We start from the raw sequence: 144,179 nt of genomic DNA, 5'->3' as shown, positions 1-144,179 counted from the left end.
CCAGATGTAGGTCTTGCTGGCCTACTATTATGATTATGCAGTGGGGTAGCAATAGGGGACGCACCACGGCCCCTGCTTTATTAGTTCCCTAATTGGTGCTAGGCTGGTAATGATCACCTCTATAAGGGCTTTGATTAGTTGTAATCATTAACAGACAGTTCATCTCCCGCCTCTTACACCTCTATGACACTGCAGCTATCCTATATCCTTGGCAGGTTTTGATGCTCCACATTAATTGTCATGCCACTGTGATTATGGCCACCTTAATCCTTAAAGGGACTCAGAGCTTAATAATTAAAGAGATTTAATACACACCTGGGGCTTCCTTCAACCTACACACCTGGATCACTCCCACGCCGCTGTCCTCCGCTGCCCGCAGCTTCGGGAAATGGGTCCCGCCACTGACGTCAGTCGCGGCCAGCTACACAGGAGAAGAGCGCTCTTTGTGTATCTCTCCAGCAGCTGCTGGAGAGATACGTAGAGGGCACACTTCTCTCATGCCAGACTGGTTTCGACTGATGGATGTGTGGGGACCCGGTTCCCCAAGCTACATACAGCAGAGGACGGTGGCGTGGGAGCGATCGGAGCGGATCAGGTATGTATAAAATCTCTTTAAACATTAAGCTCTGGTACACTTTAATGCAAAACACAAGAGAAGCAATTGCTCACTGACAGCCAGCAATCTGCCATTTTGTATTGGTCCACAGACAGCCTGTCTGCCAAACAAGTGTAATGGTATACACCATGTCTGCAGTACCAAATCCAGCAGAAGCTGTAAAGGTTCACCAAAAAAACAGGTGAGAGGGTTTGGTTGCACAGAATCGTAGACTACATGACCAGCAGAGGGCACGACGTGCAGGTAAACCTCTCAATACCCCCCTCCCTACACTAACCTGCATCTGCATACTGACAGCTTCAAAAAAGAAAATTAAAAACACAAATACTGGTGCACATGACAGAAGGGGGCTCCGGGCTCCAAACTCACATGCGACACCAAGAGTGGGAGCAGGTGAGCCCTGGTGCTCCCACCATGAGACGATTCACCCACACTGCCTCTAAATGCTTAATGCAAAGCACAAGAGAAACAATTGCTCACTCCTAGCCAGCAATCTGCCATTTCATATTGGTCCACAGACAGCTTGTCAGTGTAATGGAATATACCCGTGTCTGTAGTACCAAATCTAGTAGAAGCTGTATAGGTTCAGCAAAAAAACAGGTGAGAGGTCCAGTCGCACATAATCATAGACTATGTGACCAGCAAGGGGTGCCACATGCAGATAAACCCCTCCACCTTAATTCTTTCCATCTCTAGTTTTCCATTTCTGTCAACAAAATCTATGTCTGCATTTGGAAATGCAATCTTGTACCAGCCCCCTGTGAACTACAAAATCTAAGCTCCTCATTTAGATGTGGTTTCTACTGCAATGCTGGAAATCTAGGACATGTAGTTTGGCTATTGTTTTTGCTACTATGGCCTCAATTCATAAAGCATTATCACATGTGGTAATACTGAAAACAGCAGACTTTCCTGAGCACTTGGCAAAGTGTCAATTCATAAAGGCTGTTGCCACATAAAAAACTGAAATTACAGAGCAGTGAGGAAAATTACAGACTTGGCTGTAGTTACCTCCAACACATGTCAGTAAATTGTCAGCAAATGTCAATTCATAAAGCCTTCAACAAGCGGTATGCCTGACAATAATTACCAACACCTCTGGTGAGGTCTTAGCAATACAAAGTGCAGGGAGCCGAAAGTCTGTGCAGGGAGCTGAAGTCTCTGTGAGTCATCTATGCAGGGAGCCAAAGTCTGTGTGAGTCATCTATGCAGGGAGCCAAAGTCTGTGTGAGTCATCTGTGCAGGGAGCCGAAGTCTTTGTGAGTCATCTGTGCAGGGAGCCAAAGTCTGTGTGAGTCATCTGTGCAGGGAGACGAAGTCTGTGTGAGTCATCTGTGCAGGGAGTAGAAGTCTGTGTGAGTCACCTGTGCAGGGATCCAAAGTCTCTGTAAGGGAACCGTAATTACAGCTTTTAACAAAAGAGAGATATCACCACACTTCTGCTGTACCGCTCAATGGGCTGCAGTAATTTACCGAACTTTAAAGAGACTGTAACCTCAAAAACATCCCCTGGGGGGTACTCACCTCGGGTGGGGGAAGCCTCCGGATCCTAATGAGGCTTCCCACGCCGTCCTCTGTCCCACGGGGGTCTCGCTGCAGCCCTCCGAACAGCCGGCGACAGACCTGACCGTAAAATCAATATTTACCTTTGCTGGCTCCAGCGGGGGCGCTGTGGCTGCTTTCCGCTCCGAACTACACGGAAATACCTGATCTCAGTCGGGTCCGCTCTACTGCGCAGGCGCCGGAAACTTGCGCCTGCGCAGTAGAGCAGACCCGACGGCGATCGGGTATTTCCGTGTAGTTCGGAACCGACAGCCGTCAGAGTGCCTGCGCAGGAGCCGGGAAGGTAAATAATGACGTCATCTTGTACGGAGGGCTGCAGCGAGACCCCCGTGGGACAGAGGACGGCGTGGGAAGCCTCATTAGGATCCGGAGGCTTCCCCCACCCGAGGTGAGTACCCCCCTCTTTTGATGTTACAGATCCTCTTTAAAGGCAGCTGTGAAAATTTTTATGAATCAGCACACAAAGGTCTAAAATACCGAATGCGGTATTTTCCCTCCCAGATTTTTTTTATGGCAAAGCCTTTTATGAATTGAGGCCAATGTGTGTCATACCATCACACCTGATTGACAAACACAGTACCTGCAGCTAGAGGGGAGAGAAAGCAGGTGGCAACGCAGTCTCAAGCAAATTTAGCCTATGAAACAGATATTCTTTCCAGTACCTTACTTTTTTTTCTAAATAATTTTAATAAAGTTTTCAAAGAAGTAAGCAAGAACAAACAAGGTAGTTCATTACTTTCATTTGTCACAAATAAACTTAGAAATCATAAAGTATTCAACTGAAATTGAAATGAGTAATATTTGTGACAGTAAAATTACAAATGAAACAATCAATAACCATACAACTATCTCATTGCAAAGTAATCAGTTTTCACTTGCGGTACTTCAGGAACCTGAGTAAGCCTTGAAATAAATGGCGATTAAAGAAAGAACTATAATTTTAGCAATTAGACTCAATAAACATAGAAAACTTTGCTATTCCCCAATCTCTTACACAGTAGGGCAGTGTGGTATATAAAAGAAAGAGTCAGGCAACCAGCATGGGCTAAAAGTATAAGCCCAATTAATCTCTCTCCTCCTCACACAGAGCCAAAAAGGTATACCCATCCAATTACAGGCTAGGGTAAAATCATACTAGTGCTCATACAGTATGTCCAGTGCAACCCACATAAAACTCAACATGTTTCAACCTGAAGGGCTTCATCAGGAGTGCAAAACATAAAGTGCGGTGCAAATACAACACATATATCCCACAACAGTCAGAACATAATTTCCCCTAGCATAATAGCCCAATTTAGAGCTGACAAATACTGTGGCATACTGAGCTAAAGAATTTCAATTGCAATCCTGCAATCCATTTTAAATTAAGATCACAGGGTAGCTGCCATGCATATGTGCACTAAATATAGTGCTGCTTTTGGGAACTTTTACATTTATAATCCCTTGTGTTATTAGCAGCTCTGTTATTCAAGAAAGCTTACTGCTTACTAGCCTGTATTTAGCCTGTTTGCATGAGATAATTAAAAAATATGGCTACTGAAGTCATTCGGTTAAGTAACTAGAAGTCTACACAGAGCACTGAAGTTGTAAGGAGGTTTTGCTGTTTGGAAAATCAATGCTGATCCTTATTTGCTGGTGGATTTATTTACAATATTAATACCTTCTTGTAGAAACTAATTCTTTTATTCTAATGGCTAACAGAGGACTTTTGCAATTCATTGAAATCCTGGACAACATGAATGCCCTACATATGTTGGAATAAGTTTCATTCTGAGCAACATTCAGTGTCAAGTATTTTTTTAAATATTATCTTTATATAGTTGCTATTTTGTGAAGGCATTTTTCTGGAAGAAGTAAGTAAGCGGTTACTTATGATATTACCATTATTGGTTCATTAATAAATCTTGTTTAATAAATTGGTTGCCATCTGCCCATAGGTGAGTTTGACTTGCTGTCATTATTAATAATTTGATTTTTTTAAAAATTAATATTCAGCACCTATTCTACCTCCTATTATCCTTAAAAGAGTACTGTAGGGGGAAATAGAGTTGAACTTACCCGGGGCTTCTAATGGTCCCCTGCAGACATCCTGTGCCAATGCAGCCACTCACCGGTGCTCCGTTCCCCACATCCGGTTCACTTCCGGAATTTTCTACTTTAAAGTCGGAAAACCACTGCACATGTGCGGCCGCCTCCTTGCTCCCGCTGATGTCACTGCGAGTGTACGGCGTAGACCCAGTAAGCAGTACGCTCCCAGTGACGTCAGTGGGAGCTGTGGTTTTCTGACTTTAAAGTCAAGCAAATTCAGGAAGTGAACCGGTGTCGGGGACTAAAGCATCAGTGAGTGGCTGTGCCGGCACAGGTCTGTGGGGGACCGTTAGAAGCCCCAGGTTCCTCCTACCCCCACACAGTAGTCCTTTAATTTCAACACAAATGTACTCCAAGTGCTGTGTAAGCAGTGATAATAAATCACTTTTTAAATAATGACCCAGTAACAGGAGCATAACTGCAAATCATTGGACCCTGCAGAAAAAGTGTCATGGGGCCTCTTTACCTAAGTTCCACCCCCTCCCCATGGTAGCCAGTAGAGATGGGCCGAACGGTTCGCCGGCGAACGGTTCCCGGAGAACTTCGGTGGTTCGCGTTCGCCTCCCGCAGGCGAACGTTTCCTGGAAGTTCGGTTCGCCCCACAATGCACTATGAGGGTCAACTTTGACCCTCTACATCACAGTCAGCAGGCCCAGTGTAGCCAATTAGGCTACACTAGCCCCTGGAGCCCCACCCCCCTTATATAAGGCAGGCAGCGGCGGCCATTACGGCCGCTCGTGTGCCTGCATTAGAGAGAGTAGGGCAAGCTGCTGTCTGTCTCTCATAGGGAAAGATTAGTTAGGCTTAGCTTTTCCTGGCTGCATACCTGTTCAGTGATCCTGCCACTGCATACCTGTTCTGTGAACCCACCCACCACTGCATACCTGTTCAGTGATCCTGCCACTGCATACCTGTTCTGTGAACCCACCACTGCATACCTGTTCTGTGAACCCACCACTGCATACCTGTTCTGTTCAGTGGACCCGCCACTGCATACCTGTTCTGTTCAGTGGACCCGCCACTGTATACCTGTTTAGTGAACCCGCCACTGCATACCTGTTCTGTTCAGTGAACAGTTTGGTGTGTCAGTGTGAAGCAGTACCTTAATTACACTACCTGATTGATGTATACACATGCAAGATGTTTTAAAGCACTTTAGGCCTGTCATTTAGCATTCAATATGATTTCTGCCCTTAAAACGCTGCTTTGCGTCAAATCCAGATTTTTCCTGGGGACTTTTGGCGTGTATCCCACTCCGCCATGCCCCCCTCCAGGTGTTAGACCCCTTGAAACATCTTTTCCATCACTTTTGTGGCCAGCATAATTATTTTTTTTTTTTCAAAGTTCGCATCCCCATTGAAGTCTATTGCGGTTCGCGAACTTTAACGCGAACCGAACCTTCCGCGGAAGTTCGCGAACCCGGTTCGCGAACCTATAATTGGAGGTTCGGCCCATCTCTAGTAGCCACCTTACACCCCTCCTCCCACCCCCAGCTAGTGTGGCTATCACAACCTCCTCTTCCCCCAACAAGCTATGGTAACCATTCCTCTACCCCATTATAATTGCTGCCATCATTTTCTACTCCTCAGAAATTAGTAATGGGACAAAACCCACTCCCCCCTACACAGCAATGGTGACTGCAGAAGTACCTCTCCCTTGCCCCCCCCCCCCCCCTCATAAAAATTGTAGGTAGTGTAATACCCCACCCCTCCATTGCAAGTGTACAATCTAACATGCCCCCCCCCCCCCTATTACAAAATGTGGCCAGTATAAAAACTCCTCTCCAACTCCCCAGCCCTCTTAGTAAAGGTGGCTAGTACAACAGTCTCTTCTTGACTACACTTCCCCTTTAGTAAATTTGACCAGTATAGAAAACTTCCCCCTCCCCAACGCACCTCTCTTAGTAAATGTGGCCAGCATAAAATGTTACATCCCCTTAGTGAGTGTGGCCAGTATGAAGATAAATCCGCTCCCCAGACACCCACATTGCTTCATAATAAGGTTATTTGAGCCCAAGACAGCCCCTCTTGGACATGTAGAGTAGCGCAGCCGAGCATGCATACCTGCTCCAGTGCCGGGTCCTTTCATCTCTAGTACGGGCCTTATGCATGCAGCTTCCTTCCTTTGCAAGGCAAGTTATGTGACATGCATGCAGGAGCCTTATGGAAAACTTCTGCAACATGCTGTAGTCCATGTTTCACTTCTCAGGACTCGGTCACTACCATACGACAGTAGTGACTGAGCCCTGAGAAATGCAACATGGATAGATGCAAGCCAAGAGGTGGTGAGACCCCCGGTGGGGCATCTTAGAGTGTGCAAAGCATACCAGTTGGAGACGCAGCTGCGCAGCGGGGCTCAGCAGATAGACTGTATTGACACTATCATTAGGGCTGAAAAGCATCTGGGTCACTTGCCTTTTAAACTGGCTTATTGAACTGGCACAAGTTTTTTGAAGTGCAGCATGGTTCGCAGAGTTAACATCCGAGGCAGTCAACCTCCACAACTCTTGATGGACTTGGAGAATTGGTTCTATCAGAAGGGACTGCGATGTCCAGAAGATAAACCACAATTGTCCATCTTAGAAGTTTAGTGTGGTGGCCACCTGATTGCATGTGGAAGCGCTTGTATGTGTGAGTGCATCATCAGCTGATGTATCTAACGGCTGACACTTGTCACTTTTTCAAGGGGGGATAGGAGGGGTTTTTCAGGGCTGTATTTATTGGATAACTTAATAAAAGTATATATGTGAGATAAGTATATATGTGAGATTGCAGACACCTGGTGATTTTTTGCTTTGAAGGAAGTGCACCGTGTTATGTCATTAGAAGGAGGGGGAACTAAAGGGAAGAGGTATTATAGATAAAAAGACACCCAGCATGCAACTGTTTGGCAATGGCACTTAAAGGGCCAGTGCTCCTAAGGTATGTGACAACTTCAAACAGTAACAGCGGAAAAAGTTTTGAAAGTTTTGAATGCAGAATTAGCATCTTTATCACTTAATTCACTCAGAACAGTTGCTATTGAAATTTGATTTTTATGGTGACAATGCCGCTTTAATAAGGCAAGATCGATGTGTGACGGTAAGTTTCCTCTTGCCTTATTATCACCGGCATAATATTAGTGAATTGAGGCCAATGTGCCTTATCCTACAATCCAGGCTAATAACAGACAAGTCACTAATGTCTGGGGATAATAGTACTTTGCAGAAAGAGTTATTTATTTTTCTTGTTCTCTGTTTAGCAGTCTCGGAAGTGATGGAGGCAGTGGGTGACTGTGTAAATGCCAAGTGACTGTGTGTTAGTGAGATTTATGTATGAGAGATAATCAATGCAAGATGAATGCCAATCTGGCTTGTTTAATGAGGATGTGTAATGTGGATGAATGCTGAGCTTTCATCTATGCATGTGCAAACTTTAAGATGCAAATTTCCTATCTCAAGCTCTAAGCGTATCCAGAGATGTATCTTCTAAATATAAGTATGCCGCTTAGATGACAGTCAGAGGCACGGAGCACCAACTGACTGATGAATGAACTTCTGCCTCCCCTCCCCCTCCTCCCTCCATAGAAATGTATGTCTGTGTAGGAGGAGAAGGTAGATAGGGGTACACACTTCACACAACTGGCCTAGGACAGAACAGTAGTGATTAGCCAGGAACATCCAACCTCCTGGAGTGGAGAAGTAGATACCTTAAAGTAGAACCCCAGAAGGTGTTTAGTACAAGTGTCCCCTTGCCTAAGGGCAGGTTCTAAACTTTTTGCTGCCAGAAGAAAACTTGTGAGGATGCCTCTCTTACCCCAGGAAAACACTGTGTGGATGGGTGGCTGGATACCGACAGCTAAAGGTGGCTGGCTGGCGCAGCATGAACACACACACACACACACACACACACACAGACACACCATACTTTCCGCAGTCATACATGCACAGCAATAAACTGCAGGAAATCAGAGGGTGGACTGGCACATCTAGAAGAGGCAGGTCTAGCATACAGCAGTCCATATTTAAGCAAGGGACGTGCCAGCACACACAGACACAGCAGGCAAGCTCTGTGCTAGTGAATCAGGCACAAGCAGCAGAGCAGAGGGAGAAACTGAAAAGGATAAGCTGAGTGTAGAGCTGATACTGCCCCCTACAGCCTGTTGCCTTGAATCACTTGATTGAGTATGCTTCATGGTAGGGCTGCCCTTGCCTTGCCTTAAGGGATACTTAAAGGGAACCTGAGGTGGATCTTCGGGGGGCGGATGGGACACAGAGGCATGTTCTCTGCCTCCTGACATGCCTCTGTGTCCCCACAATGCTGCTCTATGTCCCCCCCCCCACTGCCTCGCTATAGCCCCCCGAGATTAGCGACAATATTTGTTGCTATCTCGGAGGTAGACATTGAGAGGAATTCCAATTTTAAAACGCCCATCAAGGGTGTTCCTACAGGGTTTACAGAGCTGCCATTGGACAGCGCTCTCTTCTTGGCCACACCCCCTGCTGCTCCCCCGCCTCCCTGCACGCTATGAGAGACACACTGTCTCTCTATAGGCCACGCAAGGAAAAGTGAGCCATTGCGGCCCACAGGAGTGGCGAGGTTTTTGTGGTTACCTGATCTGCTCAGCCATGCGGATCAGGTAGCCTACTTTTTTTTTTAAGCCCACCTCAGGCTCTCTTTAAAGAGGAACTCCAGTGAAAATAATGTAATAAAAAAGTGCTTAATTTTTACAATAATTATGTACAAATTATTTAGTCAGTGTTTGCTCATCATTGTAAAAACTTTCCTCTCCCTGACATTATGACATTTATCACATGGTGACATATTTACTGCTGGCAAGTGATGTCACTGGAAGGAGATGCTGCTTGCTTTTTTGTTGCAGTTGTAAACAGCTGTTATTTCCCACAATGCACCAAGGCTCCCACAGTGTGATGTCAGTACCTCAGTGCTGTGAGGCGCTGACATCACACTGTGGGAGGGGTTTCACCAAAAAATCATCCATATCGAGCCCCTGATGATCTGTTAGAGAAAAGGAAAAGATTTATCATGGGAAAGGGGGTATCAGTTACTGATTGGGATGAAGTACAATTCTTGGTTACGGTTTCTCTTTAAGTCAATATGCAAAATGCTGTTTTACTTACCTTGGGCTTCTACCGGCCCCCTGAAGTCAGCCTGTGCTTCTGTACTCTAGGATGTTCTGGTCCTGCAGCTCAGTTTTGATTTCAGCAACTGAGCCTGTCGCTAGCCACTGTGCCTGCATGGCCCAGGCCGCGCGTCCTCGTTCGTGCTCCCGTGGCCAGGAGCAATATGAGAAAATCTCTACTGTAGCTGCGCAGGATGCTCCAGCCACCGGGTGCGTGAACGAGGACGCGCACAGGCTGGGCCGCACAGGAGCAGTGGTCTGTCGTCGCCAAAAGTAAAACTAATCCGTGGTGGGGGATCAGAGCAGCCTAAAGTACCGGTGCGGGCCCAGGCTGACTGCAGGGGGCATGTAGAAGCCCCAGGTAAGTAAAATTGCATTTTGTAGACTGACTTTAGTTTCCCTTTAGTTATTTCAGTTATTGCTAAAAAATTGCTGATCCATACTGCTGAACACTTTCACATCGGCCCATGCTGCATTCGCCTTCCTCTTGTTGACTTGCATTAGAATCATGGCAAAATTGCCAACATTTTGAGAAACATTTTGCTGTGATCTTGACACATTTTTAATGTAAGTCAATAGGAGGGCATTTTTCATAACTCAACCGCAGCGCGGAGGGCTCGCAAAGTGCTTAGCAGTGTGGCTCAGCCCTAAAAAGCTATTCTACTAATGAAAACACTAGAGCATGCAGTGAATTGGTTGTAATGGACTTTTTGAAGGCTTTGTGAAATACTCTGCCATGTTCACAGTGATCATTAGCTTCTCCTGAACAAGGTGCTTACAATCATTACCTCTGAAGCTGTTAAACAAATAATCTGTACCTCTGGTTATCTAGAGAGGGGAAAGAGAGTGGGTCAGCCTACTGGCTGGAGAGAATCTTTAAAACTTTTGCTGCTGATAAATGGACAAATATAATTTCTCCCTTGGAAGGTATGAATTACAAATCTCACTTCTATGCAGTGAACACTCCAATTACATTCCCATGAGGACTACTGTAAATGCTTAATTGCAGGTACCATTAAGTGTTCACAGCAGTGGCATAACCACTGGGAGATAACCCAACAGTTACTGGGGGGCCTGAGACTGAGGAAGCTTACTTCTCCCCCTCTACACATTGAAACGATTCTAGTGCTCTCCTGGTAATAACCACCCCCTCCACCCATATGCAGAGTAATGCAATAGAGCAGAGTATACTACTTGTGCCAATGCCAGATCAATTCCTATTAACTGCAGTCTGTAGTCACCCACTGTCACCCACCTCTGTATGGCTTCCAAAAGTTCTTGTGCATCACAGAAGGCTGTAGACAAAAGTGAAGAGGAATGGATCCATCACTGGAGAAGGTTATATACTCTACTTTATTGCATTACTATTTGTGTTGATGCTCTGATTATGGAAGCACTACCTTTTTTTTTTCTCCTGGGCAGGGCTTTTGATATCTGCACTTGCTATAAGGGGAAGTGAGAAGGTGTTACACTGACCCGCACAACAGTGGGCTCTTCAGTGCAGCATCTCCTCTTCTGCGCTTGGTGGGTGGTAGCGCTAAAGCAATTGCTTAATGGCTAGGGTTATTTAACCTCCTTGGCGGTCTGATTCTTTCCAGATTTTAGGGTCTAAGTGGTTTTTTCCACTCTTTCAGACCCTAAAACCTGAAAAAAATCATTCTGGCAGGGAGATCTGCAGCAAAATAAAAAAAAAAATGTACCTTCCTGGCTCCTGTGCTGCAGTTTTCTCTTTGCCCACAAGATGGCGCTAATATACATATAAACGAACTTCTCTATATTTCTCTAACATAGAGAAGTTCGTTTTCAATATTAGCCCCGCCCCCGATGACGTCACGCTGCCACCACCACTCTGCTGCCACCACCACGACTGCGCTGCTCCAACTGGCTGCCGGGTCCCCGGAAGAATAGCGGGGACATGGGGGATCCCGGCGGCCAGGGAAAGACCCCACACTGCCGGAAAGAGAGGCTGGAGTCCCGCTGCGCAGCGAGATCACGCGCGGGACTCCACAACTGCAAGTAAAGCTCTGCAATGCCTACCCTGAGCTCGGGATCACCGCTAATAGCTTGTTTTTTCTACCCCGAGCTCAGGTCGGGAAAACCGGCAAGGAGGTTAAACCCTGACAAACAGCACTCGTTGTTTGATCATTGCAGCTGCAGAGTGATGCTATGCTGGCATACGTGTTATGACGCCACCGGTGAGCTAGGCTCCGAGTGAGCCAAATGACTGCTCACCCTGCTGCGCTCATATCCCCAATAGCGTTAAATTCTATTCCCCCTCTGAATCATAGCAACTTGGAAGGAGAAGTCATTAGATTGCTGGAACCCTGAAAAAAACTCTTGCATGGGGTACACACTTTAGCATTACTGCTATAGCAGTTACTGGCCGAATGCTGAAACCACCTGCTTCACTATCCTGTTCTGTCCATCTCTTAGGCAATTGTATTGACTCGACGGTTATTCTGTCCTTTTCGCCTGTCCTATCGGTCGGTCAGTAAGTCCTGTCCACCATTCTCATTAGTCCTTTCTGGCCATCAGTCCCGTCACTCAGTCCTGTATGCTAGTCCTATCAGTCAGTTCTGTCCACCAATCTTGTCCATCAGTCCCATCTGCTAGTCCAGTCAGTGAGATATACCTATCCTGCCCTCCTCACACTGCAGAGTTTGCCCTCCTGTTCTTTCCCTCATTGGTGGGTCAATCCCAGGGGTTGTGACCTGGTGGATACCAGGCAGCAGTTGTCTGACTCCCACTAAGGGTGATGGCCCACCATCTCTTGCCGGGTTCTCTGGTGAAGACCCATAGTCACTTAGGCTAGGTTTCCATTTGTGCGAAAATGGGCTGATTCCTTGGCCATGATTTCGGATGGAATTTGGCAGGCTATAGAACTGAATTCATGGCTGGGGAAAAATCTGAGGCCCTGCAGCATAAATGCTCGCATCACCATCCGAATCCTGAGCGCGGCTAGAGGGATTCAGCTGCGAGACACGTCACAGCTGTGCTGACATCGCGTCTCGCAAGACGCATGCCGCACAACACACATACCACACACAAGTGGAAACGAGGCCTTAAGACTCCACCCCCTGGGAGAGCCGCCTACTTCTAACATCACTTGTACTGTCTACAGACCAATGAGGCATCATCTAACAATAACAGCACTCTTATTGGTCAATGTACAGTAAAAAGGGCCAAGAAAGAGTTTCACATCAAGTTAGGAACTCTATTCAGTATAGGCCTGAGCCTTGCAGGCTGCGGAGCAGTGCAAGATCATTCACCAGGCAAACTAGGCAGATGCTTGGGGCCTAGTAGATGTCAAGGGGCTCACCTGCCACCTTCTTTGACCTCTCTCCACTTCTTTTTACCAAAAGGACCACAAGGGGGCTCCAGATCTACTGCCTTGCCTAGGGCCCCATTACATCATAATCCATCACTGCTGCGGAGGCGCACAGAAGGAGATCTGGATAATAATGAAGGTAGCTGTGAACACTGCAGAATTCACTTTGTACTCTTGTATGAATTAACTGCTCCCCTGTGAGGCTTTTTGTGTGTGTAATTTCCCCCTACAGCTAAGCATTAGCCACTTCATAACATGAGCCTCTAATGAATGCATTTCCTGAAACACTGAAAGCTTTTTTTCCCCTAAAAATAAACAGGTTCAATAACACTTCTCAATGACTCCCACATCCCCACAACACGCGCTGCTTCTAATCACACCTGCTGCCAGGCAATCTCCATTTTTATCTCTGGATCTATATTTTCCTGCCAGCAGTGTTACACCTGCTCTGACACTCTCCCCTCACTTAAAGCTGTAACTTCATTATAGAAATACTACGACAACAGAACGCATCAGCGCAAACACCCCCTGCTAGGCATAATATCCGGTACACTGCATGCCTTGTCTGCCAACCTCTGCCACTTGTCACTTGTCTGCTTACTGTAAAGGCTTTGCCAGCAGTCGTTCTATTACCTCTGTCATTTTTTCTCAAGCTACTGACTACCTTGTGGCTTTGGCAATATCCTCTTGCCACAGCTGTTTATCACCAAGCACAGCCTGATAAAAGATGCATAATGGAGCATTTGATCTATTTACATTTATAAATGTCACTGCCTTATTTGCATAGTTATTCTTTCTGAGTTACAGTACACGCTAGATAAGATGTTTGAAGCTCATCAAATTAAACCTTTCTTACTTCCTCTCCCCCGCTCTTTCCCTTCTGCTTTCTGCATCTTTGTTGTTTTCCTTTTTTTCTTTAGGCATCGCTTCACTTCTTCCTACACCATAAAAGAAAAGAGAGGCTATGCCCATTCTGTTAAGGGACCATGATTTTAAATGGAATAGCAGGTGCTGTGGGGAGTGGTCAAATTTCCATATAAACAATCATTAATCCTTTACACTCATGATGCTCACATCAAGCTGGAACACTAACAGCATTAAAGGACCACGATCGCAAAAAGTCAGAACATTTTAAATACGTGTAAAAAACAGACAAATAAGAATTATATTTCTTCCGGAGTAAAATGACCCATAAATTACTTTTCTCCCATGTTGCTGTCACTTGCAGTAGGTAGTAAAAGTCTGACAGAACTGACAGGTTTTGGACTAGCCCATCTTCTCATGAGTAGAGATGGCCCAAATCTCCGATTTTCAGGTTTGCGAACCGGGTTCGCAAACTTCCGCAAAAGTTAGGTTCGCGCGAACTTTCGCGAACCGCAATAGACTTCAATGGGGAGGCAAACTTTGAAAACTAGAAAAATGTATGCTGGCTACAAAAGTGATGCAAAAGATGTTTCAAGGGGTCTAACACCTGGAGGGGGGCATGGCGGAGTGGGATACACGCCAAAAGTCGCAGGGAAAAATCTGGATTTGACGCAAAACAGCGTTTTAGGGGCCGAAATCACATTGAATGCTAAATTGCAGGCCTAAAGTGCTTTAAAACATCTTGCATTTGTATACATAAATCAGAGAGTGTAATTAGAGTACTGCTTCACACTGACACACCAAGCTCACTGTGCAACGCACCGCAAACAGCTGTTTGTTTTGTGATGGCCGTGCTGGACTGGTGTACACCATGGCGAGAGTGCAGGCCGTGGCGGTTTTCAAGCCCATATGGTCGCCAGGCTGAGGTAGCTGAATGACAGAACAGTGACATTCCAGCTAATCAAATTTGGTCTGTCCACAATGAAGCAAAGACCTTATTATCTTGGGTGTGCCCCCCCCCCCCGAGACACTCATGCAGCCAGCGGTCAATCATTGCTTCATTGTGATACGCAAGCCCCTTCACCGCGGCAAGGTAATGATCACAAAGGGGAAATGGCACATGTACATGCCTTTTGTATTGTTGCAGCCAGAAAAATTAGGCAGGCATGTGCACGCACCTGAAAAATTAGTATAGCGGCCGCTGCTAGCAGCGGCCTTAAAAATTCAGGAATCCACCTGGAGTCCTGGACCCTGTTGGTGGTGGCAGAGAAGGCAGTCAAGCGGCCTGTGGGCAGAGGTGCTGTGTGGAGAGCGACTTAGTTTGTTGACAGAGGCGCTTATCGTGACCTTGAGACTGTACTGCGTGTACTCCTATTTGTTATTGCCTGAGGAAGCAGGAATATACCTGCAAAACATGTTGCATGGTTGTCTGGAGTATATAAATAAACCTGTTGTTGTTAAAAAGCTGACAGTATCTTGTCTACTTCAAGGAGGCAAGTCCACCACCACCTCCTGAGGAATTGTAAACTTTTTAGTACCTTTTATCCTGCTGGTGCCTCTGTTCACTCTTATATTAGTCGCTGAATGCGCTGGGCCTGGCAGTGGCACACACAGTAGGAATTAGCAAGGCTGTCTATGTAACACAAGTGTCAGTGGGACAAACAGAAAAAAAAATAGATCACAAGAACAAGATTAGCTCTCAAAAGAGCTGTTGTGGGGTGCTTTTTTAGCAATAAGAATCAGCAAGGAGCAAGCTAACAAGCCTACAAGAGCCTAACTAAACTTTCCCTATGTGAGTCTGCAGCAGCTTTCCCTTCACTAATTACTGCAGGCACACGAGTGAGTGAAATACGAGTGAGTGAAAAGCCTGACGCTGCGTGCCTTTTATAAGGGGGGTGGGTAGGACTCCAGGAGGGATTGTAGCCTAATTGGCTACAATGTGCCTGCTGACTGTGATGTAGATGATCAAAGTTGATCCTCTTGATGCACTATGGGGGCGAACCGAACTTACGTAAAAGTTTGCGGTTCTCTGCGATCGCAAACCCCGGAAGTTCGCCGGGAACCGTTCGCCGGCGAGCCGTTCGGGTCATCTCTACTCATGATTGATTCTGAGGGTTTATTTATTGTCAAAAGCACTTAGTGAATGGCAGTTGCACCATCCAATACTGCCAAAATAGTGTGCAGTGGGCAGGGAGGGTGGCTGGCACTTTGTATAAATGCTTTTCAGGGAATGTCTTTATAAAGAGTAAGGTCATTCTGAGAATCCCCCATGAAGAGATAGACTAGGCAAAACCTTTCGGTTCTGTCAGATTTCTACTACCTACTGTAAGCAACAGGAACATAGGAAAAAAGTAATTTAAGCCTTATTTTACTCTGGAAGAAATCTACTTCCTATTTGTAAGTATTTATATGTATTTTAAATTTTACATTTTTTTGCGATAGTGGACCTTTAAAACAACTAGGTTGCAATATTATGCGATTGAAGAATGGGGACATTAGCTTCCAAAATGGATTGTGTGCAATAGTATTGTGTTCTAGACCCTTACAGTTGTAGGTTAGTTGCTACCGGGCAATCTTACCCTATGTTATTTCCTGTGTTCCCTAGAATGGTTGACCCTGACAGGCCTCAGCAGGAATCCCAAACAAATGCATCCTCCATCACCTTCCTCCTATAATAAGTGCTGTCATTATTCCCTCACCCCCATAGCAAGTGTTGCCCTCATAGCAAATGTAGCCAGCATAGCACAACACCCCACATACCAAGTGTGGCCAGTATTATACCCTCCATACTAAGTGCAGCCAGCATTGGCAAGTATAATACCCATTTTTCAGAATAGTGCAAAGTGCAGTGTATTTTACTTGCACCTGCATCAGACCATGTATGCTCTTCTTTCCTCTTCACTGCAGCCATACACTGTGCTGCATGCCTCTGTACAGCTTTCACTGCATGTCATGTGACATGCAGACATGCAGGAACACTCAGAAATTTCACAGAGGTATGAAGCACAGAGCACAGCTGCTGTGAACAGGAGAGGATAGTGGACCTGACCTGACCTGGCATTGGAGCAGGTAATATATCTAATTTCACTGTGCTACTATGCAAATTGAGGGTGTCCAACAGTGGCTAGTAGGCTACTGTGGGATGGGAAGATGAGCAGGCTACCTGTAGTTGTTGGGGTCCTGGGTGCTGGTGTAACTCCCCACGTTCAATGTTCCAAACGTTGTAATCTATCTGGGTCTTTGTAAAGTTTTTATTTCCAACCTTGTCCCTTCAAGCAAGGAGGTAAACTAATCCTCTTCAATCCTTACCAATTAAGCGTTTGCTCATTTAAAAGGCCAAACAGGAACCCTCAAGTGATTTTGTTAATTACCATAAATTAACCATTCATTATTAATTATGTCAACCAGGGATTCCCTGAGAATATGAGAGTATGTTAATGTCTAAAATTAAAGACATAGTACAGAATGATTAAAAAGGAGAGTACTTTGCAAGCCTAATATTAAAAGGGGCTTCCAGTTACTACCAAATGCTATTATTACCACCTTCTTTTTGGGGGACACAAGTGAGGAGAGAAGGCCTTCTCCCTCAAGATACATGAATAGCTTGTGTTAGGTTTCTAGCATTATGGCTTCTAGCATTGCAAGGGTAACCACAAAATTAAAACTTAGTACTGTTATCTATGCAAATGAGGCAGTTGAACATAGTCACATTTGATCTGAAAAGTAAACAGAAGCCAAAGCACTTCTGTCTGGCTGAGGAAATAATAAGACAGGGCTGAAAAGTTCAACCAGCTGCTATTTTTTTTTCTTTTGCAACTGAATGAAGCAGATTTTAAGCTCAGTCTACACTATCACTGATTGGTGCCATGCACAGTGACAATAAATGTGCTGTCACCGTCCAGAGCACAAACCCTTTTTTTCATCAGGCATTTCATACATAGTTTTGCTATTACTTTAATGCAGTGCCCAAACAAATCATGCTGGTCTGGACTTTATCACTGCAACAGACACACCATACACTGAACACAATGGACATATCAGCACAGGTCTAAATAGACCCAATGTTTAATGTTTTCTGGATGCCATGGTTCAGGCCCAGGGGTGCCGCCAGCATACAGGCGAGCCACACCCCCGCTTGGGGCCTCACACAAAGGGGGGCCTCGCTCTGCTGCTAGCGGTGGAGCAGCAGGAGGGTGTGCACAGCGGTGAGGGGAGCGGGCAGAGCAAAGTTTCAACTCACCTGCCTCGTCGTGTGGTGCTTATCGCTATGGTAACAGTGGCCCCTGTGATGACATGTGAGAGCTCTTACCGATACGACAGATGGGACAGGATGAAGATAGAGGCTGTGCGTAGGATCGAGGCAGGTGAGTTGAAACTTTGCTCTGCCCGCTCTCTCAGCCCCTATTGCTGGAGACACCTACCTATCTAACCTATACTGTGGACATCTACCAATTTAACCTATACTGAGGGGTACCTACCTATCAGACCTATACTGGGGACATCTATCTATCTAACCTATACTGAGGGGTACCTTTCTATCTAACCTATAATGCGTACACCTACCTATTTAACCTTTACTGAGGGGTACCTACCTGTTTAACCTTAACTGTGTGTACCTACCTATCTACCCTATACTGCGTGCACCTACCTATCTAACCTATACTTAGGAGTACCTATTATTTAACCTTAACTGTGTGCACCTACCTATCTAACCTATACTGGGGGCATCTACCTATCTAACCTATACTGTGGGCACATACCTATTTAGCATATACTGCGGGGCACCTACCTATCTATCCTATAGTGTGGGCACTTTCCTATCTAGCCTATACTGCGGGCACCTACCTATCTAACCTATACTTCCGGCACCTACCTATCTAACCTATACTGCGGACACCTACCTATCTAACCTATACGGGTGGCAACTATACGGGCTACCTATACTGGGGGCACCTATACCTGTCTCCACTTGGGGGGCGCATTTTATTTAATTGCCCTGGGTGCAATTTAGCCTAGAAACTGCTAGTATTCGGCTCCTCCCACATCATGTTTTGGCCACACCCATTTTCTCCGCTGCGTGCTTCACGTGCCACTTCTTTCATGGATGGGGGACTCAAGATATGGACTGCTTGGGGCCACCAAAACCTTACCTGCACCCCTGTTACGGCCCTTAAGGACCAGAGCCTTTATTTCACCTTTCAAGCTGTGATCACTGTGATTGGCTCACAGTGACCACAGGGTCCTCAGCCAATGACCGGCATAGGGAGCCCAACTGTCATTAGACAGCTGAGTGCAGTGACCGCCAGCATGAGGGAGCATGCCTGGCAGGGCATAGATTTCAATTGCCTGTGTCTGGAAGGGGAGCATATCAAGAGCAAAGGAGTGTCCGCAACACTACACTATAATAATGATGATAAGAGTGTGCAAGGGCTAAAAAAACATGTAGAAATTTGCAAGAACAGAAAGCCCATAAACACAGCACCACTCTAATGAAATGATAGCATTTATTCAAAAAATATAATATTGATACAAAATGACATCTTATAGTTCCAAACAAATTGAAGATAAAAACAATTAAAACCGACCAATTGGTCCAAAATGGTTACAGCTGCCTACAATCATGTCTAATGAATATAAAGAGGTACAATCCACCACATGAATAAATGTGGCACAGAATAATATCTGTATTATAAACGCCTCAGTGTGCATCTAAACAGAGCACACTCAAGGTTGAACCCGGGTTCAGTAAAACACACAATAAATATACATATCCACATACAAGTGCAAGGAGAAAAATATAACAGTTAATCCCTGTTAGGAAATAAATATAAACCAGTGCAGACTGCTATATATATACACTCTAGGAGCAGCCTATAGAAAAGTGCATAGTGAAAATGATGAAAAAGAAAGAGGAAGATACTTAGCCCGGGCAGACCAAGAGGGGCGAAGACAGCGCAGCTGAAATGAATAAGGTCCCTTCAGAACAGTCCTAGATGCACACTGAGGCGTTTATAATACAGATATTATTCTGTGCCACATTTATTCATGTGGTGGATTGTACCTCTTTATATTCATTAGACATGATTGTAGGCAGCTGTAACCATTTTGGACCAATTGGTCGGTTTTAATTGTTTTTATCTTCAATTTGTTTGGAACTATAAGATGTCATTTTGTATCAATATTATATTTTTTGAATAAATGCTATCATTTCATTAGAGTGGTGCTGTGTTTATGGGCTTTCTGTTCTTGCAAATTTCTGGAAGGGGAGCATAGCAATCCATCAACATGTCCATTTGTCTGTTGTGCTCTGTTTTGTTAATTGGACTGAAGTGTGAACCAAGCATTACATCAGTCATGGCTACTGTGCTGTTTAGAATGCAGTCTTACAAATGTGGTCCTTACACTGAAAATAAAAATATGAGACTCTTCTGTGTTACCAATGTTCTGTTTACCATTAGCATTACGCATACAATTATATTATATAATCTCATACTTTTATTTTAAGTTTGGGTTTGATTTAAGCTTCCAGTGGGTCTTTCACACACACTCACTCACTCACAAAAAAAAAAAAAAAAAAAAAAGTTAGCTGAAAAAGCCAGCAAATAATAGAGGTAATTAGAAGAATCAAGATCACTGAGGCACAATAAGATTCTCCCAGAGAGAAGATTTGCTGGGCTCTGCTCCTATAAAAGGGATTTCAGTCCATAATACCAATTGGAATTCTCATTCCCCCATATCCAGAATTGGAGAGGAATATGGATGAAAAAATGCTGGCAAACTAGTAGCAATACACTATATCCCAAGACTGTTGCTCTCCCCACGTTTTGTCTTTTTCCAATTCACTCTTACGAGTTAACATAGTCTTAACACGTGGGAGGGGTTTAATGTTTGCACAGGAATTATTCTAACTTACTGCAGTGTCTCGGTGCAGCCTGGACTAGAAGCACTTGTCTGTGTGCTGCTGGCAGCATTTCCACAACAGTAAGGAGGTGAAGCTGTCATTCTGGAGGTGCTTCTTATGGATAGTGTCAAATCTCCCAATGCTGGGACTCTGGGAGGACTGGATTACGTTGACGTAGCAGCCAGCTTCTCCTTTATAAAGCACAGCTTGGCTCACCCATCCCCACACACCGAAGTCTAGTAGTCTGAATGAGAGGAGCGGCAGAACAGGCTGCCTGCTGACGGACTGCTTCATTACAAGTTGCTAACCCTAGCTTTGTATGCGACCTGTGTGCTGCGTCCGTGTAATCAGTGGGGCTCTGCGTTACATGCCTGTGCTGAAGATCAGGGCTGGCCGGTGATTTCAGCACCGCGGACAGCGCTGAGCTGATAGTAATGATTTCAGCACCGCGGACAGCGCTGAGCTAATGATGATTTCAGCACCGCAGACAGCGCTGAGCTAATGATGGTTACAGCACCGCAGACAGCGCTGAGTTGCTACTAACGGGAGCGGATGGACTTCTGTCTGTTTCCACGATGTTCTGCTTTGCATCGTTTTCAAGTCTCGGAAGCTGAGACGATGTCTGTGCAGCAGGGGATGGGCAGAATGGAGCTTTTCCAAACTTTGTGCCAAGCATTGGACTCCACCAGAACCCCCGACTGGCTCACCGGTGAGGACTCATCTGCTGCTTCTTCTAGGTAAGTTCTCATGCTGCCAGAAGTGATGATGGATTGGAACATCACGGTCACAGCTAATGAGAGCTCGGGCTCGGATAACCTGAACAGGTATCGCATATCTGTGTTCAGCGTCCTCATTTTAACTCTGCTGGCTATGCTAGTGGTCGCCACCTTTCTATGGAATGTATTAGTCCTGGTGACCATTCTGAGAGTGAGAACTTTTCATCGTGTCCCTCACAATCTCGTGGCCTCCATGGCAATATCAGATGTGATGGTAGCCGCTTTGGTGATGCCTCTCAGCTTAGTTCATGAGCTGAACAACCGGAGATGGAGGCTGGGACGGGTGCTTTGTCACATTTGGATTTCTTTTGACGTCCTTTGTTGTACAGCCAGCATCTGGAACGTGACAGCGATAGCTCTGGACAGATACTGGTCCATTACTAGACACTTGGAATATACCCTGAAGACCAGGAAAAGGATATCTAACATTATGATCTTGCTGACTTGGCTGCTGTCCGCAGTTATCTCCCTGTCTCCTCTGTTTGGGTGGGGTGAAACATATTCCGAGGTGAATGAAGAGTGTAAAGTTAGCCAGGAGCCCTCTTACACAATCTTCTCCACCTTTGGAGCATTTTACCTTCCACTTTGTGTGGTCCTCTTTGTGTACTGGAAAATCTACAAAGCTGCTAAATTCAGAATTGGGTCAAAGAAAACAAATACAATTACACCAATGCCTGAAGTTATTGAGGTTAGTCAATTCTTTGTTTTGCCAATTCTTCACTTTAATGCTATACTTATCTTGTTATAATCTTATCACTTTACAACTATCATGTTACCATTACCAATGAATGGCTCAATATACATAATAGGTTAAATGGTCAAAGTGGTCGCTACAACGCTGACATTGTTATCTTCAGTGGATAACATCAAGTTAAACCATCCTATCTTATCTCTTTTAATCATTTGATCAGTAAAGTATGGTACTCACCTTCAATTTTAATTGGTCCATGATTGGAGAAATGCACTACTTCAATCTAGTATGAGGGCCAACAGATTTTGAATACTATGAACAGACTGTGTAGGTAAGCTCTCATACTACAATGGAAGTGGTAAGATTGGTTAAACATTGGCCAATCAAAATTGGTTGAGTGTATGCACCTTTCTATCAAAAAGTTGGAAGCTTTATCCACCTTCTTCATCCATTCAAAAAAAGCTTTACCTTTTACCAGTATATTTTATTTATATGATGTAATGAAACATACAGCATACTGAGGTAGACTGTCTTATAGGCAATAGACCTGTCTTCTAGTAAGAGGTTACTACTATGTCCAGAAGATATACAGGAAACTACTATTGCCTTTATTACTACTATTATAATCTCGGAGGACATAAGAAACATAAAAAAATGGATGGCATTCCAAAACATGACTACCATAAAAACATAATTACCTCTAAGGTAGAGCATACTTGCTTTTGCATGTGCATCCCCTAAAATGTATTGTTTTAGGGTTAAACTCCATGGCATAACTGATTAAAAAGACCTGTCTTGATCATCATGTAATATGAGAGAAACTAGAAGCACCTTAAAAAATCCACTATATTGGGAAAAAGATTAAGGGCAGAAAAGGGCAAGGAAGGCAAATAACTAGATGGATCAACACACTCACTAAGAATATAAATGAATTACTGATCAGCCTTTAGACATAGCAAGAGTCAGAGCAAGTTGGAGACAGTCAGTATATGTGGTGGCTGCGAGACAGATCTGATTAGATTCCTGATCATTATATGACAAAGTGTATCTATGGTTCTGTTCTGTAAATGACTTATGCATCTGATACATTTCCACCATCTTAAAGGAGTCATCAGCCAAATATTGCTGCCCCCTTATTTACTTACCCGGGGCTTCCTCCAGCCCCTTACAGCCGAGATGTCCTACGCTGCAGCTCTGCTCGCAGCCCCCGACAGGTCCGCAGTCCCTGCTGGTGCAGAGGCCAACCTCGAGGTAGTCCTTACTGCGCCTGTGCGATTGCCACTTGTCAATCAAGTCCTTGTTGTCCACAGTGTACTGCGCAGATGCAGAACTACTGCGCCTGCGCAGTACACTATGGACAACGTGGACTTGATTGACAGCAGCACTCACGAAGGCGCAGTAGCGGAGGTCAGCCTCTGCACCAGCGGTGATCCAGGGCTGGCGGCTGCGAGTGGAGCTACGGCATGGGACATGTTGGCTGCAAGGGGCTGGAGGAAGCCCCGGGTAAGTATATAAGGGGGCAGCAATATTTGGCTGATGACTCCTTTAAACTCGGGGGTTATAAGTGCATAAGCACACAGGTGTTGATTAACTGTTGGAATTCTTAATTATCCCATATCATTTCATTCAGGGAAACCTAGCCTTGAGTTAGCATTAAGGCCTACTGCAGCTGGAGTTGTACATACTAGTGCTATGGTTGTGACAATTAAATAAGAATACAACCTCATTGACACAGAATTATAAATCATAACCTTATTACCTCATTATAACCTCATTCACATGGTGCAGGTGACTTACGATAGACTACATCATTCTGTAACACCTAAGTGCTGAAATGATTTCTTTATTTAAAGGAACACGGCAAGTAATGAGCACAGTGCTGGAAATCTATAGTGGCAGGCTTGAAGTAGAGATAGGAAACACTAATTAATATGAGTTGTCTGAATGCCAGAAATTATGTTAGGAAATAACATACTACTGCCAGGGATGGTTTTAGGTAAAATGACACCCTGGGCAAAAATAAATGTGGGGCCTCTTACATTTTCGTACTGTACTGATAGTAAACTTGTCACTGACTAGTGAGGCCCCTATGAAATTTTGGACCCTCTACAATTGACCAATTTGACCTTATGGAAGCACCGGCTGATGCTAGTCTGTAAGGTCTGTAAAAAGAGATATTGAATACCTAAAGCATGATAATGTTATGGCCTGGAGAATGCCTGGTGTGTAATGATGATGAAATGTCCTGGACAATGCCTGGTGTGTATAATGTACTCTGTCACCTTCAAACTGTGTGAATATGGAATTTATGGGAATAAAGAACAGAGAGTGATAGAATGGGGGCAGGCAATGAGCATAGCCTGCAGCGCTAGGAATCCAATGTAATAGACTTGAAGTCAAGATAGGGGGATAAATGTTAGTAATGAATGCGGGCCCACACAATCTATTTTATGAAGGAATGGCCCCACTTCAATGAAAATGGTAATGGCAGCTCCTAAAAACATAAGCGGGTGGGTGCGTGAGTGTGGCCTGCAATACTAGACTGCAGCCGCACAGAAACCACAGGTTTATCCCTCCTCCCACCCTCTTCTGTTCTATATAGGGGCTGGACTTAAAGTGCACTTGAAATGGAAACATTAAGATGAGGATGCTACTGTTTAGAGCATGAATGTTTATGCCTCTAGTTTTAAATAATTGTTTGTCTTGTGACTTTATACACTTTCAACCTTCTATTACTACTACATGTAAAGCCACTTACCTGGCGGACGAGGGTTTAAAGATGAGTGAGTTGGAGCAGTCCAGATGGAATGTCAAGTGGGTTTGGATAGGCCAGGATAAAGAGGGACCCAAGATACCCTTATGTATGCCTTGCAAAATGCATAGGAGGAGCTACAGAGGTGATACAGTGACATAGGATGCAGTGGAAGGAGGAGGAGTATTCTAACAAGGAAGGAGAAGCAGGAGATACAGGTAAATAGAGCAGCAGCTGGAGCTAAGCCAACTACCTGGGAGGTGGCTATTCCCCAGACCCTGTTAAAATAATCCTAATTTTAAAAGAATAAAAAGGTATTTTATACCATTTGAATATATCTCAGTTGAGGTTATCTGGAGTCATTCCCTGGAGTGTAGAGGCGGAGCTATATAATTTTGTGATTAATAAAGTTACTTTCCACCCACATAGTCGGGCATGTGTAAGTGCAATATACATTTAAAAAAAAAATAATAAAAAGTATTTCACACTATTTGAGCATATCTCAGTTGAGGTTATCTGGAGTACCGGTAATTCTCTGGATTGTAGAGGCGGAGTTCTATATTTTTGTGACTGATGAAGTCACTTTTGACCCACATACTAGAGGAAATCTGGTTTGCATTATTGAACTGACTTACAGTATTGAATTGAAGGACACCCACTAGTGGTTTTTATCTATGTAGAGACTATTAACCTATGAGTGACTGTGGAGGAATGTTGCTTTATTAAGATCAATTAATAAAGACCCATATGAGTGAGGGGTCCCTCTAAGTGACCATCCAATCATATAAAACATTTTTTATTGCATTGTATGGATTAATTAATAATAATTGTGTGATTTTTTTTTCTCCCATCATTTTATAGCCAGAACTTTTTAGAGGCCGAATGCATATAACAGGTCTTTGCTTTTAAAAACCATTATGGGCTTGATTCATTAAAACAAATAGCATGCCTTATTAAAGTTAGCACGCCTTATCAAAGTTAGCACGCCTTAACAAAGTTAACACGCCTTATCAGAGTAGCATAGTGAGCTCTACGAACCCACAGGGGCTCAGGGCAGGACGAGTGGAGCCTTCGTCATTGCCAATTAGCAGGCATAAGTTTGTAGCACTTGCTATGATACTCTGATAAGGCGTGTTAACTTTGATAAGGCATGATATTTGTCTTAGTGAATCAAGCCCAATATGTTTTTTGTATATTTATATACATATATGTACATGTATATATAAGATATTTTATATTCCAAGGTATCTTGAGCGCAACCCCTAGCAAGTATCTACTAAATACAGTATGATAGCTTCACACGGGGCCAACACCCTGTAGGGGAGTTTGCCCATGAGATTTTTTTGTATAATTGTTTATCCTTTCTATATCTTTATATTTACCATTTTATATTTAGTCTTGACATCTAATTTAGGTCTAGAGCACAGCTATTAATATCAGCTGCTGCTAGACAGTAAAAACACGCAGTACTGTTTGCCTGCAGTGCTGTTGTGTCTGATCATGTGGAAGCTCGAGTTGTTTTGAGTGCAGTGCTTTGCTGACTGATGATCCTAACGGCTACACCACTTGCCTTTAACAGGTCAAAGAAGCATCCAACCAGCCCCAGATGGTGTTCACAGTTCGCCACGCTACCGTCACTTTCCAGACAGATGGAGACACATGGAGGGAGCAGAAGGAGAAGCGAGCGGCCCTCATGGTGGGCATCCTCATCGGGGTGTTTGTTTTGTGCTGGATCCCCTTCTTTATCACGGAGCTAATTAACCCTCTGTGTTCCTGTGACATTCCGCCTATCTGGAAAAGTATCTTCTTATGGCTGGGATACTCCAATTCATTCTTCAATCCGCTGATCTACACCGCCTTTAACAAGAATTACAACAATGCATTCAGAAACTTGTTCTCAAGACAGCGATGATTAACCTTCGCCAAAGGCTATATCAACCAGTGTATATTAAAGTCTGACACATTCCCATCCATCTTACAGCAATGCCTGGTACAGACTGGAATACCTTATGCTGGAATGTAAGAAAAGTCCTGTACAGACTGCTGGAAAGAGAAAAGGATGGTGGGAAAAATGACCAGTTCAATCTGATTGATTATATAAGGGCATACAGTAGGTTGCCACTGTGTATACTGAAAAATCAGTGTACAGGCCACCTGAGCAGAATGATGTTGGAGTTGTGTTTTTCATGCAGAAACTCTTGGGAATCGGTGCTACTAGTGGCAATTTTGGCTTCGCCTTGGTAAACACTAGTTAGATCACTCACGGTTTTTAACAGGTGTAGTTAATCCATCAGAACAGTTCAATAAACAGTTGAAACACAGTATATTTATATGTGTAATGCCTTACTTGTTGAACGATATTTGATGCTATCCAGCCAGTCCTTCACTTCTGACAAACTAGCTCTGTGCATTTTGCAGCTTGACTTCAAAGTATGGTTAAAGCCCTCCCCCAGCTGTCTGATTGGACAGTGCAGGCTAGGGACTCACTGGCAAGCTCCTCATTCTGCCCTCCCTGCTTTCGTAAAGCTTGAAATGCTAGACCGTTCACATTATGCAATCCAACATGAATCTAATTGGCTTACAGTGCCACTTTATCTCTCCCAGTGTGTGTGCAGAGTGTTCAGGGGAATACAGAAATGAGCTAGAGACATAGAATCAGTTACTTTTACTGGATACATTTAAAGGACCTCTATTGCGAAAATCTTAAAATTTGAAATACTGTATATGTGAACATATACAATTAAGAAGTATGTTTCTTCCAGAGTAAAATGAGTCACAAATTACTTTTCTCCTATTTTGCTGTCACTTACAGTAAGTAGTAGAAATCTGACAGAACTGACAGGTTTTGGAATAGCCCATCTCCTCATGAGGGGTTCACAGGGATTTAATTATTTTCAAAATGCAGTTAGTGAATGTCAGTTGCTCTGTCCAACTGCCAAAAAAGTGTAAGGTGATCACGGAGGCTGGCCAGCATCTTTGTATATGTTACGGCCAGAACCCGAAGTTTGGCCACTTCTAGTTCTGGCCAGCCACTTCGGGTTCTGGCCGGCCATTGTGCGAAGTGGCCACTGCGCTGCGGCCAATGTGAGGAATGGAATGAATCCTGTAACATTCATGTATCTTCTGACCGCAGCGCAGCGGCCAAACGTATCGCAACTTAGTTATTTTAATGAAATTAAGCCGGCGGCAATGAAACAGATGAAGCCGCCGGCTTTTTCTCTGCCTCTCTCTCTCTCTCCTCTCCCCGCCTCTCTCTCCTTCTCTTATTATGGGCAGCACTCGTGTCCCCCCTTCAGAGTCGTACGTCGCGCCAGGGAGAGCAGAGCGGGGAGGCTGCAGACATCGCTTCTGCCAGCACCCCGCTCTGCAGGAATGGCAGGCTTCCCTGGTGCGACGAACGACTCTGGAGGGGGACACGTAGTGCTGCCCATAATAAGAGAAGGAGAGAGAGGCGGGGGGAGGAGAGAGAAAGAGGCAGAGAAAAAGCCGCCGGCTTAATTTCATTAAAATAACTAAGTTGCGATAGGTTTGGCCGCTGCGCTGGGGCCAGAATATACATGAATGTTACAGGATTCATTCCATTCCTCACATTGGCCGCAGTGCAGCGGCCACTTCGCACATTGGCCGGCCAGAACCCGAAGTGGCCGGCCAGAACTAGAAGTGGCCAAACTTCGGGTTCTGGCCGTAACATATACATCATTTTCAGGGAGTGTCTTTATAAAGAATAAAGGCCATGCTGAGAATCCCCTATAGAGAGATGGACTAGCCAAAAACCTGTTGGTAATGTCAGATTTCTACAACTTACTGTAAGTGACAGCAGCATGTGAGAGAAGTAATTTATGGCTCATTTTACTCAAGAAGAAACATACTTCTTATTTGTATGCATTTTACATATTAAGATTTTCACCACAATTCCTCTTTAAAGGGGACCCAAGGTGAGAGGGATATAGAGGCTGATATGTTTATTTCCTTTTAAATAATGCACATTGCCTGGCTGTCCTGCTGATCCTCTGCCTTAAATACTTTAAGCCATAGACCCTGAACATGCATGCAGATGAGATGTATATGACAAATCTGACAAGATTAGCTGCATGCTTGTTTCAGGTGTGTGTGATTTAGACCTTTCTGACCAGAAAGATCAGCAGGACTGCCAGGCAACTGGTATTGTTTAAAAGGAAATAAATATGGCAGCTTCCATCGGTCTCACAGTTTGGGTTCCTTTCAAAGGGTACCTGAAGTGGCAAGTGGTATAACGAGATAAACACGAACATATAGTACCAATCCTACTTGCCTGTGTTTATATTTTAATTTTCCATTTAATTGCAAGGGTTAATAAATCAGAGTTTTATCTCTGCAGTCAGCCATCAAACGCTTGTGTGGCTGTTCAAGTATCTATGATAGTAATCTGTCATTGGGCCATATAAGCATTGGTAATCTTACTGTGTACAGGGAGTGTGCAGCAATCAGGTGGCCATACACTCGTCAGATTGGCAGCAGATAGATCATCAGATAGATTTCTGATCTATCTGATCTGTTTAGGAACATTTTTTACTAGGAACAGATTTCCAATAGATTTCAGTATGAAATCTATTGAAAATCGATCTCATGGCTTTTTTTTGCCATCAGATTTCCATTAGGTCAAATGCAAAATGATAAGCAATCTTAACAGATCAACCTAGATTTTCCATTAAGTCAGATCGATTGAAATTGATCGAAATCGATCAAAATCATTTGCAAATCGATCAATTGGTCAATCGATTTGCGATTGATCGATTTTGATCGATCAATTGGCCGCTAATCGGCTCAGTGTATTGGCACCTTTTATACCGTTATTTATGCCAACTACATAGCACGCATTGCGCTATTACTGCGCTAGGGTAATGTGTACTATGCAAGTAGCATAACTTCCTGCGCACGACAACTTCACCGATGTTTACTAAATATGTTCTAAGGGAACGGCAGGAATATAAATGTTATGTTAAACATGGATACAACTTCAAACTGAGATTATCGGGTTTAAACCTAAAAGAAGAATATAAAAGTCCAGGAAAGTTGTATTTAGGATTAGTTCTGCAGCTACAATTACTTATCTGATAAGTTTATTTTCACTTCAGGTTTGCTTTAAAATTGCTTGCAGTGCTGAATTTAAGGTAAATATATATTTTTGCCCGGGGGTCTGCATTAAAGAACTCCTCCCAGCAAAGTCGGGACAAGGTCCCCCAGCACTCAAGGCTGAGACACCCTCCACCTCCCCCAGCACCCAAAGCTGAGACACCCTCCACCTCCCCCAGCACCCAAGGCTAAGACACCCTCCACCTGTCACACATTGCTGTTAGACTAAGAGGTGCCCCAGGGCCCCCAACCCCCACAACACCTTAATCTCTAGTTATCTGGCTTGCAATCACTGCCATGTATCCCCATTTTCTTATTTCTCTCTGCTTCAAACACAATAGGGGAATGCTAGCTGAGTGAGTTGCGTGCCCCTCCTACACTGCGCCCTGAGGCTGGAGCCTCTCTTGCCTCTGCCTCGGCCCGGCCCTGCCTCCCAGAACCTCCACTGAGCTTACATAAGCACATGATTTGTCATGCCAGCTGAAGAGCAGAAATAGATGAAGATGAAATTGGGCTCTAGGCAAGATAGCACTTTTTGCCCACCACTGATGGTCACCTGGCTTTTTTAGTAATATTTGGTGCGGGCTAGCATCCACCAGGCCCCTAGATTCTCTCCAGGCTCTAGGGAGCTGCCTAGGTTTGCCTTGTGGATGATCCGGCTCTGCAGAAGAGAAACAACTGGTATAGAATCATATCAAATATAAACCCTCCTTACATTTGAATTTGTATTATATTTAAAATGTGGATGTATTTATATTTAGGGGGGTTGCTAAAATTCTAGAAGATTTGGGTCATCTCTGGGTACCAATGGAAGGGGAAATGGTGACTGATGACACTCTATAAGAGTGACAAAATAATATAAATAAACCTAGCAGTGGTGTAAGTAGAAATCGATGGCACTCCTCCTGTGCCAGCAGAATTCACCAATCCCTACCTTTTGAAATTAAAAATAGGCCCTAACTACCATATAAACATCCATATATTAACTAATAAAACAGTATATGTACAGTTTGAGTTGAAGCTTTTTCTAAAATCTTAGATCATGATTAGGCAGGCATGTTGGCTAAATGAAACAACAAGCAGGTGGCATGCCCCCCCCCCCCCCCCAATAAATAAAGTAGCCTACAACAACCCCTCCTTTCACAAACAGTCTATTTAATATTTAAAAGGTTTGCCCTTTCAATTAAGTAGTGTGTCCCCAAACTATATAATTAAGCAGCATATTCCTCCAAACAACATAAATAGGTGGTGCATTGCCTTCCTGAACAACATGATTTGGTAGAGTATCCCCCAAACAGCATAATTAGGTAGCATTTCCTTCCCTGAATACAAAAACAAGCAACAAAAAAACAAAAACCTAAAATGGATCTCTAGACCAGTGTTCCCCAACCCTGTCCTCAAGGCCCACCAACAGTGCATGTTTTGTGGAAATCCAGAAGTAGGCAATCCGTTCTGCTGAGACAGTAATTTCCTCACCTGTGCATGTTTGTGGTTTTCTGCAAAACATGTACTGTTGGTGGGCCTTGAGGAAAGGGTTAGGGAACTCTGCTCTAGACAATAATGCAATATGCAGACATTGCTGATTTTACCTCTGTATTAGCATGCTGGGCTTGTGAGATCAATTGCTTAAAAATAAGTAGTCAGAAATCCATATTTCTGTACTCAGTATTTGGAGATGTTTTTTACACTTCGGTAGAGAGATGATAATGACTATACAGAGTCAGTTTCTAACTGTAGAATTAGTGAGAAAAGCTTCAAATAGTAACCAAGGATCAGCGCGCAATATAGCTTGTTAACAAAGAGTATAAGAGTACCCACATATATTTAATATACTGGGGTTGACCTTCATGTAACTTTAAAGTGCATTTAACTGAATGAGGCAAGTATATTGCTTTATTGACCATATTCTATTTTTAAAACACTGTAAGCCCTTTTAGTATAAGCGCACTTACCTTAAGGAAAGAGCTCAAAGTAAAAAAGATCATTTAAACCTTTTCAGGCCTATTTGCAAAATGTCATTTAAATGCCGCTTCAAACATTTGCCCACTTTATTGAGGTTTTTTTTCACCTGTTCATAACAAAACAGAAACAAAATCTTTGCTTGTGAATATTTATCAAAGAGAAAAGTCATTATTAAAGTGAGCCCAAGGTGAGAGTGAAATGTGGGCTGCCATTTTTATTTCCTTTTAAACAATACCAGTTGCATGGCAGCCTTGCTGATCTTTTTGGCTGCAGTAGCGTCTGAATAACACCAGAAACAGGCCTGCAGCTAATCTTCTCAGTTCTGACAATATTGCCAGAAACATCTGATCTGCTGCATGCTTGTTCAGAGTCTATGGCTAAAAGTGTTAGAGGCAGAGGATCAGCAGGATTGGTATTGTGTAAGAGGAAATAAATATGGCAGCCTCCATATTCCACTTGCCTTGAGTTCACTATGTACTATCATGGCTTCTCTTGATTAAAAAGGATGATACATGCAGTATTTGGCAGCAGGAAGTGTCAGGTGATGCTTTCTCTTATTGATTGGCATTGAGTTTGCAGCATTCAGGCTGACAAAGGCACTACATAGTAAAGAAGGCAGTGAGAATACTTTTGATTGCTACATAAGTAGCTGCAGCATTGTGGAAAGTCAACTGCAGTGATAAAGCCTTATTATTGGGTGATAATAATGTTTGAGTTCTTTTATTCTTTTAATAACCAAGAAGAAAACCAATCGATAAAGGATTAAGCATGGTAGGATGGAAAACGTTGTTTTCTTTCATGGTATTATAAATGTATAAATAGGCCTGTCCATGCTGTGAATAAGTATGGGATAATTGGCCACATTGCATCATATCTCTTTACAAGAACAATTTCACCACTTCTCACCATTCAAGTCCTCGGGGTTGTTGAAAAACACAAGGAAAGCCAATTCAGGGGAAGTGACATTTGGTCAACCCTTGGCCACCATTTAGTTCCAAAGAGAGTGAGTATTATTGTCTAATCTTCTCTTTGGTCATATGGTATTCCCAAAACCATGTGACCTTAACCACCAAATCAGGGGCCAGCAGCCAGCAAAGGAAACATTTCTGCACATTCCAATTATTTTTACTATCTCAAAAAGATTTCTGCCTATATTATTATTAGGCTGAGGTTTCTTTTAGTACTTTTTCAACTTTTAAGTACTAAAAAAAATCATTTTTTGCTAAGGCTAAAAATTATCTCTTTGGAGAAAACTCAGGAGAAAAGTGAATAAGATATGGCCCTATGCCTGTTTTCTAGATAGACACCTTGGTCAAGGTTTTCCCCTTCTAGTGAATTACACTGTTGGCACTGGCTACAGATAGTGTCTTCCATTACTATACTAGTCTGTAAAATGCAGCATACAATAACGTTTCTTCAGATGATTAAAGGGTTGTTGGAATGTACCAAAATGGAAGAGGCAAAACATTCCTGTGACATACAGAATCAAAGTGCGGTGGTGGAAACAGCACTCTTAATAAAAAATAGACATATTTGGTTGTGTTGTACAATACGATCGATGGTAGGGCAGATAATGTAATATAAACTCTCCCTTTAACTATATAGGCTGCATATATTTTTTTATGTTAGTAAAGCCCATTTAAAAGTCAAAAAATGAAAAATCTGTGAATTAGTCTATATATACTGCATTGTACAGTACACATTATCTAGCCCTTTAGTTACTTCACTGTGCATTTTACATTTCAACTGATACTTGGGGCCATATGCAATTAACTTTTTCACCTGACTTTTCTACCAGGAGATAATTTTTGATCCTTGATTTCAAATAACTTTTTAGCACTTTTCATCAAAAAAGGTACCAAAAAGTAGGTGAAATAGGACTGTCAAAATTATTTTGAGTATTTTCTTGCTTTCTGGTGGCATAAAGAGCATTATATTGACAATTGTAAAAATATCACCTAGGAGAATACTCAGGTGAAAAAGTGATTTGCATATGGCCCCAAAATGGTTTCCACTTATTTAGACTTTAGAGACCTAGGCCCATATGCAATTCTCTTTTTCACCTGAGTTTTCTCCTAGGAGATAATTTTTCATCTTCAATTTTAAATATCTTTCCAGCACTTTTCAACTAAAACAGTACCATAAAGTAGGCGAATAAGTACTATTAAATTTATTTTGAGTATTTTCTTGCTTTCTGGTGGCTTAAAAGGCATTTTATAGACAAGTTTAAAAATATCACCTGGGAGAAAACTATGGAGAAAAAGTGAATTGCATATGGGCCTCAGGGCCATATGCAATTCACTTTTTCTCATGAGTTTTCTCCTAGGTGATATTTTTAAACTTGTCAATAAAATGCCTTTTAAGCCTCCAGAAGGCAAGAAAATTATTAAAATAATTTTGATAGTACCTTTTCACCAACTTTTTGGTACTTTTTTAATTGAAAAGTACTGAAAAGTTATTTAAAATCAAAGATGAAAAATTATCTCCTAGGAGAAAACTCAGGTGAAAAAGAGAATTGCATATGGCCCCTAGGGCTGTATGCAATTCACTTTTTCTCCCGAGTTTTCTCCTAAGTGATATTTTACCAACTCTTAGGTATTTTTTTCAATTGTAAAATGCTGAAAGGCTATTAAAAAGAAGATGAAAAGTGATCTGCTAGGAGATAACTCAGGAGGAAAAGTTAATTGCAAATGGGCCCTATTCTTGATCCTGTTGAGGTGGTCTTGAGAAACTGCCATAAAGGGCCTGATTCTAGTCACTTTTTCTCCTAAGTTTTCTCCTAGGAGATAAATTTCATCTTCTTTTTAAAATCACCTTTCAGCACTCTGCAATTACAAAAAGTACCAAAAAGTAGGTGAAAAGCACTGTTAAATTATTCTGAGTATTTTCTTGCTTGCTGGGAGCTTAAAATGCATTTTATTGTTAGGATGTGAAATATCACCTAGGGGAAAACATAGGAGAAAAAGTGAATAGAATCAGGCCCAATGACTTGTTTACATTGAGTCAGTTGTGGTCAGTTATAATCCCAGGTGAAGGTAATGTCCATGTTCCCCAATGGGTCAATTTATATCTATGCATTTTAACTGAACTCTTTCTCCCAATGCACTGCTGCAGAACAAATGATCAGTTAAAACTCATTTTTTAAGAATTCAGTGTAAACCAGCTCCTAATAACCTTAACATATATGTTTACTCTTTAGGATGAAGTAGGCTTCATCATCTTTTTTTTTTTTTTATTTTGATAAGAGTTTACTAAAGTTAAGGTTCCGTTTGTAGTACAATCTTACTTGTGAAATCTTACCACTTTTATGTAATATGAGTGACTACCTAACGTATCCAATCAGAGCCGGGACAAGGTCCTCCAGCACCCAAGACTGAGACACCAAAGTGCGCCCTCTCACCCCATCCGTCACACACTGATTGCTATTAGAGTAAAAGGCGCCCCAGGGCCCTCATACCCCTGCAATACCTTAATCTCTAGTTATCTGGCTTGCAGTCACTGCCATGTACTCATTTTCTTATTTTTCTCTGCTTCAAACACAATAGGGGAATGATAGCTGAGTGAGTTGTGCACCCCCTTCTATACTGCACTCTGAGGCTGGAGCCTCTCTCACCTCTGCCTCACCCCGGCCCTGTATCCAATCAAAGGATCTATCTCAGTCCGCTGGTATACTGACTTGATGTTAGCCCAGCCTGATCATTATGAATGATCTAGGTAAAGAAAATCTAGTGTGTGTGTGTGTGTGTGTGTGTGTGTGTGTGTGTGTGTGTGTGTGTGTGTGTGTGTGTGTGTGTGTTCTAAAGCTTACGGCAGGGTTCACATTTCTCAAATTGCACACATTTTAAAGGAATGCTGAAGGGGGCTTGGGGTAAAAAAAAGTTGAAACAGTACACTTTATAGAGAATATATGTGTGCATCAAACCAAGTAACACCTGGCAAATCTGGCTCTGCAAATTTGGCCTAATTGGCTTTTCACGAGATAGCTCATGCAAATATGCATTTGCTTTCGCTTGCCAAAGTTTGCAGGGTTAAAAACAATACCGCAAAGCGGTTGCCCCGCGGGAATTAGTTCATGCTACATTAGCACTATCCAGGAGCGCCACGGGGAGGCTTCCCAATGCCCCCATACAAACCGGGGTGCCGCGGGGCCCCAAGCGCTCTCACTGCCTGGAAACCACAGCGGCAACCCGGAGGGGGAGGCTGGGAGGTGCAGGCGACCCCCCCCCCCCCCAATCGTGGCCAGCACCGGGACGTCCATTGCGTTTTGCTACATGAGCACAACTTGGGAACGAACACATGAGAGTACGCAATGGACGTTAAGGTGAGTGCCTGTTTTTAAATACTTGGTTTGATGCACACATACAAATTCTCTATGAAGTGTAGTAAAAAAAAGTTGAACTTACCTGGGGCTTCTAATGGTCTAATAGTCAGACGTCCTGTGCCCGCACAGCCACTCACCAATGCTCTGGTCCCTGCCGTCGCTTCACTTCCAGAATTTGCGACTCTAAAGTCACAAACCACTGTGCCTGCATGGCCTCGCTCCCGCTTATGTCATTGGGAGTGTACTGTGCAGGTGCAGTATGCTCTGTGTCTGTGCAGTACGCTTCCAGTAACGCCAGCAGGAGCGAGGACTTGGCCACGCAGGCACAGTGGGTTTGTGACCCGCAAATTCCAGAAGTGAACCGGCTGTGGGGACCGGTGCATTGGTGAGTGGTTGCGCAGGCACAGGACATTTGCGGGGGGGGCCAGAAGCCCCAGGTAAGTTCAACTCTTTTTCCTCCTACCCCACTTTAACACAGACAAAGGTAAAAACTGTCCCAAAAGTCTAGTGCGAAAAAACATGCACATTTACCATGTGTACGAGTGTGAACCCTGCCTAAAGAAAATTGTAGCTGCAGAAATTACAATTCCGGCTAAAGAAAGCTTATTGCAAATCCGACCAAGGCCGGATTTATACTTTTTCGAGCGTTTAGGCCAAGTATGTTGTGAATCCCCTTTCATGTACAACAGTGTCCCTCCCATTCCATGCGCAGTCCTCTCTTCCATGTGTATTATCATGTAATATAATGTATTGAAGAAGAGAAAAAAGAAATGCATTCACACAAAATACAAAAAGATACATTAATCGAAAATAGAATACAGTACTCTTTCCTCATTTTCTACCGCATTTTTCTCCAAATTCAAATCAAACAAAAAAACTTCCCCTCCTCTCCTCCCACAATTCTATACATTAAGAATCTCAAATAATAGCAAAAATCCAAAAGAGAAATCATCCCGCCCCCAACTCACACCCTACCTCCTAATTGAAATAATACCATATTTTCCCCACCAAGCGACTACTCCCCTTCATCTTTATCATAATTCCATACTCAGAACAGTTTTGAAACTCAAACCATATATCCCATTTATTGTTGAAACCCCCCCAATTTATCCTGTGGAAGAGCTATCTGATTCTCCGCATCCTTCAGTACATTGACTTTACCAACCCAATCTATTGTTTAGAGGATCCTGACATCTCCACCTAACTGGAATCAAGCTTTTAGCCGCTATCAATAATTGGGAAACCAGCGACGACACTGTAGCTGGATAGGGATGGCTCGAACCTCAGATTTTCTGCTCGCGACCGCGGACGCGATCTTCCGCAAAAGTCCACGAATCGGCGAACTCGGCGAACCGCAATAGACTTTAATGCGCAGACCAAACTTTAAAAACTACAAACACTGTCTCTGGCCACAAAAGTGATGGAAAAGATGTTTCAACTGGTCTAACACCTGGAGGGGGGCATGGCGGAGTAGGATAGACCTGGGAAAATTATGGATTTGACGCAGAGCAGGGTTATGATCCCTAAAAGGCAGAAACATTATATTCCTGAATTGGAGGCATAAAGTGCTTGAAAACATCTTGCGTGTGTATACATGGATCAGGTAGTGTAAGTAGTGTATTGGTTCACACTGACAGACCAAACTCACTGTGTAACGCACCACAAACAGCTGTTTGTGATGACCGTGCTGGTGCGCGCAATGGCGAGAGTGCAGGCAATGGCGGTTTTCCAGTCCATATGGTTGGGTTGAGGTGGTTCAATGACAGAACAACAGTGACTGTCCAGCTGATCGAAATTGTTCTGTCCGCAATGAAGCAACAACCTTATTATCTTGGGTGTGCCCCCCAACTCACTCATATAGCTGATTGCTTCATTGTGATACGCAAGCCCCTTCACCGTGGCAAGGTAACAATCACAAAGGAGAATTGACACATGTACATGCCTTTTGATTTGTTGTAGCAGCCACAGTGCAGCCTGAAAAATTAGACCTGTACACGCACCAGAAAAATTATTATTCTTTTTTGGCAGTGGCCATTGCTGGCAGCAGCCTTAAAAATTCAGGAATCCACCTGGAGTCCTGGACCCTCCTGACCCAGTCACACAGATGCACTGGAAAGATATGCACTGCTCTAATACAGTGTGCTGTCACACAGATGCAGTGGAAAGATATGCACTGCTCTAATACAGTGTGCAGTCACACAGATGCAGTAGAAATATATGAACTGTGCCACTTGTCTAATACAGTGTGCTTTCAGACACTGGGACTACAAATACCAAGCAGGCATCAACAGTCTGTGGGCTGTACCTTTTCAGTGTCACCCACAAAGAGAGCTATGATTTAGTAAGTTAAATCACACAAATAGAGTGGGAGGAAATGCACTGATCTAATACAGTGTGTCAGCAAGCAAGGGCACAGCTGTGACAGGGCTGTATCTATGCAGTGTCAGTGACACACACACACACACACACACACACACACACACACACACACACACACACACACACACTTTAGCCCTCGAAAGAGCTGTTTTGTGGTCTTTCAGGAACAAGTTTCAGTGAGGAGCAAGCTAACAGGAACCTAACTAACGCTTTCCCTATCTCTCCAACAACCTCTCCCTTCCTCTCACTACTGCAGCATCAGCACTCAGCAGAGTGAGAACATGGCCGACGCTGCAGCGTTTTTAGGTGGGGGGGGGGGGCTGGGGTCCGTGGGTGAGTGCAGCCTGATTGGCTGCCATGTGTCTGCTGACTGTGATGTAGAGGGTCAAAGTTTAGCCCAATGACGAGGTATAGGCGGTGGATAGAATGTGCTATGTTTTCGCTACCTGTCACGGGTGCGGTTAGCTGATATTCACGAGAACTACCTGCCGGGTGGACCGTTCAGGCTATCTCTATAGATGGATCCCAATTAACACAAGAATCAGTAATCTTATTAATGTATTCAAAAGCTTTTTCCCAAAAACTTGCAATTATAGGGCATTTCCATACCAAATGCAATAGTGTGTCTTTTGCCCCACAACCTCTCCAACACCTATCACTTACACCAGGATATATAAAAGCCAATCTATCAGGCGTTCTATACCACCTTGTTAACAACTTGAAGTTAACTTCCTTAATCCTAGAACGTATAGAAGTAGCATGAGCTAGAACACAAACTTTTCTTTTTTGAATGTTACTAATTGAGATGTCAAAATCCTCCTTCCCCCTACTTAAATATTCTGGAAAATCCCCAGTTTCATTCAAAATTAACATTTTGTACTATAAAGATATCAGATGCACAGGGGGAGTCACCCCATTTCTTTCATGAACAGCTCCCATGAGCATCGGTTTCCCTTTTTCATGTATTGTTCACCATTTTTAGCCTCCTCTTTCATATGTAGCAACCAGTCTTTCATATTTAGGTGCCCCCTTAGGCTGCAACCACCCAAGGCCAGGGCCTTTGTGGCCTTTTCAGAAATCCGGTCCTGGAACCGACTGAAGATAAATGTTTTCATTAGAGGTACAGGCAAAATTTCATTTATGTCAGTAATTCAACTTAAAGAGGAACTCCAGTGAAAATTATGTAATTAAAAAAAGTGCTTCATTTTTTCAATAATTATGTATAAATGATTTAGTTAGTGTTTGCCCATTGTAAAAGCTTTCCTCTCCCTGAGTTACATTCTGACATTTACCACATGGTGACATACATTTTTACTGAGGTGATGTCACTGGAAGTACCTGCTGCTTGCTTTTTTGGCAGTTGGAAACAGCTGTAAAAAGCTATTTCCCACAATGCAACAAGGTTCACAGACAGGAAAGTGCCAGGAATATGGTCCTCACAGTCTCCTGTGGAAGAGACTTCACCACAATATCAGCCATACAGAGCCCCCTGATGAACATTTTGTGAAAAGGAATAGATTTCTCATGTAAAATGGGGTATCAGCTACCGATTGGGATGAAGTTCAATTCTTGGTTTCTCTTTAAACGGTGAAACTAATAAATGAAATAGACTCACTACATGGAAAGCCAGGTATTTCAAGCCTTTATTTGTTATGATGAAAACCCCAAAATCAAAATCTCAGAAAGTTAGAATATTGTGAAAATGTTCAATATTCTAGGCTCAGAGTGTCAGACTATTTAATTCAAAACACCTGCAGTGTGGCCTGTTACTTGTATAACTAATCTGATTCAGAGCTCTTTTCCACTATGATCGCAATCGCGCTTCAATTTCCACCGCGTGATTGCGATTGAGCTACTATGCTCAGTATAGTAGAGCTCAATCTCATCCAAAACGCGGCAGGACGGCGATTGAGCTTTGACCAAAATTGCATTGCAGTCAGATTGCACTAATGTAAATTGCTGCTGCCGTTTCCATTAGTTTAATGTACCTTGCGTTTTGCGATCACAATCAAATCGCAAATCGTAGGGTAGTGGAAAAAGGTCCTCAGAGAAGTGAAAAGAAAGCCTATCTTCAGTGAATACTCTCCTTCTAGTTTTATTTAAAGCAACATAGGAAAAGGCAAGAGCTGGATAATAATGCAGTAAAGCCCTAGCTAATAGAGCTAACTTTCATCAATTTTAGAAATTTTAGTGGAAAGAAAGGTTTAAATGTAAATGAAATACTGTATGTTTGCACCTTACCATTAACCTTTTACAAATAAATCTGATGTTCATGGATCTGTCATAATCCCATACTAGCTACATAACATCATCCCCATTTCAACTGCAAAAATATGGGATCCCCAAAGACACTTGCACCCGGCAGCTTGGGGGCAGACTATGTGGCCTATTACTAAAGGTGCAGACACAATTACAACTTTGATTTTCAAAACTACTTATTACAAGAATGTTTCGGGTGTCTTTTCCAAGTTTCCATAGGTCTCCCAATTCCGATCAACAAATTGTTAATGGTTCGAAAAGCTATAAAACTACCCCCGATTGTAATTGTTATATAGATAAAAGCTTCTGGATCATTCTGGTGCCCACCATTCAAGAGCTGCCTCCCTCTAAACATAATAAGGGGGGGGGGGCACAGAGAGCCCGATATGGTGTATTATGTACTGGGTTAAGTAAGGTGCGAAAATGGTTGTAAGATATACTCACAAGTCTGGGTTACCATCCAGGTAATCACTATGTAGGCAGGTGGGGAGAATTAGACCTGTCCCCACTCAGGATTAAGAAGTTGCTCTCTGTAGTTTAGAAGAAGAAGGGGCCACATTCCCTACACCAGGGGTGGACTCGAATTGTACGCAGTAGTACAGAGGTGCCAGTAGTGTAAAATATTGCTAAAAAGATTAAAAACAAGGGAGGTTAGTGGTGGACTTACCTCCCCAATGCCAACACAAGATAAAGTAAATGTTTTCCACAACAATAATTTATTCACATACTCCAAATTGGTGCTGCAGAAGTGAGATGCGGAAGTGGCACGGATGGGTGCGGAAGTGATGTGTACTCGCATCTGCTCCCATCCAGAAATGGAAAGGGCCCTTACTCATACATGATAGTCACGGGCAAATAAATAAATCTGCCCCCTTGCATCTCAGGTTTCACATACATAATAAACAAAAAACAGCTTTGTGACACAAGAAATGTTAATTTATGTATGTGATCCCATAACAAGTAATCCAGCTATTGTGCAGACATGGGGATAATCCCCCAGGCACATACTTGTTTGAAGGCAAACTGCTTTTAATTCAACTCTATATACTGCAAGAATTAATCCTGTATGTTGATTCAATTTACCTGCTTAATTTTAGGAGTTAGTAGGTAGGTGTCATTGTTTGTTGCCTGTTACTGGATTAACCCATTATTAGCAGCTTCAAGCAAAAAGCTGCTGGTGCATTGTGAGCCTCTGTCGGCGTATCTAGTTTGGTTGCCTAGTGCAACCAAATGAGCGGGCAGCACTGAGCAGTTATAGTTATCTGTTCTGAGTGGCTTCTTCTCTTCCTCCATCGGAGGCTCTGAACTTCCGGCAGGTCTTCTGGGTCCCGATCACATGATATGACATGTGATCATTCAGGATCCAGGACCGTGTCAGCATTAAAGCGCCACCCGGTGGTGGAAGAGGGGTAGAAGAGATGGAAGAGACTCTTCCATCACACCTCTTCAACCACAGGGTGGCGATGTAATGCTGACATAGTCTCTTGGATCCCGATTACATGGTATATCATGTGATCGGAACTGAGAAGACATGTCGAGAGTACATGGAGGAAGTGGAGGAAGAAGAAGACGATCTTCTCTGCAGTGGAGGAAGAAGAAGACGATCCAGTCATCCAGACAGGTATTATGTATGAGGGCTTCCTGCTGCCACTCTACCCTGCTGCCACGTACCCTGATGTGCTTGCCAGGCTGGGGAAGGCACACTTTCCCAGCAGCCCTGCAGTTTTACTTTATTTGGCTGCTAGATAGTTAAGTGCAGGCATTGAAACATTGAACAATAGCTGCTGCTGTCTGCATTAAGGTGGATGTTTCTGGACGGTCTCCTGGCAACGCATTCCAAACAGAGGTAGAATTGATGTGGGTGGAGGCCTTAAAAAAGATACAATTTTTAAAAACAATTTAAAATGTAAGGCAAAACATTACTTTACGGATGTGTAAACTGATATTAAAGAACAAAATTAACTTTATTTGCAAAAGAAATAATGCGTTTCGTAAGCCACAATGCTTGTTTCTTCAGGTCAATAGAGATGTCGCGAACCTCCGATTTTCGGTTCGCGAACCTTGTTCGCGAACATCCGCGAAAGGTTCGGTTCGCGAAAAAGTTTGCGAACCGCAATAGACTTCAATGGGGAGGCGAACTTTGAAAATTTTAAAAACTTCTACTGGCTAGAAAAATGATAGAAAAGATATTTCAAGAGCTCTAATACCTGGAGGCACACCTGATTGAGTGAAATACACATCACTGCTGGAGGACCCACCCTCCCTCCCTCCTCCAAGCAAGGTCCTTATACCATTTGACTCAGTTGTCTGCCTACACTAATTAGTTATGGGACAGCTGCTACACACTCTGCTAGGGAGATTTTAATTAGCCTCTTGTGGGTCTCCTCCCACCTCCCTCCTCCCCTTCTACCTCCTACCAGAGGGACTCTTCTGCCAGGGAATTATACTATTTTAAAAACCAGTATACATCATACCATGGCTGGGAATTGAACCCAGATCTCACTGTGTGGTGGGCAAGTCACCCTAACCACTGTACCACTACAGTAGTAAGTGAAGCTGGCCTAAAATTTACCATTTATGCTCAATGCAATAGAAACAGGTTGCTTAAAGGGAACCTTAACTGAGAGCGATATGGATGTTTCCTGTAAACAATACCAGTTGCCTGGCAGTCCAGCTGATCTTTGTGACTGCAATAGTGGCCGAATCACACCCTGAAACAAGCATGCAGCTAATCCAGTCTGACTTCAGTCAGAGCACCTGATCTGCATGCTTGTTCAAGGGCTGTGGCTAAAAGTATTAGAGACACAGGATCAGCAGGCGATTCAGGCAACTGGTATTATTTTAAAAGGAAAAATCCATATCCTTCTCCGTTTAGGTTCCCTTTAAGGATTTGTAGCATAAAAACCAACTCACATTGGCTGGGATACTGTTGGAGGGATGAGATCCTTGCTCTCTGTTGTTAGAGAGAGCGACCTTCCTACCTAACCATACACTTTCATTGGTTGCTTTCTGGCAACCCAAGTTTGTGATTACTTCAATTTGTTGCAAACTATTGTCCACATCTCAAAACTTACTCCACTATACTGGGCTCTTGTGTGCACCTTCTTCTTTCAAGGTCCACTTGATCTACTTCTTGCAACTCCAAACAGAGTATCATTACCATAGATACAGAGCTGTGAAAACTGAGCTCACTTTTGGAGCCAGAAGTTTTGATTTAGGATGAGACCATTTATTGACTTAAAAGAATAAGAGTAAGCTTTTGGCTATTTAGCCTTCCTCAGTAGAGATGTCCTGAACATCAAATTTTGAGTTTATGAACAGCAAACGCGAACTTCAGCAAATGTTCGCGAACATGCAAACCCTGCGAACCGCCATGGACTTCAATGGGCAGGCAAATTTTTAAATCTACAAGGACTCTTTCTGGCCATAGAAGTGATGGAAAATGTGTTTCAAGGGGTTTAACACCTGGACTGTGGCATGCTGGAGGGGGAAGATTGCCAAAAGTCCCACCACAAATTACAGAGTTAACGCAGAGTCGGATTTTAACTTTTAATCCCTAAAGGGCAGAAATCACATTGCATTGAAAACACAGCTATGGGTGCGCACAGCTGTGTACAGCTATGGGTGTCAGTGGGCTGTGTGGTGTCACACACAGAGAAATGCAATAGTACTACAGAATACAGTGTCAGCAAATGCACTGGAGTGGTACTGTGCCTGCAACTTACAGTAAGTAGTTGTGGAATGTCGCACACAAAATAAAAACAGGAGACTGATGTACTAGCCCTTAAAAGGGCTATTTGGGGTGTTTTCTGCAAGTAGTCAGTGAAGAACAAGAACACAGACCTAACTAATGCTTTCCCTACCTATCTGCAGCAAGTCTGACCCTGCTCTCACTAAAGCAGCCACCAGAGTATGAATCTAATATGGCCACCGCTACTGCTTTTTAATAGGGGGTGGGAGGTCCAGGAGGGGGTGCTAGCTGTTTGGCTGCCATGTGTCTGCTGACTGTGAGGTAAGGGGTCAAAGTTTAGCTCTATGATGATGTATACGGGGGCGGTCGAACACGCTAAATGTCTGTTGTTTGCCACGGACGTGAACAGTGGAAATTCGTCTGGAACTGTGCGCCGGCAAACCGTTCGGGCCATCTCTATTCCTCAGACACAAATCCTGTACTCTACTACTACTTTCATCACTTTTGGACATTTTTAGCTAGCTGCCTGTAAATTGAAGAGTATATATAATTTTTAACATCAAACAACCCCTCCCCCCAAAAAAAACAAACAAACAAAAAAACACTTTCTTTACAAAGAGGCAGGAAATGGTGTTTGTTCTGCTAGATAGATTTGAACAGTTTTGTCCAGTGTTGTTTCTGCTTTTTAGCATATTCTTGTATCTAGGCAACAACCGAATAGTTTAACAGGGATAGTGCATCTATTCTAAACAAAAATCGTATGCTTTGTAAACCTGGACTTCATTATGTGTGAGAAAGTGGAGGGTGTACTTTAAAAGAGCATTATGAAAGAAAACAAAATATTTTGGGAATGAGGTGTGTAACTAATTTTCATATAAGATAATGTAGTGTCTGAAAGCAAGCAAAATATTTTAACAGCTTTAAAAAGTATTTTACAGTTATCAGAGGCCATGTTGGTCTTAGTTCAATGTCTGACAACATATTTGTTATTTGTTCCTTACTGAAAAGGTGATATACTGTGTGGCTTTTAAAAATGTTTTCTATTCTTTTACTATGTCATTTTTTAATGCCTTTATGTAAATATGAAACATTGCATGTTAGTTTTACTTATATTTAACAGTAGCAACCAGCAGGTGAAGTGCTAAACAGATTCAGAAATCACATTGCACAAATAGAATACTAAGGGCTCGTTTCCACTGTTGCGGTGCGGAATCGCCTGGATTCCACCACGGACGAAATCGCATGCGGATGCGTTTCCGCAGGCTGTTTTCCCCGCGATTTCGCATGCGATTTCGCATGGCTAAGAAGCAGGCGAATTCAACCATGTCACTGCCTGTGTAAATTTCCATAACATTACATGCGAAATCGCATGCGAAATCCCGGGGAAAACCGCATGACAAAGCCGCATGCAATTTCCCTATTAAAAGCATTGCGGGCGATTCGCCCGCATTCCAGCCGCACGCGAAATCTGACGGCTCTGCCGTGCAGATTTCCCCCGCACACCAAAACGTACCTGCACGACGCACAAGTGGAAACAATCCCATCCACTTGTATTGCCTAGGCGAATCCGCATGCGGTGCCCGCATGCGGATTCGCTATAGTGGAAACGAGCCCTAAGTCATAAAGGAAGAATGTACTCTTAGGCCTATTTTTCCAGCCAAGGAAATGATACAAGACCTGATTCAATATACACTATCGATAGGAATAAAAAAAAAAAAAAGAAAGCTAGGAAAATGTTTTATTCATAATTAAAAAAGGAAAATGCAACCAGACAAAGAGTTATTGCATTGCTTGGGCAACAGTGTGGGGCAGAGGCTGTAAGTCACATTGCTAGCCTGGAGCTATGTGTGTGCGTGTGTGTGTGTGGGGGGGGGGGGCAAGGTGAGTTGGGAGAACAGTTGGACAGCACTCGGCCAAGTTGATCTGCCAGGCTGATCTATGGCGGGGGTCACTGTACACATGCTACATTCTCGGCAGAGGCGGCTGTTATTGGCCGCCTTGGCCAAATGTAATCTAGCATGTGTATACGGGTTTTCCAGTCTTCTTAAAGCAGCAGGGTCAGTCATGCCTGGAAAAAAACACATATACAAATACTTAGTCTACTTACATAACAGATGCATTGTGCTGTCCACATTTTGATCTCAGTTAACTTTATATAGTAAATGAAGAGAATTCTGTTCCTGGCAGTCTCTATCTCTTTTTCCCATGGACAGAAGCTGAATCCTGATGTAATTTCCTTCCTTTCTTTTCTCCTCCAATCTGCAGTGTCATCTCTGGCTTGCTTCTAAATACGTGTGAGCACAGGATCAGGTTTCATCTCAGCCTGTCACACTGAACTGCTCTCATCCAATCAATCAGGAGCAAGAATGTGGGAGGGGTGATGACAAGCTTCCCTCTTTCCCTCTGGTCGGGAATCGTGAGAGAACAGAGCCTGGCTGACTGAGATAAGATGATTACAGCAGAGACATTTCTGAATAAATTGGAGTGCTTGAAACACAGAGTGAGATTCCTGGCAGCATTATAAACACAGTGCAGTGTTTAAATGGAATTTCATTTTGTGGCTGACAAGCCCGCTTTAATGGTCAGGCAATCTTTTCTAATGATTGACTTATTGATTAGGGATGATCGGAAGTGCCAATTTCTAACTCCACAGAAATGTCAAATTCCACCAATGCAGATTACCGATTCCGTGGATTTCCAATTTCTGTTTTGTTATTTCTGAGGAGTCTTTTTTGGGGGGGTTATTTTTTGCATTCTCTAATTGGCCAAATACTTCTGAGTTGATTCTGCATTCTCTTGTTGGTCCAATGCTTCCAAGTTCTGTGAGTGGGCTATAATCACTGAGTTACGGTAATGCAGTATGTCCGCAGAAATCTGATTTCCGTTTTCTGAGTTCTGATCAGAAATACAGAAGTTTAATTTCAGAGAAATCCGAATGAGCATCCCTATTATTTATCTTAAATAGGAGATTCATTTTAGTAGCGGAAAATAAGGGATATTTTTTTCTCTGGCGCTACTCATCTGTCTCATCACAGGATGAAGCTTTTGCACCATTATGTGAATATAAGTCGAGAAATGTATGCCTGACTATAAAAGTGTAGGTGTCCCCTTATACGTGAGTCAGACCTAAATTTCTCCTCTTGCAGCTGAGGTGGGGGGAAGCTCCTCCCCCCGTAATACCATGCCTAATGAGCACCACAACGAAAGCAAGCACTTACCAATCGCAGGACCGGATGCCAAGTCCTCTCATATCTCCCTCCTTCGAGCCGGTGTGCATGCATAAGCATACCTCTGACGCCCGATGTCACATGACATTATCACATGATGTTGTTTTGTTACAAAAAAGGCTCAGCAAAAATATGAGAAAATAGCTAGTAATACAGCTACAGTCTAACACATGTTTATCCTATTTGTTATTATCCTAATTATCCTAAAGCACCAGCAATGCAAGCGATGACATTTTGATTGAACAAGTGACAACATCAACATTTTTGTACATGAAGCAGCAATTATTTAACCTCATATTGAATCAGGCCTACATATTCCTGTATTGTTCCGATCGGGGATGCAGGTAGTGCAGGGATTTTTTTTTTCCTATCAGAAAATGCCACAGACACCCTCAGAACCACCATGCAAAGCAAAGGAAACGTTGCAGCCCCCATCCAGGAATCAGGATCTGGTACCAGATAACTTCTTATGGTGGCCATACATGGTACAATAAAAACGTTCGATTATCCCGTTTATTCGATCTAAATGATCGAATCGAAAGAAAGTTAAAAATATTTTTTTTTTTTGATCAAGAAATTCGAACGATTATCCCGTTTTTTTCTGAGAAAAATCAGATCGGACATGCTGGAAAAATCAGATCGGACATGCTGGAAAAATCTTTATATTCGATCTAACGGAATAATCGAACTAAATTATCTAGTCGAAAAAAATGAAAAATTGTACCATGTATGGCCACCTTTATACATCTTGGATGGTGCCCATCAATACAGAGCAGAGCATTAAGATGACCCAAGGAGAATACCTTCAGATGTTTAAAGGCCTGTACAGATTTTATTTTGCTTAAACCACAATAAAAAAAAACAGGATGCCCGAACACCATACAAATGGGCCTCTACCTTGATGAAGATGACTTTTTATTTCGAGGGGAAGAGTCTGACAGGCACCACAGTGATTGGCTGGAAAATCCTACCTTGTGGATGAATAAATGTAAGCTAGATTGGACCCAAAACTTGACAAAACAGAATTGTTACCTATTTATTCTAACTGCATGCAATTGGATTACCCAGCAGAATTCAAGGGCTCTGTACAACTTTACAAATGGCCCAGTTCCCACTGGTCTACCTTAGCAGAAGTGACTCTTTATTCACCCTGCAACTGATGGTGGTTTGCCATTAAGAGAATGTTGTTAGAGTAAATCACTTGTCTGGCATCAACAGAATATACATCTGTAATGTAGCTCTTTAAAGTGGACCTGAACTCTTGCACAGGGCAGAAGGAAAACAGAAAGAAATGCACCCTGTATATATTTAGAGAGCCTGTCTAATTCCCCCTCATCTGTGTCTAGTCACAAGTTGTAATTTGATCTCTCCCCTGTGTCAACTGACTGCCATGGCGGATATGGCAGATAAGCTCATTTGAAAGCACATGATGTTACCAATATGTCTGCTTCCATGAAAGCAGGAAGTAGAAAAACAGTGCAGATTATTTTTTGGGATTTGTATCAGCTGCAGCAAAGACATGTTTTTCCGTTAAAGGTTATCATGCTGTTGTGTATCTTTGAGAGCAGAGAGGAAGTTTTGAGTTCAGGTCTGCTTTAAAGGACAACTGTGGCGAGAGACATATGGAGGCTGCCATATTTATTTCCTTTTAAGCAATACCAGTTACGTGGCAGCCCCATTGATCTGTTTGGCTGCATTAGTGTTTATAGTGAATAACACCAGAAACAAGCAATGCAGTCAATCTTGTCAGTTCTGACGATAATGTCAGAAATACCTGATCTGCTGCATGCTTGTTCAGGGGCTTTGGCTAAAAGTATTAGGGGCAGACGATAAGTAGTATAGCCAGGCAACTGGTATTGCTTAAAAGGAAATAAATAATTACAATTGTCCTTAAAGAAAATCTGTACTGTCCGATTTGTACAATAAAAAAACAGCAATCGAGTCACTGTGATCTTCTGGATCCCTCTTTGCCGTTTCTGCCGCTCCCCGCCAAACTCCTGGCTTTTAACACCAGTTTTTAAGCAGTGTTTACAAACAAAAAACCTGGCCACTAATCAGGAAGTGATGTTTGCATATACAGTGGGTTGCAAAAGTATTCAGCCCCCTTGAAGTTTTCCACATTTTGTCATATTACTGCCACAAACATGAATCAATTTTATTGGAATTCCACATGAAAGACCAACACAAAGTGCTGTACACGTGAGAAGTGGAATGAAAATCCTACATGATTCCAAACATTTTTTACAAATAAATAACTGCAAAGTGGTGTGTGCATAATTATTCGGTCTCCTTTGATCTGAGTGCAGTCAGTTGTCTATAGACATTGCCTGATGAGTGCTAATGACTAAATAGAGTGCAACGGTGTGTAATCTAATGTCAGTACAAATACAGCTGCTCTGTGAGGGCCTCAGAGGTTGTCTAAGAGAATATTGGGAGCAACAACACCGTGAAGTCCAAAGAACACACAAGACAGGTCAGGGATCAAGTTATTGAGAAATTTAAAGCAGGCTTAAAGAAAACCTGAACTGAAAATTAAAAGTCAAAATAGGCATAGACAGTCATACTTACCTCCCATGTAGTCTTCTCCTCAGTGTCTTTCTCCTCTCCCGTGTCCTGTTTTTTCACTGTGATCAAGGGAATTTTCCATCCTCCATTTTGAAAATGGTCATTACCCATAACAGCTTTCTGGTCAGCACACAGTTAAACTGTAACATCGCCCACTTGAGCCATAAGGAAACATGGAAATTACCTGGTACATCAGTTTTCCTCTCAGCTATAACTGACAGCAACTGATATTTTACTGACAGCAACTAACATATTTCAGATCTGACAAAATATTGTCAGAACTGGAAGGGATTATTGTCAGAAGAAAATGGTGAGCTTCTGAGAGGAACTGATGGCAAGGTAACTATGGAATGCTCATTTGAAGTTACCTCATGTGTTTATTTTAAATATTTTTACTCAGTACAGGTTCTCTTTAAGCTACAAAAAGATTTCCAAAGCCTTGAACATCCCATGGAGCACTGTTCAAGCGATCATTCAGAAATGGAAGGAGTATGGCACAACTGTAAACCTACCAAGACAAGGCCATCCACCTAAACTCACAGGCCGAACAAGGAGAGCGCTGATCAGAAATGCAGTCAAGAGGCCCATGGTGACTCTGGACGAGCTGCAGAGATCTACAGCTCAGGTGGGAGACTCTGTCCATAGGACAACTATTAGTCATGCACTGTACAAAGTTGGCCTTTATGGAAGAGTGGCAAGAAGAAAGGCATTGTTAACAGAAAGCATAAGAAGTCCCGTTTTCAGTTTGCCACAAGCCATGTGGGGGACACAGCAACCATGTGGAAGAAGGTGCTCTGGTCAGATGAGACCAAAATTGAACTTTTTGGCCAAAATGCAAAACGTTATGTGTGGCAGAAAACTAACACTGCACATCACTCTGAACACACCATCCCCACTGTCAAATATGGTGGTGGCAGCATTATGCTCGGGGGTGCATCTCTTTAGCAGGGACAGGGAAGCTGGTCAGAGTTAATGGGAAGATGAATTGAGCCAAATACAGGGCAAACTTGTAAGAAAACCTCTTGGAGACTGCAAAAGACTTGAGACTGGGGCGGAGGTTCACCTTCCAGCAGGACAATGACCCTAAACATAAAGCCAAAGCAACAATGGAATGGTTTAAAACAAAACATATCTATGTGTTTGAATGGCCCAGTCAAAGTCCAGATCTAAATCCAATCGAAAATCTGTGGCAAGATCTGAAAACTGCTGTTCACAAACGCTGTCCATCTAATCTGACTGAGTTGGAGCTGTTTTGCAAAGAAGAATGGGAAGGATTTCAGTCTCTAGATGTGCAAAGCTGGTAGAGACATACCCTAAAAGACTGGCAGCTGTAATTGCAGCAAAAGATGGTTCTACAAAGTAATTGACTCAGGGGGCCGAATAATTACGCACACCCCACTTTGCAGTTATTTATTTGTAAAAAAATATTTGGAATGATGTATGATTTTCGATCCACTTCTCACATGTACACCACTTTGTATTGGTCTTTCACGTGGAATTCCAATAAAATTGATGCATGTTTGTGGCAGTAATGTGGCGAATACTTTTGCAACCCACTGTATATACTGTGTATATATATATATATATATATATATATATATATATATATATATATATATATATATATATATATATATATATATATACACACACACACACACACACACATATACACTCACACGCACAAGCTCATACATACACTAATATGTGTGCATGTATATATATATATATATATATATATATATATATATTATATATATATATATATATATATATAATATATATATATATATGTATGTATATCATGTTACCGTTTACTGCAAGTTTTTATTACATAATGAATTATCTGAACTACAGTCTGGGATTCTCACAGTTTCTTAGCATGTGACAGGCTGTGAGTAATAAACAAAGCACACAGAGCCTGCAGGGGGTGTGCATTGCTTGTATTCATTACAACAGAGGCAGCCCATTCCTCCCTGGGTCGACAAAGTTTGACAAAGAAAACAAGATTAGATATATTACAGAGACAGTGCAACTATGTAGGAAAGGCTGCATTAATCCAGACCACATTAGAACAGGTATAGGAATTTATAGGATAGAAGAAATAAGGCTGAACATTTTGTTACAGAGTCTCTTTAAGTTTAAAGGGACTCCGAGCAGTGCAGTAACTATGGAAAGATGCATACCATTTTGAAGCTCTCTTTCTCCTCTTTCCATTTATATATAAACCGCCACCCTGAGCCTTTTAGTTTTCGCTGTTTTCGCGTTGGAAATCGTGGCCACCATCTTGGATTCCTAATTCAGCATTGTATTACACAGGATGACACTTTTCCCAGTGTCGGCAGCTCCATTCAGCGCAATGCAATGAAATACAAGGAACCAAGGGGAATATAATTACAAACATCATGCTAGTAGGTGTGAGGATATAATTAATTAGTTGAGGGTATGCTTAAAGGCATACCCACAGGCACTGCTCGGAGTCCCTTTAAATGGCAAAATTATGTAATATTTCTTTGGAAAAAGCACTTTGTCAAGCAAGCTATTGCTGTATGTTCAGCTGACTGTATGAGTTCATTTCATTGAATTTCCCATTCTGTTAAGTTCTCCTAGGGGACAGATGTAAGGGTCAGCAAGACCAATTAACTTGTAATGGTTTTACTCCAAGGAAAAACGTTGTATTCTATACTAATGCATGATAGCAATCCAGCTGCCAGGTGTTTACTCTTAAAGATCCAGTGCTGCATAATTAATGCTGATTTACTAAACCTAACCTGCTTCAGTAAGCAGTGATGTATGCAAGGCCAGTATGGTATGCACTGCAGACACTCACTATAGGTAGCCAATAAATTACCACTTACTGTCACTAGGAGGAGATTTATATCTGCGATGTTCATTCCAGTCAACCGTATAAATTAAAGAGGTCATTTTAAGAGGCCAATTTATATGCATACCGATAAGACATAGGGAGTGGGGTTGCATTATGTAAATGAAAGCGATCAAACTAAAATAGGAGCAAATTAAAAAATCTGGTAATTGCATTCTGGAAAAAAATGATTTATTTTGTTTGCATTGGAGCTATTTATAGCATTTTTACTCCAGGACTGCTCTTTCATTTTGGTCTGTGGTCGGATGTGTAGCTCATGTTTTTCTAATTAAAGATTGGATTTTTAAGTTGTTTGCTGTTGTAATTATTTACAATGTCCATGTTTGTACCTTCTGGTGATCAAGCTTAGATTTGCATACTGAATTTTTGTAGACTGCTTTTAATGTATGCTTGTAGCAACATACAGTATGCACACACACACACACACACACACACACACGCACGCACGCACGCACGCACGCACGCACGCACGCACGCACGCACGCACACACACACACACACACACACAGTGACGTAACAATAGGGGCTGCAAGCTATGCAGCCGTTTGGAGGGCAGGAGGGGTTGCTGCATGAGAGGAGAGCATTGGCCACCTACATTGGTGGGGAGGGGGTGGGGGCTCTCTCCTCAGCTCTCCCTCTCCAGTATTAATAGGTGGCAGCAGTGGTGGGCAGGAACACAGACATACCTCCATGAGTTCCATGCGTCGGAGGTTCCTCTCTCTAAGCGTCTGATGCTACTTTCTGTTTATCAGGAAGTAGCGTGTGGCACTTAGAGATCGGACCGCTGTGGTGGAACACATGGGGGTATGCCTGTGTTCCTGCCGCTGCTACCACCTATTAATACTGGAGGGGGAGCACTAAGAGGAGAGCCCGAGGTGAGATGGCCAATGCTCTCCCCTCATGCTGCGACCCCTCCTGCCCCTCAAAATGGCCCTGAGTGGGCCCGGGGGGGCATCCACATTTTTGCAGGTGAGCGCAGTGCAGTGGCGTAACAATAGGCCCTGCAGCCCCTGCTCCCGCAGGGGGGGGGGGGGGCACTGGGGCCCGCTCGGGCCCGTTTTGTGGGGGCTGAAGAGGTGGCAGCATGAGGGGAAAGCCTTGGCCACAGTCGGCGGGGAAAGGGGAAGTTCCCCCCCTCTCCCTCACCTTGGGGCTCTCCCCTCTGCGCCGCTCCCCTCCAACTAGTTACAGTGTGTGGGCAGCGGGCAGCGGCGGGCAGATACATACCTTCTTCCGTGCGTTCCATCGCAGACTCCTCATTCTAGCGGCTGACGTCACTTCCGGAAATGACGTCACTTCCGGAAGTGACGTCAGCCGCTAGAGCGAGGAGTGTGCGATGGAACGCACGGAAGAAGGTATGTATCTGCCCGCCGCTGCCCACACACTGTAACTAGCTGGAGGGGAGCGCAGAGGGGAGAGCACCGAGGTGAGGGAGAGGAGGGGAACTTCCCCTCTCCCTGCCGACTGTGGCCAAGGCTTTCCCCTCATGCTGCCACCCCTCCAGCCCCCACAAAACGGCCACGAGCAGGCCCCAGTGGGTGGGGGCGCTCTGAAGTTCTACAGGGGGGCCCGGTGGGGCCTAGTTACGCCCCTGGCGCAGTGATTACTAGTTACGCCCCCCCCCACACACACACACACAACACACACCCCTCTCTTGTGTTGGTTTGCTATACATAGCAGAATCTAACCTTTGCCACAGGATATGGGTGACCGTTTCTGAGTTTCTGACCATCAAATAACAAGTCAGATACAGACCTGTCACTGCTAAATTTGCAGACACGTATTACTATAGATTTATAGTTTTATGTTCACATCCAGGGCTGGTTCTAGACTTTTAGCTGCCTGAGGTAAACTTTTGAGAATGCGCCAACCTACCTCCCCCCTTCCCGTTTTGCAGTGATTGCACAGCACCCGCCAATTTACTCTGCTTTATTTAATGTTCTCAGTCAGCAAGGGAACATATGCAACAACTTGAGTCATGACATGCAACAGCTCAACACAATAACATACTAACTGGCTGTCTGCCTGTCTGTGACAAACAAACTGCTCATTCTCAGCCAGTCAGCCGTCCTCCATTTTTCCTTAGTCAGGACAGCAGTGCCACCTCCTCCCTTCTGCCGTGCAAGTGAAATGAAACTCTGCTGCTCTCCTGCCTCCCCCCATCCTGGGCAGTTGGACAGAGCAACTGCCATTCACTACCGGTAAGTGCTTCTGAAAATAAATAAATCCCAGAGAATCCCCTATAAAGAGATGGAGTAGTCCAAAACCTTGCTTCTGTCAGATTTCTACTACCTACTGTAAGTGACTGCAACATAGGAGAAAAGTAATTTATGCCTCATTTTACTCTGGAAAAAACGTACTTCTTAATTGTATATGTTTGCACATATTTTACATTGTAACATTTTTCGCCATAGTGCCCCTTTCAGCTATTTTCGAAACACGGTGATTTGACCGCCCCAATAGCTGGAAGTGGAATTACATGTTAAGTATGTAATATTAATTTGCAGGTACATCATGTGTTTATTTGAAATACTGTTACTCAGTTCAGGTTCACTTTGAGACTACAGTGTCATGGGATAACTGACTTAGCAGTAGGAATTTCAGCTTTTAGCTTGCAGTGTAAGAAAGAAACTATGGTGGTATTTAAAGTTGAACTGAACAATCCAATATTGCAGTGCTAATGCTGGAGCTGTGCTTCACTGACTCCTCAAATTTAAATTGGTAACATTTCGTACTTTATAAAACTCCCATTTCTTCAGTTCCTTAGTTATCCTCACTTTCTACATTATCGATTTTGTTGACTGAGAGAGGGCTGGTGCACACCAGAGCAGTTCATGAGCGTTTTTAAAACCGCTAGTGGTTTGAAAACCGCTTGGGTAATGTATTTCAATGGGATGGTGCACAGCAGAGCGGTTCGTTTTTTCCACAAACGCAAACTCAGGGGCTGCAGCATTTTTTAAGATTTCTGAGGCGTTTCTGCTTCAATGTTAAAGTTTAGGAAAGTGGAAAACCGCTCTGAAAAACGCTAGATCAGAGCAGTTTTCAAGGCGTTTTTGTTACAGAAGCTGTTCAGTAACAGCTTTACTGTAACAATATATGAAATCTGCTACACAAAAATGCTCCAAAAACACTAGGCATGTTTAGAAAATCTCTCTAAACATGCCTAGAATCGCTCTGAAAATCTGCTTTAAAATCCTCTAGCGTTTTGCGGATCTACTTGAGGTTTTTGGTGTGCACTGGCCCAGAGAAAGAGTAGCTTCTTCCTGCTCTGCCCAAAGTCTGGGCTTCCATCGCCATTCACTTAAAGTGAAACTTAAGTGAAAATAAACTGATGAGATAAACAATTGTATATAACCTCCTACTACTAAAAATGACTTTTACATATTCCACAGCTTTACGTTATGTTTAAAAACGTAATAAAAATTGATTTATTGTTTTGTTGCAGCTGTCCAATTTCTCAGAGTGCTAAAATATATGAACTATTGACCTTTTTTTTATCTATCCTCTACACTCAGAAGCCCAGTTATCTGCCAGGAAAGTATTTTATGGCTGTAATTCCTTATCAGTGAGGGATGCTATAGTCCACAGGTGTCGAACTCCAGGCCTGGAGGGCCAGATCCATGCCAGTGTTTAGGATGGACTGAATAAGAAAGGAATGTGTTCTGCCTGATGGACCGCACCTTTCCTGATTCAGACCCATCAATTAATTTGAGCTGTATCAAAAATGTGTGAGGATCTCGGCCCTCGTAGGACCGGTTTGACATACCTGCTATAGTCCAACTGGGTCCCAACTGGAGTTGCATTGCAGAATATTAACTTTTTCAGGCAAAGAATGAAGAAAAGCAACAAAGCATATTGCAAAGCATCGTTCCTCCAGGGCATGCGCATGCATCCATCGCGACATCCTTCACTCGACGAACATCCGCCTCCCCGAGTCTCCCCGAGTCTCCCCATTAGTCCACTCACTGGACCAATGAGGACTTTAAATGATCCAGATGAGTAGCCCAATGAGGAGCCCCAGTGGGAGCTTCAAATACTTTAGTGGGGCTCAGAGACAATTACACCAACGGCAGTTATGGTGAGGGTCAGCGGATGTTCGCCGGTGCTTTGGGGAGAACAGCTGGGCATGCCTGACTCAGCTTTGGGGGGGTAGGGGATTCGGTGGTTAAAGGAGAGTTCCGGATGCAGCAGTGGAAGATGTGCATTAGCGTGTTTAGACCTGCTTTTTGCAGGTCTAACCTAATGTTCATGTCTGTTTGGAAGCATCGCTTCCCAGCAGCATAAAAAGTGTAATAGGAAAGGGTGTAAAGAACTCGCTGGGCGATAAGGTCACCTAAGAGAGTTTTTTAACATCCTGCCTAGGGTTAAGTGCAATTGATCCTGGTTATTGGACTCATCAGTGTTTAATGCTGGCGAGTAGCGGGTCTGACAATTGCATCAGGCCTAATGTATCACACAGAGAACATACATTTTTCATCGCTATCCTGATGTAATGCAGGAAAACAAAGAATGTGTTAGTCAGAGAGTGCTGGAATGCATTTTTTAAAGAAATCCTCCTTTAAGTGAAATATATAATTTCCTTTTAGATGGATCTTGGGGATCTCTGTGTTGACAGAAGTACTCCAGACTGACAGGTAAATACTAAGCCAAAATGAATTGCATTAAGGTTGTATGTGTACTGTCAGCACAGAAGAGTGACCACAAGCAGCTGCTTGGTCCAGCTCTTCCTCTCCTGCAGCAGTTTGTGTGTAAGCAGTGTAACAGTAATATATATATATATATATATATATATATATATATATATAGTGGGTTGCAAAAGTATTTCCACATTTTGTCATATTACTGCCACAAACATGAATCAATGTTATTGGAATTCCACATGAAAGACCAACACAAAGTGGTGCACACGTGAGAAGAGGAACGAAAATCATACATGATTCCAAACATTTTTTTAGAAATCAATAACTGCAAAGTGGGGTGTGCATAATGATTCGGCCCCCTTTGGTCTGAGTGCAGTCAGTTGCCTATAGACATTGCCTGATGAGTGCTAATGACTAAATAGAGTGCACCTGTGTGTAATATAATGTCAGTACACATACAGCTGCTCTGTGATGGCCTAAGATGTTTTCTAAGAGAATATTGGGAGCAACAACACCGTGAAGTCCAAAGAACACACAAGACAGGTCAGGGATCAAGTTATTGAGAAATTTAAAGCAGGCTTAGGCTACAAAAAGATTTCCAAAGCCTTGAACATCCCACAGAGCACTGTTCAAGCGATCATTCACAAATGGAAGGAGTATGGCACAACTGTAAACCTACCAAGACAAGGCCGTCCACCTAAACTCACAGGCCGAACAAGGAGAGCGCTGATCAGAAATGCAGTCAAGAGGCCCATGGTGACTCTGGACGAGCTGCAGAGATCTACAGCTCAGGTGGGGGAATCTGTCCATAGGACAACTATTAGTCATGCACTGTACAAAGTTGGCCTTTATGGAAGAGTGGCAAGAAGAAAGGCATTGTTAACAGAAAGCATAAGAAGTCCCGTTTGCAGTTTGCCACAAGCCATGTGGGGGACACAGCAACCATGTGGAAGAAGGTGCTCTGGTCAGATGAGGCCAAAATGGAACTTTTTGGCCAAAATGCAAAACGCTATGTGTGGCAGAAAACTAACACTGCACATCACTCTGAACACACCATCCCCACTGTCAAATATGGTGGTGGCAGCATCATGCTCGGGGGGTGCATCTCTTCAGCGGGGACACGGAAGCTGGTCAGAGTTGATGGGAAGATGGATGGAGCCAAATACAGGGCAAACTTGGAAGAAAACCTCTTGGAGACTGCAAAAGCCTTGAGAGTGGGGCGGAGGTTCACCTTCCAGCAGGACAATTACCCTAACCATAAAGCCAGGGCAACAATGGAATGGTTTGAGAACAAAACATATCTATGTGTTAGAATGGCCCAGTCAAAGTCCAGATCTAAATCCAATCGAGAATCTGTGGCAAGATCTGAAAACTGCTGTTCACAAACGCTTTCCATCTAATCTGACTGAGCTGGAGCTGTTTTGAAAAGAAGAATGGGCAAGGATTTCAGTCTCTGGGTGTGCAAAGCTGGTAGAGACATACCCTAAAAGACTGGCAGCTGTAATTGCAGCAAAAGGTGGTTCTACAAAGTATTGACTCAGGGGGCTTAATAATTACGCACACCCCACTTTGCAGTTATTTATTTGTAAAAATGTTTAGAATGATGTATGATTTTCAATCCACTTCTCACATGTACACCACTTTGAATTGGTCTTTCACATGGAATTCCCATAAAATTGATGCATGTTTGTGTCAGTAATGTGACAAAATGTGGAAAACTTCAAGGGGGCCGAATACTTTTTCAACGCACTGTATATACATACATATATATATATATATATATATATATATATATATATACTCACCTAAAGGATTATTAGGAACACCTGTTCAATTTCTCATTAATGCAATTATCTAATCAACCAATCACATGGCAGTTGTTTCAATGCATTTAGGGGTGTAGTCCTGGTCAAGACAATCTCCTGAATGCCAAACTGATTGTCAGAATGGGAAAGAAAGGTGATTTAAGCATTTTTGAGCGTGGCATCATGGTTGTTGGTGCCAGACGGGCCTGTCTGAGTATTTCACAATCTGCTCAGTTACTGGGATTTTCACGCACAACCATTTCTAGGGTTTCCAAAGAATGGTGTGAGAAGGGAAACAAATCCAGCATGCCTTGTTGATGCTAGTGTTCAGAGGAGAATGGGCCGACTGATTCAAGCAGATAGAAGAGCAACATTGACTGAAATAACCACTCATTACAACCGAGGTATGCAGAAAAGCATTTCTGAAGCCACAACACACACAACCTTCAGGCGGATGGGCTACAACAGCAGTAGACCCCACCAGGTACCACTCATCTCCACTGCAAATAGGAAAAAGAGGCTACAATTTGCACAAGCTCACCAAAATTGAACAGTTGAAGAATGGAAAAATGTTACCTGGTCTGATGAGTCTCGATTTCTGTTGAGACATTCAAATGGTTGAGTCAGAATTTGGCGTAAACAGAATGAGAACATGGATCCATCATGCCTTGTTACCTCTGTGCAGGCTGATGGTGGTGGTGCAATGGTGTGGGGGATGTTTTCTTGGCACACTTTAGGCCCCTTAGTGCCAATTGGGCATCGTTTAAATGCCACGGGCTATCTGAGCATTGTTTCTGACCATGTCCATCCCTTCATGACCACCATGTACCCATCATCTGATGGCTACTTCCAGCAGGATAATGCACAAACCTCGATTCATTTCAAATTTGTTTCTTGAACATGGCAATGAGTTCACTGTACTAAAATGGCCCCCACAGTCACCAGATCTCAACCCAATAGAGCATCTTTGGGATGTGATGGAACGGGAGCTTCGTGCCCTGGATGTGCATCCCACTAATCTCAATCAATTGCAAGATGCTATCAAATCAATATGGGCCACAAAAAGAGTTAGACATTAGTGTAACATAAAGAAGTAAAGCTGTAGGCTGTAGTTTGTAGTTTACATCTTAAAATAAGCAATGAAACTATTTATGTCATAATGAACAAAAGGCTAGGGAAGTATTATTCTAGTGTTAATCTATACCCACAACGAGTAGTAACTGTTACAACTATGAACCATCAAAGACAGAATTCCATGAACCGAGAAGCTTTTTTCCTGTCATGTAGCCTTGAGAGAGATCAACTTTTAGCGTAGACATCAGTTTATCTTTAGTTGATTCCTTGGGCTTCCAGACGCAGAGGGTGTCTTTGAACCTAGGGTGTTCTTCATAGTACTCCTCCCTAGTGGCTCTTAGCCATCTGCCTAAAAGGAGGAGCTATGTTTTCCATAGTTAAGAATGAAAGGGAGAACAAAAAGTTTTCCACTTTGGACCTGGAAAGTATCTCCAGATAATGAGATATCTGTCCAGACAGTGGAGCAATGGGTAGCCCCGGCGGGAGCTTCAAAGATGCTTTGCCAGGGCACTGTAAGAACTACAGCATTGGGACTTGTGGTGAGGGGCTGCAGAGTGTGGATGTTCGGCTGTGCTGAAAGGTAAATTAACAGGAGTGCCTGGGTAAGCTGCAGTGGTGATATGCAGTGGCTCGACCGGGAGCTCTGGTGGGGGTGGGGGGATCCTTATTAAAGGAGATCCCAGATGTAGTGGCGCCATGCATTAGCTTGTTTAGACCTACTCTTTACAGGTTAAAGCTAATAATCATGTCTGGTGGAAGCATCAGCGCTTCCCGCCAGCATGCAAAATGTAATTGGATAGAGTGTAAAGAACTTACTGGGCAATAATATCACCCAAGCAAATTCTTTATCGCCCAGGTTGGGGGTGGGGTGTTACATTTAATTGGATTAGGTAATGCTCAAATAGCCTAATTTAAGAACTCGCCAGCACTTATCTATGGATTTTGTAATTGGATATAGCCTATTGTATCAATATGAATAATTTAGAGTGATACATAGAATGGTGAAACAAACAAAAAGCTCAGACATTCGGCGAATATGAAAATGGTGTATGGCTAGGAAGATGCATAAAAGCTAACTCTGAAACAAGGAAGCCTGGGGCCTACAGGGGCTGGAGAAAGCACCCAGTTCTTATCAAAACTCAGAAAATGTGGAAAAGTTGGGGGAGGAGCTCACCATGACGGAGTGAGGGAGGTACGCCCCAGCTCCCGGCTTAGCGTGTGAATGGCCGCCGAATGTAGCGTGGGTTCCACTGCCTGCTGCCCGTTTTGAGAAGCGATGGGCAGGCAGACCACGGCAGTCAGAGCGGAGGAAGTGTTCCCTGTGAGCCGCTAAAGGACAGGGGTAGAGGATTGAGCGGAGGAGCCGTCCCTGAGAGTCGGAGTCGGTGCAGACGTGTGTGAGTCCGGCTCACTGGAAGGGAACTGTGCGCATCCCCTGCATCCAACAGGCGGTGCGCAGAAGCAGCTGCAAATGAGTGGAGAGGGGAGGCTCTGGAGGATAGAGGTGTTGGAGCCTCTAATCCCAGCTCCCCCGGAGGATATACAGACCTGCCGTGGAGAAGTGGATCTGCAGGAGAAAAGCCAGCAGGAACCAGAAGCTGCAGCCCATAGTGAAAGAGGGGGCAACAAAGAAGGACCCTGGTGAGACTCACGGCAGGTAGCGTCCCGGATCGGCATCCCTGGGTTTCCCAGACACATGCAACTGGAGCGGGAGAGATGCAGCTGCTGTGGAGCGGTCCCAGAGAAAGAACTGAAGGTGGCATAAGCGGTGCTTAGTACGGAACCTGAGGCGAACCAGAAGGACAACTAGAGTGGTAAGCTCAAAAAGTATACTGTATATTTGAAGTGCACAGCTTACCTAGAAGAATATATTAAGCTCCCCATATGCATAGATACTTCAAGGGCATTTAATTACGTGATTGTAAAGATGGTTAAAGATAAAGAGAAGGGGAGGGGGAAGAACTCTACATCAAAAGATATAGAAGCACATCAAAGATCAGTTAATAGGCTCTTTGCACCAGCTGAAAAGCCTAATAATAAAAGACAATCCACAGAAGGCAAAAGCCTGGCTGATAATACATTGCCGCTATCTAACGCGAGCTCCCCAGGGTCAGAAGCCAACCAGAGTGAGAGTATGGAGGAGATAGGACTTAGAAATCCAGACCGAGCAGATTGTGGCCTCTGTAAAGAGGGAGCTGGCTGAGATTAGGGATGAAGTGGATGAACTGAAGGGGAAGACCAATGCCATGGGGAAGCTGTAACAAAACTGCAGACGGAAGTGACTATCCTTAACAGGGACAAAGCGAAACAGAGAGAAATTAACATCAAGTTGAAATATGAGTTGAAATATGGGGGGGGAGAACTTGCGGTCCAATGATATGGCGTTTACATGAAGCCCTTCTAAGGAAGGAGGAGGTGGTACAGAGGATACGAGGGGAACTGGAAAACTATTTCCTCTCTAATCAGGGTGGGGGAGACCTCTGACATGATAGTCTGGGAGGCCCAAAAGTGTTATATCAGAGGGATTTTTATCCAGGAAGGAGCCAGGAGAAAGAGAGAAAGGGATAGAGAAATGAAAATGGTGTTGGAGAATATAACTAAACTGGAGCAACAGCATAAACGAGGAGAGGATGAGAACACTTTAGCCGAGTTAATTAGAGAAAGGAAACGGTTGAAAGCTATCCTTTTTTATGAAGTTAAATGTATGGCCCTGAGATGTAGGCGTACATTTTATGAATATGGGAACAGATGTGGCTCAATGTTGGCAAAAGCAATTAAGAGGCAACAAAAAAGCATCATAGATTGGAGGAAATAACAAAAGAATTTAGAACATATTATAAAGGTCTCTACAATTTAAAACTGGGATCCTCTGAAAAAGGAATAGAAAAAGAAGGAAGGAGATAATGCAATATTTGGAGCAAAGTGGCGTGCCCAGGCTGTCAGACGAAGAGGCCTCGGCCCTGGAATCTCCAATTACAATGGAAGAAATAAATGAGGCAATTAAGCAGATGCCGATAAGCACCTCGGCAAGATGGGCTCACAAGTGATTATTATAAAAAATTTGAGGAGCGGGTCGTGAGACATTTAATAAGGGCATTTATGGTATGGGGGATGAGGAATCACTAGGGGATCCCCCCCCCCCCCATGTATGTTGGAGTCCTTTATCTCAGTTTTGCACACGGAGGATAAAGATCCCACACAATGTCAGAGCTATAGACCAATAGCATTATTCAATGTAGATGTCAAAATCTTTGCCAGAGTGTTGGCAAACAGAATAGCCCTGTTATTGAATACATTTCACAATCCATAAAATCATAGGTGCCTTTTACATCCCAAATGACAGCGGATTTATCTGTGTGGTGTACTTCAAAAATGCATAAAGGTGACAGACAGTGTGTAAGGCAGAAGAATGAGACGAAGGTACTTCTTATTTGTTTCCTTGGGGATCTGAAGCTATATTTAGGCTGGCTGGACCATATCCTTGGAAAGATAAAACATTGTGATCTCTAAGATGGTTAATTGTCTTCTTCACTTGTCTGCTGAATTATGTTATACAGCTTTAGACTCTCATTTCTCAAACCAATAACTGGCAAGAACAACACAGGAATTCATGAGGATAACGTGCATATTCTGACTGATTTAATAAGGCAAGGCAAAGGTCAATAAGGCTGCGTATCTCATTCTCAGAACAGCCAATCATTTTTAACCTTCAATCAGTTTAGAACCACTTTATGCTTTTTGTGGGTCACTGCACCCTGCCCACTGCTTGTTATCTGCTTTTAGGTCAAGGCCTTGCCATTCATTTACTTTCAATTATCAAGTAACAGTTAACCTTTTGGACTTTCATTAGGTTTCTGTTTTCCTCACTTTGTTATGCAAAACCAAATACATTTGATCTATGCTCTTAACGCCATAGAACTGATGCTTGATGTGTACATCTCTTTTTTTCTACCAAACTATGTAATTATGTACGTAAACATGCCTAGGCATCAGTAAGAACTATGTTCACTCCAACCTAAATAATTGCAAATATCTTCTGTTTTAAAGAGACTCCGTAACAAAAATTGCATCCTGTTTTTTATCATCCTACAAGTTCCAAAAGCTATTCTAATGTGTTCTGGCTTACTGCAGCACTTTCTGCTATCACTATCTCTGTAATAAATCAATGTATCTTTCTCCTGTCAGACTTGTCGGCCTGTGTCTGGAAGGCTGCCAAGTTCTTCAGTGTTGTGGTTCTGCTATGAACTCCCCCTTTCAGGCCCCTCTCTGCACACTGCCTGTGTGATATTTAGGATTAGAGCAGCTTCTCTCTTCTCTCTTATCTTTTACTAGCTGGATAAATCGTCCTCTGAGCTGGCTGGGCTTTCACATACTGAGGAATTACAAACAAGGGCAAAGCTGTTTGCAGGAAGAAAAGAGCAGCCTGAAACTTCAGTGCATGGGGGAAAGAAACACACAAATGATCTCTTGAGATTCAAAAGGAATGCTGTATACAGCCTGCTTGTGTATGGATGTATGTTCTATGTGTGGACATACTGTACATCAACCTACTTCCTGTTTTGGTGGCCATTTTGTTTGTTTACAAACAAACTTTTTAAAACTGTTTTTAACCACTTTTAATGCGGCGAGGAGCGGCGAAATTGTGACAGAGGGTAATAGGAGATGTCCCCTAACGCACTGGTATGTTTACTTTTGAGCGATTTTAACAATACAGATTCTCTTTAAGAAGGGAAATTTCTGCTTTGCATACTGTTAGGCAGTAGAAAGGGGCACCTAATACCGTGGAAAAAGCCCCACCACAAAGAGGATAACAGAACATCGGTCATTGCACTTCACTGATATTCTAACTATTGGGACCAGTCAACACTAGTGATGGGTGAATACCGCCCTTTTTGTTTTGCCATAATTCTCAAACAAATGAGTATATTCATGATAATATATAGGCACGAGAAAACATGTTTTCACCAAATATATTGAAGTCTATGGGCTTGACAAAACACATTTTCAAAATCTTATTTTTATGAAAACATTTATATTGCAAAATACTGTTATAGTAGCATAGCATAGTTTGGTTGAAAAAAGACATCCGTCCATCAATTTCAACCGAAAAAAAAAATCTACACATATCCCAGTTGATTCCAGGGAAGGTGAAAACCTTACAAGGCTTCGACCAATTAGTCTTAAAAGGGGAAAAAATCCTTTAGACTCCGGATGGTAGTCAGATAAATCCGAGGATCATCTTTGCTGGAAGCCCTGGATGTCCTTCAATGCAAGGAAAGAATCTAAACCATCTTTAAATGCAGTAGCCATAACTACTTCCTGAGGTAAAGTATTCAAGATTTTTTTTTTTTGCTGTGAAGGACCTCTTTCTAAATATTTTTTCCCTCCATCCTGCAGATCATGTCCCATTGTCCATTGTACAACCCTAGGGACAAAAGACTCATCTGCCAAGCTTTTGTACTGCCCTCTGATGTTTTTATACATGTTAACCTCCTTAGCAGTATGCCGGACACTGTGTCAGGCATGCCGATCAAGAGGTTTTACTGGCCTGAGGAGTCTCCCCCTCTAAAACGAATAGGTTATCCGGCTGTATAAGATCATAGCTTGTACTAGGCTAGCTAGTACATCTGGTCGGCACCCCTCGATTGCCTGCGATTCCCCCGATCACTCTGTTTATACTCTACCCAGCCAGGCTCCAGAAATTGCTGCAGCCTCCAGGCACACCTCCGGTCTTCTCAATGGGGAGGATCGGGTCTGCACATGACGTCATGAAGTCATGTACGATCCTCCCCATAGAGAAGACCAAAGCTGTCCGGGGAGGCTACGGCGATCGCTGGTTCCTGGCTGGGTAAAGTATAAGCGGACTGATAAGGGGGTATAGGGCCGACCACATGTACTAGCTAGCCTAGTGCTAGCTATGATATTATACAGCCGGATAACCTATTAGTTTTTGTGGGGCAGACTCAGGCTAGCAAAACCTCCTGAGCGGCGTAAGGCTCAGGAGGTTAATCAGGTCACCTCTCAGTCATCCTTTTTTCCAAGTTAAATAAGCCCAGTTTGGCCAACCTTTTTTACTCTTGCTAAGTGACCATTCATCCCTCTGATTAATTTAGTTGCTTGTCTTTGTATCTATTCTAGAAGATCAATATCTTTTCAATAGTGTTTTGCTCAAAACTGTATCCCATACTCCAGATATGGCCTCACAAGTGATTTTTACAGAGGGAGTAGTATACTAGCATCTCTAGATTTTATTTCCCATTTTATGCATCCCATAATTTTATTTGCTTTAGCTACCACTGCTTGGCATTGTATAGTTACTTAACTAGGTATCAACCAGTATTCCCAAGTCCTACTCCATGTCTGATGTTCCCAGCTGAATGCCATTTATTTTATATAGTGCTTTACCACTGGTATATCCAAGGTGCCTGACTTTACATTTATCAACATTAAATTTCATCTGCCATGTGCCTGCCCATATGTTATCAAGATTCTGTTGTAACATGTCACTATCCATATTAGTATTGATAATTCTGCATAATTTTGTATCATCTACAAGTCTTTAGTATTAGTAAATCCATGGTGTCGAGCTGAAATAAGATTATTCTATGCTGTATAATTTGTATAGCATCCTTTAAGATACTTCCAAACAATTTACACACAGCGTGTAGGTCTATAGTTTCACCATTTTGCTTTTTCCCTTCTGGGGAAAACATAAGCTGTATGCCAGTCACAGGGAAGTGACCCATGAAAATTTTGATGCAAAAAGGACTTTGGCAAAAATTTAAACTCATCCTTAGCCAGCACCTAGGCAAACCCGTGCTACAAATGAAAGCATCCTCTTTTATATTGCTGAACTAGGGCTTTAAACTATTTTTTCAGACTGCAATAAAGTAATGCACAGCTGTATAGTGAAAGCTTGCATGTGAATGTTCTCAGCAGAAATGGAACAATTGATATCTAGCTGATTAGTTCCCCTTCCACCCTAAGATAACTGTTACTTTTTTTATGAGGCCTGGAATTTTAAATTACGTTCCATATGTCTTTCGAAAAATGGAATGCCCATCACCAGAACCAGGTAACAACCATTTGAGGTCTGTGAATCCCTAAAGTACCAACTTTTATTTCCTCTATTACTAAGGATTGATTAATCTGGTTCTGTAAAATGAATAGACTATAGACACAGTGCACACCAGCGCTTCTGGATGTGTTCTTGGATATTCAGGGACATTAAGAAATGATTTGCATATCCATTCACTGAGCAGAAAAGGGGCATTGTTGGAATGTTTTTCCTGCTGATATAAAGATGAAAAATTGCAATTATGCATTTATATTTTATTGGGCGAACAAAGAACCTTCAAAGAATGGAAGAACAACACAAGGTCCTTGAACACTAATTAAAAAGCGCCAGAACAATGGTATAAAAATACTGTGGTGAGTGTGTGTGTGTAGGTGGGGTTATTGGAGGAACATCGGTCTTCCAGAAAAAAAGACGAGACACAAAAAGATCGTTAGCCCCCCTTATGGTGCAGAAAGTTTGGCAAATGGGTAAACAAATCATTTGAATTGTATGCGCACAAACTCGTATTGTGGTGGACGGTGACCATAGTGATGTGTTTTAGTTGTTATAGTGAATCCACACTGGAATGTGGCTATCTTGATGAAGTAATTGGTTGCACTCCAATAGAATTTTCATTTTTAAATATTCAACAAAAGACTCTCTATGGGGGTAGACAACTACTGTACTTGGAGGAGGCACCACAATGGAGAAACAAGCGTAAAAAACAGTTTAAAGGGTAAGTTTAACTAAATGATAGACAAATATCCCATTAGTAGAAACATTTATTAATCACTTAAAGATGCTTTTCACAGGTGTTGCCCTGCTTTTTCAGGTCAATAGAACTTATCCTGAAGTGAATAGAAAATGCTTAGGAGCATCTTTTAAAGTATTTTATCTATATTTGGGATGCCTCCCTCAAGTACATTTGACCATATTAACTACTATAAGACAGCTCCACACCAATGGGCTTGGTCGCAGCGGCAGCCCAGGACCGCCTAATGCCAATTGGCGTCAAGTCCTGGGGCTGCAGTTTGCAGGAGATCGCACGCAGGCTGCGTGTGCATCTCCTGCTCGGGGGGGGGGGGGGGGGGGGGGGCGGAGCCCCGCCTGCAGTCTCTGAGCAGCGATCACTGCTCTGGAGACTCTTAAACGGCGTAACCGCCATCTATTTACATGTACAGTGCTGCGATCTGCAGCAGCGCTGTACTGGGGACAGCCGTGTGACACGGCTGTCCCCTTGGGGCACTTGAGAGCGATCGGCTCTCATAGGCAGAAGCCTATGACAGCCGATCTCCAGGATTGGCCGGCTGTGTGGAGGGAGGGGTTTGAAAAAAAATTTGTAAAAAATATTAAAAAAAAAAAAATAAACAAATAAATATTTATTTAAAAAAAGCAAACAAACATCTGGGGGGCGATCAGACCTCTCTGTTGGTGGGGGAAAAAGGGGGGGAAATCACTAGTGTGCTGTGTTGTGTGGCCCTGCAGCTTGGCCTTAAAGCTGCAGTGGCCAATTGTGAAAAAAATAGCCTGGTCTTTAGGGGGGTTTACCACTGTGGTCCTTAAGTGGTTAAGAGTTCCAGGGTTCTGGAATCAACCCTTTAGCAGCCAATTTATTTAACTATTTAAGGACCAAGCTAATTGAAATCTATGCCCTATTTTGGTGGGCTCCTGGCTGGCAGGGCGTAGATTTCAATTAGCCACCGCTGCGCGCATTCGCCGTTTCCGTCGCTCCCCGCTGATCGCGCTGCTCAAACCTGACGAGTCTTGCCGCATCTCACAGGCTCTGCCTGTCTCTATGACGGCAGAGCCATGTGAGCCGGTCAGGAGCTGATTTTATTGGTTCCTGGCCCTGTCTTTCAATGTAAGCCGCTCCCATTGGCTTACATTGAAAGACAGGGTCAGGAGCCAATGAAAGCGGCTCCTGACCTGCTCACATGACTCTGCCGTCATAGAGACAGCAGAGTCTATGTTCTGGGGGTCCCGGCGAGCGGCGGTGATGGCAGGTATACGCGGCGATTCTTCGGGATTCCGTAGTTCTGGTACCAGCAGTCTCTGGTCCTTAAAGGGGCAGAGACCGCTGGTACTTAAGTGGTTAGAGGCTTGCAAGTGCTCAAGGCCAATTAATTTTTGCTTTTTTTATTCCTTCGTTGTTATATCTCTTAGCTTCTAATTAGTACTGCTGTTATGTGTATTTATGGCTACTTCTTTATGGTCACTAGGGGGCACTGTGAGAAAATAACAGAGGAGGACTTTTGTTTCAGTTTCTATGTTTTCTGCTAGTAGAAAGAGATCAAAGCATTCCAAGAATTTACAGCACAATGAGTTCTCCCGACTGAGGTCAAAAGCAGTACACTTATTTCTACCGAGGTAACTCTATTGAAGCTGCTAATGGGTTAGGAATCTATGGTACTGTGAAAATACTGTTTGATGGAACTAGATAGCACTATAGTGATTACTGTTAATGGCTGTCAGTCTTTAGTTTCTCTTCATGATTCATTTTACTGTTCTGTATGTTTCCTCTTCCTGTTCCTGTGTGTGCTCTTGCTTTTATCTGCTGTATTTAAAGAGGAACTCCAGTGAAATTTATGAAACAACAAAGTGCTTCATTTTTAAAATAATTATGTATAAATGAGTTAGATAGTGTTTTACCTATTGAAAAATCTTCCTCTACCTGATATACATTCTGACATTTATCACATGGTGACATTTTTACTGCTGGCAGATGATGTCAGTGGAAGTAGCTGCTGCTTGCTGTTGGAAACTGCTGTTATTCACCACAATGCAACAAGGCTCTCACAGTGTGATGTCAGGACCAATACTGTGGGAGGAGTTTCACCACAATATCAGCCATAGAGAGCCCCCCTGATGATCTGTTTGAGAAAAGGAATAGATTTCTCATGGGAAAGGGGGTATCAGCTACTGATTGGGATGAAGTTCAATTTTTGGTTACAGTTTCTCTTTAACAGCCATGCTCCACACAGATAAAGCAACCTTTTTTTTTTTTTTTTTTTTTACTAAAGTTAGCTAAGGACATTCAACATGTGGTGATAATTTAGTAGCAAGGTTCTCAACATGTGGTAAGCATAGCCTTGGGGGTACTTAGTCTGGCTTTGGGGTTATTTGTCATAGCCTGTCTATTAAAAATAATTTTGGTGACTAAAAAACAAAACAAAACCTTAACTACTGTTAATACTACTGCATTTAATTCATTAGCAGCTTCAATAGAGTTATCTCGTTTGAGATAAGAGCACTGCTTTTGACCTCAGAACTGGTTGAGCTGTAAATTCTTGGAATGCTTTGATCTCTCTCTACTAGCAGAAAATATAGAAACTGAAAGCAGAAGTCCTGTTATTGTCTCACACTGCCCCCTAGTGACAAGTGTCCATGAATGCACATTACAACAGTACTAATTATTATCAGGAAACGTAACAAATAAAGAAATAAAAAATGTGCTAAAATAAATTGGCCTGGAGCACCTGCAAGCCTCAAAATAAATTGGCTGCTAAAGGGTAATTCAATCAAATTGACCTTTTTTAAAAGAATTTATAAACAAATATTATGCATTCCTAACAAATATGTATGGTAGCTATCAAGGAGTATCTGAGATGATGATTCTAACATGGGGAGGGGAGGTCCGCAGACACAGACTTTCATGAATGGGAACGTGCTGTGATAGTGTTAAGAAACACTGATGTCGTTTTCCCAGCATGCCTCAGGCTGTCAAAGTATGGTGAGGTTTAACCTATTTGTTTGTTTTGAAGTATCAAGCTTTGCTGAAAATGCTGCAGGGGTTACTTTGTCTTGCAGAACTGCTTTCTAAGGAAGTTGTGTTTCGTAGAAGTGTGTCAGCCTTATCTTCAAAGAGCAATGACAATTCCCATACCATTAACCATATGCTTTGTTAAATTTTATCCTGCAAATGTGCAGCTTGCGTATAATTGTATGTGTTCAGTTCTTTCAATTACCTCTATTTAACAAAGCCCAAATAACATCATTAACACCTCCATATTAATAGGCTGGGATAAGAGGTTCCAATTTTCATAGCAGAAAACCCGATTTAAAGGAGGGCTTTCATACGCACATCACTGTCTTTGAAGTGTTGAGGTTTAGTTTGAATTCCTCAAAATATCTTCAAGCACTTTGCTTTCCCTTTTTTTTATGCTTATATTGCCGTTCCGCTATCCACTCTCCAATAAATTCAGGACATATTTCCCGCTCCTGCTTTACAAAGATGATGCACGCTCTTTTTGGCAGTTGGTATGTAGGAAGGACATGCATCAAACTTGCAGTCCAGCCATCAATTATTACAACGGTACCAGGGAAAAAGGGCGCCAGCTGAGGGTAGACGAAAAGGGCACCGTCATAGACTTTAATGCAATTACTTAAATAGGCGAAAAAAGCTGAAAAAAGGGTGCCGCGATAAATATCATTAAAAACATTAGAATATTAAAATTTTTGAAGTATGTTATCGTTTTAGAAGTTTGCAACGTTATAGTTTTTATCATATTATTTAATTTGCATGTACAGATTTTACGTTATCAAAGATATTATCATTTCTATGTGGAAAAGGGTGTTCCTGCAGAGGAAGTGGTTAGGGTTCGGCAACACCAGGAGGAGTGGTTAGGGTTAGGCACCACCCGGGCAGCGGTTAGTTTTAGGCAACACCAGGGAGGGTGGTTAGGGTTAGGCACCACCAGGGGGGTGATTAGGGTTAGGCACCACCAGGGGGGTGATTAGGGTTAGGCAACACCAGAGAGGGTGGTTAGGGTTAGGCACCACCAGGGTGGTGATTAGGGTTAGGCAACTCCAGGGAGGGTGGTTAGGGTTAGGCACCACAGGGGGGTGGTTAGGGTTAGGCACCACTGGGGGAGTGGTTAGTTTTAGGCACCACCAGGGGAGGGTTCAGTGTGAAGGTAGGGCTGGGTTAGGCTGTCTTGTTGAAGTACATAACGATATTTAACGTTACTATCGTTTCGTTATTATTTCCCATCTGTTTTAACAACGGTATTTATTGTTAACCAAGTTTGACAACAATGTTTATCATTATCAGATTTTGTTATCCACCGATGCCATTTCGTTATCCAACCTGGCCCTTTTTTCACGGCGCCCTTTTTACATCCACGCATTACAACTGTTTCACATATAATTGTAATTATGACCTTGATGCATCAAACTGCACTAAATGCACTGTGCATACACAGCACGGGTTAATATTACCGCGCACGGCCCTGTCAGTGTATCGTGCACTTGTAACTGCCACGCGATGCGACCACAGTACTCCAGTAGCGCAGATGCAGTTACAAGCGCATGCTACACTGTCAGAACCATGCTATGTGTGCGCAGTAATAATAACTCACATTGTGTGTGCGCAGTAATTTTAACCCGCACTGTGTGTGCACGGTATATTTAACGCAGATTGATGCATCAAGCTCTATGAGCCATACTTTTGCAACGTTGTGTAATTTCACAAAAATAGAACTTTCTCATGCCCTTAGATTTTAATGCATTTATATAAAAAGAGTTTCCCATATACGAAACTTTGTTTTCTCATGTTCCATTTACTTCAATGCATTTGTGCAAAATGGGGTTCTCTCATATGTGAAAATTTTGCTTATTTGCGCAAATTAAAGTTACCTATAGGGAAAAAAGTGCAGCTACAGGGTACTCTCCTCAGGAGGGGGGATCCTGTGGATCCTTCAGAGGCTTCCCCTATCTTCCTCCGCCAAGACATTACAGAGCTGGGTCCACCAAAAACTAGCTTGTCCACAGCTTGTGCATGTGCAGGATCATGGACCCACTCAGACTCCAGCTAAAAAAGCCCAACACGATAGGGTCCATGCTATTGCGCCTGCACACAGTGCACAGTATCACAAACCTAATCTGGCTTGTGTTGTTCAGCCGTAGTCCATGTGGGTCAGTGGTACTGCACAGGCGCAGTGCGACCACGCTTCAAGGATCTCACTGCTGGACCCGCCTTGCTGAGGAAGATGGATAGCCGCTTTAGGATCTAGAGTCTTCCCCCTATCAAGGTAAGTATGCAAAATAGGCTGTAACTACCCTCACAGGCAAAAAACTTGGGCACCAGTACAATGCAAACGCTGGATTTATTGCCAGCAAACAAAATACAGAGCATAAGGGCTATACATCACCCCTCCTGGGTCACCCTGCACAAGAGATAGCTGGTCAACAATTATTTTGCATCTCCTGATGCATCATCTCGGGCCTCAGAATGTCGCCACAGCAAGATGGAGGAGGCTAAATGCCACTAAATAGGCACTGCCATCTTTATCCAGATGTGTGGGGACGAGTAACCGCATCCATCCAATGATTCGCCTACAGGAAGTGACGACCGGGCGTGCATCACATGATGCGCTTCACGGGAACGTCACAGACCATTTGTGCTGCGTTGCCAAGTGATTCAAGTGTTTGTTCATATGGGGAGGCACAGTGTTTACCTATGCTAACCAGCCAAGCATACACGCTATCTCACCAACTGACCTACAGTGCATGAACTTAACTCTTTGTTGGTTGTGTTTAGAATCTTTGTTGGTTGTGTTTAACTACCTTCACAGGTTAGCTTTAAAGCGGAACTGTAGGTATAAAATAAACACTTTGTTTCACTTACCTGGGGCTTCCCCAAGCCACCAGCAGCTGTCCTATCCCGCGCCGCTCCTCAACGAGTCTCCATTCCCCCGCCGCCGCTAGGTCCCGTTACTCGACTTGTAAATCGATGCCAGCGTGGCTCTGGCCAAGCGTATCCTTTCTTCGCGTTCCCCCTCTGCAGTAGTGGGGAACGCAAAGAAAGGATACGCGTGGCAGGCGCAGTGGCCCAGCGGCGAAACCGAAAGTAGCTGGCGGCGGGCAAACGGAGCTCGTTGAGGAGCGGCACGGGACAGGATGGCTGCTGGGGGCTTGGGGAAGCCCCAGGTAAGTGAAACAATGTGTTTATTTTATATCTACAGTTCCGCTTTAAGTGAAATTATGCAAATCAAGATTACCCACAAAATCGTAATTACAATCAGAATCGTAATGAAAATAATGTAAACTTTCATGAAACCAAATTGAATCATTACAGTGAACTCTATTGAACTCTACATATGACATTCCTAGAGAAGAGAGGGGACATGGGTTTTGTACTTATATTCATTCAGCTTGCAGTCAAAATGGCTTCAGACTTTGGGATTGATGCACAAAGTTGCGATAATATTGCTGTGCGTAAATATAATTACACTATTAGCATGGCCCATGGTACAGCATTACTATTGAGCTATGGCACTGGCAGTGACTTTTGTGTTACAGGTGTAGTGAAATCACTTGCCTTCACAATATGTATCACCCTCTCGTCAGGGCTTCCTGCAGGGTGTGTGGTGTTACTGCAGCCAGCTGCAAGTGTTTTTTGGAGATGGTAGATTATGGTATGTTGGCTTATGGATTTAAATGGGGAGAGGGGAGTTTTCAACACCATTGTTTATATGTTCAGTAAATCTTGTAGAGTGTTTATGTAGATGCTTGTCAATTGGTATTTTCTTGGCAAGTTATTGAATACTACCACAGGTGTACTCCCAAAGGGGTTAACACCCAACCACACAAGGATAAATCACTCATAGTTGAATTTGCTGTGAAAGGACTTACCTTTCTAGAAGGACACTGTTGTAGAGCAGATCTGGGTTCTGGGACTCAAAGCTAATGAGCTGCAACCAAAACACCATTGGTTGGGAAGTTTTCCCTCCATCCAAAGCTCTGCCTATCCGAACATGGCTAGGAGTTGATATGAAGAATCTTCACAATCACTGGGTTTTCTATGGCACTTGGAGACTGAACTGAGAGCTACCTGCCTACCCTCCCATACACTGAATACTTTTTGAGGTCTAGTTTACTGAGGGTATGGTAAGTTCTTCAATGACGGTCACTTATGGACTTAGTGTGGTGTGATTGCCTGAGTTCACTTACCTGCAATATCTTCAGGGCATGGGTTTCAGTAAAGAGAAAAATTGGTTGATGAAAAGTTATTAAGTTCACAATAAGTAATTTTGTTTTTCCCCAATAAAAGAGGACGCAGCCTGTTTAAATGCCAAAGCTGTGTTGGTGTTTCATTTACTGTATATTAAAATATTGTTGCAAATGGCTAATGCTTTCCCTTGTCAGTTCTGCTTATATGTAGAATCACTGACCATTCTTTCTCCCGTTCAGAATTAGCCATTGTTGATTGGGGAATGCTTCATGACACTCACTGTTTAGCCCTGTAATGTAAATCATGCACTCAGGGGTGGCCCAGGAGCGGTGGGGCCACTCCCTCTGCCTCTCCCACATGCAGAGTAGGGCAGGGCACAGAGTAATATTTACCTGCTCCAGCGCTGTGGTTCACTTCCATGCATCACAGCTGCACACGCTCTGCTGCCATTAGCTGGGTCCCTACCTCATGACAAGTGTGAGTAACATGATTGGGAGTCGACAAATGGCAGCATAGAGTGTGCGGCTGTCATGAATGCAGGAGACCCAAAGCGCTGGAAGCAGGTAAATATTACTTTGCTCCCTGTGCTCCTCTGCAATGGTACACATTGGCGCACACAGGATATAAGACTGTGTCCTCACTAGCACAGTTTTTGCATGATGTGCGATAGCATCCATACTCCAACTTATACTGTGTAAAGTTTAGGTTGTTCGTGGCATCCCAAGGTGAAGTGGAGAGTCCCCGCTCTGGACCACTGCCCCCCCTACCTCTCACATACTGCCCACTACAAAACTTCACAAAATCAGTGAGAACAGCAGGTCATGTGACTTTAGAGGAGCGCCATCCAGGGGCGTAACAATAGGGGATTCAGCCCCTACACCCGCAAGGGGGCCCTCTCAGGGCTGTTTTGGGGGGCAGGAGGGGTCACAGCATGAATGGAGAGCATTGTACATTGGCAGGGAGGGGGGGGAGGGAGTCACCCTCCCTCACCTCGTGCTCTCCTCTCAGCGCTCCCCTCCTGCATCAGGGCAGAGTTTTGAAAGCACTATAAAGCCAGAGATGGCGCCAGGGGCGTAACTAGAAGTCATCAGGCCATCGGGCAGTTTTGGGGGTTCAGGAGGGGTCACAGCATGAGGGGAAAGCATGGCCGCACATCGATGGGGAGGGGGGACTGTCCCCCCTCCATCATCTCGGGCTCTCCTCTCAGTGCTCCCCTCCAGCATCTATCACTGGCAGCGGGGACAGGCAGGACACATACCTCCATCCACTGCGGAGGTCTCCGATCTCGAAGTGCTTCACACTACTTCCTGTTTGAACAGGAAGTATTGTGAAGCACTTCGAGATCGGAACCTAGATGGAGGTATGTGTCCTGCCTGCCGCCACTGCTGCCAGTGATAGATGCATGAGGGGAGCACTGAGGGGAGAGCACGAGGTAAGGGAGTGGGGGGACTGTCCCCCCTCCCCGCTGATGTGTGGCCATGCTTTCCCCTCATGCTGCGACCCCTCCAAAACGGCCCTGAGCGGGCAGCCATGAAGGGCATCCAAATTCTTGCAGGGGGGCCCGGTGACTTCTAGTTACGACCCTGGCGCCATCTCTGGCTTTATAGTGCTTTCAAAACTCTGCCCTGGGTCACACGTTGCACCTACCAACATACATTTATATTATTTAAGAGTAAAAGGAAGCAACTAGCCCCGGTCTTAGGATTCTGTGTGAGAGGACTGCACTAAGAGGTCTAAAGTCCATATTGGATATAAATGAGCATTATAATGTAAGTGAAGATTGGGATGCACTGATTCCTGAGAAACAACAAGGTTGAGCAAAAAGGCTAAGTACATTTCTCCTTTTGTTGCTCAAGAGAAAATATCGCCATATTCAGGGATCTTGTGGTGAGAGATATCAAAAAGATTGATTGCTCAAATTACAAGGATAATGCCTTATGGAGCGAATAGAGATCAGCAGTAAAAGATTTATGAGAAGGGGAGTGGCTTTGTGCGTGTGTGTATTTATTTTTTGGCATAGTATAGTTATAAAGTGGGTAATTATATCTATTTTTTTTTAGATAGTGGTATTGTTGCAGGAGCAAAAACTGCTGATGGTCTATGAAGTATATGAAAACAGGAACAGATGCCTGAACTATACCTTATTAGTAAAGTGCACAAAAAACAGAGGCACACTGTGCTTTGTACACACACTTCTAAGTTACTCCTGTTGTATTTTTGCCTATTTTGGCTTATCGGAAGTTCAGAGCTGCGGTCACTCTGAGCAATCTTGCTTTCTAGTCTATAGCTCCTGTAGAAATGATACAGCTACCTTGCTGTATCATCATAGCTCTTGTAGAGCTGACAGCTGTCTGATCACTACCTTGCTTTATCTTCATAGCTGCTGCTGTGATCTGTGTAGTTTCTTTAACAATAATTTTGTTTTGAGGAAAAATTATCCCACTTTTTACAAAAAATAAATAGATCAGTGAAGGGGAATTTCTAACCTCTCTACTTTTTTTGATTTCTGACAAAAAAATAAATAAGCCCTGGTCATTTAAACTAATATTTTATTGTACAAAATAATATACCGTATACAGTGGTGTGAAAAACTATTTGCCCCCTTCCTGATTTCTTATTCTTTTGCATGTTTGTCACACTTAAATGTTTCTGCTCATCAAAAACTGTTAACTATTAGTCAAAGATAACATAATTGAACACAAAATGCAGTGTTAAATGATGGTTTTTATTATTAAGTGAGAAAAAAACTCCAAACTTACATGGCCCTGTGTGAAAAAGAAATTGCCCCCTGAACCTAATAACTGTTTGGGCCACCCTTAGCAGCAATAACTGCAATCAAGCGTTTGCGATAACTTGCAACGAGTCTTTTACAGCGCTCTGGAGGAATTTTGGCCCACTCATCATTGCAGAATTGTTGTAATTCAGCTTTATTTGAGGGTTTTCTAGCATGAACCGCCTTTTAAGGTCATGCCACAACATCTCAATAGGATTCAGGTCAGGACTTTGACTAGGCCACTCCAAACTCTTCTTTTTGTTTTTCTCCAGCCATTCAGAAGTGGATTTGCTGGTGTGTTTTGGGTCATTGTCCTGCTGCAGCACCCAAGATCACTTCAGCTTGAGTTGACAAACAGATCGCCGGACATTCTCCTTCAGGATTTTTTGGTAGACAGTAGAATTCATGGTTCCATCTATCACAGCAAGCCTTCCAGGTCCTGAAGCAGCAAAACAACCCCAGACCATCACACTACTACCACCATATTTTACTGTTGGTATGATGTTCTTTTGCTAAACTGCTGTGTTACTTCTACGCCAGATGTAACGGGACACGCACCTTCCAAAAAGTTCAACTTTTGTCTCATCGGTCCACACAGTATTTTCCCAAAAGTCTTGGCAATCATTGAGATGTTTTTTTAGCAAAATTGAGACGAGCCTTAACCACTTTCGGATTTCCCAGACGCTTAACTACGCCCCTATTGACTTAATGAGCGGATCAGGGGCGTTGATAAACGCCCCTGCCGCTATTGTGCTGTGCGGACACGATCGCGCGCGTGCACGCGCGCGCTCCCGTGCGCCCCCGCTCCCGCGCGCTCCCGCCCGCGGGTGCGCGCCCCCGTGCGTGCACATGCGCGTGCACCAGCTTCATTTATCTCTGGGTGGGATTGATGAATGGGAGTAATTACTCCCATCACCAATCAGATGCCTGTAACCATGAATGAGCACTGCTATAAGCCAATAGCAGTGCTCATTCATTTGTGAGGTTTACAAACAATGTTGCCAGCACTTGAGAAGATACAGTTACCTTGTAATCACTCCTGAGAGGATTACAAGGTAACTGGATCTTCTTTACTTGTATTCTGACTGCCACCTAGTGGATTTTATAAATAAACCAGGACTTATAAATAAATATACCAGGACTATATACCCCTGATCTACCCTGATCAACCCTGATCAACCCTGATCTAATCCTAGCCTCCCTTGCTTTTTTTTTATGGTTGGAAATATAGAAATAGTGTATCTTTTCATTTTTTTCTCTTTTTTCTTTTTAAAATGCATAGAGAATAACATTATTACTAAAATAAAATATCACCCTTGAAAAGCCTAATTTGTGGCGAAAAAAACAAGCTATAGATCATTCACATGTGATGAGTAGCAATAAAGTTATCAGTGAATGAATGGGAGGAGCGCTGAAATGTAAAAGTTGTTTTGGTTTTAAGGGAAGAAAACCTGTGATCCTGAAGTGGTTAATGTTCTTTTTGCTTAAAAGTGGTTTGCGCCTTGGATATCTGCCATGCAGACCGTTTTTGCCCAGTCTCTTTCTTATGGTGGAGTCATGAACAATGACCTTAATTGAGGCAAGTGAAGCCTGCAGTTCTTTAGATGTTGTCCTGGGGTCTTTTGTGGCGGATGAGTTTTCTCTGCGCTCTTGGGGTAATTTTGGTTGGTCGGCCACTCCTGGGAAGGTTCATCACTGTTCCATGTTTTTGCACACATCGCCGTTACAGGAAGCCACGCTCTTTCCTTCCCCCTGTGTCGTCACAGCAGCAGCGCCGGGCGCGCTGCTGTGATACACTTACGGTATACGCATGATGGAGAGGGGAACCCGGATTAGGAAGCGGCCGCTGCCTAAAGCAGGTAATAGCAGCGGGGCCGCGGGGGGAGGAGGAGGGGGGCACTATACTGAGCACTATACTGGCTATACTGGGCATTATACTGGCTATACTGGGCACTTTACTAGCTATACTGGCCACTATACTGGCTATACTGGGCACTATACTGGCTATACTGGGCACTATATTGGCTATACTGGGCACTTTACTGGCTATACTGGGCACTATACTGGCTATACTGGGCACTATACTGGCTATACTGGGCACTATACTGGCTATACTGGGCACTATACTGGCTATACTGGGCACTATACTGGCTATACTGGGCACTATACTGGGTACTATACTGGCTATACTGGGCACTATACTGGTTATACTGGGCACTATACTGGCTATACTGGGCACTTTACTAGCTATACCGGGCACTTTACTAGCTATACTGGGCACTATACTGGCTATACTGGGCACTTTACTAGCTATACTGGGCACTATACTAGTTATATTGGACACTATACTAGCTATACTGAGGCACTACCTACCCATACTGGGCACCATACTAGCTATACTGGGACACACTGGGGGGATCACGCGCCTGCACCAATCCAGCATTTCCTACCCCCGGCTTATATGGGGGTCGATCATTTTCCCCTGTTTTTTTTCAGGTAAAAGTTGGGGGGTTGGCTTATATGCGGGTCGGCTTATATGCGAGTATATACGGTATTTCAACATTTTCTTACAATAAGTATTGCAACTCTACTAGATCGACCCATCCGACTAATATTTGATGAGGCTAACAAATACAGCACCACAATGTTCACATATTGCTAGCGTTCCCACTTGCTAGAGTGTTGGGCTCAAATCCCAGCCAGGACACTATCTACCTGCAAAGTGTACATGATATTAAAATGCTCCATTTTTTTGTGCAGCACAACGAGCACAAAAGTACACGTGAACGCGCACAAACATTTGGTATAGCGCGCGTAAAGTTTTATGCAAAGCATAGCAAGGCCGTGCTATGAGTTAGCACAGCTTTGTGAATCAAGGCCTATGAATGAGAGTGAGCAGAGATGGAACGTCTTGTGTTGTGGTTCGCCATGTGAACATGATCGTGCACTTCTTGGGTTGCTGTTTAACAGCCATTTGTTCATCAGAAAATTAGTCATAAATGTGTAATAATAATAATAATAATAATAGTTAACTGATATGCAGAAATATTGCAAGAAGAATTCCCAAGTAATAAGGAACGTGCTGCCTTGCAATAAAAACCAAAAACAAATTCTGGAATGAATGACCAATACATGCTAAAATGCAATGCAAAACAAATGATAACAATGCCAATAAACAATGCAGTTTCTAGGCTAAAATGCACCAAGGGCGAGGTTGTAAAAATCGTGCCCCCCCAGTATAGGTTAGCCAGGTAGGTGCCTCCAGTATAGGTAGCCAGTATAGTTGCCCCCAGTATAGGTTAGATAGGCAGGTGCCCCTGGTATAAGTTAGATAGGTAGGTGCCCCCAGTACAGGTTAGCTAAGTGGGTGCCTCTAATATAGGTAGCCAGAATAGTTGCCCCCAGCACAGGTTAGATAGGTAGGGGCCCCCGGTATAGGTTAGTTAGGTAGGTGTCTCCAATATTGGTAGCCAGTATAGTTGCCACCAGTATAGGCTAGCTAGGTAGGTAGGTGCCCCCAATACAGGTTAGATAAGTAGGTGCACACAGTATAGGTTAGATAGGTAGGTGCCCCCAGTATAGGTTAGATAGGTAGCTGCCCCCCAGTATAGGTTAGATTAGGTAGGTGCCCCCAAGTATAGGTTAGATAAGGTAGGTGCCCCCAGTATAGGTTAGATAGGTAGCTGCCCCCCAGTATAGGTTAAATTAGGTAGCTGCCCCCCAGTATAGGTGAGGTAGGTAGGTGCCCCCCCCCCCCCATAATGGAGGGGAGAGTCAGTTACGGGGAGGGCAGCCCGACCTCTCCCTCCCTTCCTCTCCCCGGGGCTGCCCTCTGTGTTCCCCCCTCAGATGCAGAGTGATCAGGGCCGGGCCGAGGCATAGGCTGGAGAGGCTCCAACCTCAGGGCGCAGTGTAGGAGGGGGCACACAATTCATTCAGCTGTCATTCCTAATTGTGTTTGAAGCATAAATAAATAAGAAAAGGGGATACATGGCAGTGACTGCAAGCCAGATAACTAGATATTAAGGTGTTGGGGAGGTTGTGGGCCCTGTGGCCCTGTGGCACCTCTTAGTCTAATAGCAACCAGTGTGTGATGGCTGGGGTGGGAGGGATGGGGGGGCGCACTTTTGTGTCTCAGCCTTGGGTGCTGGAGGACCTTGTCCCGCCTCTGAGAGTGATTGCAGCAGGAAGCACTGTATACAACTCACCCCCCTGCGTTCCAATCGCCGCTCACTTGCTGCTGGACTCCTGCTCTACATAGACGCTGATACACATGCTGCTTACTGCTAAACAGGAAGCCGTGTGTGTATACTGGTTATGCAGAGCAGGAGTCCAGCGGCAAGTGAGCGGCGATTGGAACGCAGGGAGGTGAGTTGTATACAGCGCTTCCTGCTGCAATCACTCTACATCTGAGGGGAAAACACGGAGGGCAGCCCGGGAGAGGAAGGGAGGGAGAGGTCGGGCTGCCCTCCCCTCGGCTCCCCTCTCCATTACAGTGCCCACCTCCCTTAGCGCTCAGGACGGCCGCACGGCCCTAGAAATGGGCCTGCCAATAAAAGGCTCAAATCATCATGTTTAACTGCATCTTCAAAGTTACTGAATGCAAGTAAATCCAAGAAAGGAGTCTCATATTTTTATTTTCAGTTATATAGCTTTTTTTTTTTTTATAACATTGCATCACTCTGTAATATTTGCAGTTTACAAATTACACTCTGTATTTTAAATGATGAAAAACAAAGGGAGCAAATGACCCTTTGAACTTTCCTGCAGTAAAACCTTAAACAAGCAAGAAACATTGAGAGACAAGTTGACATAAGTGCTTTAGAAAACAGCACCGTAGCTGACCCAGCTTGGTCAGAGAGCTCAAAAGTTCTTTTGCATAGATAACAACCAACGTTTCTTAACTCTTCCTGTACTGGAAACAACATGGGACTCATATCTGTGCTACTAATGTTCTGTTTCTTAGCTGTATTACACATACATATCATTATATCATAAGTGTATTTTCACTTTAGATTCACTTTAAGAAAGGAATGATGCCTGTGCCATCTTGCATCGATCATAGCTTTCATTTTTTTCAATTAGCCCATTTATCTCCCAAGAGGCACTGACATGAACCTGCTGCAATTAAAGTTTAATTTTATCCGATCTTCCATGCTATTTTATGCCAGGCAAAATGAATTTTTAGTATTCTTGAAGGTACGTTAGCTGCATATTTTAACAAGGTAATTCTCTGGTGGTTTTATCAAACGTTATACATGCAATGTCACCTTTAGCTTCCGTTTTAATATTCCAAAGACATTCTCTTAGTGACTTAAGCCGAATGGTAAAAAATTATAAAAATAATGGAACTATTACAGAAAAAATGTAATCAGAGAGGCAATGCATGTTGGTTTATGTCTGTTAAACAAATGCAAAAAAGTGAGTCCAGGAGCACCACACTGTTAGTTGTATTGATTATTGGGCAACTTAACAAAGGCCTAGGGCCGAAATAGCGGGCTGTCATTTATGTCACTGCTTTTTCTGATGCTTTAATAAAAATAATTGAGCTATAATCTTACAAAGTGGTGCCGGTCCTCTGGAGGCTATACAATAAGAAAACAAACAAATAAAGAAATGTGCCCACATCTCCGGACGCTTGCTGTACAGCGGGGAGGACCAGAGCTGCGGCAAGGGACTCAAACGACTTCTAGCGGCCGGAAGAAGCCCCAGGTAAGTAAAGACAGATTTAGGTGTTCGCTTTGATGCTCAGTCTACACGGAGCGATCCGGCGGCTCGATTACCCACCGGATCGCCTCTTCCGCATCCCCGCGCGTACCCGCCGCGTCCCGCTCGTCTGCGCGTGCGTCGGATTATGATACCCGCTCGTCCCCGCCGGCGCTGCTTATCTTCCGCGCGATTCCCCGCTATTGTCCGCTCGCTGGGAATCGAGCGGCGACGAGATCGGATCTGTCGGATCTTATCAATCGAGCCGCATCAGCAGCTCGATTGATAAGCCACATCGGAGCCACATCGGAGCGTGTAGACGGAGCATGAGAATCCTTTAAAAAGACACTGAAACAAACAAACAAAAAATATTATGATATAATGAATTGGTTGTGTAGTACGGATAATTACTAGAGCATTAGTAACAAAGAAAATATTCTCATATTTTTTTTCAGTTATATAGTGTTTTTTTATAACATTGCATCATTCTCTAATATTTTCAGTTTACACACTACTCAGAATTCTAAATGATTTTACAGAGCAGGCCAGTGAACTATTGACCTGTACTCTGTAGTAGAAAAAAACAATACAGTGACTGACAGTTGAGATAACACGCTTCAGAAGACTGAGCTCTCTGCGACTTTGAAAGTCATGGAGCTCAATGGCTCTTTTGCATAGATAACAACTGGAGTTTCTTAACTCTTCCTGTACTGGAAACAATATTAGACTCTCTGCTAATGTTTTATTTCTCAGCTGTACTCAGGGCTGCCATCAGAATTTTCTGGTCCCCATACTTAGCAAATCTACAGGGCCCACCTCACGCCAAATAATAATCTGATAGGTAGATTATTACTTGCAGATGAAGTGATAGGCAGATTGTGTGGGGGTGGAGCCACGGTATGTGGGGTAGTCAAAGTAGCTTGCCTGTCACCCATAAAACCTTCCCCCCTGCATTGATTGTTGTTCACCAATCATGCTTCAGTGTCTCTTTAAGTCAATATGAGATATATATAGAAATAATATGTTGTATAAAATAAAATTTAAAATAGCACAGCTAGATATTATTTTATGTTGGACTCTCCTTCTTTGCACAGATCAGTTCACATTACTTTTTTGTCAATATCCACTAATTCGAAAACAGTGGCAATGGTGTATTCTGCTTATTCAAAATGCCATCACCTCTATGCATTTGTGATTTCATGCATCACATACAGTGGGATGCGAAAGTTTGGGCAACCTTGTTAATCATCATAATTTTCCTGTATAAATCGTAGGTTGTTACGATAAAAAATGTCAGTTAAATATTCCATATAGGAGACACGCGCAGTGATATTTAAGAAGTGAAATTAACTTTATTGGATTTACAGAAACTGCGCAATAATTGTTTAAATAAAATTAGGCAGGTGCAGAAATTTGGGCACAGTTCTCATTTTATTGATTCCAAAACCTTTAGAACTAATTATTGGAACTCAAATTGGCTTAGTAAGCTCAGTGACCCCCGACCTACATACACAGGTGAATCGAATTTTAATTTTCTTTGAAGAATAGCAATATAGAGGTCTTAAAGGGGAACTGAAGAGAGAGGTATATGGAGGCTGTCATGTTTATTTCCTTTTAGACAATACCAGTTGCCTGGCAGCCCTGCTGATCCTCTGCCTCTAATACTATTAGCCATAGCCCCTGAACAAGCATGCAGCAGATCAGGTGTTTCAGTGGTTCAGACTTATAAGTCTGATCTGACAAGACTAGCTGCATGCTTGTTTCTGGTTTTAATCAGATACTACTGCAGAGAAATAGACCAGCAGGGCTGCCAGGCAACTGGTATTGATTAAAAGGAAACATACATGACAGCCTCCATATACCTCTCTCTTCAGTTCCCCTTTAAATCAACTCTCAAATGACCCGAAGACAAAGATTGTTCACCATCATGGTTTAGGGGAAGGATACAGAAAGTTGTCTCAGAGATTCCAGCTGTCTGTTTCCACAGTTAGGAACACATTGAGGAAATGGAAGACCACAGGCTCAGTTCAAGTAAGGCCTCTTTCACAGTGCGACGTTAAAGTCACACGTTAGAAAAAGTTTTAACGTGGACTAACGCAAAGAAATGGTAAAGTCTGTGCAACATTCACAGTGCACACGTTGCGTTTGTGCTGCAGTGCTGCATGCTGTGCGTTATGCACGTTATTAACTGTGTTGGACTGTTTGCACATGCTCAGTAATGACCTGGAAGCATACCTTTCATTGCCTGTATGCCTACTGTATGCGATGATAATAGGGCATAGAGTTTCGTTGTGACATTTTTGGGACGTTGCGTTGTTAGTTTGCATTGCGACTTTAATGTCGCATCAAAACGCAACATCCCACTGTAAAAGTAGCCTTAAGGCTCGAAGTGGCAAACCAAGAAAAATCTCGGATATACAGAAGCAACGAATGGTGAGAACAGTCAGAGTCAACCCACAGACCAGCACCAAAGACCTACAACATCAACTTGCTGCAGATGGAGTCACTGTGCATCATTCAACCATTCGGCGCACTTTACACAAAGAGATGCTGTATGCGAGAGCGATGCAGAGGAAGCCTTTTCTCTGCACACAGCACAAACAGAGTCGCTTGAGGTATGCTAAAGCACATTTGGACAAGCCAGCTTCATTTTGGAATAAGGTGCTGTGGACTGATGAAACTAAAATTGAGTTATTTGGGCATAACAAGGGGCATTATGCATGGAGGAAAAAGAACACAGCATTCCAAGAAAAACACCTGCTACCTACAGTAAAATATAGTGGTGGTTCCATCATGCTGTGGGGCTGTGTGGCCAGTACAGGGACTGGGAATCTTGTCAAAGTTGAGGGGTGCATGGATTCCACACAGCATCAGCAGATTCTGCAGACCAATGTCCAGGAATCAGTGACAAAGCTAAAGCTGCGCCGGGGCTGGATCTTTCAACAAGACAACGACCCTAAACACTGCTCAAAATCCACTAAGGGCCCATTCACACTAGAGCATTTTACCGGCGATTTCGGCAAAATACTCAAGCGCTAGCGCTTTTGAAAGCGCTAGTGCAATAGAAATCTATGGGCCCGTTCTCACTTGAGCGATTTGCGTTTACGCAAATCTCCAAACACGTACCCTGCACCATTTTGAGGCAATTTCTCGGCTATCGCGTTTTAGTGCTATAGAGGCGGTAAATGCAATCGTGGAGAAATGGCTGCACTGTCTAGTGATTTTTCCATGTGAAATCGCTGAAAAATCCCTCCCGCAAAACGCCAGCGTTTTGCGCTTTTAAGTGTGAATGGGGCCTAAGACATTCATGCAGAGGAACAAGTACAATGTTCTGGAATGGCCATCTCAGTCCCCACACCTGAATATAATTGAAAATCTGTGGTGTGAGTTAAAGCGAGCTGTCCATGCTCGGAAGCCATACAAGGGTATACTAGCCATACAAGGGTAACTATACTGGATAACTACAGGGAGTGCAGAATTATTAGGCAAGTGGTATTTTTAAGGAATCATTTTATTATTGAACAACAACCATGTTCTCAATGAACCCAAAAAACTCATTAATATCAAAGCTGAATATTTTTGAAAGTAGTTTTTAGTTTGTTTTTAGTTTTAGCTATTTTAGGGGGATATCTGTGTGTGCAGGTGACTATTACTGTGCATAATTATTAGGCAACTTAACAAAAACAAATATATACCCATTTCAATTATTTATTTTTACCAGTGAAACCAATATAACATCTCAACATTCACAAATATACATTTCTGACATTCAAAAACAAAACAAAAACAAACCAGTGACCAATATAGCCACCTTTCTTTGCAAGGACACTCAAAAGCCTGCCATCCATGGATTCTGTCAGTGTTTTGATCTGTTCACCATCAACATTGCGTGCAGCAGCAACCACAGCCTCCTAGACACTGTTCAGAGAGGTGTACTGTTTTCCCTTCTTGTAAATCTCACGTTTTATGATGGACCACAGGTTCTCAATGGGGTTCAGATCAGGTGAACAAGGAGGCCATGTCATTAGTTTTTCTTCTTTTATACCCTTTCTTGCCAGCCATGCTGTGGAGTACTTGGACACGTGTGATGGAGCATTGTCCTGCAGGAAAATCATGTTTTTCTTGAAGGATGCAGATTTCTTCCTGTACCACTGCTTGAAGAAGGTGTCTTCCAGAAACTGGCAGTAGGACTGGGAGTTGAGCTTGACTCCATCCTCAACCCGAAAAGGCCCCACAAGCTCATCTTTGATGATACCAGCCCAAACCAGTACTCCACCTCCACCTTGCTGGCGTCTGAGTCGGACTGGAGCTCTCTGCCCTTTACCAATCCAGCCACGGGCCCATCCATCTGGCCCATCAAGACTCACTCTCATATCATCAGTCCATAAAACCTTAGAAAAATCAGTCTTGAGATATTTCTTGGCCCAGTCTTGGCGTTTCAGCTTGTGTGTCTTGTTCAGTGGTGGTCGTCTTTCAGCCTTTCTTACCTTGGCCATGTCTCTGAGTATTGCACACCTTGTGCTTTTGGGCACTCCAGTGATGTTGCAGCTCTGAAATATGGCCAAACTGGTGGCAAATGGCATCTTGACAGCTGCACGCTTGACTTTTCTCAGTTCATGGGCAGTTATTTTGCACCTTGGTTTTTCCACACGCTTCTTGCGACCCTGTTGACTATTTTGAATGAAACGCTTGATTGTTCGATGATCACGCTTCAGAAGCTTTGCAATTTTAAGAGTGCTGCATCCCTTTGCAAGATATCTCACTATTTTTTACTTTTCTGAGCCTGTCAAGTCCTTCTTTTGGCCAATTTTGCCAAAGGAAAGGAAGTTGCCTAATAATTATGCACACCTGAGTCACGTGGCACTTGTCAAGTGTCACGTGTGGCACTTGCCAAGTGTCACATGGCAAGTGCCACGTGACATGTGGCAAGTGCCATGTGATAATTGGCAAGTGCCACGTGACACTTGGTCGCGTCATGTTAAATTTTGCGGTCGGCAGTTGTCAGATTCTGCTGCCGGCCGCTGGCCAATTAGAAGACAGAGGAGGAGAAAGGCGGTACAGCGGAGGACGCCGCAACGCCATAGCTGGGGGCGGCGCTGGGCACAATGCTTCAACGCACTCTGCCCGCCGCCCCCTTCGCCTGCCGGAATGTTCATTTAGCCACCCATCTGCACTGCACTCTAGGCAGCACGGGTGAAGGAGGGGAAACCAGGAGGAGCCCTAGACACCGCTGCTGGAAATGGAGGGTGGTAAGTGGCACCTACACCTACCTACACTATACCTGGCTAACTATCCTGAAGGCACCTACACCTAACTACACTATACCTGGCTAACTATCCTGAAGGCACCCACACCTAACTACACTATACCTGGCTAACTATCCTGAAGGCACCCACACCTAACTACACTATACCTGGCTAACTATACTGAAGGCACCTAAGCCTAACTACACTATACCTGGCTAACTATCCTGAAGGCACCTACACCTAACTACACCATACCTGGCTAACTATACGGAAGGCATCTACACCTAACTACACTATACCTGGATAACTATCCTGAAGGCACCTACACCTAACTACACTATACCTGGCTAACTATACTGAAGGCACCCACACCTTGCTACACTATACCTGGCTAACTTTCCTGAAGGCACCTACACCTAACTACACTATACCTGGCTAACTATCCTGAAGGCACCCACACCTAACTACACTATACCTGGCTAACTATCCTGAAGGCACCCACACCTAACTACACTATACTTGGCTAACTATACTGAAGGCACCCACACCTAACTACACTATACCTGGCTAACTATCCCGAAGACACCTACACCTAGGTATCGGTACTGAAGGCACCTATACCTAACTATACTATACCTGGCTTCCTATACTGAAGGGCCCTACTACACCTAGCTATCTGTACTGAAGGCACCTATACCTAACTACACTATACCTGGCTACCTATACTGAAGGCCCCTATACCTAGCTATCTATACTTCAGGCACCTATACCTATCTACCAGGGCCGGCCTTAGGTTTCACAGCACCCTGAGCGAAGCCTGATTTTGGTGCCCCCCTTCATCCTCTTCACGCACGCACACACACAATTTTCTCCTGGGAAAGCCGCCCAAGGCCCACTTTCCAGCAAGAGCAGCTGGGTTGCCCAGTGTAGGTAGCCAGATGCCCCAAGTATACATAGCCAGATAATAAAAAATAATAATATTATAGGGATGGAACACACACACACGGATAGACAGAGGGATGAATAGATAATATAGGGATGGATGAACAGGGAGAAAGGGATGGACGGACAGACAGACAGGTATATATACATAGAGAGAGCAAGAAAGACACAGATAGGGATGGATGGGGAGAGAGAGAGAGAGAGAGAGACACAGATAGGAGGGACAGATAGGGATGGAGAGAGGGAGAGAGAGAGGGAGAGAGAGAGAGAGAGACACACACACACACAGATAGGGATGGGTGGGGAGAGAGAGAGAGAGAGAGACACACAGATAGGAGGGACAGATAGGGATGGAGAGAGGGAGAGAGAGAGGGAGAGAGAGAGAGAGAGAGAGAGACACACACACACAGATAGGGATGGATGGGGAGGGAGGGAGAGAGGGAGATAGAGATGGATGGAGAGAGGGACAGATAGCCAGGAATGGATGATGGATGGAGAGGGGAGAGGGACAGATAGGGATGGATGGATGGATGGATGGAGAGAGAGAGGGGCAGATAGCCAGGGATGGATGCTGGATGGAGAGGTGAGAGAGACAGATAGGGATGGATGGATGGATGGAGAGGGGAGAGGGACAGATAGGGATGGATGGATGGATGGAGAGGGGAGAGAGACAGATAGGGATGGATGGATGGAGAGGGGAGAGGTACAGATAGGGATGGATGGATGGAGAGGGACAGATAGGGATGGATGGATGGAGAGGGGAGAGGGACAGATAGGGATGGATGGATGGATGGATGGAGAGGGACAGATAGGGATGGATGGATGGATGGAGAGGGGAGAGGGACAGATAGAGATGGATGGATGGATGGATGGATGGAGAGTGGAGAGAGACAGATAGGGATGGATGGATGGATGGAGAGGGGAGAGGGACAGATAGGGATGGATGGATGGATGGATGGATGGAGAGGGGAGAGGGACAGATAGGGATGGATGGATGGATGGAGAGGGGAGAGGGACAGATAGGGATGGATGGATGGATGGATGGAGAGGGGAGAGGGACAGATAGGGATGGATGGATGGATGGAGAGGGGAGAGGGACAGATAGGGATGGATGGATGGATGGAGAGGGGAGAGGGACAGATAGGGATGGATGAATGGATGGATGGATGGAGAGGGGAGAGGGACAGATAGGGATGGATGGATGGAGAGAGGAGAGGGACAGATAGGGATGGATGGATGGATGGAGAGAGAGAGGGACAGATAGGGATGGATGGAGAGAGGGACAGATAGGGATGGATGGATGGATGGAGAGAGAGAGAGAGAGGGACAGATAGGGATGGATGGATGGAGAGGGGAGAGGGGCAGATAGGGATGGATGGATGGAGAGAGAAAGGGTCAGATAGGGATGGATGGATGGATGGATGGATGGATGGATGGAGAGAAATAGACAGATAGGGATGGATGGATGGATGGAGAGAGGGACAGATAGCCAGGGATGGATGATGGATGGAGAGGGGCGAGAGACAGATAGGGATGGATGGATGGATGGATGGAGAGAGATAGACAGATAGGGATGGATGGATGGATGGATGGAGAGGGGCGAGAGACAGATAAAGATGGATGGATGGATGGATGGATGGATGGATAGATGGAGAGAGATAGACAGATAGGGATGGATGGATGGATGGATGGATGGATGGATGGAGAGGGGCGAGAGACAGATAGGGATGGATGGATGGATGGATGGATGGAGAGAGATAGACAGATAGGGATGGATGGATGGATGGATGGATGGATGGATGGAGAGTGATAGACAGATAGGGATGGATGGATGGATGGATGGATGGATGGATGGATGGAGAGAGGGACAGATAGCCAGGGATGGATGATAGATGAAGAGGGGAGAGAGACAGATAGGGATGGATGGATGGAGAGAGAGTGAGAGGGACAGATAGGGATGAATGGATGGATGGATGGATGGATGGATGGATGGATGGATGGATGGAGAGAGGGACAGATAGCCAGGGATGGATGATAGATGGAGAGGGGAGAGAGACAGATAGGGATGGATGGATGGAGAGACAGAGAGGGACAGATAGGGATGGATGGATGGAGAGGGAAGAGGGACAGATAGGGATGGATGGATGGAGAGAGAAAGGGACAGATAGGGATGGATGGATGGATGGATGGATGGATGGATGGATGGATGGAGAGAGATAGACAGATAGGGATGTATGGATGGATGGAGAGAGGGACAGATAGCCAGGGATGGATGATGGATGGAGAGGGGCGAGAGACAGATAGGGATGGATGGATGGATGGATGGATGGAGAGAGATAGACAGATAGGGATGGATGGATGGATGGATGGATGGATGGAGAGGGGCGAGAGACAGATAAAGATGGATGGATGGATGGATGGATGGATGGAGAGAGATAGACAGATAGGGATGGATGGATGGATGGATGGATGGAGAGGGGCGAGAGACAGATAGGGATGGATGGATGGATGGATGGAGAGAGATAGACAGATAGGGATGGATGGATGGATGGATGGATGGATGGATGGAGAGTGATAGACAGATAGGGATGGATGGATGGATGGATGGATGGAGAGAGAGACAGATAGCCAGGGATGGATGATAGATGAAGAGGGGAGAGAGACAGATAGGGATGGATGGATGGATGGAGAGAGAGTGAGAGGGACAGATAGGGATGAATGGATGGATGGATGGATGGAGAGAGGGACAGATAGCCAGGGATGGATGATAGATGGAGAGGGGAGAGAGACAGATCGGGATGGATGGATGGAGAGAGAGATAGACAGATAGGGATGGATGGAGAGAGGGGCAGATAGCCAGGGATGGATGATGGATGGAGAGAGAGAGGGACAGATAGGGATGGATGATGGATGGAGGGGGTGAGAAAGACTGGGCACTCTGGGGAAGCTGGGGCGATGTGCTCCTGCACAGACACACCTGTGGACTGCATCAAAAGAAGTTCCCCTCACTCGTGGCTCCCTCCATCCCCGACACTCAGACTGCCAGCCCTGTAGTTCAGCAGTGGGTGGCCCAGCAGCATTGATGGCAGAGCGAGTGAAGCCGCCGTATTTGAGGTACACAGCGCCACCACTGGTCTCCCTCTGTCATCACAGCTGCCGGGTAGCCCATGGCTGAACTAACACGGGGCTGACAGTGAGTGTCGGGGATGGGAGGCAGCCGCGGGGAATAGAAAGCCCTGCGCATGTGCGCCCTTGGCTGCCGGGCGACCTGAGCGACTGCTCCGGTCGCTCAGGTCAAAGGCCGGCCGTGCTATCTACCTATACTGAAGGCACCCATACCTAGCTACCTAAATGTTGGTAGATCTCCTGGACTTGGCAAATTTTAAAGCCGAAAAAGTGTGGGAACCCTTGTACTACTCTAACAAATACTAGCACTGACTGCAGTACTACAGTACTAACTACACAATAACACAGTAATCCTATCCCCTAATCCCTAACCTAACCTACACCTAAGGCTAATAGCTTGCCAGCAGGCAGCGGCTGGCCTGGTCTGTGCACAGCACACACACAGACACATAGCAGCTGCCTGCAGCGCACACTCTGACTATCACACAAATTACATCAAGCTAATTAATGATTTAAAGGGGAACTGAAGAGAGAGGTATATGGAGCCTGTCCTGTTTATTTCCTTTTAATAAATACCAGTTGCCTGGCAGCCCTGCTGATCTATTTCTCTGCAGTAGTATCTGCATAAAACCAGAAACAAGCATGCAGCTAGTCTTGTCAGATCTGACTTTAAAGTCTGAACCACTGAAACACCTGATCTGCTGTATGCTTGTTCAGGGGCTATGGCTAATAGTATTAGAGGCAGAGGATCAGAAGGGCTGCCAGGCAACTGGTATTGATTAAAAGGAAATAAACAGGACAGCCTCCATATACCTCTCTCTTCAGTTCCCCTTTAACAATAGTGTAGTGATAGTGAAAGGGTTAATCACTGAACAGCTTATCACGGTGTACAGCCCTTGCTACTAGGCCCAGCAGCACTGGAGCACACACTCTGACTGTCTGTCACACTATGACATCAATCAAGCTAATTAACGATTTAACAATAGTGTAGTGATAGTAGTGAAGGGGTTAATCACTGAACAGCTTTAGGTTTATAACTGTGTACAGCCCTTCCTAGTCCACCAGCACTGGAGCATGTCTTTCAGTGAGCATTCAGCAAGCTAAGATGATATGTCTCCTCATGGCAGCCCTCCTTATATACAGGGGGGCTGGCCAGTGTTCCTTTCTGTGATTGGGTGCCAGGGTTTAGGCTGGGAGCCCTCTGATTGGCTCAATGAGGTCAGATGGGGCTGGCCAGGGTTCCCCTCTGTGATTGGTTGGTAGGACTTCTGTTGGGAGCCCTCTGATTGGCTCCAGGATGTCATCTCCTTAGTTACAGTATTTCGGATCCGGATACCTGCAATATCCGTGGATATCTGCGCCCAAATATCCGCAGATAGCTATCCGGATTTTTTTAAAATCCAGAATCCGAATCAGATAGCGTAAAAAAGTTCGGATATCCGGGTTGGAAACAGTAAATTCGGGCGCCTGAGGCTAGTGGACAAATCGGGCGCCGCCATTCACTTCTATAATAAATATCGTTTAATGGGCGCCCGGTAGGAAAAAAGGGCGCCGGAGAAAACTAACGTTTTAAAAGCGGCGCCCGGAGACTTAATGTTTTATTACTGTTTCTCATGATTACACATTATTTAATGATTTATACATGTTTAAATATTATTTTTAAACGAAAAACCAGTACAATATTTTTTCCAAACATTATTTTTAAACGAAAAACATTACTTTTTTTTTCTTTTCTTTTTTTTTTTTTTACATTATTTTTAAACGAAAAAAATAACAGGGGGGTCTTAGGTTTAGGCACCAACAGGGGGGTCTTAGGTTTAGGCACCAACAGGGGGTCTTAGGTTTAGGCACCAACAGGGGGGTCTTAGGTTTAGGCACCAACAGGGGGGTCTTAGGTTTAGGCACCAACAGGGGGTCTTAGGTTTAGGCACTAAAAGGGGGGTCTTAGGTTTAGGCACCAACAGGGGGGGTCTTAGGTTTAGGCACCAACAGGGGGGTGTTAGGTTTAGGCACTAACAGGGGGGTCTTAGGTTTAGGCACCAACAGGGGGGTCTTAGGTTTAGGCACTAACAGGGGGGTCTAGGGGTTAGGGGTAGGTACAGGGAGGGTTACTTAGGCACCAACAGGGGGGGTCTTAGGTTTAGGCATCAACAGGGGGGTCTAGGGGTTAGGGGTAGGTACAGGGAGGGTTACTTAGTAATTTTTTTTTTTAAACGTTATTATACGTTTCATTATTTAAACGAAAGATTAACGTTTTTACAATTGCCGATTTAATGCACATTATTTAATGATTTATAACGTTTAAAAACATTACTTTTAAACGAAATACATTTTTAAACGTAATCCATGTTTATCGTTAAAAACCCGGCGCCCTTTTTTCCCATCGCCCCTTTTTAACGTACGCATCCGGGTTACCCGGATATCCGGAATCCTGATGAGCAGCACTGTTCATCAGTTTATTTTCACCTCAGTATTCCTTTAAGCAAAAGTTTGGCTATTTTAACCACTTTTGCAAAATGAGAGAAGAAAATTGTAAGAAAAAATAACAAATGATTATGCTTTATAACAAAAAATAGGAGAAATATAAAACAGTGATATACGGTAGTAGAATTAGTCATAATAGTAAGCAATACATGATGATATGGAAAGAAAAAAAAAGAAATAAATTGCCAGGTTGAACAAACAATGTTATTTTAGGTAATTATAAATAATAAACAATAACAGAACTACATAATACATAATGAGAAGCATTGTATGAAGATTTACTTTTAATAGAGTAATAATGTATGTAAAAATTATTTTTTGATGCATTTATTGTCTGCAGTTTGCCTTATAAAATTGTATATTGCACAATAAATAGAAAAAAAACTGCTAAAGCGATCTGGAATAATGAGAAGCAAAGCATGATGGCTTAATTTTTTACAGAGTTAACTAATAAGAAGAATGAAAACAGCAAAAAGTAAAATTGTAAATTTGGAAGGTAAAGCACACTGCAAATGTGAGCTTCAAGTGGTCTGAAACTCAGCATTTCTTCTTTGCTCTAAAAGATTCCTTACAACCTTAAACCTATTAGCACACAAAAAATGTAGCAGAACAACATTCAAACAGTTAAACACAACATTTTCCTGCTGTGAGAGGAGACAACATTATCTTTTGTTTACATTCCTCAGTTGTTACATTGTGTGTAACAACTGAAAACAAGCTCTCTCAGCTTCAAGCATGCACCCAGAAGAGCTCACTAGAAGATTTTAATATATAATAAAAAGCAGCTTGAATAAAATGAAATGGCAGCTTTCAGAGCAGATAAACTGTACTTTGGAAACTTGTAATTTGTAAATGGACAATATTACTTGTGCTCAAAAGCAAATATGGTGATTGTCAGGGCAAAAACACATTTTTGATGAATGTTTTGTCAGAGTTTCAGACCACATTAAATTACTACAGGTTACATTGCAGTTGCAGTGCAACCTACATTAGAGGTAAATTCCACTGTCATTATAAAATTCCCAGAAATAAAGATTTATACTGCACAAGTCTTTCCATAATTATATGTTATAAAATGTTTTTCTGTTTCATTCTGCAGCCAGCTAAAGATTTTCAAAAGTGACTATATTTTTTTTTTATTTGCAGCTCTTTGGAGCCTTGGCACCGTATTCTGTGTGGAGTGCATGCTGCTCAGACTCTCCTACCTTACTGAATGAGTAATTACCTGCACAAAGCAGAAGCATTTGTTACTCAATTTAACAACTTCTTAATTAAGTGATTGCCAGAAAAGTTTTGTTACTCCCAACTACACGTTTCTCTTAGGAATACTTTGGAATTGTCATGTTATTATTATTATTCTCATTAAACTTTATTTATAAAGTACTAACATATTACACAGTGCTGTACAATAGATGGGGGGGATGAGAATACAACATTGAACAATATATGAAATGGACATTGCAGCATTATACAAAGGTACAAAAAATTGTGAAACAATAAACAATGGCTGATTGCAAGATGTCAATAAATATACAAGATGAGTCACTGAGTCCATATGGTGGTGAAGAATAGAGTGGGGCCGAACCTCCGATTTTAGGTTCGCGAACTTCCGCGTAAGGTTCGGTTCGCGGAAAAGTTCGCGAACCGCAATAGACTTCAATGGGGATGCGAACTTTGAAAAAAAAAATTATGCTGCCACAAAAGTGATGGAAAAGATGTTTCAAGGGGTCTAACACCTGGACCCCCAGGTGGAGGAGTGGGATACATGCCAAAAGTCCCCGGGAAAAATCTGGATTTGACGCAAAGCAGCGTTTTAAGGGCAGAAATCACATTGAATGCTAAATGACAGGCCTAAAGTGCTTTAAAACATCTTGCATGTGTATACATCAATCAGGTAGTGTAATTAAGGTACTGCTTCACACTGACACACCAAACTCACCGTGTAACGCACCGCAAACAGCTTTTTGTGTAGTGACGGCCGTGCTGGACTGGCGCGCACCATGGCGAGAGTGCAGGTTTTGGTGGCTTTACAGCCCATATGGTCGCCTGGCTGATGTAGTTGAATGACAGAACAGGTATACAGTGGCGGGTTCACTGAACACAACAGGTATGCAGTGGCGGGTTCACTGAACAGGAATACAGTGGCGGGTTCACTGAACAGAACAGGTATGCAGTGGCGGGTTCACTGAACAGAACAGGTATGCAGTGGTGGGTTCACAGAACAGGTATGCAGTGGCAGGTTCACTGAACAGGTATACAGTGGCGGGTTCACTGAACAGAACAGGTATACAGTGGCGGGTTCACTGAACAGAACAGGTATGCAGTGGCGGGTTCACTGAACAGTACAGGTATGCAGTGGTGGGTTCCCAGAACAGGTATGCAGTGGCGGGTTCACTGAACAGGTATGCAGTGGTGGGTTCACAGAACAGGTATGCAGTGGTGGGTTCACAGTACAGGTATAAAGTGGTGGGTTCACAGAACAGGTATGCAGTGGTGGGTTCACTGAACAGGTATGCAGTGGTGGGTTCACTGAACAGGTATGCAGTGGTGGGTTCACTGAACAGGTATGCAGTGGTGAGTTCACAGAACAGGTATGCAGTGGCAGGTTCACTGAACAGGTATGCAGTGGTGGGTTCACAGAACAGGTATGCAGTGGTGGGTTCACAGTACAGGTATGCAGTGGTGGGTTCACAGTACAGGTATGCAGTGGTGGGTTCACTGAACAGGTATGCAGTGGTGGGTTCACTGAACAGGTATGCAGTGGCGGGTTCACAGAACAGGTATGCAGTGGCAGGTTCACTGAACAGGTATGCAGTGGTGGGTTCACAGAACAGGTATGCAGTGGTGGGTTCACTGAACAGGTATGCAGTGGTGGGTTCACAGTACAGGTATGCAGTGGTGGGTTCACAGAACAGGTATGCAGCCAGGAACAAGCTAAGCCTAACTAATCTTTCCCTATGAGAGACAGTCTGCAGCAGCTCGCCCTACTCTCACTTACGCAGGCACACGAGTGAGCTTAATGGCCGCCGCTGCCTGCCTTTTATTAGGGGGGGGGAGTGGCTCCAGGGGCTAGTGTAGCCTAATTGGCAACACTGGGCCTGCTGACTGTGATGTAGAGGGTCAAAGTTGGCCCTCATGGTGCATTATGGGGCGAACCGAACTTCCGCAAAAGTTTGCCTGCGGGACGCGAACGCGAACCACTGAAGTTCGCATGGAACCGTTTGCAGGCTAACCGTTCGGCCCAACTCTAGTGAAGAAGAGCACACGGGAAGGGGCCTTGTCAAAAATACTTATAATCTAAGTACAATCTATGTGCATGTTTTTTTGCACATAAAAATACTGTATATACTCGAGTATAGGTCTAGAAATGTAGGTCTGATTCACTTCCTAAAGGTATAGGGGTTGACTTATACATGAGTCACAGGCAACACAAAGCACACTGAGTAATGTGTGTACTATCAGTGACATTCCCAATTGCAGCAATTTACCCAGAGGTAAGTGATACTTTGAGGAAAAGAAATGCCACGAAAACACAGGTCTGAAAGTCCTGGCCACAACAATTAACAAGGAAAGGGGCAGGGGGGAAATACTGGGCTGCATAAAAGGGAGTGATAAATTGCAGCACTTGTGGGCCTGAAGGAGGTACTGGCTGCACTTAAGGGACAGGAGGGGTTAATGGATGCAATACTGTATGCAGTGCAGTCATCAACCTCTCCTGGTCCCCAAGTGCAGCCATTAACTTTGCTGGGTAGACTTCTAGTTGAGTCAATAATAAATTCCAGCTTAAGAGGGTTGAATATTGGAGTCGACTTATACACGAGGTCGACTTGTATTCAGGTATATACGGTAATGGCATTGAACAATGTTTGCCATGAATCCTTGTAAAGTGTAGAGGTAAACACAAATTACTGCAGTTTTCTCAGGAATTATGGAATTTAACCTTAGTTTCAACTTTAGAGTGTAGCTCTACTTTCCTGAATAAAAATATGATGACATGTATTTCAGTATTGACATATTTTTTATATATTATAATTATTACAATGTACAGTATGGGATCACAAAACAAAATGGCTGCTCTCCTCTAGAAAATTCACCTAAGGATACTGTGGAGCCACAACACATTTAAGTCTATGCAATATTCAATTACAAAACAATATGGTTGATCCTGGCACTTTGGCCTAATCTTTTCAATTTTCTCCAACAACACTCTACAACCACAAACAATATAGCTGCACCTATAAAATGACTGTGAACTCTAAATTGACAAGAAATATATTTGTTTGCTAGGAGCAAAAATATTGCCCATACCTAACCCGAAGCCTTACATTATAGTTTCATCTCGTTCCCAGTAAAAGCTGTTCTAGGATACTTGAAGACCAGTGCCCACTAATCCTATCACGTCACCAGAGATGTTGATGGTTGGCCAATGGGAGCAGCTTTCTGAAACAAGAAGAGATGATGATCACAATTTATGATTCATCTTGAAGCTTCACTCTGTACACATATGAAAAATGGCAATTTAAAGTCAGCATCAACACACCATACAAATTCGATTCAGAAATTTGGTCTAATCCTACCACATCCTACCACAATCCAACTACTTCCTACTACAAGTAGTATGTGGGCCTAACAGGAAAATCCGTTTAGGTATATTCCGTTACAACTCTACAACTTAAGCTGGAAAGTATTCATAATGTATGGCCAGCTTTAAATTAAAGATAAATCACAATGAAGACAATATTCTCCGTGGTGTTAGGGTGCAATCGGTGGAAGGGAAGAACAATGCGAACAGGAAAATTCATAAAGTAAGATAATGTGGAATACTGTCTTCCTGGGGTCTGCTTTTTGTCACTGGATACTGCTTATAGGGCTTTATGCAATTCACAAACTTGCCACCGATGAGCACTGGCGAATTCTATAATCAGGCAATTCCATGTGGCATCCCCTTTTTCCCAGGGTGCTTCCTGTCAAATATAGACAAGAACTTTTAACCTGCTAAAATACATGCCACTACTTTGTTGGCCACCAGGACACATGCCGCTCACCGCTCCTTCTTTTGATGGCTCTCCAGCAATACTGTTCAGAGAGCCCTTGCAAAACATCTTTGATCCTCCTGCTGGGTCTTGAGTTTTAACCAATGAGAATCCTTCCTCATTAAAAGGTCCAACATAAGCCAGATCTCAACATAAGTCCCCCCTACCCGCAGGACATATACACCCTCACCTACTCCTGGGTACCTGAGGTGGGGAAGTGCTCCTTGTTCATGATATAGACGAGGGGACTCTGTAAGAGAAGGGGAGGCTTTCTCTTACAGAGTCCCCCATATCATGTACCAATCAGTGGTGGGATGAAATTTTGCATCGAAATTCGCAATTACGCATCGTAATCGCAATGTGAAATTTCAGGTAAAATTGTAATTAATTTCATATGTAATAGTAGTATTTCACAATTTCGCATAATTTTTTGCATCATTTTTGTGAAATTTTGCATGATTTTGTGCTGACTTTAGTAATTAATAGCAAAGATCCAATACATGCTATTGCTACCAAAATTGCTACACATGTTAAAGCGGAAAGAAAATGTAAGGCTTGGTGGTGTATTCTCCACAGTCAGCATGCAACGCAATGAGCTGACGTGGAGGAGGTACACACACTAGCACAAGGAAACAGGCTATCCCTAGTATAGTGGAGGGGAGGACTGACTCCAAAAGGAGATTGTGGCGCACAGAGCCGGTGCAGATCCGACAGCCACAAACAATACTTTTGCGATAACGTCTCAGCGCAAGGTAGCGCTGAGCGCATAAACCAGAACTGAGGAGATCAGGACAGGTAGACAGAATGAACGCTTGCTAGCTAGCCGCTACTTAGTGACAGCAAGCGTCCACAACAAGACAGACTGGAATGAGGCAGCCAATGCGTTTGCAGCGATGGCCAGTAGTGCTCAGCAGAGCTCGAATATTCGAGTAGCTCGAATATTCGAGCTCTTTTTCAGCTATTCGAGCTCGGTATTCGAGCTCCGAATAGCTGGAGCTATTCGAATGGGCTATCCGAGTACACTCGAATAGCCCATTCACTATTCGAGCTATTCGAGCAACCCGGCGCTATTCGAGCTCGGTACCGAGCTCGAATAGCGTCATAGCCCAGATTGATGTCCTTAGAGCCAATCAGAGGGCTCCCAGGCCCTCTGACGGCAGCCAATCACAGAGGGGGACCCTGGCCAGCCCCTACCCTATAAATAGCGGCCGCCATGTTCCGTTTCTCCGTGCTTGCCTGAGACTTGTACAGAGAGAGAGTTGCTCCTTTGTGCTTTGGCTTAGCAAGAGCTCTATTGTGGTCATTTACCTAGCGTTTTTGCTCACATACACCTCCTATACACACCTATATTGTTGTTAGTTATTTAGACATTGTATTTTAGTTAGTAGCTTGTGTGTTACATTAGAGACAGGCAGCTGCTGCAAGCTTACAGGTTTAGGCCTCAGGGGGGCCTTGCCTCTGTGGGCAGCTGTCCTCTGTTTATTTCTCTCATCTATACCAGTATTTCTGCTGTCCTTTACTAATAGTATTGTAGTTATACTGTACTAGGAGTAGGACACTCACTGACTGTCACTGTTTATAGGCTACTAGCTAGCTCCTGCGTGTGTGCACTCACTCACTGTCTGTGTGTACACACACTCTATTTCCTTCTGATTACTGATAGATTATTGTTAGTTAGTTGTACTTACTTACTACTTACTCTTACTGTACCCGTAGGGACACTCACTGTCACTGTTCATATAGGCTACTAGCTCCTGCGTGTGCGCACTGCACTCACTGTCTGAGTGTACACACACAACACACACTCTATTTCCTTCTGATCGCTGATTGATTATCGTAATTAGTTAGTTGTACTTACTGTTACTACTTACTCTTACTGTACTAGGAGTCTAGGACACTCAGTCACTGTCCATAGGCTACTAGCTCCTGCGTGCGTGCACTCACTGTCTGAGTGTACACACACCCACACTCCATTTCCTTCTGATCGCTGATTGATTATTGTAATTAGTTAGTTCTACTTACTGTTACTACTTACTCTTACTGTACTAGGAGTCTAGGACACTCAGTCACTGTGTTCATAGGCTACTAGCTCCTGCGTGCGTGCACTCACTGTCTGAGTGTACACACACCCACACTCCATTTCCTTCTGATCGCTGATTGATTATTGTAATTAGTTAGTTCTACTTACTGTTACTACTTACTCTTACTGTACTAGGAGTCTAGGACACTCAGTCACTGTGTTCATAGGCTACTAGCTCCTGCGTGCGTGCACTCACTGTCTGAGTGTACACACACCCACACTCCATTTCCTTCTGATCGCTGATTGATTATTGTAATTAGTTAGTTCTACTTACTGTTACTACTTACTCTTACTGTACTAGGAGTCTAGGACACTCAGTCACTGTGTTCATAGGCTACTAGCTCCTGCGTGCGTGCACTCACTGTCTGAGTGTACACACACCCACACTCCATTTCCTTCTGATCGCTGATTGATTATCGTAATTAGTTAGTTGTACTTACTGTTACTACTTACTCTTACTGTACTAGGAGTCTAGGACACTCAGTCACTGTCCATAGGCTACTAGCTCCTGCGTGCGTGCACTCACTGTCTGAGTGTACACACACCACCCACACTCTATTTCCTTCTGATCGCTGATTGATTATTGTAATTAGTTAGTTCTACTTACTGTTACTACTTACTCTTACTGTACTAGGAGTCTAGGACACTCAGTCACTGTGTTCATAGGCTACTAGCTCCTGCGTGCGTGCACTCACTGTCTGAGTGTACACACACCCACACTCCATTTCCTTCTGATCGCTGATTGATTATTGTAATTAGTTAGTTCTACTTACTGTTACTACTTACTCTTACTGTACTAGGAGTCTAGGACACTCAGTCACTGTGTTCATAGGCTACTAGCTCATGCGTGCGTGCACTCACTGTCTGAGTGTACACACACCCACACTCCATTTCCTTCTGATCGCTGATTGATTATTGTAATTAGTTAGTTCTACTTACTGTTACTACTTACTCTTACTGTACTAGGAGTCTAGGACACTCAGTCACTGTGTTCATAGGCTACTAGCTCCTGCGTGCGTGCACTCACTGTCTGAGTGTACACACACAACACACACTCTATTTCCTTCTGATCGCTGATTGATTATCGTAATTAGTTAGTTGTACTTACTGTTACTACTTACTCTTACTGTACTAGGAGTCTAGGACACTCAGTCACTGTCCATAGGCTACTAGCTCCTGCGTGCGTGCACTCACTGTCTGAGTGTACACACACCCACACTCCATTTCCTTCTGATCGCTGATTGATTATCGTAATTAGTTAGTTGTACTTACTGTTACTACTTACTCTTACTGTACTAGGAGTCTAGGACACTCAGTCACTGTCCATAGGCTACTAGCTCCTCCGTGCGTGCACTCACTGTCTGAGTGTACACACACCACCCACACTCTATTTCCTTCTGATCGCTGATTGATTATTGTAATTAGTTAGTTCTACTTACTGTTACTACTTACTCTTACTGTACTAGGAGTCTAGGACACTCAGTCACTGTGTTCATAGGCTACTAGCTCCTGCGTGCGTGCACTCACTGTCTGAGTGTACACACACCCACACTCCATTTCCTTCTGATCGCTGATTGATTATTGTAATTAGTTAGTTCTACTTACTGTTACTACTTACTCTTACTGTACTAGGAGTCTAGGACACTCAGTCACTGTGTTCATAGGCTACTAGCTCCTGCGTGCGTGCACTCACTGTCTGAGTGTACACACACCCACACTCCATTTCCTTCTGATCGCTGATTGATTATTGTAATTAGTTAGTTCTACTTACTGTTACTACTTACTCTTACTGTACTAGGAGTCTAGGACACTCAGTCACTGTGTTCATAGGCTACTAGCTCCTGCGTGCGTGCACTCACTGTCTGAGTGTACACACACCCACACTCCATTTCCTTCTGATCGCTGATTGATTATTGTAATTAGTTAGTTCTACTTACTGTTACTACTTACTCTTACTGTACTAGGAGTCTAGGACACTCAGTCACTGTGTTCATAGGCTACTAGCTCCTGCGTGCGTGCACTCACTGTCTGAGTGTACACACACCCACACTCCATTTCCTTCTGATCGCTGATTGATTATCGTAATTAGTTAGTTGTACTTACTGTTACTACTTACTCTTACTGTACTAGGAGTCTAGGACACTCAGTCACTGTCCATAGGCTACTAGCTCCTGCGTGCGTGCACTCACTGTCTGAGTGTACACACACCACCCACACTCTATTTCCTTCTGATCGCTGATTGATTATTGTAATTAGTTAGTTCTACTTACTGTTACTACTTACTCTTACTGTACTAGGAGTCTAGGACACTCAGTCACTGTGTTCATAGGCTACTAGCTCCTGCGTGCGTGCACTCACTGTCTGAGTGTACACACACCCACACTCCATTTCCTTCTGATCGCTGATTGATTATTGTAATTAGTTAGTTCTACTTACTGTTACTACTTACTCTTACTGTACTAGGAGTCTAGGACACTCAGTCACTGTGTTCATAGGCTACTAGCTCCTGCGTGCGTGCACTCACTGTCTGAGTGTACACTCACCCACACTCCATTTCCTTCTGATCGCTGATTGATTATTGTAATTAGTTAGTTCTACTTACTGTTACTACTTACTCTTACTGTACTAGGAGTCTAGGACACTCAGTCACTGTGTTCATAGGCTACTAGCTCCTGCGTGCGTGCACTCACTGTCTGAGTGTACACACACAACACACACTCTATTTCCTTCTGATCGCTGATTGATTATCGTAATTAGTTAGTTGTACTTACTGTTACTACTTACTCTTACTGTACTAGGAGTCTAGGACACTCAGTCACTGTCCATAGGCTACTAGCTCCTGCGTGCGTGCACTCACTGTCTGAGTGTACACACACCACCCACACTCTATTTCCTTCTGATCGCTGATTGATTATTGTAATTAGTTAGTTCTACTTACTGTTACTACTTACTCTTACTGTACTAGGAGTCTAGGACACTCAGTCACTGTGTTCATAGGCTACTAGCTCCTGCATGCGTGCACTCACTGTCTGAGTGTACACACACCCACACTCCATTTCCTTCTGATCGCTGATTGATTATTGTAATTAGTTAGTTCTACTTACTGTTACTACTTACTCTTACTGTACTAGGAGTCTAGGACACTCAGTCACTGTGTTCATAGGCTACTAGCTCCTGCGTGCGTGCACTCACTGTCTGAGTGTACACACACTAAATTTACTTGTGATTACTACTGATTATTGTAACTGCTAGTTGTACTTCCTGACTGTTACTACTTACTTACTGTACTAGGGGACACTCACTCAGTCACCTCACCAACCAACCCACTCCATTAAAGTACCCCACTTTTCACCCGCCCTTTTAAAAAACTTTTGTCTATACGCCCAAAACATTAAAGATGTCTGGAAGTGGCAGCCAGCGCGGTTTGGGCAAGGGGAAGGGCAGCAAGGGAATCAGGAGGAGAGGGAGCAGCATTGTGGCAAGACGCGGCCGCGGGCGCGCCACCATGCACAGTTCCGCAGCAGCAGCAGCAGCGTCAGTGGCTAACATTCCTCCCATAGCCACTGGCCGTGGACGCCTTGGGCGCCGCCCAGCAGGAGCATCTGCAACTCACGCTGCAGAGACACAGCAGCAGCAGCGTGTAGCACCTGCTCCCATTTTCCTCCAGCCGTGTCGGAAACGTCCCATTGAGGAAAAGGATGCAGACACTGTGGTGCAACTCATGACGGAGGATGAGCAGCCCGCCATCAGCTCTGCATCCGAGGCCTCCACCCTCACCACCACCACCACCACCACCCCTGTTCGCAGCAGCCGCCCAGCAGGGCCTGGGGAGGAGGCCAGTTCACCATCAGTCGCCGACCTGTCACTCAGCAGTCTTTTTACCCCAGGCACCATCAGGGTATTGTCTGCTGTTGTTGGCGATTTTGAGGAGGAGATGCTGATGGGCACTTTGGGGGAGGAGGGATTGGACAGCAAGACTGTGGCGACAGTCAAGCGTCCCATCCATGCATCAGGAGAGGAGTTTGGGGGGTCATCATCCCAGCAGGACATGTTTCAGGAGGGGCATGATGATGATGACCCGGTGACAGACAGAGACTGGGTGCCACCACCTCCAGGGGATGTCGTCCTCAGCAGCTCTGAGGAGGAGGAGGAGGATGCGCTTGTGGGCCTTGCAAGGAGGCGCATCATTGCAAGCATTGGCAGCGTCCCACAGCCTGCTGGTGTCTCAGGCTCAGCAGCAGCAGCATCAGCCAGTACCACCACCAGCCGCACCCAAGCCCCCCCCCCCAACCACCACAGGGAGACAGGCAGCAGCGCTTCCATGCCGTAGGGGGATGTTTCTGTCACCAATCTGGCGGTTTTTCACCATGCCCACTGTGTACAGCAAGTACGCCACTTGCAACCACTGTCAGCGGAAGTTGAGCAGAGGTGCAGACCCCTTAAAGTTCAGCACCAGCTCGCTCATCAACCACCTTGCGGCTAAACATTTCCACCAGCATGAGGAGTTCCAGAGGCTGAAGGCGTCTGGTGCTGGCAGTGGCACCACACCCATCACTGCACAGCCTTCAGCAGCAGCAGCAGCAACAGCAGCCACCCGCCCTCCTGCTCCTCCAGCAGCACCAGCAGGAGTGCGGAAACGCACTGCTCCTCCCCCCTCTGCAACTCCTGCCGCCGACACTGAGGCCTGTTCTGGCAGCCAGTCCTCAGTGGCCTCCTCTGCTGTGTCTGCTGATTCCCGTGTAAGCAAAAGGCCACGCCAGAGCCTTTTGAGCGAGTCCTTCCAGGGGGTGGTTAGGGCTCTGCCTCCCAGCAGCCGTCGCGTGCGGCAGCTGAACGGCTTGCTGGCACGGGCCATGTGCTCCCAACTCCTGCCGTACACGCTCGTGCAGGAGGGGAGCGACATTCGTGCGCTGCTTGCTTGCGCAGCCCCAGACTGGCAGCTCCCCAGCAGACACTTCTTTGCCCGCAAGGCCATTCCTGCACTGCACCGCTTTGTGATGGCCAATGTGGAGCGAGGGCTGGAGCACGCGGTTGGTGAAAGGGTCCACGTCACCATGGACTCCTGGAGCAGCCGCTTCGGGACAGGCCGCTACCCAGGGGCGGCGCCAGGGGGGTGCTTGGGGGTGCTCGAGCACCCCCTAGAATTGTCCAAGCACCCCCAAAGCACCCCCTGGAGGGAACTGACTTCAGGCGTCTAAAAGACGCCAAGTCAGTTCACAGCGGCAGCACGGAGCAGCAGTCAGGGCTACGGTAAGATGGCCGCCCGGAGCCCTGTTCTGCAGACTTCGGGCGGCCATTTTCCCGTAGCCCTGCTCTCTGCATGCAGGCAGGAAGTCTCGTCGTGACGTCGGGAAGGAAGAGGATCGTGGGCGCGCGGGCGCTGCGCGCCACAAGGAGGTTGGGACTCGGGACAGGAGGTCGGGAAAGAAGGTCTTCTGGCTGTAGGTGAGTATATGGGTTTTTCTTTTCTTTTTCAGGTGATGCGGATTGTGCATATTGGGGTCATATCTGCTACGGATTGTGCATATTGGGGTCATATCTGCTACGGATTGTGCATATTGGGGTCATATCTGCTACGGATTGTGCATATTGGGGTCATATCTGCTACGGATTGTGCATATTGGGGTCATATCTGCTACCGATTGTGCATATTGGGGTCATTTCTGCTACCGATTGTGCATATTGGGGTCATTTCTGCTACCGATTGTGCATATTGGGGTCATTTCTGCTACCGATTGTGCATATTGGGGTCATTTCTGCTACCGATTGTGCATATTGGGGTCATTTCTGCTACCGATTGTGCATATTGGGGTCATATCTGCTACGGATTGTGCATATTGGAGTCATATCTGCTACCGATTGTGCATATTGGGGTCATATCTGCTACCGATTGTGCATATTGGGGTCATATCTGCTACCGATTGTGCATATTGGGGTCATATCTGCTACCGATTGTGCATATTGGGGTCATATCTGCTACCGATTGTGCATATTGGGGTCATATCTGCTACCGATTGTGCATATTGGGGTCATATCTGCTACCGATTGTGCATATTGGGGTCATATCTGCTACCGATTGTGCATATTGGGGTCATATCTGCTACCGATTGTGCATATTGGGGTCATATCTGCTACCGATTGTGCATATTGGGGTCATATCTGCTACCGATTGTGCATATTGGGGTCATATCTGCTACCGATTGTGCATATTGGGGCCATATCTGATAACGATTGTGCATATTGGGACCATATCTGCTACCGATTGTGCATATTGGGGCCATATCTGCTACCGATTGTGCATATTGGGGCCATATCTGCTACCGATTGTGCATATTGGGGCCATATCTGCTACCGATTGTGCATATTGGGGCCATATCTGCTACCGATTGTGCATATTGGGGCCATATCTGCTACCGATTGTGCATATTGGGGCCATATCTGCTACCGATTGTGCATATTGGGGTCATATCTGCTACCGATTGTGCATATTGGAGCCATATCTGATAACGATTGTGCATATTGGGGTCATTGGACGTTTTTTGTTAAAATATGCTCACATTACGTGTATTTTCTTGAGAAAACCTGCACAATTATGTGAATTTTCTGGGAAAAGGGTCACCAAAACTTGGGCCCTCTGTCTTTGCGTTGCACTTTTAAAGGGAACCCGAGGTGAGAATAATATTGAGGCTGCCATATTTATCTCCCTTTAAGCAATACCAGTTGCCTGGCTGCCGTGCTGGTCCTCTGCCTCTTATTCTTTCAACCATAGACCCTGAACAAGCATGCAGCAGGTCAGGGGTTTCTGACAATATTGTCAGAACTGACAAGATTAGCTGCATGGCTTGTTTCTGGTGTAATTCAGTTCACTACTACAGCCAAATAGATCAGCAGGGCTGCCAGGCAACTAGTATTGTTTAAAAGGAAATAAATATGGCAGCCACCATATCACTCTCACCCTGGGTTCACTTTAAATTACAGTTAGCCCCGCCCTCATCCGGTCATGACCACGCCCATTTTTTCGCCGCGGCGCGCTTTGCGCGCCGCAGGTTGTAGCCACACCCATTTTTGCCGCAGGTCGTCAGCTCCCCCGGAAATTGGTCCAGCACCTGCATAGCACCCCCTAAAAAAATTTCCTGGAGCCGCCACTGCCGCTACCTGTCCTTCACTGTCCACTGGGTCAGCTTGGTGGAAGGGGGTGAGGATGGGAGAGCAGCAGCGGGCACAGCAGCAGCAGCAACACAGTGGGTGGTGCCACCCCGCAGGGTCAGGGGAACTGCAGCAGGTTCCTCCGATCCTCTGCCATCCTCCGGCACACCTGGCCAAACCCCCCGCCTCAGCAGCAGCGTGAAGGCCCGCCACTGCCAAGCGCTGCTGCACTTGGTCAGCCTTGGGAAGACCAAGCTGACGGCAACCCATGTGTTGGTCAAACTCCAGGAGCAGGAGAGGATTTGGCTGACCCCCAGAGGCCTCAGAGTCGGAGAGGTGGTGGCCGACAATGGGGCCAATCTGGTTGCCGCAATAGACAGGGGAAACCTGACCCACATCCCCTGTCTTGCCCACGTGCTGAACCTGGTGGTGCAGAAGTTCCTGCGCACCTACCAGGGGATGGGCGAACTGCTGGAAACGGCAAGGAACGTTGTGCGTCACTTCCGGCGCTCGGCTGCAGCCTGTGCGAGCCTGGAAGACGTGCAAAAGGAGCTGGATCTGCCACGCCATCGGCTGATCCTTGACGTTCCGACTCGCTGGAACTCCACCCTGGCGATGTTGGAGCGTCTGGTTGAACAGAGGCACGCTGTCAACCAGTACCTTGCCATGACCACTGTTTCCGCAGCTCAGAGAAGGGACAAGACCAGCAACATCCCGTCCATCGTCCCCGATGATGACTGGAGGCACATGCAGCAGGTGTGCTTTGTGCTGGCTCCCTTCCTGCAGGCCACAAACATGGTGAGCAGGGACCATGCTATGGTCTGCGAGTGGGTGCCCCTGGTTTCTCTGCTGAACAGGGCCCTCGATGCTTTGCTGGAACAGGGAGCGGCAGCCTTGGACCAGCAGGAGCGGCAACCAGCTGCGCAGTCCACCTCTGAGGGGGAGGAGGAGGACTTGGTGGAGGTCCCTGACCTGGCTGCTGATGAGGGGGATCAGCACAGCGCAGCTGAGTTGGTGCGGGGGTGGAGAGAGGATGAGGCGGCAGAGGAGGAGGATGAGGACAGCACTGACGTCGATGTGCCAGCAGACGTGGCCCGCCTCTTCCCAATGGCAGCGCACATGCTGACGTGCCTGCGCAGGGACCCCAGGGTGATCCAGATGAAGCAGAGGGAGGACATCTGGATCAGCATGATGTTGGACCCACGCCTCAAGGGGAAGTTGAGCCAGTTCCTGCCGCCTGCAGGAGGAGACCCAGCGCAACAAATAAGGAGCTTGCAGCAGGCCCTTGTTGAGCGCTTGGAGGAAGCCTTCCCCCAGCCTTCCACCCCCACTGTCCAGCAGCCAGCACAGAGGCAGCAGCAGGTGCCTGCATCCAGCAGCAGCAAGCGCCCCACAGACCTGCTGTCTCTCAGCCACGAGCTCTACAGGACTGTAGAGGCTCCGGCAGCAGTGACTAGAGAGGAGATGCATGCAGCAGCATCCTCCTCCGGTCACAGCCAGCGCCTGACCCGCATGGTGGCTGACTACATGGGGTCGTACAGCGGGCTTGACAGCGATGCCCCTGTTGATCCCATGGAGTATTGGGTCAAGCGCATGGAGATCTGGAGCGAGCTGGCGCAGTACGCCCTGGAAGTGCTGTCCTGCCCCCCTTCCAGCGTGCTGTCCGAGCGCTGCTTCAGTGCAGCTGGTGGCGTGGTCACCGAGAAACGCTCACGTCTGTCTCACAAGTCTGTGGACAGACTGACGTTTCTCAAGATGAACCAGGCGTGGGTGGAAGGCGAGTTCCTGGCCCCTGTTGTCGGCGAGAGGGGGACATGAACTGGCTGCCGGAACCATCGTTAATGTGCCTTACCACCCTTTACCACCTCCTGGCTCCTGCTCACTAAGCCAGCCTGGTTCACTTTGACTATTACGTCGCCTGCAGCCACACATTTTACACCTACAGTGGGCTGCTGTGTACTGCCCTTCTGCTGTCTGTCTGTGTTTCCCACTGCCAGGGTACACAGAATTACCTTCTTCTGCTGCCACTCTGCCACCAGCTATTACGTCAAACAATAGCTATATTGGTTGCAAAACCAAAACCAAACAAACCATTAAAAAAAAAAAAAAAAAGGTTTAATTTTTCTGAGGTGCCCGGGTTGAAAACTGTGTTGTTCCAGTTGTGTATTGGACACAATGTGGGCTGCACGACCGCTGTCTGGGACCTCCTGTTTAGTGTTGGGCGAACATCTAGATGTTCGGGTTCGGGCCGAACAGGCCGAACATGGCCGCGATGTTCGGGTGTTCGACCCGAACTCCGAACATAATGGAAGTCAATGGGGACCCGAACTTTTGTGGTTTGTAAAGCCTCCTTACATGCTACATACCCCAAATTTGCAGGGTATGTGCACCTTGGGAGTGGGTACAAGAGGAAAAAAAAATTAGCAAAAAGAGCTTATAGTTTTTGAGAAAATCGATTTTAAAGTTTCAAAGGGAAAACTGTCTTTTAAATGCGGGAAATGTCTGTTTTCTTTGCACAGGTAACATGTTTTTTGTCGGCATGCAGTCATAAATGTAATACATATAAGAGGTTCCAGGAAAAGGGACCGGTAACGCTAACCCAGCAGCAGCACACGTGATGGAACAGGAGGAGGGTGGCGCAGGAGGAGAAGAAGGCCACGCTTTGTGAGACACAACAACCCCGGCCTTGCATGAGGGCAAGAAGCGTGCGGATAGCAGGCTTTGTACCGCCATGCAGTCATAAATGTAATAAAGATAAGTGGTTCAATAAACAGGGACCACGCGGCAACGCTAACCCAGCAGCAGCAGACGTGATGGAACAGGAGCAGGCGCAGGAGGAGAAGGCCACGCTTTGTGAGACACAACAACCCAGGCCTTGCATGAGGGCAAGAAGCGTGCGGATAGCAGGCTTTGTACCGCCATGCAGTCATAAATGTAATAAAGATAAGTGGTTCAATAAACAGGGACCACGCGGCAACGCTAACCCAGCAGCAGCAGACGTGATGGAACAGGAGCAGGCGCAGGAGGAGAAGGCCACGCTTTGTGAGACACAACAACCCAGGCCTTGCATGAGGGCAAGAAGCGTGCGGATAGCAGGCTTTGTACGGCCATGCAGTCATAAATGTAATAAAGATAAGTGGTTCAATAAACAGGGACCACGCGGCAACGCTAACCCAGCAGCAGCAGACGTGATGGAACAGGAGGAGGCGCAGGAGGAGAAGGCCACGCTTTGTGAGACACAACAACCCAGGCCTTGCATGAGGGCAAGAAGCGTGCGGATAGCATGCTTTGTACCGCCATGCAGTCATAAATGTAATAAAGATAAGTGGTTCAATAAACAGGGACCACGCGGCAACGCTAACCCAGCAGCAGCAGACGTGATGGAACAGGAGCAGGCGCAGGAGGAGAAGGCCACGCTTTGTGAGACACAACAACCCAGGCCTTGCATGTGGACAAAAAGCGTGCGGATATAGCAGCAATGCTTTTTGCCGCCATGCAGTCATAAATGTAATACAGATGAGAGGTTCAATAAACAGGGCCCGGAAACGCAACACCATCCCAGATGTTCATTGGTCATGTTACTTGGTTGGGGTCCTGGAGTGTTGCGTAGTCATTTCCAATCCAGGATTGATTCATTTTAATTTGAGTCAGACGGTCTGCATTGTCTGTAGAGAGGCGGATACGCCGATCTGTGACGATGCCTCCGGCAGCACTGAAACAGCGTTCCGACATAACGCTGGCTGCCGGGCAAGCCAGCACCTCTATTGCGTACATTGCCAGTTCGTGCCAGGTGTCTAGCTTCGATACCCAATAGTTGAAGGGTGCAGATGGATGGTTCGACACAGCTACGCCATCTGACATGTAGTCCTTGACCATCTTCTCCAGGCGATCGGTGTTGGAGGTGGATCTGCACGCTTGCTGTTCAGTGGGCTGCGGCTGCATGGGTGTCAGAAAATTTTCCCACTCCAAGGACACTGCCGATACCATTCCCTTTTGGGTACTAGCTGCGGCTTGCGTTGTTTGCTGCCCTCCTGGTCGTCCTGGGTTTGCGGAAGTCAGTCTGTCTGCGTACAACTGGCTAGAGGAGGGGGAGGATGTCAATCTCCTCTCTAAAGTCTCCACAAGGGCCTGCTGGTATTCTTCCATTTTGACCTGTCTGACTCTTTCTTCAAGCAGTTTTGGAACATTGTGTTTGTACCGTGGATCCAGAAGGGTATAAACCCAGTAATTGGTGTTGTCCAGAATGCGCACAATGCGTGGGTCACGTTCAATGCAGTCTAGCATGAATTGAGCCATGTGTGCCAGAGTCCTACCAGAATCCTCATCATCCTCTTGTGAGCGTTGTGATAGTTGTTGTGATGCATCATAGTCGTCACCTTCCTCCTGGTCTGCTTCTGCTGACCATTCGCGTTGAATTGTTGAAGTCCAACGTGCACCGCTCTGGCCCTCGTCAGTGGTGGCATGAAATTCCTGCTCCAACTCCAGCTGTTCCTCCTCCTCTTCTTCGTCATAGCTGCTGGGGCCAGCGTTCCCTGAGGCGGATGGCCTGATGTTGGTACCATCACGCTGATCGTTTTCTCCTTCAGATTCCCCCAGTTGCATCATGACAGCTGTTTCCTTGATTTTTAACATCGACCTCTTCAGTAAACACAGCAGTGGTATGGTAATGCTGACTGAAGAGTTGTCACTGCTCACAAGCAACGTGGATTGCTCAAAATTTTGGAGGACTTGGCAGAGGTCCAACATGTTGGCCCAATCGGATCCACAGAAGCTTGGCAGCTGGCCGGATGCGCCTCGGTACTGCGCCGTCATGTACTGGACCACTGCACTCTTCTGCTCGCAAAAGCGGGCTAGCATGTGCAGCGTAGAATTCCAGCGCGTAGGGACATCACACAGCAAGCGATGGTGGGGGAGATTGAAGCGCTCCTGCATCTTGGCGAGTGCCCCCGAAGCAGTACTGGAATTTCTACAATGTTTGGACACTCGACGCACCTTCAACAGCAGATCGGGCACGCCTGGGTATGTCCTCAGGAACCGCTGAACTACTAGGTTCATCACGTGCGCCAGGCAAGGGATGTGTGTCAGCTTAGCCAACCTTAAAGCGCGAATGAGATTACTCCCATTATCACACACAACCATGCCCGGTTTCAGGTCCAGCGGTGCCAGCCACAAATCCGTCTGTTCCTTTATTCCCCTCCAAATTTCCTCCCCTGTGTGCTGCTTATCCCCAAGGCAGATTAGCTTCAGCAACGCTTGCTGACGCATGCCAACAGCTGTGCTGCACTGCTTCCACGATCCTACTGCTGCTGGGTTAGCGTTTCCGGATGAGGTACAGCTTTGAGATGCGTTGGAGGAGAAGGAGTCAGAGAGGTAGGTGCTGCTGTTATCCAGTGGGAGGGACGGCGGTGCAGCTGTTTGTGGCGTGGGCAACACCCGTGCCGTAGCAGGTGAGGAATCGCTGCCAGGCTCCACAAGGTTCACCCAGTGCGCGGTAAGGGAGATGTATCGACCCTGGCCGAACGCACTCGTCCAGGTGTCAGTGGTGAGGTGAACCTTGCAGGCAACGGCATTCTTCAAGCTTCGGGTTATTTTGCTGACCACGTGCTCATGCAACTCAGGCACTGCAGAGCGTGCAAAGTGGTAGCGGCTGGGAACCACGTAACGTGGGATGGCCACTGACATCATGCCCTTGAAGCTGTTTGTCTCCACCAATCGATATGGCAGCATTTCGCAGGCCAGAAGCTTGGCTATGCTGGCTGTTACTGCCACGGCCCGGGGGTCATTTGCTGGCAATTTCCTCTTGCGCTCAAACATCTCCGACACAGACAACTGAACCGTAGCGCTGCACACGGAAGGGCTGTTGGTTGTTGTGTTTGATGAACACTGGGAGACCTCAAGAGCACTACTCCGGAAAGTGACAGTGTCAGCGTCGTCTGATGTTTGTGAATGTTGTGAACCACGCAATGGCTGGGCTACTGCTGCTGCTGAGGCGGGTCTGGTGAACCCAAGGGAGGCAGTGTTGTTTCTGGTACCCTGTCCTGACGCGTTTGCCCAAAGAGTGGGATGTTTGGATAGCATGTGACGGCTCATGCTGGTGGTGGAGAGGTTGTTAATATTTTTCCCCCTGCTCAGGCGGGTCTTGCACACCTTGCAAATCGCCATGGTAACATCCTCAGTGCAGTCTTCAAAGAAAGCCCAGACTTTGGAGCACCTGCCTCCTTGCTGGCGATTTCTGTTTGCTCCTCTTTTGCCTCTCACTTGAACTTCCACGCTTGTGGTGCCTGAAATTGCGCGCCGCCTACCTTGTGGCACAAGGCGAACTCGTGCAGCAGTGTGTTCTTCAACAGACTCATCTGTGCTGCTGCTACGACGGCGATGTTCTCGTTCACAAACAAAATCTGGGTCTCTGTCCACATTGTCCATACCCTCCTCTTCCATCTCCTCAAACTCGTCATATGTCATTGTGGGCCACCGCCGTGGAGTAGAGCTCCCCACAACAACCTCTGCGCAGCACACTCCAACGTCGTCTTCCAGATCTTGTCGGCCGACCTCCTGCAATTGCAACCCCTCCTGCCCAAATTGCTCTGGGATTTGGGTTTCCGAGTCCTCTTCGGACTCGCCTCGTATTTCAGTGCGCGGTACATTTCCCACAGTTAACGGTTGTGAATCCAGGCACAACATTTCTGGCTGTTCCTCCATTGACCTTTGAAAGGTGGAAGTTTGTTGGGCTGGGAATAGCTCCTGCGAATACCCCATTGTGTCCTGAGGTAATTCATCGGACTGGTTATCTGGCAGTTGTGTGCGTGGTGTCGCTGCCGGTTGTGTCAGCTTTGTGCCCACTGGCTCCTTGTAACTGGCTGAGGACTCGGACCTCGTGCGTGATGTGCTGGTGCTGCTTAACCCACTGCTGGACGCTTGAGAGGTCATCCAAGTAATTATCTGGTCCTGTTCTTTTGGATTTGTGAGGGTTGTTGTCCTGGACAACATGGGTGGTATTGAGTGGGTTTTCTTGGGTGCTCCCCTGTGGCCTGTACGTGAACCGTCAGGGGAAACACCTCTTCCCTTGCCCCTCCCTCTTTCACCGGATTTCTTCCTCATTTCACTTATCCTTACAGTACACGCTGACTGGCAGCAGTACAGTGGCAGTACAGAAATGCTATACAGTACCACTATTCCCAGCAGCGACACAGAGCACAATGCTATACAGTGACGGGTGAGCGGTGTACCACTATTCCCAGCAGACACAGAACAGTGAACAGAATGCTATATAGTGTGGCTGAGCGAGCGGTGTACCACTATTCCCAGCAGACACAGAACAGTGAACAGAATGCTATATAGTGTGGCTGAACGAGCGGTGTACTACTGTTCCCAGCAGACACAGAACAGTACACAGAATGCTATATAGTGTGGCTGAACGAGCGGTGTACTACTGTTCCCAGCAGACACAGAACAGTACACAGAATGCTATATAGTGTGGCTGAACGAGCGGTGTACTACTGTTCCCAGCAGACACAGAACAGTGAACAGAATGCTATATAGTGTGGCTGAGCGAGCGGTGTACCACTATTCCCAGCAGACACAGAACAGTGAACAGAATGCTATATAGTGTGGCTGAGCGAGCGGTGTACCACTATTCCCAGCAGACACAGAACAGTAAACAGAATGCTATATAGTGTGGCTGAGCGAGCGGTGTACCACTATTCCCAGCAGACACAGAACAGTGAACAGAATGCTATATAGTGTGGCTGAGCGAGCGGTGTACCACTATTCCCAGCAGACACAGAACAGTGAACAGAATGCTATATAGTGTGGCTGAGCGAGCGGTGTACCACTATTCCCAGCAGACACAGAACAGTGAACAGAATGCTATATAGTGTGGCTGAGCGAGCGGTGTACCACTATTCCCAGCAGACACAGAACAGTGAACAGAATGCTATATAGTGTGGCTGAGCGAGCGGTGTACTACTGTTCCCAGCAGACACAGAACAGTACACAGAATGCTATATAGTGTGGCTGAACGAGCGGTGTACTACTGTTCCCAGCAGACACAGAACAGTACACAGAATGCTATATAGTGTGGCTGAACGAGCGGTGTACCACTATTCCAAGCAGACACAGAACAGTGAACAGAATGCTATATAGTGTGGCTGAGCGAGCGGTGTACCACTATTCCCAGCAGACACAGAGTGGCAGTAAACAGAATGCTATATAGTGTGGCTGAGCGAGGTACACAGAGTGGCAGTAAACAGAATGCTATATAGTGTGGCTGTGCAAGCGGTGTACTACTATTCCCAGCAGACACAGAGTGGCAGTAAACAGAATGCTATATAGTGTGGCTGAGCGAGGTACACAGAGTGGCAGTAAACAGAATGCTGAGCGAGCGGTGTACTACTATTCCCAGCAGCGACACACAATGACTGGGGGGGACCCTGGCTAGCGTGGCTGGAGCGCGAACTACCCTGCCTGCCTACCCAAAGCTAAACCCACAGACAAATGGCGGAGATATGACGTGGTTCGGGTATTTATTTACCCGAACCACGTGACAGTTCGGCCAATCAGAGCGCGTTCGGGTCCGAACCACGTGACCCGTTCGGCCAATCACAGCGCTAGCCGAACGTTCGGGGAACGTTCGGCCATGCGCTCTTAGTTCGGCCATATGGCCGAACGGTTTGGCCGAGCACCGTCAGGTGTTCGGCCGAACTCGAACATCACCCGAACAGGGTGATGTTCTGCAGAACCCGAACAGTGGCGAACACTGTTCGCCCAACACTACTCCTGTTGTGTTTATTTACAGCCCTGGTATCACCGCTAGGTACCAGGGCTATTATGTCACGCTGCCTACCTGCTGTCACACTCACACTGCTCCTCCATACCTCCTCCTGCTGCTGCTGCTGCTGTCTGTCTGTGTTTCCCACTGCCAGGGTACACAGATGATTTACCTTCTGCTGCCACTCTGCCACCAGCTATTACGTCAAACAATAGCTGCTCGCCTACTCCTCCATTCCTCCTCCTGCTGCTGCTGTCTGTCTGTGTTTCCCACTGCCAGGGTACACAGATGATTTACCTTCTGCTGCCACTCTGCCACCAGCTATTACGTCAAACAATAGCTGCTCGCCTACTCCTCCATTCCTCCTCCTGCTGCTGCTGTCTGTCTGTGTTTCCCACTGCCAGGGTACACAGAATTACCTTCTTCTGCTGCCACTCTGCCACCAGCTATTACGTCAAACAATAGCTATATTGGTTGTAAAACCAAAAACCAAAAAACCATAAAAAAAAAAAGGTTTAATTTTTCTGAGGTGCCCGGGTTGAAAACTGTGTTGTCCCAGTTGTGTATTGGACACAATGTGGGCTGCACGACCGCTGTCTGGGACCTCCTGTTGTGTTTATTTACAGCCCTGGTATCACCGCTAGGTACCAGGGCTATTATGTCACGCTGCCTACCTGCTGCCACACTCACACTGCTCCTCCATACCTCCTCCTGCTGCTGCTGCTGCTGTCTGTCTGTGTTTCCCACTGCCAGGGTACACAGATGATTTACCTTCTGCTGCCACTCTGCCACCAGCTATTACGTCAAACAATAGCTGCTCGCCTACTCCTCCATTCCTCCTCCTGCTGCTGCTGTCTGTCTGTGTTTCCCACTGCCAGGGTACACAGAATTACCTTCTTCTGCTGCCACTCTGCCACCAGCTATTACGTCAAACAATAGCTATATTGGTTGTAAAACCAAAAACCAAAAAACCATAAAAAAAAAAAAAGGTTTAATTTTTCTGAGGTGCCCGGGTTGAAAACTGTGTTGTCCCAGTTGTGTATTGGACACAATGTGGGCTGCACGACCGCTGTCTGGGACCTCCTGTTGTGTTTATTTACAGCCCTGGTATCACCGCTAGGTACCAGGGCTATTATGTCACGCTGCCTACCTGCTGCCACACTCACACTGCTCCTCCATACCTCCTCCTGCTGCTGCTGCTGCTGTCTGTCTGTGTTTCCCACTGCCAGGGTACACAGATGATTTACCTTCTGCTGCCACTCTGCCACCAGCTATTACGTCAAACAATAGCTGCTCGCCTACTCCTCCATTCCTCCTCCTGCTGCTGCTGTCTGTCTGTGTTTCCCACTGCCAGGGTACACAGAATTACCTTCTTCTGCTGCCACTCTGCCACCAGCTATTACGTCAAACAATAGCTATATTGGTTGTAAAACCAAAAACCAAAAAACCATAAAAAAAAAAAAAGGTTTAATTTTTCTGAGGTGCCCGGGTTGAAAACTGTGTTGTCCCAGTTGTGTATTGGACACAATGTGGGCTGCACGACCGCTGTCTGGGACCTCCTGTTGTGTTTATTTACAGCCCTGGTATCACCGCTAGGTACCAGGGCTATTATGTCACGCTGCCTACCTGCTGCCACACTCACACTGCTCCTCCATACCTCCTCCTGCTGCTGCTGCTGCTGTCTGTCTGTGTTTCCCACTGCCAGGGTACACAGATGATTTACCTTCTGCTGCCACTCTGCCACCAGCTATTACGTCAAACAATAGCTGCTCGCCTACTCCTCCATTCCTTCTCCTGCTGCTGCTGTCTTTCTGTGTTTCCCACTGCCAGGGTACACAGAATTACCTTCTTCTGCTGCCACTCTGCCACCAGCTATTACGTCAAACAATAGCTATATTGGTTGTAAAACCAAAAACCAAAAAACCATAAAAAAAAAAAAAAGGTTTAATTTTTCTGAGGTGCCCGGGTTGAAAACTGTGTTGTCCCAGTTGTGTATTGGACACAATGTGGGCTGCACGACCGCTGTCTGGGACCTCCTGTTGTGTTTATTTACAGCCCTGGTATCACCGCTAGGTACCAGGGCTATTATGTCACGGCGAGCTGCCTGCCTCATTGACTGCCTGCTGCCACACACTCATCCTCCTCCTCCTGCTGCTGAATTTACCTCCTGCTGTCTTTGTGTTTCCACTGCCAGGGAGCACATACAATGGCGCTTCCAACATGCGTGCGCCCACCAGCTATTTGTTACGCTCAAAAATAGCTGCATTTCTTTAAAAAAAAAATTGAAAAGAGAAATACGTGAAGAAGAAGAAGACGATATTGAAAAAGAAGGAGAAGGAGAAGATGAAGATGAAGATGAAGAAGAAGATGAAGAAGATGATGAAGAAGAAGATGAAAAAGAAGAAGAAGATGAAGAAGATGAAAAAGATGAAGAAGAAGAAGATGAAGAAGAAGAAGATGAAGAAGAAGAAGATGAAGAAGAAGAAGAAGAAGAAGATGAAGAAGATGATGAAGAAGAAGAAGAAGAAGATGAAGAAGAAGAAGAAGAAGATGAAGAAGAAGAAGAAGAAGATGAAGAAGAAGAAGAAGATGAAGAAGAAGAAGATGAAGAAGATGAAGATGAAGAAGAAGAAGAAGATGAAGAAGATGAAGAAGAAGATGATGAAGAAGAAGAAGAAGATGATGAAGAAGAAGAAGAAGAAGATGAAGAAGAAGAAGAAGAAGATGATGAAGAAGAAGAAGAAGAAGAAGAAGAAGAAGACAATATAGAAGAAGAAGAAGAAGATATAGAAGAAGAAGATCTAGAAGAAGAAGAAGAAAGATAAAGAAGAAGAAGAACAAGTATATACAGTAACACTACTGAACAAAATTAAGGACACAACTTCTCTTTCCACATTTTTTTTTAAAGGAACATCCCCACATAATCACTTGCTGTTGTTACTTGGAAAAAAAGATGTTTCTTGCATCATTCACCCTCAAAACAAGTGTTGGAAGCTATTTAAGGCCAATTCGAATAGTCAGCTCGAATAGTGAGCTCGAATACCGACTCGAATAGTGAGCTCGAAGTCCGAGGTCGAATCGAATAGTAAAAATTATTCGACTCGAATATTCGACTGACCTCGAATAATTTACTATTCGAATTCGACCAAACTCGAATTTTAAAAAGGGGTATTTGAGCACCACTAGCGATGGCGTGCCTCACAAGGACAGGACAGGATAGTCAGGAAATAGCAGGATCAAGATAGATGAACGTAACACAGACAAAAATACAATAAGTATGTTTTCCTAGCGTATTACAATTACAGCTATCAATGAAACTATTTGTAACGTCTGACTAACATATGTATATATCGGCAATGAACCGATATATGACATAAGCAGGAACACTGACTTAGACTGGAGCAATACAGGGAACAGGACTCAGAAGGATTCGCTATCTCTTCGCAGAGATGAACGCAATCCACAAATGGTAACAGAACAGGATTCAGAAGGATTCGTTATCTCTTTGCAGAGATGAACGCAATTCACAAACAGAACCAGGAGCAGGGTAACTACCTCAGCACGGGTGATCACGGTACGCGCAAACTACCAAAACGTGCTGGAAAACTGACTAACTGAACACAGGATATACACAGTTCGGGTACGTATATATCAGCGACACTGATGTATCAACGTAACACGAATACAAGGAAAATAATAAACGTGCTGGTATGCATATATATTGGCAATGAACCAATATATGATGCAAAGACCAGCAAAGTATCTTTAGAACAAGAAACACGATCTGGGGCTGAAGCGACAGCAAGGCAGGCTTAAACTGAAGCTATGAAAACCCGAGGAGTCCTGCAGGAAGCAGATCTTTATACTGAGGTCATCCAATGGGAGCAGACATGCAGATTCCCACACAGGTGAATGATAATCAGTCACAAGCTGACAGCAGGGAAAGGCAGACAAAGCTATGCAGCTTGCATGGAAAGAGATCAGAACTGCCTGAGCTGCAGCACTACTACTTCCAGCAATACCGGCTGCAGCAGCGATCATGACAGAAAACCAGCATTTCTTCTTTGCTCTAATAGATTATTTACAGCATATTATATACAAACAGCATTTTTTTTTACTAGAACAGCATTCAAAGGGTTACACACAGGACGTTCCCTGCCAGCAAAGCTGGATGAATCTGAAAGTGCAGATAATGTTATCTTGTATTTAATTGTATCAAGTGAGGAATGTAAATAAACAGTTTTCTGACACTGCAGGCTCAGCTGAAGACAGTCAGAAAGTATTTCTGCTTAAAGCGGACCCAAACCAAACATTTTTTTAATTCAAAATATTTAGTTGCACCACTCTGACACATACAAATATAAATAAACACTCCTTCAAGCCTATGAGCATTTCAGTGCATGCTTTTCACCCTCCTCTTTGCATAACTAGGGTTATACAGGTGGCAGCCATTAGCAATTCCACCTTTGCTGGACACCATCTACTCCGACAGTTTGCCGAATTATTTGCCGGCAATATGAAAGGAAGGGAGGGGGTCTCTCCAATAAATGTAAAATATTTTATATTTGTCATCATGCAGCTGAAAAAAGGCTGCTATTTATTATTATAATTTAGAAAATAGATTTTATTTCTGAAATCTTGTATTTTTAGTTTGGGTCCACTTTAAATTAGAAGATGAATAAAGCAGTTATAAATAAAATGCAAAGTCAGCTCTCAGGGCTCTAAAATGCAAAGCAAAAATGTTTTTTTAACTCATAATTTTAAAAAAAACATTTTTCTTTGCATTTTTTTTAAATCGACTTTCTAAAAAACTACAAGGTCTTTTTAATTTTTTTTTTTTTTACTTCTACCCACTATTCTGCTTAACATGTATAGCAATTTTGGTAGCAATAGCATGTATGGGGGCTTTGAAACAGTCTTACCTCAGACTGAATTTATAGAAAGTGATTTTATTTTCAATGGGACCAGAAAGGAGGATGCGTTTCTCGGGACCTTCCCGCTTCTTCAGGTCTATAGTACAGTGTCTAAGGGCCGGTTCACACCTGTTGTAAAAACATATTCGTGGCTCTGTTTTTGAGCCCTGACCAAAACCGGAGCCATGGGTACCAATGTTAAAAATAGCAGGCGTCTTCACCCAATTCAAAAACAGATCCATGAGTGATCTGGGGGATCCATTTTGAAAAACTGAATGGAGAGTCCGGATTTGTCAGGACTTCATGAACCACGGATGGGACTTCACAGAGCCCGGATTCATGGAGGGGTAGTGAAAGGCTACAATAAAAACGGATCTCCCTCTACACAAAGAACTTTTGCACACAAAACCGAGGCAAAAACGGATTGCCTACTGCCTGCTCCTCCCCTCAACATCATCTCTTATCCAATAGAAACACACATGAAGAAAAGACATACGTTTAAATGGACTGGAAACATATGCTACAAAAGGACAATATTTTGAAAAAACTGATCAGTTTTGCATCAGTTTTACGAAAAACTGATTAGTTTGAAACGAATCCGATCTGCAACTGGACAAGTGTGGACTGAGCCTTAACGAGAAACTCCGGGCCAAGAATTGAACTTTATCCCAATCAGTAGCTGATACCACCTTTTACATGAGAAATCTATTCCTTTTCACATACAGACCACCAGGGGGCGCTGTATGGCTGATATTGTGGTGAAACCCCTCCCACAAGAAACAAGAAAAGTATGTACTCTTGGCAGTTTCCTGTCTGTGAACCTTGCTGCATTGTGGGAAATCGCTGTTTACAGCTGTTTCCAACTGCCAAAAAAAGCATGCAGCAGCTACATCACCTGCCAACAGTAAAAATGTCAGCATGTAATAAATGTCAGAAAGTAAAACAGGGATTTAAAAGATTTTATAATGGGCAAACAATGGCTAAATCATTTATACATAATTATTGTAAAAATGAAGCACTTTTTTTTATTACATTATTTTCACTGGAGTTCCTCTTTAAAGCAATTGTACCCAAAGTCTTGACGCACCTAGGCACTCTATACCTTCAGTCTGAGATAAGACTGTTTCATTATCCACTAAGAATTAATTGCATACAACCTTTAGGGCACGTCATAGCAAATTTGTGTACTCAGAATCTACCCACTAGTAACTGAAACCTTTACATCATACAAAGAAACAGGTAAATTAGGTATTTTTTCCTAGTGTAAGAACTGAGTACAGAAAATGTATCTTGTTAATTATTTTTTCTTTAAGGGCATTGTTTAATTTTATTCTGTTCAATGAATATGTCAAGGCAAAAATAGCCATGTGGAAATTTAGGGGGGTATAATTAGTAACATGGAAATTTGATGGCTAGCCAAGCCTGCACGACAGATTAGAAATTAATGTTTTGTTACCTTTTTAATTAAATGTGCTAATAAATGTTCATGTTTTCAGAAAGGTCATTTACACATGCGTCTGTGAGAAGCCGGCAATTAGAGGAGCAGGCACTTACTGGGAGATTGGAACTGCTCCAACACTCAGGGATCTGGTTATTGTGCTTTGTAAATAATATGAAAACACAAATAACAAAATCACTACAACAAACGTGTTAATATAAACAATGCATAAGGCTTTAAAGAGACTCTGTAACAAATTGTTTATCTTTATTTCTTCTATGCTATAAGTTCCTATGCCTTTTCTAATGTGGTCTGGCTTACTGCAGCTTTTCCTAATTGCACAGTAGCTGTGTTATCTCTGTTATATGATCTAATCTTCTCTCTATAGTCGGCACAGTCAGGCTGAGGCAGTCAGACTGGAATGTGCAGGGCTGCTTGTGATTAGCTAGAAGCTGTACACACCCCCTGCAGGCTCTGTGTGACTAACACACTCTGCTTAGCTGAGCCTATTAGAAGCTGGTTAGTTTGTTTGTAAACACTGCCTAAAACTGGCAATTACAAGCCAGGTTTGCAGCAGAGAATGGCAGAAACAGCACAGAGGGGACCAGGAGCACATAATGAATAGAATGGTATGCTTTTTATTGTAAGAATTTCAGAGTACAGATTCTCTTTAAAATGATACAGAATATAATGATGATGACACTGATTAATATGTTGATATTGTAAAAATAAAACTTAAAGAGAATCTGTATTGTTAAAATCGCACAAAAGTAAACATACCAGTGCGTTAGGGGACATCTCCTATTACCCTCTGTCACAATTTCGCTGCTCCCCACCGCATTAAAAGTGGTTAAAAACAGTTTTAAAAAGTTTGTTTATAAACAAACAAAATGGCCACCAAAACAGGAAGTAGGTTGATGTACAGTATGTCCACACATAGAAAATACATCCATACACAAGCAGGCTGTATACAGCCTTCCTTTTGAATCTCAAGAGATCATTTGTGTGTTTCTTTCCCCCTGTTCTCATGCACTGAAGATTCAGGCTGCTTGTTTCTTCCTGCAAACAGCTTTGCCCTTGTCTGTAATTCTTCAGTATGTGAAAGCCCAGCCAGCTCAGAGGACGATTTATCCAGCTTGTAAAAGATAAGAGAGAAGAGAGAAGCTGCTCTAATCCTAAATAACACACAGGCAGTGTGCATAGCGGGGACTGGAAGGGGGAGTTCATAGAAGAACCACAACACTGAAGAACTTGGCAGCCTTCCAGACACAGGCCGACAAGTCTGACAGGGGAAAGATACATTGATTTATTACAGAGACAGTGATAGTATAAAGTACTGCAGTGAGCCAGAACACATTAGAATAGCTTTTTGAACTTGTAGGATGATAAAAAACAGGATGCAATTTTCGTTACGGAGTCTCTTTAAAGTGTAACTGAGATGGAAAAAATAATAAAAAAATATACATACCTGGGGCTTCCTCCAGCCCTCTTCAGGCTGATCGCTCCCTTGCTGTCTTCCCAGGCTGCCTGGATTCTCAATTAGGTGGCCTGGTAAATCCTCCATTTGGGGCCAGTTGGCGCAGGCCCAGAACGCTCCCGACAGTGGGAGCACAATGGAGCGCGCACAGCTGGGCATGCACAGTATGCCCCAATTACCAGGGCATCTAGCGGAAGATCCAGGCGGCCTGGAGGACGGCAAGGGACCGATCAGCCTGAAGGGGGTTGGAGGAAGCTACAGGTATGTATACATTTTTTATTTTTCTGCTCTCAGGTTTCCTTTTACTAAAAAAGTACGGCCACTAGAGTACTAATAATAATGACCAGTGCTGCTCATCCAGATTCCGGATATCCTTATTTAGCTACCCGATTCAGATTCAGAGAAATCCGGATAGCTATCTGCGGATAGTTGGCTGGCAATGCGGATATCAGCGGATATCTGCGGATATCCGCAAAAATCCGACTGTTGAGATAATTTATGACGTGCAGGACGTCATTAAGCCATTCAGAGGGCTCCCAGCAGAATCCCTAGCAACCAATCACAGAGGGGAACCCTGGCCAGCCCCACCTGACATCATTGAGCCAATCAGAGGGCTCCCAGCCTAAGCCCTGGCACCCAATCACAGAAAGGAACACTGGCTACCCCCCCTGTATAATAAGGAGGGATGCCATGATGAGAAATATCAACCTTTCTTGTGAATGCTCACTGAGAGACATGCTCCAGTGCTGCTGGCCTAGCAAGTGCTGTACACAGTGATAAACCTAAAGCTGTTCAGTGATTTACCCCTTCACTATCACTACACTATTCCTATTTTGTTAATTATAATAATAATAATAATCCAAACATTTGTATAGCGCTTTTCTCCTGTCTGACTCAAAGCGCTCAAGAGCTGCAGCCACTGGGACGCGCTCAAGAGTAGAGATGTGGCGAACGGTTCCCGAACCGTTCGCCGGCGAACATCTCTAAATTCATGGGCCTCTTACTACTTCCGGGTCGCAATGACCCGGAGTAGTACGCCTGCGCTGCCCGGCGGAGCGCGTCCTAGATCGCGCTCCCGTTGCCGGGCACTCTCTGCGCATGTGCGTGACGTCATGAGTGACGTCACGCTCATGCGCAGAGAGCGCCCGGCAACAGGAGCGCGATCTAGGACGCGCTCCGCCGGGCAGCGCAGGCGTACTACTCCGGGTCATTGCGACCCGGAAGTAGTAAGAGGCCCAGAGAGGTTCGCCAGGCGAACTGTTCGGCCCAACTCTACTCAAGAGGCCACCCTGCAGTGTTAGGGAGTCTTGCCTTGAACTCCTTACTGAATAGGTACTTGACCTAGCCAGGATTTGAACCCTGGTCGCCCATGTCAAAGGCAGAGCCCTTAACCAGTACACTTTCCAGCCACTACCTTGCTTGATTTCATTCAGTGAGTGACAGTCAGAGTGTGTGCTCTAGTGCTGCTGGCCTAGCAAGTGCTGTATACAGTGATAAACTTAAAGCTGTTCGGTGATTAACCCCTTCACTATCACTACACTATTGTTGTATTGTTAATTAGCTTGATTTCATTGTCTGACAGTCAGAGTGTGTGCTGCAGGGCTGCTGCAGGCAGCTGCTATGTGTCTGTGTTTGTGCTTAGCCTGTGCACAGACCACCAGGCCAGCTGCTGCCTGCTGGCCAGCTATTAGCCTTAGCTAGCTACAGTATACGTTAGGTTAGGGATTAGGGAATAGGATTACTGTGTTATTCATACACCACAGGACAATTCCCGATCAATTTCATGCTGAAATTGATCAGTAATCGGTCTTGTGATGCCGCCTCCGTCCGCCTCGCCGACCCAATGCTATCCCCTAATGTTAAATGCCCCCCCCCCACTTGTCCTCCGCTAACTCTGGGCCTCCTCCATTCTCCATATATGCACGCCACGTGGTTGCCTAATAACGTGGCCATGTGTGATATCTGACCTCACACGTGCGCCCTTCCTAGGCAACCATGTTGGGTGCGCGTGTATGGCAAACGGAGGAAGCCCAGATCCAGTGGAGGACAAGCGGAGGCCACGGACAGGTAATGTAGCACTTGCACTGGGCACCGAGGGGAGAACATTTAACATTAGGGGGGAGCAGCGCCAGGGTTTTTTGCGTGACCCCTGGCGCACGTACGCCGCTAGTAACAGCGTGTATGCAACTGGTAGGACCCGGCAGTGCTGCACTGGATATCGCAGCAGTGGAGAAGGACCACTTGTAGCCAGAGTGAGAGACAGCCAAGGCCCTGGATATCACGGCAGTGGAGACAAATGACCTGGATGACCTGGAGCCAGGGGAGAGACGACCAGTGTCCTGGATACCGCAGCAGCTGAGATGGATGACCTGCAGCCAGGGGGGGAGGATCAGGATGGCGGGAGCAGGTATAGGGCTTGATTCACCAAACCGTGATAACTCAAATATCACACCTTATGAAAAGATATCACACCTTATCAAAGTTATCACACCTTTTGAAAAGATATCACACCTTATCAAAGTTATCACACCTTATGAAAAGATATCACACCTTATCAAAGTTATCACACCTTATGAAAAGATATCACACCTTATCAAAGTTATCACACCTTATGAAAAGATATCACACCTTATCAAAGTTATCACACCTTATGAAAAGATATCACACCTTATCAAAGTTATCACACCTTATGAAAAGATATCACACCTTATCAGAATAGCATAGCAAGTGCTACGAACCTGCAGGGGCTCAGGGCAGGACGAATGCCACTGCCAATTAGCAGACATACGTTTGTAGCGCTCGCTATGCTACTCTGATAAGGCGTGTTAACTTTGATAAGGTGTGATATATTTTCATACTGTGTGATAACTTTGATAAGGTGTGATATCTTCAAAATGACAACAGATTTGGGCAAGCACCATCCGCTCTACCATATGTATGTGTAAGTGACATGGAGTGTGCAGAATGGAACTAAAAATATATACACATTACAAGAAAAAAGTAGTTCCCTAAAAACCGCACCACTCGATCAAATAATCTAATTGTAATCAATCTTTATTCAGTACAAAAAGTCAATAAAAACACTAAAAACAATGTACAGCGGGGCACATGATAATAATAATAATATACAGATAGTTCATAAAGCCACAATGCCTGTAATACACCTCCTGTGTAGTATGTAGTGACAACGCCGTTGTGGGGCACACTCTTTCCCTGCCTGTCCCTCCTCATCCCCGGTAAGCTGCAGCCTCTTCTCTTTGTTCCTCACAGCACTTTATAATTTATTTATGGTTTTTTTCATTTCTGCACGGTGGTTTCACACTTTATTCTCATGGATGGTCCTTATACCTTATCATCCTCTGATGGCACTATGCACTTTACTTACCTGTACACATGATCACGTTTTGTATGCTGAAGGCTGACATGTTGTCTGGGGGTTCTTTGATTGTTATCTTATATGTATGTAACTAGTTTAGTACCTTGTCACTACATACTACACAGGAGGTGTATTACAGGCATTGTGGCTTTATGAACTATCTGTATACTATTATTATTATCATGTGCCCCGCTGTACATTGTTTTTAGTGTTTTTATTGACTTTTTGTACTGAATAAAGATTGATTACAATTAGATTATTTGATCGAGTGGTGCGGTTTTTAGGGAACTACTTTTTTCTTGTAAGGTGTGATATCTTTTCATAAGGTGTGATAACTTTGATAAGGTGTGATATATTTTCATAAGGTGTGATCTTTAATAAAGTGTGATCTTTAATAAGGTATGATATTTGAGTTATCACGGTTTAGTGAATCAAGCCCATAGTATTAAAGTGAAAGTGTAGTGTATTATTAGTAATGTAGTTTAGTTAAGTGTAGTGTTAATTTAGTTGGTAGGGCAGCAGGGATAAGTGTAATGTAGTGTAACTGGTAGGGGCAGCAGGGATTAGTGTAGTGTATCTGGGCAATGCAGCCAAGAGACATTTTTTTTTTTGGGGGGGGGGGGTTAAAAGGTCCATAATACACCCTTGCACTATTATTTTTTTCCCCTGATTATTGCCCTCTAAACCTAGGTGTGTCTTATATGCCAGAGCGTCTTATACCCCGAAAAATACAGTATTTTTGCAAACATTTTCTCAAAATCGAAAATAGCATTTTTGATGTGAAAATTACTGGCAATAATTTGTAAGCAACACTGTATATAATAATAAAAATGCCGGTCTTTAAACTAACAGTATTTATACTGTTTTAAGAATTCTAGCTTTCACTAGAACTAATGCTGCGCTCCTCTCCATTTCATTAGAGCTTGAGTTGACCTGCCTTCTCTGACAGAATCGTTTGATATGATTGGACACATGGGTTAATGATCGCTCCCAAGGTCCTTTCTTAAAAGGCATCACAGAATACAATCACTTTAAGGCGAAGACAAGAAGACACCAGGAGACACGCAGCGCATCTGCTGGCAATTGAAATTCATTAATGTAGCAGTTAAGGCAATAAAAATGACTGACTACAGAGTCTGCAGCTAAATCTAACAGCAAGCAAGAATACTGAGGGAAAGAAAGGGATTGACATCTATGCGAAATGATCCAATACAGCTGGAAAGTCCTGAAGTCATACTAGATTGATAGGCTTATTTTTCTATGCCGGGATTAAGAACCAAAAAACTGTATCTCTTTAAAATTTTCGTTAAAAATAATGGAAGCTTCTGGAGGTTGTTTTCCGCATGCATAACCTAATTACATCCTATTCAGATGAGTGGTGGCACCTGTCATACACTTCTTCGGTGGTGACACAGGCCATATTGCAGGTCACATCGCATTGTGCTGCAAGGTAAAAAATAAAACCCTAAGCAAATGTGTCTGAATAGTGTATTGCTGTATGTGCATAGAAGAGAGCATCGTCATGCCTGGAAGGTTACAACATAGAACCACAGTCTAGCTTCCCCAATGCACCTGTGTGATTTGACATGTCATACATGTTCTGCCTTTCATATCATATTATTTGAAATTGATGTAAATTACATTTGAAGTTAAGCAAGTGCAGGTGAAAAACAGTGCTATACATAGGGAGTATGGTGGGGTGGAGGATGGAAGCAGGCAATTTGGGTGCCTGCGGCAAATGGACTATTTGGGCACCCCATAATTGCTAATGATAAATATCGGGTATTGGGCACCAAAATAATACATTTGAGGGCTCAATAAATAGTTCCATCCAAAGAAAAATTTTTGTTTGAAGAATTATCGGTTTGCTAATCATCTTTTTAAAATTCATTTTGAGACTTACCATTTTGTAAATTATTGTTATTAAATTTATTTTTAAGAAATGTATTATTTTTTGGTATTTAGGTTATTTGTGACACAGGAAGAGATTTTTAACCACTTGACGCCCACAGTGCTAACCCCCCCCCCCTCCCCCTAAAGACCAGGCCATTTTTTTGCTGTACTGGGCTGTGCAGGCTTTTTAGCCTCCTGCACAGCCCAACTTGGGAGCCCAGTGATCGGACTCACCTCCTTTTTTGTCCCTTAGGGGACATGCCGCCGTAGGGGTCCGATCGCTGCAGCACTTTGTTTATTTTTTTTGCTGAAGCCTCATCGAGGCACTCTCTTTCCCCCTCCCTCTCCTTCCTACCTCCCCTCTGTCATCTGATTTGGAACAGGACGGCGATCCGTCCTGTTCCGCCTCTCATAGGCATCAGCCTATGACAGGACATCGCTCCCCGGCCAATCAGAGGCCAGGGGTCGCCGATCTCACACAGCACTGCCGGGGACCGCATCACTGTACCCATGTAAACAAAGGGGATTTCTTTCCCCTTTTGTTTACAAACAGCCTGCTAGCCTCGGCGGCTAGTAGGCTAATCACGGAACTGTAGTGTTGGTGGTGGTATAGTGGTAAGGAGAGCTGCCTACCAAGCACTAGACCTGGGTTTGATTCCCGGCCAATGTATGTAAGCTGGCTTTTGAAATCCTACAATTCCCTGGAAGACAAGACCCTCCTGAGGTCTTGTCTTCCAGGGATGAGGTAGGAAGCTGTGGTGGGGTGCAATATAAGGAATAACAATCAGCCAGTAGCAAGCTAACAAGCCTACAAGAGCCTAACTAAGCTTTCCCTAGCAGAGTCTGTTAGCAGCTGTCCCTTAACTAATTACTGTAGGCAGACGAGTGAGTAAAATGGCAGGAGAACCTTGCCTTTTAAAAGGGGGGGTGGGGCTCCAGGAGTGAGTGTAGTCTGATTGGCGACAATGTGCCTGCTGACTGTGATGTAGAGAGTCAAAGTTTACCTTAATATAGCATTATGGGGGCAAATCGAACTTCCGCAAAAGTTCGCCTTCGCCGGCGAACGTGAACCACCCAAAGTTCACCTGGAACCGTTCGCGGGTGAACTGTTCGGGCCATCTCTAGTCTTGTGCCTGTTCTGGTCATCTGATTGCTGCTACAAAGGATCTGCCCCTCTTAACCACTTGCCGACCGCCCACAGCCCATGGGCGGCGGCAAAGTGGACGCCTAAAGGACCGCAATACGCCTTCAGGCGGCGCGTCCTTTAGGCATGCCGGGGGAGCGATCGCGTCATTGATGACGCGCGCTTCCCCCGGCAACTGGCTCCGCCCACCCGCCGTAACATCCCGCCGGCCATACGGAAGCGCCGGCGGGATGTTAACCCCGCGATCGCCGCTACAAAGTGTATAATACACTTTGTAATGTATACAAAGTGTATTATACAGGCTGCCTCCTGCCCTGGTGGTCCCAGTGTCCGAGGGACCACCAGGGCAGGCTGCAGCCACCCTAACCTGCACCCAAACACACTGATCTGCCCCCCCCCGCCCACTGATCGCCCACAGCACCCCTCAGACCCCCCCCTGCCCACCCCCCAGACCCCTGTTTGCACCCAATCACCCCCCTAATAACCCATCAATCACTCCCTGTCACTATCTGTCAACGCTATTTTTTTTTACCCCCCCCCCCCCCGCCCCCTGCCCCCTCCTGATCACCCCCCCACCCCTCAGATTCTCCCCAGACCCCCCCCCCCCAGACCCCCCCCCCCCCTGTGTACTGTATGCATCTATCTTCCCTGATAACCTGTCAATCACCCGTCAATCACCCATCAATCACCCATCAATCACCCATCAATCACCCCCTGTCACTGCCACCCAACAATCAGCCCCTAACCTGCCCCTTGCGGGCAATCTGATCACCCACCCACACCAATAGATCGCCCGCAGATCCGACATCAGATCACCTCCCAAATCCATTGTTTACATCTATTCTCTCCTCTAAACACCCACTAATTACCCATCAATCACCCATCAATCACCCCCTATCACCACCTGTCACTTTTACCTATCAGATCAGACCCTAATCTGCCCCTTGCGGGCACCCAATCACCCGCCAACACACTCAGATTGCCCTCTGACCCCCCCTTATCAATTCGCCAGTGCATTAATTACATCTGTTCTTCCCTGTAATAACCCACTGATCACCTGTCAATCACCTGCCAATCACCTATCACCCATCAATCACCCCCTGTCACTGCCACCCATCAATCAGCCCCTAACCTGCCCCTTGCGGGCAATCTGATCACCCACCCACACCATTAGATCGCCCGCAAACCTGCCGTCAGATTACCTCCCAAATGTATTGTTTACATCTGTTATCTTCTCTAAACACCCACTAATTACCCATCAATCACCCATCAATCACCCCCTATCACCACCTGTCACTGTTACCTTTCAGATCAGACCCTAAGCTGCCCCTTGCGGGCACCCAATCACCCGCCCACACGCTCAAATTGCCCTCAGACCCCCCCCCCCCCCCCTTATCAATTCACCAGTGCATTAATTACATCTGTCCTTCCCTGTAATAACCCACTGATCACCTGTCAATCACCTGCCAATCACCTATCACCCATCAATCACCCCCTGTCACTGCCGCCCAACAATCAGCCCCTAACCTGCCCCTTGCGGGCAAATTGATCACCCACCCACACCAATAGATCGCCCGCAGATCCAACATCAGATCACCACCCAAGCGCAGTGTTTCCATCTATTCTCTCCTCTAAACACTCACTAATTACCCATCAATCACCCCCTATCACCACCTGTCACTGTTACCCATCAGATCAGACCCTAATCTGCCCCTTGCGGGCACCCAATCACCCGCCTACACGCTCAGATTGCCCTCAGACCCCCCCTTATCAATTCGCCAGGGCATTATTTACATCTGTCCTTCCCTGTAATAACCCACTGATCACCTGTCAATCACCTGTCAATCACCCATCAATCACCCCCTGTCACTGCCACCCATCAATCACCCCTGTCACTGCCACCCATCAATCAGCCCCTAACCTGCCCCTTGCGGGCAAACTGATCACCCACCCACACCAATAGATCGCCCGCAGATCCGACATCAGATCACCACCCAAGCGCAGTGTTTCCATATATTCTCTCCTCTAAACACCCACTAATTACCCATCAATCACCCCCTATCACCACCTGTCACTGTTACCCATCAGATCAGACCCTAATCTGCCCCTTGCGGGCACCCAATCACCCGCCTACACGCTCAGATTGCCCTCAGACCCCCCCTTATCAATTCGCCAGGGCATTATTTACATCTGTCCTTCCCTGTAATAACCCACTGATCACCTGTCAATCACCTATCAATCACCCATCAATCACCCCCTGTCACTGCCACCCATCAATCACCCGCTGTCACTGCCACCCATCAATCAGCCCCTAACCTGCCCCTTGCGGGCAATCTGATCACCCACCCACACCAATAGATCGCCCGCAGATCCGACGTCTGATCACCTCCCAAGTGCAGTGTTCACATCTGTTCTCTACCCTAAACACCCACTAATTACCCATCAATCACCCCCTGTCACTGCTACCTATCAGATTAGACCCCTATCTGCCCCTAGGGCACTCAATCACCCGCCCACACCCTCAGAATGCCCTCAGACCCCAGCCCTGATCACCTCGCCAGTGCATTGCTTGCATCTATTCCCCCCTCTAATCACACCTTGAGACCTCCTGTCACCCCCTAGCACACCTACCCATCAGATCAGGCCCTAATTTGCCCCGTGTGGGCTCCTGATCACTCGGCCAAACCCTCAGATCCCCCTCAGACCCCCTTCCGATCACCTCCCCAGTGCATTGATTGCATCTATTTTCCCCTCTAACCACCCCCTGAGACACCCATCAATCACCTCCTGTCACCCCCCTAGCACTCCTATCCATCAGATCAGGCCCAATACAACCTGTCATCTAAAAGGCCACCCTGCTTATGACCGGTTCCACAAAATTCGCCCCCTCATAGACCACCTGTCATCAAAATTTGCAGATGCTTATACCCCTGAACAGTCATTTTGAGACATTTGGTTTCCAGACTACTCACGGTTTTGGGCCCGTAAAATGCCAGGGCGGTATAGGAACCCCACAAGTGACCCCATTTTAGAAAAAAAGACACCCCAAGGTATTCTGTTAGGTGTATGACGAGTTCATAGAAGATTTTATTTTTTGTCAAAAGTTAGCGGAAATTGATTTTTATTGGGTTTTTTTCACAAAGTGTCATTTTTCACTAACTTGTGACAAAAAATAAAATCTTCTATGAACTCGCCATACACCTAACGGAATACCTTGGGGTGTCTTCTTTCTAAAATGGGGTCACTTGTGGGGTTCCTATACTGCCCTGGCATTTTAGGGGCCCTAAACCGCGAGGAGTAGTCTAGAAAACAAATGCCTCAAAATGACCCGTGAATAGGACGTTGGGCCCCTTAGCGCACCTAGGCTGCAAAAAAGTGTCACACATGTGGTACCGCCGTACTCAGGAAAAGTAGTATAATGTGTTTTGGGGTGTATTTTTACACATACCCATGCTGGGTGGGAGAAATTTCTATGTAAATGGTCAATTGTGTGTAAAACAAATCAAACAATTGTCATTTACAGAGATATTTCTCCCACTTAGCATGGGTATGTGTAAAAATACACCCCAAAACACATTATACTACTTCTCCTGAGTACGGCGGTACCACATGTGTGGCACTTTTTTACACCCTAAGTACGCTAAGGGGCCCAAAGTCCAATGAGTACCTTTAGGATTTCACAGGTCATTTTGCGACATTTGGTTTCAAGACTACTCCTCACGGTTTAGGGCCCCTAAAATGCCAGGGCAGTATAGTAACCTCACAAATGACCCCATTCTAGAAAGAAGACACCCAAAGGTATTCCGTTAGGAGTATGGTGAGTTCATAGAAGATTTTATTTTTTGTCAAAAATTAGCGGAAAATTGATTTTTATTGTTTTTTTCACAAAGTGTCATTTTCCACTAACTTGTGACAAAAAATAAAATCTTCTATGAACTCACCATACTCCTAACGGAATACCTTGGGGTGTCTTCTTTCTAAAATGGGGTCATTTGTGGGGTTCCTATACTGAACTGGCATTTTAGGGGCCCTAAACCGTGAGGAGTAGTCTGGAAATCAAATTTCGCAAAATGACCTGTGAAATCCTAAAGGTACTCATTGGACTTTGGGCCCTTTAGCGCAGTTAGGGTGCAAAAAAGTGCCACACATGTGGTATTGCCATACTCGGGAGAAGTAGTACAATGTGTTTTGGGGTGTATTTTTACACATACCCATGCTGGGTGGGAGAAATACCTCTGTAAATGACAATCTTTTGATTTTTTTTACACACAATTGTCCATTTACAGAGTTATTTCTCCCACCCAGCATGGGTATGTGTAAAAATACACCCCAAAACACATTGTACTACTTCTCCCGAGTACGGCGATACCACATGTGTGGCACTTTTTTGCACCCTAACTGCGCTAAAGGGCCCAAAGTCCAATGAGTACCTTTAGGATTTCACAGGTCATTTTGCGGAATTTGATTTCCAGACTACTCCTCACGGTTTAGGGCACCTAAAATGCCAGGGCAGTATAGGAACCCCACAAATGACCCCATTTTAGAAAGAAGACACCTCAAGGTATTCCGTTAGGAGTATGGTGAGTTCATAGAAGATTTTATTTTTTGTCACAAGTTAGTGGAAAATGACACTTTGTGAAAAAACAATAAAAATCAATTTTCCGCTAACTTTTGACAAAAAATAAAATCTTCTATGAACTCACCATACTCCTAACGGAATACCTTGGGGTGTCTTCTTTCTAAAATGGGGTCATTTGTGGGGTTCCTATACTGCCCTGGCATTTTAGGGGCCCTAAACCGTGAGGAGTAGTCTGGAAATCAAATTCCGCAAAATGACTTGTGAAATCCTAAAGGTACTCATTGGACTTTGGGCCCTTTAGCGCAGTTAGGGTGCAAAAAAGTGCCACACATGTGGTATCGCCGTACTCGGGAGAAGTAGTACAATGTGTTTTGGGGTGTATTTTTACACATACCCATGCTGGGTGGGAGAAATAACTCTGTAAATGGACAATTGTGTGAAAAAATTGTCATTTACAGAGATATTTCTCCCACCCAGCATGGGTATGTGTAAAAATACACCCCAAAACACATTCTACTACTTCTCTTGAGTACGGCAATACCACATGTGTGGCACTTTTTTGCAGCCTAACTGCGCTAAGGGGCCCAAAGTCCAATGAGCACCTTTAGGCTTTACAGGGGTGCTTACAAATTAGCACCCCCCAAAATGCGAGGACAGTAAACACACCCCACAAATGACCCCATTTTGGAAAGTAGACACTTCAAGGTATTCAGAGAGGGGCATGGTGAGTCCGTGGCAGATTTCATTTTTTTTTGTCGCAAGTTAGAAGAAATGGATTCTTTTTTTTTTCTTTTTTTTTGTCACAAAGTGTCATTTTCCGCTTACTTGTGACAAAAAATAATATCTTCTATGAACTCACTATGCCTCTCAGTGAATACTTTGGGATGTCTTCTTTCCAAAATGGGGTCATTTGGGGGGTATTTATACTATCCTGGAATTCTAGCCCCTCATGAAACATGACAGGGGGTCAGAAAAGTCATAGATGCTTGAAAATGGCAAAATTCACTTTTTGCACCATAGTTTGTAAACGCTATAACTTTTACCCAAACCAATAAATATACACTGAATGTTTTTTTTTTTAATCAAAAACATGTTTGTCCACATTTTTCGCGCTGCATGTATACAGAAATTTTACTTTATTTGAAAATTGTCAGCACAGAAAGTTAAAAAAATCATTTTTTTGCCAAAATTCATGTCTTTTTTGATGAATATAATAAAAAGTAAAAATCGCAGGAGCAATCAAATAGCACCAAAAGAAAGCTTTATTAGTGACAAGAAAAGGAGCCAAAATTCATTTAGGTGGTAGGTTGTATGAGCGAGCAATAAACCGTGAAAGCTGCAGTGGTCTGAATGGAAAAAAAGTGGCCGGTCCTTAAGGGGTAGAAAGACTGTGGTCCTCAAGTGGTTAAGAGTCATTCTACCGCATTGTTTATCATTTTCTTATAATTTGTTGATTTGCTAGCTAGGTTGTAAATAACCATTTCTTCCTTCTAGGATTAGCTAGTACTCCGATTTCCTGCGCAAAATCGATAACTTTAGTTTATCAATTGTGCAAACAATCGCGATTGCATCATATATGGACCCAGTAGCCTTTCTTTAACCTCACACTGCTCACAGTCTTCAAGCCTTCTGAAGTGACTACTCCCCGAACGGTGACTGGAGCATCTTGGAAGTGATTGGGCTGGCTGCCATATTATGATAGCGTTGGGGTCTCTTCGCTCTATCAAATCGGAGAGTGGTGGCAGTGAAATTACCCGATTTCCAGTGCAAAATCAATATTTTTAGTTCACCGATTGTACATACAATCGGGATTGTACATGTATGGGCAACTCCAACCAATCTTAACCATTTACTATGCACACAGTGAATTTGCCTCCAGAAGTCTCTAGTGTATGAGACCTGCATGGCAACAGTGGCCTAGTAATATGGGATTGGTGAGTAATTGTCACATTACATATTGTCGGCAGTTGTGCGATCAATCTTTATTGTCAGTCTGCTCACCGTACCTCCTGCTAATGCTAACGGGAGTAGATTAGACGGGATTGGCACGCTCTGTCACATTACTATCTTCTGACGATCCAGAAACCGGTCTTTTAATGTCTTTTAGACGGGATCGCAGGGCTGTATTGTCACAGGGCCCACTCCTTCTTCTTACATTACAGGGAGCACTGTAATATTCGCCTGCTCCAGTGCTAAATTGGGTCCACTCCACTCTGCTTCTGGAGAGCCCAGGGCAGTTTTTAGGCTATAGAGCTCCCAGGGCAAAGGTGTATCAATTGTGCCCTCCAATAGACTCGGGCACACTAATGCAATGCACTAGCCGCCCGGAGGTGCACCCCAGTATTAGGTAACTCCCCTTAAGTCCACCAGAGAGTCCTCCCCTTTGGGTAGCCAGAGTGTCCCCTCCTTTAAGGTAGTCAGAGACACAACCCCTTTAGGTAGCCAGACAAGCCATCACCTGATTGCTCTCAAGAGAAGGCAGCTGTAGGTTGCCACGGGTTAGATAATGATCAGTGCACTTGGAGCACTTTTTTCATTTTTTTCTTTTGTAAAAATTGCAACTTTCTAAACTTTTTCTTAAATCAGATCTAAAACCTTGCACAGCAGATGAGGAAAACATATATAGTTGAGGAAAAATTCACCCTGTTTACAGAAAACAGCCTGTCTAATCCCCCCTTACCTCCAAGTAATCAACAAGTGTATATCAAGGCTGTCAGCTTTGTCTGAACTGTGCCAAGTTGTGCCATTGTTCTGTGCTAATATGTGAACACTGGAGGGTAACCCTTTCTGTGCTCCCAGGAAGTAAGTACTGCAGGACCTCCGTATAAATTGTAACAAATAAATATTTTTTAAAGGATATTATGTTGTTGCTTATCTTTTAGAGCAGAGAGGGCTCATATTCAATTCACTTTTTCTCCCAAGTTTTCCCTTAGGTGATATTTTCACACCTTGTCAATAAAATTCCCTTTAAACCGCCAACAAGCAAGAAAGAAAGTGCTTAAAATAATTTTGATAGTACTTCTTCACCTACTTTTTGGTGCTTTTTCAATTTGAGGGTGCTGAATTTAAAAAAAAAAAAAAAGATGATGAAAAATGATCTGCTAGGAGAAAGCTCAGAAGAAAAAGTTAACTGCATATGGGCCAGGAAGTTCTGAGTCTAGGCCCACTTTAAATGCATAATTACTGTAGTTTATAATAATGTTCTGTCAAATGCATATCAATAAGATCCAGGTCCGGTTCTAGACTCCTTACTGCCTGAGGCAAACTTGTGAGGATGCGCCCAAACCTCCCGATGTGGAATGATCTCACAGCACCCAACAATTTACTCTGCTTCATTTAATGTTCTCACATGACATGCTGCAGCTCAACTCAATAGCACACTGGCTGGCTGTGAGTCTAAAGGTGGCCACTAACGGTCCAATTTTTAGTGAAAAATCATTTGAGCGATCAGAAATTCTGATCGGATTGGTTGTAAATAATGTCAGTTGATGGGCACAATCGATAACGAACGATTATTAAAAAAAAATCGTCTGACATTTCTGACATTGTCGAACCAAAATTTGGATCTTCTTGTTGGTCGTGATAGATAGGAAGCAATGATTGGTTAGTTGATAGTGTAGTGAACGATTTTTCGTCCAATCAGAATTTCTGATCGCTCATACGATTTTTCACTAGAAATTGGAATTTCTAGTGGAAAATCGTTTGAGCGATCAGAAATTCTGATCGGATTGGTTGTAAATAATCTCCATTGGTGGACACAATCGATTATGAACGAGTGAAAAAAATGTCGTCCGAATGAATTTTCGTTGAACCAAAATTTGGATTTTCTTGTTGGTTGTGATAGGAAGCAAAGATTGGTTCGTGTAGTGAACGATGTATTTCAATATTTCACTTCCGATCAGAATTTCTGATCGCTCGAATGATTTTTCGATAGAAATTGGACCGTTAGTGGCCAGCATAAGATTAAGATCAAACTGCTCACCCTCAGCCACTCCATTCCTCCTCAGGAAGGTACACACAGTACGAAAATGCTGCCCCTGAAATCTCTGCGCCTGATGCAAATGTTTCACCTTGCTTCATGAGAGAAGTGGCCCTGATAAGATCAATAAAACTACCACAGATGAGGCTTGAACCAACCACACAGATTAAAAGTGACAGCACAGTATATATGTTACGGCCAGAACCCGTAGTGTGGCCACTTCGCATTCTGGCCAGCCACTTCGGGTTCTGGCCGGCCAATGTGCGAAATTTATGACAACCTTGCTTAATTTAATGAAATATAGCCGGCGGCAATGTAATAGATGAAGCCGCCGGCTTTCGCACTGCCTCTCTCCTCCTCCCCCGCCTCTCTTCTCTCCCCGCCTCCCATACAATAAGTAGCAGCCGGCGGGGACATGCAGCCGGAGAGTCGTTCGTCGCGGCAGGGGCAGCAGAGCGGGGAGGCTGCAGACATTGCTTCTGCCAGCACCCGCTCTGCAGGAACGGCAGGATTCCTCTGTCGCGAGGAACGACTTTCGGGGACACGCGTGTCCCCCGCCGGCTGCTACTTATTGTATGGGAGGCGGGGAGAGGAGAGAGGCGGGGGAGGAGGAGAGGGGCAGTGCGAAAGCCGGCGGCTTCACATTGCCGCCGGCTATATTTAATTCAATTAAGCAAGGTTGTCATAAATTTAGCCGCAGTGAGACGGCATAAACATAACATTTCAAACATTGGCCGCTGCGCTGCGGCCACTTCGCACATTGGCCGGCCAGAACCCGAAGTGGCTGGCCAGAACGCGAAGTGGCCACACTTCGGGTTCTGGCCGTAACATATATAAAAACTGACAGCCTTGTGCAATACAGCAGACTCTGGCTGGTTCACAGTGCAGCCCTCCCCCTCCCAGTTTTTCAATACAACAGGATTGCTGAAGTCAGCTACTCAATACGTGTCTAAAATGCATTAAATCATTGCTTATTGAATGCGTAATTGGATTTAATGGTAAGAATTAAACTCACGTTGTAAATGAGAACTTCTTGCTTCTGGAGAAACCTATAATTAACGTATAACAAGGTGGGAAAGAAAAATAATCTCCAAGTTGATTTTTACATTGTACAGTTGCATGGTTCTTAATATTAAGATACCCATTCTATAAAGTATTGTAGGCTATTATTGACAGATAATTAATCTACTGGAAGATTATTCAAAACTCAGTATCATATCATTTCAATATTCTAATAATAGAATAATTATGAATTCATTTATTCATAATTCATTTATTCAGCTGGAATAATTAGCTAGTTTGATTGAAAAGTTTACAAAGACGATTAAAGTAGATATTCCTTGCAATGTCCTTATAGCAGAGACTAGCAAATTGTGAGGCACACGCCAGAGGATAGTACATGTAGGTAAGTGTATAGTGATCATGTGTCTACAGCAGATAACTACTGTTGGATACACATTAACCACTTAATGACATCCTGACTTATAAAAACGTCCTGCTAGAGCCTCTTAATGGCTCCAGGATGTTTTTATAAGTCAGACAGTGTTGCTGCCGCTGTGCGCGTGCACGTGAAAATAGTGAAAAAAAAGACACCTTAATTTCCAAATAATATATTGTCACCATACTTTGTACAAGGGACATAATTAAAACCTTGTGATAACCAGGACAAATAGGCAGATAAAATGTGTGGGTTTTATGCACAGTAGCAGTGTTTATATTAAAACTATAGGAGATGAAATTGGAAAAATGGTGTATTTTTTTTCATTTTTTCCTTGTTTTTCCCTTTAAAATGCATAGAAAATAAAGTAATTACTTGAAAACAAATATCAACCCCAAAAAGCCCAATTGGTGGTGAAAAAAACAAGATATACGTCATTTCATTGTGATTAGTAGTGATTAAGCTATTGGCAAATGAAAGGGATGAGCACTGAAAGGGGAAAATCGCTCTTGTCCGTTAGGGTAAAAACCGCTTTGGGGTGAAGTGGTTAAAGGACAACCGAGGTGACATGTGACACGATGAGATAGACATGTGTATGTACAGTGCCAAGCACACACATGACTATGCTGTGTTCCTTTTTTTTCTTTCTCTGCTTGAAAGAGTTAAACATCAGGTATGCAAGTGACAGTTTCCGTCCGTTTTGGGACTGGGTCGGACTATAGCATAACCCTCACTGATAAGGAATTACAGCCAAAAAACACTTTGCTGTCAGTAAATGGCTTCTGAGAGCAGGAAAGAGATAAAAAGGGACATCCCAAGAATGACCCAAGACCTTTGAAATGGGTGGACACCACCAACAGTGTATCATGACAGCATTAGTAGAGTTACAGAAGAAACATTGTGAAGTCGGGAGGGCCTTAAAGAGAATCTGAAGCGAAAATAATTAAATAATTAAAAAAATATATATAGGTCAGCAGATTGAATTCTGCCAAATTGAATGAGCCTATTACTG

The 144,179-nt window shown here is 44.6% G+C and overlaps 1 protein-coding gene and 1 long non-coding RNA gene across 2 annotated transcripts; both read left to right on the top strand.

Annotated features, from left to right (window-relative positions):
• The first annotated feature begins 20,904 nt into the window (after positions 1-20,904).
• HTR5A (5-hydroxytryptamine receptor 5A) lies at positions 20,905-26,986 on the top strand. The gene is made up of 2 exons (XM_068238614.1): positions 20,905-21,945; positions 26,280-26,986. The coding sequence occupies exons 1-2, from the start codon at positions 21,229-21,231 to the stop codon at positions 26,610-26,612; spliced, it is 1,050 nt and encodes a 349-aa protein (XP_068094715.1). The 5' UTR covers positions 20,905-21,228; the 3' UTR covers positions 26,613-26,986.
• A 28,325-nt stretch (positions 26,987-55,311) lies between these two features.
• Positions 55,312-97,232, top strand: LOC137519641 (uncharacterized). Its single transcript, XR_011021058.1, has 3 exons — positions 55,312-55,397; positions 57,687-57,734; positions 97,051-97,232. It is a non-coding gene; the product is annotated as an uncharacterized lncRNA (long non-coding RNA).
• The last annotated feature ends 46,947 nt before the right edge of the window (positions 97,233-144,179 follow it).

The sequence above is a fragment of the Hyperolius riggenbachi genome, chromosome 5 (assembly GCF_040937935.1).
Source record: "Hyperolius riggenbachi isolate aHypRig1 chromosome 5, aHypRig1.pri, whole genome shotgun sequence".
NCBI lineage: Eukaryota > Metazoa > Chordata > Amphibia > Anura > Hyperoliidae > Hyperolius > Hyperolius riggenbachi.
This window is presented reverse-complemented; position numbering and strand designations above follow the sequence as displayed.

What these genes read in the sequence shown, in the direction of transcription:
- HTR5A (XM_068238614.1), top strand. Translation starts at nt 21,229, where the DNA reads ATGCTGCCAGAAGTGATGATGGATTGGAACATCACGGTCACAGCTAAT. An exon ending in CAATGCCTGAAGTTATTGAG is followed by an intron (nt 21,946 to 26,279) that starts GTTAGTCAATTC and finishes TGCCTTTAACAG; the next exon opens with GTCAAAGAAGCATCCAACCA.